Below are 144,179 nucleotides of genomic sequence, written 5' to 3' on the forward strand. Positions count from 1 at the left end.
ATTAAGTATTTATGGATCGAATAATACTTTAATTACAACCTCGGAGTTGTTATTTTACCTTTAAGTATATCAACTTAAGGTTTTAAGGTATACTTGTATATTGAAGATTATAAGGTCATAGTATACTCTTTTAACTTCAAGCACGTTTATAAGATTTATGAGTCTTAGCCAAGATCCAATTAAATAAGCGCAAGTAATTGGCTTAAGATTGTGCTTTCGAAGTTTGGACGAATAATTACGAGTATTTTATAGATATCGTAGTATAACCCCACGGAAAAATGAAAGATGTTGAAGGGGCTTATACGATATGACTCGTAATTGTTTATATACACGATATGTGTTAGCCAAGTTCCAATTAAATAGTGTAAATTAATTGGCTAACTCGTGGATTTGATTCTTCCTTAATTTTAACGGATGATTACAAAGTAGTTTATATGGAACAAGCTATAATCCTCTGGAACACTAAAAATGTTAGAATGGATTACACTTTTACTTCGTAATATTTTATATGTAAGTTATTAGTTAGACAAGATCCAATTAAAGAGCGTTAAGTAATTGTCTAACTCGTATGATACGTTTTAAGATTTGACAAATTACGAAGTGTTTATATGAGACAAGTAATAATCCCCCGGAGAGCACTGAAGATGCTAGAAAGGATTACACTTAAACTTCGTAATTATTTTATGAGCACGAATGAATGTTAGCCAAGATCAAATTAAAGTGCAAGAAATAATTGGCTAACTCGTACTTGTGTCAAATATAATCTCCCCTTGGAGATAAAAGTACTTTTCTTTTTAGATCTTCTTGTTGGAATGATTTATGTGAAGATTAAGTACTTATTCGAATTCCGAGTTCGAATCTAAGTTCTCCCCGAGAACTTCCTTTATAAGAGAGCTTGTATTAGAGCTTAAGATGAAAGTAGAGAAGTTAAGTACAAAGCTTAAATATAAAGAACTCAAATAAGAAGCTAAAACTAACCACTTTTGAAAAACGGTTAGAAAAGTTCACCGGAAAAATTCGCCGGAGGTTCGGCCGGATATTGGCACTTTGGTCGAACTTGGGCAGCCCTTCGGGAGGCCGGGAAGTGGTAGTGGATGAGCTCACTTGGTGGGATAAAGCTTGGTTGGATGAAGCTAAGCTTGGGTTTCAAAAACCTTATATATATGTAAGTATATAGAAGAGAGAGAAGGTTTTTGAAAAGAAGTGTGTGTATAGAATTTGAAAGAGATGAAGAGAAGCACTTTAAAAAAAATTCCAGCAACTTTGTGGCTCTTTAGCTTTAAGAAAATGGGTTGGGGTGGGGGTTTATTTATAGGAGAAGTTGGGTGGATTGAATGGTTGAGATTTGAGAAGGAATGAATGGTGGATGGAGTGTATCACATGGATTGATGACATGGCAAGTAGGTTGTGTTTCTTTGCAAGTGGGAAGGAAGCACAAGCTAGTATTCATTCAAATCTCAGCTGATATATATATATATATATATATTAAATATATATTTTCCTTTTTGTTATTCCCAGTGGACTAACAATGAGATTTACAGAAGGGGGGTTGAATGTAAATCTCAAAACTTTTTCAAGTTTTGAGTAGTTTCTAAGGCTAAGTGTTTTAGTGAGCAAATGTGTGTGAATGGCTTGAAGCTGATACAGAAAGATATATATTCAAACACAAATGTAAAGAACACTAAGAACTTAAAAACTTTTCTGGTGGATTTGTTGTTCCACCAGAGATGTGTTATTTCAGAAAATCTGTGATTCAAAGAATTAAATCACAGCTGCTTCCTAGTACAAACTAGATGATTTTCTCTCTGGATTTTTCTAAACAGCTCTGGAAAATTCACATCTAATTACTAGCTGCTACTTGGTTTATATATCACCAAGTTTACAAGTGAAGACAAAACTGTAAAATACAATTAAAAAGGCTCTTCACATATTTCTTCTTCATTTCTCTATCCAATGTAATTTAGGCTTAGCTGTTAATCTTTGAATACTTCCTTGTTTGCACCAGAATGGAAATGCTGCATTTTCTTGATTCCTCCTAGAGGCTTCCACATTCCAGTTTGTCTCTGTCAACCCATGTGCCTCTGTCAGCTTATGAATTGTCACTATCAACTACTAATGAACTAAGCATCCGTTGAAGCTTTCATCCGTTGATGCCTTATCCGTTGAGGCTTTATCCGTTGAAGCTTTATCCGTTAATGCATTAGAAGTTGAAGTCTTTATCCGTTGAAGCACTTATCCGTTGATGGATATTATCCGTTGAAGCTTTAGAGACATCCGTTGAAGCTTTGTTTCTTATCCGTTGAAGGTCTTCAATATCAGTTGATACTTCTTCACTTATACGAAATTACAAGGCATGAAATATTTACAATTAGCCCTCCTATTTGCATATCCACTAGTAGTCAACATGATTGATAATTTCCTACAACATCTAAGAATTACAACTTGAATCCAGAGAATGAAATGTTCTACAATACTAAACTTATTGCTAAGTAAAGCTACTCCTTCAACGGATAGCCAAGATGGTCTTATCCGTTGAGGCTACAAACACTAGATTTCTACTTAAGTGTTTTGTATAACTTATCATCAAACTAATACACATATTCCTAAAAATCTCCCCCTATTTATGTCTACTAGAACTGTAGGCATAAATTTGGGTTTAGCTTGATGATAACAAAACACTTGACAAATATATTAACTGTAATAAAGCAGAAATTCAAAAGTGCTGCAAAAATGTGTATGCTGAGATGGAATTGAAGAATTACATTGTTTTCAAGGGTGCTCCTTTAGCCTGAGCAGATTAATTTATTTTCCTTTGATCCCTTGTTTTCTTTCCTAGCCTCCTGTCATTCTCCTCTATTTGAAGTTGATGTTGTCTGTAGAACTCAGCTTCATCTTCTTCATTGATGTCCAACTTAGATTGCATATCCTTGAGAGTTTCATTACTGGCAATCTTGAGCTGATCTTCAAGTCTGAAAAATCTTCTGACTCCTTTGTTGTCTCTGAACTCCATCAACCAATGAGGTAATTTGTGAACTGTAATTCCTCTTTCTTGAATGAGTAATATTCTAGGCAAGGCATTGGGCTCCCACCAATTTTTCCTAATGTTGGCAATCTTGTTGAGAATCTCAGTCTTGGCAGTCCTGGTAAAGCCAGAATCCCTTTGTATGGCTGAGTAGACTCTAACCAAGGTAGAGTAGCCTTCATTCAGAATCCTGTAGAGAGGCCAACTTCTTTCCCCACTTCCTTTGTATTTGAACACTAGTCTTTCTGGTAGCTGTCTGTAGGCAGCTATTCCCCTTACTTCCTCCAGCTCATCCAGATAGAGTTCAATGTCTGAAAATTCTTTTATATCACAAATGTGAACATAATCATCCTTAGAGGCTTGTGGCTTAGGCTTAGGCTTCTGAGTGAATTTGATTGAGGTTTTAGAAGGTGTTGATTTGATTCTTCTTTTCTGCTTCTTTGATGGTGGAGAAGAGGTTAAGAAGGTGGGTAATTTGATGGTGTCCCAATCAATTGGTTCCTCCTTAGGAATGATTGTTTCACCATGAATGTTTATGAAGGGGTCAGGCACAATGGGTTCAGGAATAGAAGGTAGTGGTTTGAATTTTGATTGGGTTTCTTCAGTTTCATCTACCATCTTTCTCTTTACATTGGCCTTCTTTCTGTTCCCTTTCTGCCATTCCTCTTTTTCCTTACTTCTTTCTTCCATATCATTATCAACCATGTCCCCCATACCATCATCTTCACTTTTGTCTTCAATTTCTTTCTTTTCTTCAGCTTGACTTGACTTTAGCTATTTTTCAAGCTTTGCTTGTGCTCTTTTGTCAGCCTTTAGCTTTTTGGCTTCTTCCTTCAACCTTCTGGCTTCTTCCCTCTTGGCTATTGGGAATTTGGGATGTCCTTGCATCACACAAATGCTCTTTCCCTCTCTGAAGATAATAGCCATGTTCCTCCTTTCAACCACATCCATGGTCTCTTTGTGCTTTATGATACTTCCATCCAAAACCTTGTCTTCATCAGGCTTTGGAAGAGGAAAATCCACTTCTTTCATCTTAGCAAGGCTTAGAGGATTCTTTGTAGAGTCCTTATTGGATCTGTTGTTGGGCTTAAGAACCATAGGTTTCATATTCTTGGAAGAAGTCTCTCCAACCTTATTCCTCCTTACTGGCTTGAGCTCCATAATAATTAGTTCCACCTTTGTGCTATGCTTCACAGATTGTGATTTAGAAGTTGTAGAACCAAAAATTTGTTGCATCTTTTCATCAATTTTCCTCCTTTGCTCTTTGACTTGCAATTCAGCTGCTGCTATCTGGCTTAAATCAATTCCATCAAGCTTTCCTTTGATTTGAATAGTTGGAGAAGTGGTGATGGCAGGAACTAGCACTTGAGATATTTGAACTGTGGTTGATGGCTCTCCTTCCCCTTCCCCTTTATTCTCCCCCTTTTTGTTATCATCAAGGGTAGGGGTCAAGCCTTGTGCTTTTGCCACCTGCATTAGTAGATTTGTCTGAGTTTGTTGATTCTGAAGAATGGTGACCATAGAGTCTTCAATGATCTGAACTCTGTCTTCCAACCTGGCCAGCCTCTTGTCAGCATCAGATGTTTTCCTCAGTCTCCCCAACAAATCTTGCATAGTACCATAAGGCATGACTAAATCCAACTTCTCAGCATTGTAGGATTTTAGATCAGCAATGTCCTGCTTGAGTTCATCCACACTTAGATTATGTTTGAAATGCTGCAACTGTAAGAGATGCAGAGAGTCCAGATGAGCTTGAAGAATTTCCTTGGTACCAGCATCTGTAGTCTCCTGAAGGGCCTTCTGAATAGTCATTACTTGCCTGACCAAAGTGACACCAAACTCTCCTGGTGTAGATGCCTTTGCCCATGCCCAATCAGGGAGATCTGGAACAGAACTTGGGCCTGCTTCTCCCCCTAAGTTCATGCTCTCATCCAAAGAATCAGAGTCATCATCATTAGAATTTACTCCAAATTCTTCAGATGGCTCACCAGCTTGAGAAGGCAGCCTGTTAACAGCAGCTTTATCTCTGAGAAGAGATTCTGAAGTGTGTACAATGTTTAAAGTCTGTTCTGCCTCCACATTCCCCTGAGCAGCCAATAATTGATAGGCTGGAACAGGGTGAGTAAAAGTGTCAGCATCCAAGGAAATGTTATCAATTACAGCTTTGTAATGTTGCTGAAATTGTCTTTCCTTTTCTGTATCATCCACTATCATTGACTCACTAGCAATGGATGGATCCACCCTTATAACTTCTGTACCTGCCTTTCTCTCATTTTCTCTATTTTCTTGCATCAGGGGCTCCCCCTGGCTCACACACACCCTCACACCCTCACCCTCACCTTCTAAGGTGGCACTCCCCTCACTCACTTTTGCCATGCTGGAAGAAAGCATGCATATGGTGACTCTCAACCTCTCCTTTTTCCTGGGAACAACCCAGCCTCTCACTCAAATTATCACTCCCTTCCCTCAAACCTAAAAGTGATTGTACAGTAACCATGTCCTCTACAGTTGGAATTGTTTCTGTTATATGTGTAGAGACCATCAACGGATAAGGAGTATCCGTTGAAGTGGAAACTGATGGTATCAACGGATAACTGCTGTTAAGCTTATCCGTCGAAGAACAACCACTTGTCAACGGATGAGAGATATCCATTGAAGAAGGAAAAGATGTAGATATAGAAAGTGACATAATAGTTGAATCTGTGCGAATTGATTTTAAGTGAGTTGACATAGATTCTTCAACTATATCTGAAAGAATTGGCTGATGATCCAACAAATCATCTAAAAGATGATGATCATCAGGTTTTGAGTGGGGCTCCTCCCTGAGTTTTAATGAGGGAGAATCAGGAATTGATGTCAATATCATATCCACATCCAGAGAGGGTGATGGAGAGTTTGATGATTGATATGTTTCTATTATGAGAGAATGGGGCTGTGACTCCACATTTGCTGGAGTCACATCAAGCTGAATTTGAGAAGGAAAAGATACAGGTGGATGTATCTGTGCTGTGTGCCCCTTGTGTGGAAACTAGGGTCTTGGCCTTCTTCTTCCTTGAAAAGGCTTCGATTGGTGAATGTGTGGCTTCAGTGTCCCTCCCTCTTTTGTTCTGTGTCCCTGGTTGGGGACTATTTTCAATAGTTGCACCCTTTTGGGAGGATGCAACTAGGGATGTGTTTGACTCCTTTTGAACCACCATAGTCTTTTGAGAGACTGTGGCTTGGCTGGCTGGGGTACCACTCACCTCTCCCACCTTATCCTGGGGGGTTTCTTGATGTTCACCCCTCCCCTCACCACTCACACCCTGTTCACTCCCTTTAGGGTTTATGGTAGTTGTTACAACTGTTGTCTTTTGAGAGACAACAGAGGTGGTTTTCTTTAGCTTGTGTTTTGAAATTTTAGTTTTGGTGGCTTTGGTAGGAACCTGTTTGGACAAAGACACAGATTCCATTGCCACACTGGAAGGCAAAGAAACAATGGGGTTGGAAACAGTAGGAGTTATAGAAGTGTTTACCTCACTTACCTGTGGTGCATTCATGATTGGCAAATATACCAATAGCACCTGGCTGTTGAGGTTCATTCTCAAAAGGTCTGCAAGGACCCTTTTCTCTTGTGCCCAGCATTTGAGTTTATTGTTCTCATTAGATATAACCAATCCTTCAGCAACATGGTTAGCCAATAACATAAATAATCTAGCATAGTAGATGTTATGTGGCCTATTAGCTTTGTTACCTAATCTGGAACCTAATTCTAGCATGACATAGTTGCTAAAATTAAAGTATCTATCAGAAACTAGCATATAGAGCATATTAACAAGAGATGAAGTTATGGCATCAAAATTGCTAATCTTCCCAGAGATAACCTTGATAAAGGGATCTCCAAGAAAACTCCATTCTTTCCTAAGGTCCTTCCTTCTAATACTACCTAAACTAGCAGAATCAAAAGCATAGCATATGGAATCTAACATAGCAGATACATCTTTATCAGTGTGTGGTGTCATGGCATTATTCTCAGGCAACTTAAAGCAAGACTGTATATCATCACAGTTAATGCAATAATCCTTACCTTTGAGAGAGAAGGAAATAGTCATATCTGTGGAGTTAAACTCTGCAGTTGTCCAAATCTCCTCAATCACCTCACAGTAGATGGTTGGGGCTTCCAGCATTGCATAGCTTAGTTTGCAGTTTTTGATGAAGTCCATCATCTTGTGATAATCAGAATGGGCTTCATTCTTTTCAACCAAGGCTACGAAATTATTCTTTTCATAAACAAATCCAGATTGAGACATAATTTTGACTACTGGTCCCATTGTTGTGAGTAGAGGTTGCAGAGAAAAACTTGAGAATTTTGGGAGAGAAGGAGAATAAAAATTGCAAGAAAGCGTAAAGTGAAAATAAGAATTCAATGGGCTTTTATACTTTCTTGAATTAAAACGTAAATAAAATGATTAAATGATACTTTTAAACAAATTACAGCCATTTAAGAATAAAGAAAACTGTAGAAATTTTGAAAACTGCCTTTAATACAAATACATACAACAGTGTATATATGTATCAACGGTTAAGGAAAAGAATCAACGGTTGTGACTCACTTAAGGTAACTGATGTGACACTTCAACGGATAAGGTAAATAGTTATCCGTTGATGATCAACACTATTTTATCTGTTAAGGGATAAAATTACCAGAAATGTATTTGTCTTTCAACGGATAATGAACATTCGTTGATAGAACAATTTTGGCTTTCAACGGATAGGGAATATCCGTTGATAAGATAAGTCTTACTTAAAGCCAACTTTGTTCTTGCAGCAAATTCATTTCAGGCTTCAAGGCAGATTATATAGAGGACATAAATTTATGAATAATTAAGCATACCTAGCTCACTTACTAATCTTGTGAATGTTGATTCATCAAGTGGCTTGGTAAATATGTCTGCAATCTGCTTTTCACTTGGAACAAAATGAAGTTCCACTGTACCTTTCATCACATGTTCCCTAATGAAGTGGTACTTGATGTCAATGTGCTTGGTTCTTGAGTGCTGCACTGGATTTTCAGTAATGGCAATGGCACTTTGTGTTGTCACAGAATATAGGAATTTTGTCAACTGTTAGTCCATAGTCAAAAAGTTGATTCCTCATCCATAGTATCTGTGCACAGCAACTACCAGCAGCAATGTACTCAGCTTCAGCTGTTGATGTAGAAACAGAATTTTGATTCTTGCTGAACCATGACACAAGCTTGTTCCCTAGAAATTGACAGGTGCCAGTTGTGCTTTTCCTGTCTATTTTGCAGCCTGCATAATCTGCATCTGAGTAGCCAATTAGATCAAAACCAGACTCTCTAGGGTACCAAATTCCTAGATTTGGAGTCCCTTTGAGATATCTGAAGATTCTTTTAATAGCCACTAAGTGAGATTCTTTAGGGTCAGCTTGAAATCTAGCACAGAGACATGTAGAAAACATTATATCAGGTCTACTAGCAGTTAAATATAAAAGTGAGCCAACCATGCCTCTATAACTTGAAATGTCCACAGACTTTTCAGCCTTGTTTAATTCAAGCTTGGTGGTAGTGGCCATGGGAGTTTTTGCAGATGAACATTCCATTAAGTCAAACTTCTTTAAAAGATCATAAATATATTTAGTTTGCTAATGAAAATTCCACCACTAACTTGTTTAACTTGTAAACCAAGAAAATAAGTTAGCTCTCCCATCATGCTCATTTCATATTTACTTTGCATTAACTTAGCAAACTTTTTACAAAGTTTATCATCTGTAGATCCAAATATAATATCATCTACATAAATTTGAACAAGTATTGTAGAGCCATTAACATTTCTAAAGAAAAGAGTTTTGTCAACAGTACCTCTTGTGAAGTGATTATCTAGAAGAAATTTTGACAAAGTCTCATACCAGGCTCTAGGTGCTTGCTTTAGTCCATAGAGTGTTTTCAACAGATAATACACATAGTCTGGAAAGTTTGGATCTTCAAATCCTGGAGGTTGGCTTACATAAACTTCTTCCTCCAATTCCCCATTTAGAAATGCACTCTTGACATCCATTTGATAGACTTTGAAATTGGCATGGGCTGCATAGGCTAGAAAGATTCTGATGGCCTCAAGTTTGGCAACTGGAGCAAATGTTTTATCAAAATCTATTCCCTCTTGTTGAGAATAGCCTTTAGCAACCAATCTGGCTTTATTCCTTATGACAATGCCATTTTCATCCATCTTGTTTCTGAATACCCATTTTGTGTCAATAGAACTCTTGTTCTTTGGCTTGGGTACCAGCTTCCATACTTTGTTCCTCTCAAATTGGTTTAGCTCCACTTGCATTGCTAAAATCCAATCTGGATCCAATAGAGCTTCTTCCACTCTCTTAGGTTCCTCCTGTGATAGAAAGCTACTATACAGACATTCATCTTGAGTAGCCCTTCTAGTTTGCACTTTAGATGTAGCATCACCAATGATCAGTTCAAAAGGGTGATTCTTGGTCCATTTCCTTTGAGGTGGTAGATTAGTTCTAGATGAGGTTGCCTCAGTATTGTCATGATGGGAGATAGAATGTTGATTGGTTGAAACTCCCCCTGAGTTACTGATCCTTTGAAAGGAATTGGGAGCTCTATCAACTGATGAAGTGAATTGATTATCCGTTGACAGACTGTGATTAACGGATGCTTCATTATGAACTTTAATGGATGATGCACTTTGTCTTTCAACGGATGTTGCATTGCTTCTTTCAACGGAAGCTGAATTATGACTTCCAACGGATTCAGCATTCTGTGCATTATCCAAAGGCAGATTTTGAATTCTTCTTGAGATGCCTTCTTCATCATTCTCATCTTCACTATCATCACAATATATCTCAATATTATCAAATTTGAGTCCTTCATGATGTCCCTCATCTGTTAGTCCATCAATCTTTTTATCAGCAAACACAACATGCACAGATTCCATGACAATGTTGATTCTTAGATTGTAGACCCTATATGATTTTCCAGCAGAATAACCAACAAATATTCCTTCATCAGCCTTTGCATCAAACTTCCCTTTGTGATCAGATTGATTCCTTAAGATGTAATATTTGCAACCAAAGACATGCAGAAAGTTTAAAGTTGATTTTCTTCTCTTGAATAATCGATAGGGAGTCATGCCTTTTGCCAGATTGATTAGAGAAATATTCTGAGTGTAACATGCACAGTTAACAGCCTCAGCCCAAAAGTAAGTTGGGAGTTTTGACTCTTCAAACATTGTCCTTGCAGCTTCAATTAGTGATCTGTTCTTCCTTTCCACCACACCATTTTGTTGTGGGGTCCTTGGAGCTGAGAACTCATGCATGATCCCATTTTCTTCACAGAACAACTTCATGGTTGAATTCTTGAACTCAGTTCCATTGTCACTCCTAATATTCCTTACTTTGAAATCAGGATGATTGTTGACTTGCTTGATATGATTGATAATGATTTCACTAGCTTCATCCTTTGATCCAAGAAAATAAACCCATGAAAACTTTGAGAAATCATCTACAATCACTAGGCAATATTTTTTCCTTGAAATTGACAATACATTGACTAGTCTAAAAAGATCCATGTGTAGCAGTTGTAATGGTTCATCAATTGCAGATTCAAGCTTCTTACTGAATGATACTTTCTTTTGCTTTCCTTTCTGACAAGCATCACACAGTCCATCCCTTGTGAATTCTACTAGAGGTATTCCTCTAACTAAGTCCTTTTTGACTAGATCATTCATTGTCTTGAAATTCAAATGGGACAGCTTCTTGTGCCATAGCCAACTTTCAACTGAGCTTGCTTTGCTGAGAAGACAAATAATAGATTCTGCATCTGTAGAGTTGAAGTCAGTTAAGTACACATTCCCTTTTCTAACTCCAGTTAGAACCACTTTATTGTCCTTCTTACTTGTGACAATACAGGCTTCACAATTGAAGAAAACAGTATTCCCTCTGTCACATAGTTGACTGATGCTCAATAAGTTGTGTTTGAGACCATCAACCAATGCAACTTCATCAATGATGACATTTTCTTTTGAAATCAAGCCATATCCCATAGTGAATCCTTTGTTGTCATCTCCAAAGGTTATGCTAGGGCCAGCTCTCTCCTTAAACTCTGTGAGCAGGGTGAAATCTCCTGTCATGTGTCTTGAACAGCCACTGTCCAAGTACCATAGATTCCTTCTTTTTCCCTGCACACAACAAAATCTATCAAGTTGATTTTGGTACCCAAGTTTCCTTGGGTCCAGCGTTGTTAGTCTTTTTCCTAGACTTCATTCCTCCTGCATCTTTTGACTTAGGTAACTTTGGGTCAACCTTGATCTCAGATGTGGTTGGTTGATGTGTAGGGTTAGTCACAAAATCATTTAGCACATTTGATTGAATTTGATAAGGCATAGATTGTGCAAATATGTTATTCCACATAGGCATATTGTATGGCATTTGAGGCATACTAAATGCAGTAAAATAAGGATTATTAATATATGGCATGTTTGCAAAATGTGCATGGGGATTCTGATGAGACATAACAGGCATAGCATGCAGAGGTGACATAGACATGTTAGGCATGGAGGGATTTGAAGGCATGGGAGCATTTTTAACAGATTTGCAATTATCAGATAGGTGATTAACACTTTTACAATGCACACAGCTTTTTCTAGGAGCATACCTATCAGGTGTGTAATTGTTATGTTTATTAATCCCTACCTTCCCATTTCTTTTAGATTTTCTTTTAGTTTCCTTCTTATCCTCAACCAACTTAAGCCTATTTTTCAGCTGATCTAAAGTCATGTGTCCTATATTCACCTTACTGGCATCTTTGGATGTGCTAGCTCCTTTTTTGACAAAGTTCTTGAAAGTTAAATCATCCTTCTTATTGAGATTTTTAATTTTAAAATTACTTGCCTGTTTTAATTGATCAGCCTTCAACGGATGCTCTTTTTCTTCCTTCAACGGATAACTTTCATCATCCGTTGATTCCACATCCGTTGACAATCCATCAATTAATTCTAATTCCTTTTTGTTTTTCTTCCAGGCATCCTCACAGAATGATTCAATTCCCTGAACCTTGGCAATCTGAACACTAACATCCCTAGATGTTTTCCAGGCCTTGATTACCTCTTGCTCACTTTCTAACTGTTTAGAAAGAATTTATACTTTCTTAACAGCTTCTTCTAGTTCACTCTCAACAGTCAAGCATTTAAGTTTAATCTTTTCAAGCTCAATTACCTGATCTTCTAACACGGCATTCCTATCACTTAAAAACACATTATTCTCTTTGATCCTAGTGTTTTCTTTAGCTAGTGATTTAAGGGAAACACGCAAATGATATAATTCATTGGACATATCATTTATGGCTTCATTGCATTCATTTTCAGAAAGCTGAGAGAGATCAGTAGTAATTACCTGGTTGCTTGATGAACTAGTTTCATTTTCATCAGAATTAGCCAACAGGGCTAGGTTGACATATTCCATATCATCATCTTCATTGACAACATCTGCTGCCCAATCATCTTGAGTGAGAAAAGCTCTTTCCTTTTGTTTGAGCAAATCAAAATACTTCTTTTTGTAATCAACTTGCTCAAATTTCTTCTTATCAGAGGTTGGCTTCCTACACTCACTTGCAAAGTGTCCACTAATGCCATAGTTATAACATTTGAACTTGGATTTGTCCACCATGTTTTTGTTTGGCTTAGTGAATTTTGTATTTTTCCTGAACTTCATCTTTGCAAACCTCCTGGACAGAAAAGCCAGATGTTCATCAACATCATCAGAGTCATCCAGACTGGAATTGTTTTCATCCTCAGCTACTTGCTCTTTACCCTTGCTTGATTCTGATTTGCTTGTGCCAATTTTGAGACTTGGCATTGTCTTCTCCTCATTCCTGGCTCTAACCTTTGCACTGTCAGCTACAAGTGCAACTGATCCTCCTTTTCTCTTTCCCTTTTCCAACAGCTCATCTTGCTCCATCTCAAGTTCATATGTCTTCAAAATTCCATATAATCTTTCAAGTGTGATGTCCTTATAATCTTGAGAATTTCTTAGAGAAACAGTCATAGGCTTCCATTCCTTTGGTAGAGACCTTAGAAATTTTAAATTGGAGTCCTTGACTTGGTACATTCTGCCATACAGCTTCAATCCATTCAACAGTTTTTGAAATCTGTTGAAGGTATCATTCAATGATTCTCCTTCTTCAAAATGAAAATATTCATATTGTTGAATGAGAAGCTGCATTTTGTTTTCTCTAACTTGCTCAGTGCCTTCACAGATAAGCTGCACAGTATCCCAAATTTCCTTAGCAGTTTGGCTGTTAATGACATTGTCAAACATATCTTGATCTAGGCCATTAAACAGAATGTTCATGGCTTTCTTGTCCTTATGAACCTCTTCAATATCTTCAACAGTCCATTCTGCTTTAGGCTTGGGAATAGACTATCCAACAACAACTGTTGCAGTAGCAGCTGTGGCCACCTTGTGAGGGATGTGAGGACCATTTTCAATGCAGTTGATGTAGCTTTCATCTTGAGAGAGAAGATGTAATTGCATCTTCACTTTCCAGTGATGATAGTTATCTCTTTCCAAGAGTGGAATCTTTACACCAATATCCTTCTTACTCATGATGTTAGCAGAATAGATCTTTAAACTCTTTGTATGTTAAGAGCTTGCTCTGATACCAATTGTTATTTCCAGTGGACTAAAAATGAGATTTACAGAAGGGGGGTTGAATGTAAATCTCAAAACTTTTTCAAGTTTTGAGTAGTTTCTAAGGCTAAGTGTTTTAGTGAGAAAATGTGTGTGAATGGCTTGAAGCTGATACAGACAGATATATATATATATATATATTCAAACACAAATGTAAAGAACACAAAGAACTTAAAAACTTTTCTGGTGGATTTGTTGTTCCACCAGAGATGTGTTATTTAAGAAAATCTGTGATTCAAAGAATTAAATCACAGCTGCTTCCTAGTACAAACTAGATGATTTTCTCTCTGGATTTTTCTAAACAGCTCTGGAAAATTCACATCTAATTACTAGCTGCTACTTGGTTTATATATCACCAAGTTTACAAGTGAAGACAAAACTATAAAATACAATTAAAAAGGCTCTTCACATATTTCTTCTTCATTTCTCTATCCAATGCAATTTAGGCTTAGCTGTTAATCTTTGAATACTTCCTTGTTTGCACCAGAATGGAAATGCTGCATTTTCTTGATTCCTCCTAGAGGCTTCCACATTCCAGTTTGTCTCTGTCAACCCATGTGCCTCTATCAGCTTATGAATTGTCACTATCAACTGCTAATCAACTAAACATCCGTTGAAGCTTTCATCCGTTGATGCCTTATCCGTTGAGGCTTTATCCGTTGAAGCTTTATCCGTTGATGCATTAGCAGTTGAAGTCTTTATCCGTTGAAGCACTTATCCGTTGATGGATATTATCCGTTGAAGCTTTAGAGACATCCGTTGAAGTTTTGTTTCTTATCCGTTGAAGGTCTTCAATATCAGTTGATACTTCTTCACTTATACAAAATTACAAGGCATGAAATATTTACAATTAGCCCTCCTATTTGCATATCCACTAGTAGTCAACATGACTGATAATTTCCTACAACATCTAAGAATTACAACTTGAATCCAGAGAATGAAATGTGCTACAATACTAAACTTATTGCTAAGTAAAGCTACTCCTTCAACGGATAGCCAAGATGGTCTTATCCGTTGAGGCTACAAACACTAGATTTCTACTTAAGTGTTTTATATAACTTATCATCAAACTAATACACATATTCCTAACACTTTTCTTTTAATCATTTTTTAATTACTTTAATTAAGGATTAACCATCATTAATTATGACCACCCCAAAAACTCTTAAATAAATATCATAAAAAATATGATAATTACCTAAATATTATAAAATGATGTCCTGCAAGCTTTGGTCAACTTTAGTCAATGGTAACTAGGTCAACTGTGGGACCAACTGCCTCGATTTTTGTGCCCGAACAAAATTTCTCTGAATGCTACGAAATTTTTACTATACTTATAAAATACCATTTAAATGATCCATACCGAATTTCAAGTATTATAGCATGTGGAAGTATTTTATCTAAAAATGAAATTGTTCTGTCAGCCTTTCTTCCGAATAAAAATATCGTTGGTCTTGAAATAAAGGAGATGGATCTTTTGACCAAAGTTTTGACTTGTATAAATACTTAAAATATATTTCCTAATATATAAAATATATTTGGATGATAGGAAATGTGTTTGAGTATTTTTGAAATGTTTTCTCCAAGAAATGCTGATTTTACGAAACGGGAGAAAATTACTGTAAGTATTCATAAATGAGTTGCAGAACTGGATATTAATATTCCAACCTTGAATATTAATAATCTTTGAATAAAAACTCTTTTAATATATGTAGAGATATATTTTGGAGTGAAGATTTAAATATTTTTGATATAGCACGAGACCTCTAAAGAATATTTCTGCAATATTCCTTATTCGAGCTTGTTGCTATACTCCTGTTGCAACACAGATCTAAGAAATATCATATCTTGATGTTTCTTCTTTGATCATATTGCCTTTAGAGATATATTCCATAAAGATATAGTTTTGATATTTTTCAAAAATGGAATATCTCTTTTATCTGTTTAAAAGACATGATTTTGCTTGTTTGACTTTTTGACTCTGATTTGGATCAATTAAATTCATGTCCTAATGGAGAGGATCTACGTGTTCTTAATTTTATGTTTAATCGTACGAATACCAAAATAAATAATATATCGAAGATATCCTTTCAAAATCGATTACTCAAATCATGGAAATGCTATTGTAATCATCAAAAACATCCAACACAACCCGGAAGTCAAAACCCCAATTTCAGACGAAGATCCCTAAAAAATGAAATTATAAATTACAAATCTTGGACTATTTTTGATGATTAAAATAGGTAGATAATCAAAATCCAATCATTTTTGTTACCCATACTTACAATTTGTAATTCAGAATTACTTCCAAAATTGAGATTTAATTCCTTAGCTCAAGAACACCCCCACCATGTTCTTCAATTATTAGTTTTTCCGAAATTTTATATAAAAAATGAATAAAATAAATAAATCTGCTGGTATTTATATTAACTGAAAAATAAATACCCAAAAATCAAATAAGGGTATTTTTATTCCCATAATTAAAATAATTAAGCCCCAAATTAATAATTAGGGGGAATAATTTTAAAAGTAATAAAATATAAAATTTATATCAAAATTCCCCTAAAAATTGCGAATAATTCAAAAATGCAGAAATACTGGGTATTTGAAATACGATTGATTTTATAAAAATAAAAACACGAATTTTGCGGACTTTGACGCCCCAATGGGGTCCCGATCTATTGATTTTTGAAAAACAGAAACGATTCCTAAATTAACAGAAAATCCCGAAAATACACAAAATACATTCAAATGCTCATAAAACGAGATAAAACGAGTAATTCAATAAAAACGCAAATAAACAAGCGTCCAAATTACAGATCGATTCATATAAATGCATTTTAAACACATAATAATTAATTGAAAATTTTTCTGGTCCTTGCGGGGCCACAGATAACAATTATAACATGTAATATCATGGCAATGAACATTTTAAACTTATTTAAACACTTAATATTTATTTATTTAACATATAATATTCACATAATTTCCCCGATTATTATATCCCTCCCCCCTTAACAGGATTTTGTCCTCAGAATCAGCCTAAGAAAACAAGTGAGGATACTTGGATCGCATTTCGCTTTCCAACTCCCAAGTTGATTCTTCAACCTTGGGATTCCTCCATAGGACTCACACTAAAGACATAGACTTATTCCTAAGCACTCTTTCTTTCTTACCTAAAATTTGCAGTAGTCGCTCTACAAAAGACAAATGTGGCTGGATCTCGATTGGCTCGTATTCTATCACATGATTTGAATCAGACAAATAACACTTTAACATTGACATGTTGAACACGTTATGGATATGCTGCATGTAAGGGGGTAAGGCTAGCTCATAAGTGACCTTTCCCACACGTCTCAAAATCTCAAAAGGGCCAACATAACGCGGACTTAGCTTTCCTTTCTTTCCAAATCTTGATAAACCTTTCCAAGGTGAAACCTTTAATAACACTACTTCACCAACTTCAAATTCCATATCCTTTCTGGTAGGATTAGCATATTTGCGTTGACGATCTTGAGCTGCCACTAATCATTTTCGAATAAGTTCTACTTTCTCCTTTTTCTGCTGGATCAATTCTGGACCCAAAATCTTTCTCTCACCAACTTCTTCCCAACAGATTGGAGATATGCATCTTCTCCCGTATAAAGCTTCATAAGGCGGCATTCCAATACTAGCATGATAACTGTTATTGTGGGAGAATTCAACTAATGGCAAATGTTCATCCCAACTTCCTTCAAAATCTAGCGCATATACCCTTAGCATGTCTTCAACAGTCTGAATTGTCCTTTCACTTTGACCATCTGTCTGCGGATGATACGCGGTACCCATATTCAACTTCGTTCCGAGACAATCTTGAAAACTTCTCCAAAATCTTGAATTTAATCGAGGGACTCTATCTGAAACTATGGATACTGGAACTCCATGTCGTGTCACAATTTCCTTCATATATAACTGAACCAATTAATCCAATGAAAATCTTTCATTGATAGGAAAAAAGAAGCTGACTTCGTCAATCTGTCTATAATAACCCAAGTAGCATCATGATTTGTCTTGGTCCTCGGCAATCCAACTACAAAATCCATCGCAATATATTCCCACTTCCATTATGGGATGTCCAATGGCTGTATCAGTCCACCGGGTCTTTGATGTTCCGCTTTGACTCGCTGGCAAGTGTAATAATTACTTACCCATTCCGCAATTTCTTTCTTCATACTTGGCCACCAAAAGTTTTCTCTTAAGTCTTTGTACATCTTCGTACTCCCGGGATGAATTGAATATTTGCAGTTGTGAGCGTCTCTAAGAATTTCATCTTTCAGCTCGGTTACGTTGGGTATCCATATTCTGGAAGAAAATCTTAATATCCCTTTATCATCCTTTTGACTCCCTATCTCTTCTCCTGTCAAACTGTCTCGTTCATGGCTCATGACTTCTTCCCAACATCTTCTTATTTTCTCCAATAGTTCTGGTTGAAAAGACATTGCACATAATACATCTGTAAACATGCTTGGAATACTAACCTCTATTTCAAGCTTCTCAAATTCCTTGATCAATTCCTCAGATGAAGTGATCATGTTTAACATTTCCTTCCTGCTCAAAGCGTATGCCACCACATTTGCTTTTCGTGGATGATAGTTGATGGTACAGTCGTAGTCCTTGATCAGTTCTATCCATCTTATTTGCTTCATGTTCAATTCCTTCTGGGTGAAAATATACTTCAAACTCTTGTGGTATGTGTAGATCTCACACTTTTCTCCGTAAAGATAGTGCCTCCATATCTTCAATGTGAATACTATAGCTGCCAATTCCAAATCATGAGTTGGATATTTCTCTTCAAGTGGTTTCAGTTGTCTTGAAACGTAGGCTATTACTTTGTCATGTTGTATTAAAACGCATCCTAATCCTTTGTACGCCGCGTCACTGTAAATTAGAAGTTTATTTGATCATCCGGTAAAACCAACACTGGAGAAGATACTAATCTGTTCTTTAATTCTTGAAAACTCTCATCACACTTCTCATCCCATTCAAACTTCTGGTTCTTTATGGTGAGCTTTGTCAACAGCATAGCTATCTTCGCAAAATCTTGCACGAATCTTCTGTAGTAACCTGCCAATCCCATGAAACTTCTTACTTTTGTTGGTGTTTTTTGTCTCTCCCAGTTGATTATGGCTTCAATCTTTGACGGATCCACTTCCACTCCTCTATTGCTAATTACGTGCCCAAGAAATCGTACTTCTTTTAACCAAAATTCACACTTTGAAAACTGTGCGTACAATTTCTCATGTCGCAGTGTCTCTAGTACTATCCTTAAATGCTCTGCATGCTCTTCTTCTGTCTTGGAATATATCAGAATGTTATCTATGAATACGATCATGAATTTATCCAAATACTTCTTGAATACTCGATTCATCAGATCCATGAAAGCTGCTGGTGCATTTGTTAATCCAAATGCCATTACCAAAAACTCAAAATGTCCATATCTGGTTCTGAATGCTGTCGTCGGAATGTATTTTGGCTTGATTTTCAGTTGATGGTATCCTGATCTTAAGCCAATCTTAGAAAACCATACAGTTGGTCAAACAAATAATCAATCATTGCCAATGGATACTTGTTCTTAATGGTCAGCTTATTCAATTGTCGATAATCGATACACAGTCGCATACTTCCATCTTTCTTCTTGACAAACAACACTGGTGCGCCCCACGAAGACACATTAGGTCTTATGTCTCCTTTCTCCAAAAGATCTTGCACTTGAATTGCCAATTCCTTCATCTCTACTGGTGTCATTAGATATGGAGCTTTAGAAACTAGTTCCGTTCTGGGTGCTAAGTCAATCACAAATTCAATTTCTCAGTCGGGAGGTAACCCTGGAAGATCGTCTAGGAAGACATCTAGAAACTCATTGACAACTGGAATTGCTTTTGGTGCTGGAACTTCTTTGTTGGTGTTTATCACATGGGCCAAATACGCCTCACAATTCTGACGCAATAACTTCTTCGCTTGAGTTATCGTTACAAACTTCTTGTAATAACCCCAATTTTTGGGAAATTTTGAAACCCTTATGAATAGTGTTTTTGCTGAATGAGAAAACTTTTCATGCCACACTATGTAGGGGTTCTGATATGGATATTCTGAGATTTTATTAGTTCTTTATATGGGATATAAGTGTATGTAAAGATCGTCAGAATCCAAATCCGAACACTTTGATTTTTCCCGGAAATCCACTAGATACGGAAAGAATTGAGAAAAAGGTAACAGAATAAAAAGGATTTAAATTAAAGGATTATAAGAGAGGATCATAAAAAGGAATATAATGTATTGAGAAAGGTTAAGGGAACCTAAGTAATAAGATCCCGGGTATGATCCCTCAAACGATAAACGAAAACGAAAGTTAAGCGAACCGTATAACAGATCAGCGGTCATTAGGCAAACAATTAGGAAGTTAATCAAAGGGATTAGAGAGGATGATGTCACCCAACCAATGAGAAGAGGACAAGGAGGGGAGGATGACATCATGAGGATGATGCAAGCATGACATAAGAGGGAAGGAAATGTGGTGGAATATTAACCACACAAAGTCAAGGCTACAAAGGGAATTAACCAAAAAAAACAAGACAAAAAGCAACCAACCAAGCAAAACAAATCACAAAACACCAAACCTTCCATTTCTTCATGAAGCTCTCGGCTTCTTTCTTAAGAAATGGGAAGTCCAAGCTCCTCCACTTGCCATTTTACAAGGTAATTATCCTAGCTTCTCCTAGTTAAGTTACATACTTCCTAGAAATCTTAGCTTCAAAATCCTTTCCTAGCATTTCCTATAAATCATTCAAGAAGATGGTGAATAGTACTTTCTTGAAATTAATTTTTGTGTTCTTGATTTCTTTGAAAGAACAAGCTTGTAGGAGGTTAAATTAAGGCTTCCATGGGCATTCCAAGGACCTTTCATGGATTAAAAGCTTCAAGGAAGGTATAACTCTTCATGGTCTTAGTTTTAAGTTTTGTTGTTTAGATTTCCTAATGTTTAGATGATGGGTTAGTGTAATGGGTGTGTAATCATGTTTAGAGCTTGTTATGAGTAGTTTAGTTGGTGAGAGGCATGATTATTGTGTGTTTAGAGATTGGTTGATTTTGAGATATTTTTGGAGTTGGAAATCTTGGTTATTAGTTAATGAACTTAAGTAAACTCTTAGTTCATAATTGAGAAATAAGTATGAATTGGAAATATTGAATTGTTGGGGCTGTTGTAGTATGGTATGGATGGATGTTGGTTGTATGAATGATATGTGGTTGAATTGTGGTTGTTTTGAATTGGTTTAAAATTGGGAAATCGCGTAAACATAGCCGTCGTAATGTCCGATTTACTTTAGACTGCTTTTGTTCATAACATTAGGACCCGAGAACCCCCTGCTAGTTTGTGACCACTGCCATGTTTAGATAGCTCATGTTACGAGCTTCGTTTTGATATGTAGTTCGTTCGATTCCGATGCACGGTTTAGGAGAAACGACCGTTTCAAGTAACGGCGTTTTGCGAACGAAACTTTTCCCCTCGCCTTACTTTGAAACATAGATTAAAGACCAAAAAGGGTTAATTAATGTATGAAACATTTATGGTAAGTGTGTTAGGCAGTTGGTAAGACACTCGCGAAGGAATCGCCTTAAAACTCGTAAAGGTTAAATTATTAAAAATGGTGGAGCCGAGGGTACTCGAGTGACTTAAGAGAATCAGTAAGCGCAAAACGAGCGTTAGAGTCTGAGTTGGTTAGAGTATAGATTTACAAGTGACTTTGGTTTAATTCCAACTTACTTGTTGTTTATAGGTTACCAGACTCGTCCCGAGCCATTCGTAACCCCCAGTCGCTCAGGCAAGTTTTCTACCCGATATACTGTTGTTGTGATGTAAATATATGTATATGCATTATCTTGTGATAGTGCATGATTGTTATTAGCAAATTTTGCGATATATTGGAGCATGCTGATATGGTATATATGCATGTCTGTTTCGTAATCTGGTTATCTATCTGTTGATTTCAATGCTTATAGTTGCATAATACCTATGCTAGAAATAAGCAAGTAGTTGCGTATACCCTTAGTATAGGGGATAAAAGGTGAATATATTTCTAAACCGGGAGTCGATGTTCCCGAGTATATTATATATATATATATATATTTATATATATATGGATATAGTTTTTAAAACTATGGATCGAATAAGGTTTATTCGATACCTTTATTTTACTTAATTGAATATTAATTTGAGTATTCATTCGAGGGCTTATGACTCAGTTTATTTTATTATTTGAATATTATTTGAATATTCATTCGAGGGCTTATGACTCAGTTTATTTTATTATTTGAATATTATTTGAATATTCATTCGAGGGCTTATGACTCAGTTTATATTATTATTGAATATTACTTGGATATTCATTTGAGGATGTATGACTCCTTTATTTTATGAATATTATTTATAGTATTCATTCGAGGTATTATGACTCCGCTTATTACTTAATAATATTCTTTATTGTATTAAAGAATAAGGTGTCGATAATCAAACTTACTTTTGATTATTCAAATAAAGATATTACTTTCGTATAAGTATATCTTTGATTATTTGCTATTCATTTCAAGTATAAGTTTTAATACTTCTACTTCAATTATTTTATAAAGATTATTCTTTATGGGAATATTATTTAAATAATAATATTCAGACATTTTCTAAATATTCCGGGGTCTGATTTACTTCATTAAATCAGCTTCACTCCAAACATTCTTAAAAATGTTTTGCGAGTCTTCAAAATGATTTTTTTAAAAGTTAGAGCGGATCCCAAAACTCATTTTTTTTAAGATCCTCCTTTCGAAGGGGATTTAAATACTCGCTCAAAACCTGAGGGATCCGGCTCTGTGGTGTGTTTTATATTCGCAACAAGGTTGCTGTTTTGATAAATGAATTAATTACTTACCCAACACTCGGGAAGTAAAATTCTTGGAACAAGTTAATCCATTAACAGGCATCGCCTGGGAAATATCGGTGAGTTCTACCTTCCAAATAGATACGACTTCTTGGTGGAGCCGTATCAACAAGTTTCTACTTGGGGAAAGTGGGGACAAGCTTTACGTTTCAGAGTCATGGATTTCATCTGAACTAGGAGTGGCGTAAGTGGCCGAGTAGCGCCGGCCCAGCCTTATTATATTGGCCCAAATGGCCTGGAAGTTCCGCTAAGGCGGTCCATTCCTTAGGAGTTCAGTGTTCGGTTGACAAGTAAATCCGACAGGTTCTCCTCTACATGTAGAAAATGGTGGGGTTGTACTACTACGACTGATCATCGTAAGTGGTCTTCCTGGCGCGGCAAACTCCCGTAATGAGTTCATCATCCAATTGGATAATTTCTGCAACACTACCCAGAGCACTTCGATAGAAAGGCTACGGTTGGGCGATTGTTGAGTGTTGGCAGGGTCAAGTTTTCAAAATGATGTTTACATCAAATGAAGTATCTCGTAACTTCATTTTATTTTGATAATATTTTAAAGATTTAATCTATTCAAATCTTGCCTTATAGTCTCATCTATGTGATGAACTTTTGAAACTGATTGTAACTTGAACGGTGGTAGTTCAAGTAGTATTTGGAAAAGATATAAGTATATTGGAGTATCTTGTAACTTCATCTTTTAAACTTATATCTAGTAAATGATTATCTTATGCATGACAAAGATTTTCAGAAAAATGTTGAGACAAGGTTAGATATATGAGATCACCTTGCAACGATATTTTTATACAGTTATACACTGGGCCTTTGTGTATATTATGCATGGAAGAGGACTTCCAATATTTTGAAAAGTATATATGTATATATACTGAATATTTTGCGACTTCATCGCATTAAAATATCAAACTTGGTTCATTTCTTTTGACCAAGACTTTCATGAGTATTATGAGTAGGCTCATATATTGTTAATCATTATACATATTATTTTGGTGGGCTTGCTGCTCACCCTTGCTTTCTTCTTTCATCACACAACATCAGATAGACAAGATGAACAGGACCAAGCTCCCAATTCGCGAGCGGATAGGAAACATTCCGCAGTTTCCTATAGGCGTTGATGTCGCTGTAGCTGAGGTAGGAGCTACCAATAGGCTAGGCTTTCAACTTTTGATGTACCAGATTTATGTATATTTATGAATTGTAATAATGGCAAAGAAATGTAAATTTATTCAGAAAACCTTTTAAGGTGTATTGTCATATAATTGTGGAATAAAACGACTTGTGATTATTTTTGGATGTTCATCTCTGAGACTATAACGTGTGGTGTGTGTGTTTATTGTGGGGTCACAGTACAGAGTAGTTGAGTAATTATTAAGATTGGGTGTTATTAAGGGAAATGGAACTCGTGACAACCCGAATCCCCGACCCCGGATTTGGGGGTGTTACAGAAGTGGTATCAGAGCTAAGCGTTATAAACCTCAGAGATGATGGGACGTTAAGATAATAAGTTCACAAAGATAATAAGAACTCTTGCCAAGTTCATAGTCGGGCTACCTAACGTAGTACTGACAGTTAAAACCCTTATGGGAACCCTTATAAATATCGTAATAGGAGCGTAGTTCGTTATCGTATATGGTAGCGGGACTCCGAACCCTGAGGTTGAGGAGCAACAGCGCGATGATGTTTTATTACTAATTGGAGATCGGATTGTGGATCCGATAGAGTGTCCTAATACAGGACCGGATGATGTTGATATTGAGGATGTTGCGGTTGAGGATGTTGTCCTAAAAGGGATAGTTGCTGAGGAGGATCCCATGGAGGATCCTGACAAGAATGAATAAAAGGACCACTGATGAATTGATGACCATGGTTAGGTCGACTACCAGAGGTAGGATTGGTCGGTCACTACCGGAGGTTCGTTCAAGTTTGTAAAGATAATAGCCCCTTTAACGCGGCTTACTCGTAAGACTGAGAAGTTCGAATGGACAGAGAAATGCGCGAACAACTTTTAAGAACCGAAGCAAAGGTTGGTGACGTTCCCTATGTTGGCGTTGCCGGATGGAAAATGAGATTTTGTGAAGTGTAGTGACGCTTCGCATAAGGAATTAGGGTGCTTCTCATATAGCACAGCAAGGTAATCGCGTACGCGTCAAGACAATTAAGGTAATATGAAATTTGATATCCCCGCCCTTGAGCTTAGGCTCGTGGCAATAGTTTTACCCTAAAGATTGGAGGCACTACTTGTATGGAGAGAAGTGCGAGAATTACCTAAGCCATAAGTGCTCTAGTACATTTTCACGTAGAAAGAGCTCAACATATGCCAGAGGAGGCAGTTAGAGCTAATCAAGAATAATGATTGGGAGATTCTTTATCATTCGGGGAAAGCCAATGTGGTGGCTGATGCCCTTAGTAAAAAGGAGAGACTCAAGATGATAATGTCTTTTGGAGAGTTTATAAGAGATTTTGAGAAAATGGAAATAGTAGTGAAGGTAACCGGAGCCGGTACCGAAAAGCTGTTTGAGATAGCAATACAGCCCGAAATATTGGAAAAGAACATATTGTGCCAGTAAAAGTGATGAATGAAGGCAGAGAGCCAACAAATAAATATGAGATTAATACCGAGAAAGATGATAAGGGAATAATGAGGTATTCCTATAGAATTTGGGTTCCGAAAGTTCAAGAGCGTAAGGATGAGAACTTAGATGAGAGCCATAGTTTGAGGAATAAGATTTAGAGCAAACCCTGAATGTGATAGTCAGGGAGGTCGCCATCAAGATAGAAGGAACCCATGACATATCGGAGTGGAAAATGAGGATTTTAAATTAAAAGATGACCCCAATTATGGGGAGTAGGAAGAAATATTTAGACTAAGAAAGCAAAAGTCGAGCGAGATAAGGAGACCCGAGACGGTACTCCTATACGGAAATTCATGAACCTGTCTAAACAGAACTTATATTTTATTCCCAACCACCACCTTGAGGAAACAATGTGGTGTGAAATTCTTTCATGACCTTTAAATCGCTAAGCTCTCAGAGTTCCAAGGAACAGGCTGACCCAGCCGAGGCAAGAACCTGGCTAAAGGAAATATAGGAATCATTTGAGATTCAAAATGATTGATGAATCACAAAAGACTATTTTTGTCACTTACCCTCCTAAGAGAGAGGCCACCCGCTGGTGAAAGGCCAAGGAAGGCACGGAGCAAGAGATTATAATAAACTGATTTAAGTTCAGACAATTATTTTCGGGAAAGTACTTCCCAAGGTTATGGAGGTAGTGTAAAAGCTTTGGAGCTAGAACAAAAGCGGATGAGTATGATGAATTATGAATCTAAGTTGTAAAAGTTATCAAGATTCGTTCTGAGGACACGAATCCAGAATGACGGGATGTTTGAAATCAATGCTTATGTGGTGTTGGTTCGTGAAATAATGATAAGAGAAAGGAAAATAAAAAGAAACTGAAGTGGAAATGAATATAAAGGCAATAGAGTTTGAGGTATGATAAGGGAGTTGGGTATGAGGAAACCCTAAAGACTCGTAGCAATAGAAATAGAAAAGTATATGATCGTCAGGATGAGGGTGATTCACCATGAGTTAAAGTTGACGGTTGAAGGCATAAGAGGTGCATATATTTTATCCCCTTTAAGTTGGGAGGATTCGAGGAAACATTGAGATAGTTCGAAGGATAAACAATGAAATGCGGATAGACTGAGGAGACAAGAAAGTAAGAAATTAAGAAAATTGGATGAAGGAAGTGACCTTCAAGAATGTGAAGTATAAGACCGGTGGCTTGATACCCAGGAAGGGAGACGCCAGGTATGAAAGATATCCCAACATTGAGATGACTGTTGAGATAAACAACAAAAGTAAATAAGGAATTATTAAGAAGAAGTTCACGTTGAACATGACCAATATCTTCCAGAACATCCATGTTATCATTACCAAATCAGGAAAGAAAAGCGGATGACCATTGTTATCTTTTGGAGGCCATATGGATTGACCTCAATTTGAATAAGGATGCTATTATGAAGTTAGGTATAGACTATCGAGGTGGGAATGATGAATAAGATAATCTATCAAGGATATATGACTTGATTTATCCATGGAAGGATGCAGGTACCTTTTAAAGGTGGAATTAAGGATAGAACATTGGTAACTTAAAATGAATCCTAGGGGACTGCATAAAGGTTGGCATGTCACCCTTAATAGGGACAGTATGAGTTTTGACAGTATGATTGGGAAAGGGTTAAGGTAACAACAACCTTTAAGAATCAGTGGAGAAATTTTTCAGAAGAATATAGACAATGGTTCTAGTATTAGTAAATGGTATTGTGATATGCCCTGTATCTAGGGAATACAGGAGGAATGATTGAAGGATAACCTTAGAGGTTTTACAAGGAGAAAGGTAATATTCAAAATTCTCAAGAATAGAAATGTTGATAAAGGAAATATGACGTAATTATAATGTTGCCAAGTGAGGCACGTGCTAAACCACGAGAAAGTATGGATCGAACCAGTAATGGTCGAAATTGTTCAGGGCAATTAGGACTTAAGATAAAAGATGTTCTAATTATGATTGAGCGTCAGTCATGACAGTGATTAACCTCTAAAGACTGAGGCAATAACTTATGGAAAAATGGTGATTTTTTTTTACTCATCAGATTTTAAGGAAAACATCTTCACATAAGCTGTGATTGAAATGAGGTAGAAAATTATTTGGAGGTGGTTAAAATGACATTGACTGTAAGGAAATTATACTATCAGGAAAGACCAAAGAGGTGGCCGACACTTTAAAGGTAAGAGGATAATTATAGGCGCTCGTGCGAGAGGAATACAGTGATGATGGTTAAAGCTGTGAAGGTTGTATTATGGTTTGGAAGATTGACATTCCTTCTGATGACTGTGCAATACCCGACCGTAATAGTAGTTGGTAAAGGTTTAATTCGCGTAATCGCCATGAGCGGGCTATCTATCTCAGAAGATCCTATCTTGAGATAAGCCAGGACCATGTTTCAAAAAGGACTAAACAAACCTTTGAGTTAAGTCTTCTATTGAAGGCATATGATTACGAATGGTATTAACCTGCTATCGTTGCTTTGATGGAAACTCTTCTGCAATTTTATTTGCTTCATGTCATGTATGTATGTCAGGATCAGGAGTGTTCTTCATGAATCATGAATGGTGATTATGTTACCTCCTTAGAAGAATTCGATACGATATGTATGGACTCCGTATGGTTAGCTATTAAGACTTCAAGGAAAATGAATGACTACAGTAGGTCAGTGGTGGACCATAGTAAGGCAGCAATGATTCTGCGAGTATTGAGCTGAATACAACCGTGAGAGTTGTATTGGAATGGGTGTTGAGATTGAGTACCACTAATCGGGTCGTGGTAGTGTATAAGTTATCATTGATAGACTAATTAAGTAGAGTATCTACCTAGTGAATAATTATTCTTTCTTATCAATAGAGAGTCGTATTATTATACGAGGAAGGTTGCGGTGCAAGCATAGAATTCTAGTAACGATGATGTATAGAATGAGATCCCAGATTCGATTTTCGATGTCGAGGGAGTTTCAAAGGTGATTGTGTATAAGCTCGAGGAAGAGTGCGGGTCCATAGAATGATGGACGGGATAGCGAAAATATTTAGGCATGGGAAATACGAGGCTATAATGCTTAATGTTGATTTATATACGTATATGATTTGTTCTCCTATGACAAACCTCTATAGTTCAGAGGTAGGTTCCAAGCCAGATATTTTGTGGCAGTATATTTTTTTCATATATACAATTCTCTTCAGTTCGTTCTTTTCTCTTCTTTTCATTTCATGTAAGCTGAGAAGAACAACCCTTCCAGAAGGGGAGGTATTGCCGAATGACTATCTATCTTTGTGATAGAAGCCTAGTAGGATACCACATGTTGTTTAATTGCTTGTCAAGTACTAAAGGCTGGCCACCTTCTGTACTAACTATGCGATATAACAAGTGTTCATGATCATAGTGATCTCTCAACAAATTCCTTTACTTCTATATGATTGATCAAACTTTGGGAAATAGAAACAGCTGAAAAAGGAGTAATAAAGTTGTGGTAGTATTCGGAATGGAAACACATTCGTGATACTAAGGTTGACGTAGTTATTAAAAGGTTATAGAAGCTAACGAGCAAAAGTATAACCAGTATAATATTAGGAACGGAAGGTAGTAGCGATTACGAACTGGAAAAGAATGGGTATTAAGAAGCAAAAGCTATAATGCTAGAAGCTATAATGAGAGTCTGTGCAATAGACTTGAAAGGAATTGGAATGATCACTTAATGCGGATTGAGTTATCTTACGACAATAGATCATATGTCATTATCGAGATGTCGCCTTATGAGATCCTTGAGGGAAGATAATGTCGATCTCCCTTATGTTAGGATGAAGTTGTAGAGCGCAAGATGCTCGGACCCACAGTAGTCCAAAGGACCAAGGATATGATAGATCTAATCAGAGGACGGCTGGTAGTAGCCCAAGATGGACATGATAAGTATGTTGATTTGACACGAAAGGATAAAGAGTATGAAATAGGGGACCTAGTAATGTTATAGGTATCCCTTGGAAAGGGTTGATGAGGTTCGGAAAGAAAGGAAGGCTAAGTCTACAATTTGTTGGACCCTTGGATATATTAAGACGTTTGGGAAGTTAGCATATGAGCTAGCCCTAACCCACAACATGTAGCAGGTCGTAACGTGTTTCACGTATCAATGTTAAGGAAGTGTAATTCAGATGCCAGATAAATAGAGGCATATGAGCGCATAGATATGCAACCCGACATAACCTATATGGAGCAACCAGGGAAGGTTATAGAGTGAAAAGGAACAAGTGCTTAGGAGAAGGATTATCAAACTAGGCAGAGTTTGATGGTAGAACCACAATGTGGAAAATTGACTTGAGAGTTAGAAAGTGCAATATTAAGAAGGTATCCCCATTTGTTTTCTATCTGATTCCGGGACGGAATCCTTTTAAGGAGGGGAGACTGTAATAACCCCAATTTTTGGGAAATTTTGAAACCCTTATGAATAGTGTTTTTGCTGAATGAGAAAACTTTTCATGCCACACTATGTAGGGGTTCTGATATGGATATTCTGAGATTTTATTAGTTCTTTATATGGGATATAAGTGTATGTAAAGATCGTCAGAATCCAAATCCGAACACTTTGATTTTTCCCGGAAATCCACTAGATACGGAAAGAATTGAGAAAAAGGTAACAGAATAAAAAGGATTTAAATTAAAGGATTATAAGAGAGGATCATAAAAAGGAATATAATGTATTGAGAAAGGTTAAGGGAACCTAAGTAATAAGATCCCGGGTATGATCCCTCAAACGATAAACGAAAACGAAAGTTAAGCGAACCGTATAACAGATCAGCGGTCATTAGGCAAACAATTAGGAAGTTAATCAAAGGGATTAGAGAGGATGATGTCACCCAACCAATGAGAAGAGGACAAGGAGGGGAGGATGACATCATGAGGATGATGCAAGCATGACATAAGAGGGAAGGAAATGTGGTGGAATATTAACCACACAAAGTCAAGGCTACAAAGGGAATTAACCAAAAAAAACAAGACAAAAAGCAACCAACCAAGCAAAACAAATCACAAAACACCAAACCTTCCATTTCTTCATGAAGCTCTCGGCTTCTTTCTTAAGAAATGGGAAGTCCAAGCTCCTCCACTTGCCATTTTACAAGGTAATTATCCTAGCTTCTCCTAGTTAAGTTACATACTTCCTAGAAATCTTAGCTTCAAAATCCTTTCCTAGCATTTCCTATAAATCATTCAAGAAGATGGTGAATAGTACTTTCTTGAAATTAATTTTTGTGTTCTTGATTTCTTTGAAAGAACAAGCTTGTAGGAGGTTAAATTAAGGCTTCCATGGGCATTCCAAGGACCTTTCATGGATTAAAAGCTTCAAGGAAGGTATAACTCTTCATGGTCTTAGTTTTAAGTTTTGTTGTTTAGATTTCCTAATGTTTAGATGATGGGTTAGTGTAATGGGTGTGTAATCATGTTTAGAGCTTGTTATGAGTAGTTTAGTTGGTGAGAGGCATGATTATTGTGTGTTTAGAGATTGGTTGATTTTGAGATATTTTTGGAGTTGGAAATCTTGGTTATTAGTTAATGAACTTAAGTAAACTCTTAGTTCATAATTGAGAAATAAGTATGAATTGGAAATATTGAATTGTTGGGGCTGTTGTAGTATGGTATGGATGGATGTTGGTTGTATGAATGATATGTGGTTGAATTGTGGTTGTTTTGAATTGGTTTAAAATTGGGAAATCGCGTAAACATAGCCGTCGTAATGTCCGATTTACTTTAGACTGCTTTTGTTCATAACATTAGGACCCGAGAACCCCCTGCTAGTTTGTGACCACTGCCATGTTTAGATAGCTCATGTTACGAGCTTCGTTTTGATATGTAGTTCGTTTGATTCCGATGCACGGTTTAGGAGAAACGACCGTTTCAAGTAACGGCGTTTTGCGAACGAAACTTTTCCCCTCGCCTTACTTTGAAACATAGATTAAAGACCAAAAAGGGTTAATTAATGTATGAAACATTTATGGTAAGTGTGTTAGGCAGTTGGTAAGACACTCGCGAAGGAATCGCCTTAAAACTCGTAAAGGTTAAATTATTAAAAATGGTGGAGCCGAGGGTACTCGAGTGACTTAAGAGAATCAGTAAGCGCAAAACGAGCGTTAGAGTCTGAGTTGGTTAGAGTATAGATTTACAAGTGACTTTGGTTTAATTCCAACTTACTTGTTGTTTATAGGTTACCAGACTCGTCCCGAGCCATTCGTAACCCCCAGTCGCTCAGGCAAGTTTTCTACCCGATATACTGTTGTTGTGATGTAAATATATGTATATGCATTATCTTGTGATAGTGCATGATTGTTATTAGCAAATTTTGCGATATATTGGAGCATGCTGATATGGTATATATGCATGTCTGTTTCGTAATCTGGTTATCTATCTGTTGATTTCAATGCTTATAGTTGCATAATACCTATGCTAGAAATAAGCAAGTAGTTGCGTATACCCTTAGTATAGGGGATAAAAGGTGAATATATTTCTAAACCGGGAGTCGATGTTCCCGAGTATATTATATATATATATATATTTATATATATATGGATATAGTTTTTAAAACTATGGATCGAATAAGGTTTATTCGATACCTTTATTTTACTTAATTGAATATTAATTTGAGTATTCATTCGAGGGCTTATGACTCAGTTTATTTTATTATTTGAATATTATTTGAATATTCATTCGAGGGCTTATGACTCAGTTTATTTTATTATTTGAATATTATTTGAATATTCATTCGAGGGCTTATGACTCAGTTTATATTATTATTGAATATTACTTGGATATTCATTTGAGGATGTATGACTCCTTTATTTTATGAATATTATTTATAGTATTCATTCGAGGTATTATGACTCCGCTTATTACTTAATAATATTCTTTATTGTATTAAAGAATAAGGTGTCGATAATCAAACTTACTTTTGATTATTCAAATAAAGATATTACTTTCGTATAAGTATATCTTTGATTATTTGCTATTCATTTCAAGTATAAGTTTTAATACTTCTACTTCAATTATTTTATAAAGATTATTCTTTATGGGAATATTATTTAAATAATAATATTCAGACATTTTCTAAATATTCCGGGGTCTGATTTACTTCATTAAATCAGCTTCACTCCAAACATTCTTAAAAATGTTTTGCGAGTCTTCAAAATGATTTTTTTAAAAGTTAGAGCGGATCCCAAAACTCATTTTTTTTAAGATCCTCCTTTCGAAGGGGATTTAAATACTCGCTCAAAACCTGAGGGATCCGGCTCTGTGGTGTGTTTTATATTCGCAACAAGGTTGCTGTTTTGATAAATGAATTAATTACTTACCCAACACTCGGGAAGTAAAATTCTTGGAACAAGTTAATCCATTAACAGGCATCGCCTGGGAAATATCGGTGAGTTCTACCTTCCAAATAGATACGACTTCTTGGTGGAGCCGTATCAACAAGTTTCTACTTGGGGAAAGTGGGGACAAGCTTTACGTTTCAGAGTCATGGATTTCATCTGAACTAGGAGTGGCGTAAGTGGCCGAGTAGCGCCGGCCCAGCCTTATTATATTGGCCCAAATGGCCTGGAAGTTCCGCTAAGGCGGTCCATTCCTTAGGAGTTCAGTGTTCGGTTGACAAGTAAATCCGACAGGTTCTCCTCTACATGTAGAAAATGGTGGGGTTGTACTACTACGACTGATCATCGTAAGTGGTCTTCCTGGCGCGGCAAACTCCCGTAATGAGTTCATCATCCAATTGGATAATTTCTGCAACACTACCCAGAGCACTTCGATAGAAAGGCTACGGTTGGGCGATTGTTGAGTGTTGGCAGGGTCAAGTTTTCAAAATGATGTTTACATCAAATGAAGTATCTCGTAACTTCATTTTATTTTGATAATATTTTAAAGATTTAATCTATTCAAATCTTGCCTTATAGTCTCATCTATGTGATGAACTTTTGAAACTGATTGTAACTTGAACGGTGGTAGTTCAAGTAGTATTTGGAAAAGATATAAGTATATTGGAGTATCTTGTAACTTCATCTTTTAAACTTATATCTAGTAAATGATTATCTTATGCATGACAAAGATTTTCAGAAAAATGTTGAGACAAGGTTAGATATATGAGATCACCTTGCAACGATATTTTTATACAGTTATACACTGGGCCTTTGTGTATATTATGCATGGAAGAGGACTTCCAATATTTTGAAAAGTATATATGTATATATACTGAATATTTTGCGACTTCATCGCATTAAAATATCAAACTTGGTTCATTTCTTTTGACCAAGACTTTCATGAGTATTATGAGTAGGCTCATATATTGTTAATCATTATACATATTATTTTGGTGGGCTTGCTGCTCACCCTTGCTTTCTTCTTTCATCACACAACATCAGATAGACAAGATGAACAGGACCAAGCTCCCAATTCGCGAGCGGATAGGAAACATTCCGCAGTTTCCTATAGGCGTTGATGTCGCTGTAGCTGAGGTAGGAGCTACCAATAGGCTAGGCTTTCAACTTTTGATGTACCAGATTTATGTATATTTATGAATTGTAATAATGGCAAAGAAATGTAAATTTATTCAGAAAACCTTTTAAGGTGTATTGTCATATAATTGTGGAATAAAACGACTTGTGATTATTTTTGGATGTTCATCTCTGAGACTATAACGTGTGGTGTGTGTGTTTATTGTGGGGTCACAGTACAGAGTAGTTGAGTAATTATTAAGATTGGGTGTTATTAAGGGAAATGGAACTCGTGACAACCCGAATCCCCGACCCCGGATTTGGGGGTGTTACACTTCTTTTCCTGCTTACTCCCTCGAAATATCACCTTCTTCTTACTATCCAAGGTCTGAAGTCTCACTTTCCTATTCTTACGATCAATCTGAGCGTTATTATCTAACAACCAATCCATTCCTAAGATAACATCAAATTCGCCCAACTTAAAAGGTATCAATTTGGCATAAAAATAATGTCCCGTTATCTCAATGTCGCATCTCGGACACACTCGGTCGATGGGAACTTGGTTCTTATTAGCTAGCTCTATCATTAACATTTGGTCTAGCAGTTCAACTTCACAATGCAGTTTATCGACAAAATCTTGAGAAATAAATGACCTTGTAGCTCCAGAATCAAATAAAACTTTAGCATTTACGGAGTTGACTGGAAGCGTACCTGCAACCACGTCAGAACTCTGAACAGCATCTTGCATAGTCATATTGAATGTTCTGGATTTTTGCTAGTTCTTTGCTGGTGGTCCTTCTATCCTTGCCACGCCCTGAGATGATGGTCCTGCAATCCTTGGAACATTTACACCTTGTGCTTGCTCTTTGCAGTTGTTAGCATAATGCCCTGTCTTCCCGCATCGAAAACATGTAACTTCTGACATCTGATTACGACACTCATATACATGATGTCCCTTCATATTACACTTGTAGCACACAGAATTAGCTTTGCAAACCCCAAAGTGTTTCCTGCCATAAAACTTGCAATCTCGAATTGGTGGACGATTGGACCTCTGCTGATTTGAATTCTGAAAATGGTTGCCTTATCCTCCATTTCCTGTTTGGGGTCTCCTGGATCCCACATTCCTATTACCTTGAAACTCTGTCCTTTTATTGAAACGGCCCTGGAAATTACCATGTTGTTGACCTCCTCTCGAGGTTTCTATTTTCCTTTTCTTCCCATCCTTTCCATTCTGAGACATGTCGCTTCTACTCTCAATCACCATTGCTTTCTGAACCACTGCCACATATGAAGTCAACTCAATCATGGCCACTATATTCTGAATCCAAAATTTCAATCCATGTTCAAATCTTTTTGCTTTCTTTTCATCGATATCAACCTGATCTGGTACAAACCTTGCCAATTCAGTAAACTTGGCCTCATACTCAGCGACAGTAAGATCACCATGTGTCAGGTTCAAGAACTTGATCTCCATTTGATTCTTCATATACCTTGGGAAATACTTCCCCAGGAACAGCTCGGTAAACCTTTCCTAAGTCACAAACTCATCTCCTTCCAATGCTCGTGTGGATTCCCACCAATAATTTGCCTCACCCTTCAGAATGTAGCTGGCAAATTTGGTCTTCTGTTCAGCTCTTGCTCCAACTAAGTCAAAAGCCTTCTCAATCTATTTAAGCCATGCATTGGCTTTCACGGGATCATCACTTCTCTTGAACTCAGGTGGTTTCATAGCTTGAAACAGCTTAAAAGTCACTGCAGGTGGTGCTACTGCTTGTTGCTGTTGCTGCTACTGCTATTGTTGCTGTGTAAGATGCAACACATGTTACTGTATCAGCCCCAACATCTAGACAATCATTGGATCTGTACAACTCTCGGTACGATCCTCTCTTGAATTACTCCTTCTCTTTGGTGCCATTATTCTGGTAAGAAACAAGCAACATATATAATAATTTGTCAAACATTATGTCAAATATGTAGTAATTATTTAACATATCAAAATTCTCAAGCATTATCTCTTTTAAAAATATCATAAACTTGCTACCATAATAACACATGTGACATGATTATCACATAATCCTTCTTATTATCTCAAGAATAATGACACAAAGAAAAGTTATCGAAAATTATCCAAACTTTCCGATTTTTATTCAAAATCTCATATAAACCAGCAAATGGTGGATAGGGTTACAACACAATCTTCCAACCTCTTTCATTACTTCTTACTATCCTCAAAAACCAACAAAATAGCAAAGAAATAACATAAAAGCCAAGAGCTATACAAAACAGGGAACCTGAACAACTTAATTATAACCCAGCCCAATAACCTAAATTTAACCCTATAAGAGCTAAACTACACGCGCCTATCTTATGTGATCTCCCTATGACTCACTTATGACAATCCTAAGCATGTTTCAGTGACCATAACATGTAGCTCTGATACCAACCTGTTACGCCCTCCAAACCCGGTGTATAGATTTGGGGGTCACTGTCTAATAAAATAAACACAGTGGAATAATATAATAGATATGACCCCTTGCATGTAACTGGATCGATCACAGGTTATAGTATGAAACAGGCACTAAAACAAACCAAGTGTTATTACAAACCATAAGTCTAATTAGTTTTACAACTTATTCAAATTTTATTACAAACTTTTAGACTATTCAAGCGTCCTAAACTATCTACCTGGAAAACACACCAAACTATTTACAAGCACTTAACTTCTGATCAAACCTAGAACTCAAGCCTACTCTGGCTTATCTGAAAGATTAGAATAATAAACAAGTATGAGTGAAGAGATGCCCATCAAGTGGTATGAAGTTTATAAGTGAACAACAATAACAATATCTGAGTAAAATCAGAAGCTGATATAAACTTTAAAGTTTAAGAGACATTTAAAAAAACACAATTATGCACTATGCTCTACCTGATGATCAGTCATGAAACAGCACTGGTATCCCGTAGCCATACCGTAAATATAGGTATCGATATCCCGCAACCATACCGTACCTATTGGATATCCATAAAAAGGCATATACTCGCCTACCAAGATATTTCACTTTTGTATAATAGCTCACGCTGGACCGGTGCCTCGGCCTCTTACGCTAACCAATAACCAATTCACAAAATAATTTTGATTAAAGGAGTCGTATCAATGACATCCTTATCCATTCAACTCCCCATTTCACATGGTTCGGAGTTATCTCAACAACTGATGGCGAAATAACTAGAACAATTAGTTATTCACTAATCTCAACTCAAAGTTTCACTATATAGAGTATATCTGGATAGTATAGGTATTCACTATCTATCGAATCAAAAGATTGCTTCTAGCAGAATGATTGCTAGAATAAAAGAATTTCAATAAATATAGGAGTATTGGTATTCGATGCGCTATCAGAGTATTTATAAATAATTCTCATATTTTGAATATGTAAACAATAAGCTATTCTGAATTTAGAATAGGGGAGAAAACTTGCCTGGTATGTTCGATGACTCCTTACTATAACTCTGGCTTACTACTGCTGGCTACTGACTCCGTCTAACACTTGACTGCACTCCTTGCTATTCGATTTTATAAACAAAAGGACTATCTTAATTGACAGAACCAAACTCAATCGACATAAATATACGTCTTGACATCTACCCGATCGTTTATAACTAATCATGGCATTTTAAAACTATAAACAGTTAGCATGCATATCACGTAACACGTAATCATGTTATTCATGTATCACGTAATCACATATTTCATGTAACACATAAGTCAAATCGTCATAAGATATGTCTCAGTACATTCAGAATTGAAATCAGGTCAATAATAGTGTTTACCGATCAAATACCGACTCAGAAAGACTAACAAATTAAATGACATTTCAATACAAAATAAATTAGGTCTCAAAATTATTTTTATTCAAAGCGTAATGTTTTTCTGAGTCTATACGTGTTCGTTTCGTATTAAACGGACGAACGGTTTATTTATTACGAATAAAATAAGAAATAAATTGAATTAAATCAATTAATAATAATATTAATTTATTTTTAAATATCAAAATATAATTTTTAAAAGCTTAAAAATAATTTTTTAGGAATTATTTAGATTAATTATAAATAATTTACATTTATTTAACTATTTATAAATAAAATTAATTAATTAAATTAATTTATCAATTAATTAAATCCATAAATAATTAACTAAAAATTTTTAAATAATTATATCAAATTGAATTTTTGAAAATAATAAAAGAAAATAATTTTAGGAATTTAAAATAATTGAGTAAATAATTTTTTTAGAATTTTTAAAAAAATTAATAAGCAAATGATTTTTAAAACTAAAATAAATGATTTTTTAGAAAAACAAAATGGATTTTGAATTAGATATAAAAAGGAAATACTGAAACAGTTTTTAGAAAATTTTTAGGATTAAAACCGGGTCGGGTAAAAACTTAAACGGGTCAAATAAGAACAAATCGGGTCGGATAAGAACCCTACAGGAAACTGGGGAAGGAACCCAGAATCCGGCAGCCCTTCCCGGCGCCGGCGAGTTCTCCCGTCAACCTCGAAACGGCTTCGTTGGGGATCAAAATCATAGCCAATTATTCCTAAAGTAACATAGCAGTCCAATTATACCATAAAATCTAAGGAATCAATTCTGGTTTGACTTCTCCGGCCAACAGTAGCCAAAAATCGGCGAACTTGTCGGTTTTCCGACGAGCTACCCAATAACAGCCAAATTCGACAAGTGTGCTATGGAATCGAAGCTTAGAACACAGGGAATCTGCTTGTAACATCCTAAACAACAAACGATCAATATATAATCCAGAAATCGAACATAAAACTATTCAACAACCAAGAACTGGGTTCGAACATTCCAGCAATAAAACGAGTATAATTTTTACATAAATCGATTACTCTAATCATGAAAATGCTACTGTAACCATCAAAAACATCCAACACAACCCAGAAATCAAAACCCCAATTTCAGACGAAGAACCCTTAAAAAATGAAATTAAAAATTACGAATCTTGGACTGTTTTTGATTATTAAAACAGGTACATAATCAAAATCCAATCGTTTTGGTTACCCATACTTACAATTTGGAGTTCAGAATCACTTCCAAAATTGAGATTTAATTTCTTAGCTCAAGAAAACCCCCACCTTGTTCTTCAATTATTAGTTTTTCTCAAATTTTATATAAATAATGAATAAAATAAATAAATCTGCTGGTATTTATATTAACTGAAAAATAATACCCAAAAATCAAATAAGGGTGCTTTTATTCCCATAATTAAAATAATTAGGCCCCAAATTAATAATTACGGGGAATAATTTTAAAAGTAATAAAATATAAAATTTTATCAAAATTCCCCAAAAATTGTGAATAATTCAAAAATGTAGAAATGCGGGGTATTTGAAATACGATTAATTTTATAAAAATAAAAACACGAATTTTGTGGACTTTGACGCCCCAGTGAAGTCCCAGTCTGTTGATTTTTGAAAAATAGAAACAATTCCTAAATTAACAGAAAATCATGAAAACACATAAAATACATTCAAACGCGCATAAAATGAAATAAAACGAATATCTCGATAGAGACGCAAATAAATACGCGTCCCGATGGCAGATCGATTCATAGAAATGAAGCTTTAACACATAACAATTACTCGAAAAAAATTTTGGTCCACACGGGAACATAAAAACATTTATAACACGTAATATCATGGCAATGAACATTTTAAACTTATCTAAACACTTAATATTTATTTATTTAACATATAATATTCACATAATTTCCCCGAATATTACAATCTCTATATTAAACTCAAGTACTGAATGCAGACAAGTTAAATATCCAATATTATCAATCAACAAATGATCTAATCAGTTAGATTGAAAAGTCTACAAAAGCAGCTTGAAGTGTACAAGATCAAAGGCCAAGATTAACTGACAAAGGAAAGTCATAGATTTACAGGATTTGCGAAGATACACTAAGATAAAAATGGAAAGCTTTACAGATAACTTAAAGTAGAGTTTAGTACATTCTATTGCATGTTGTGTAAACTTGTGTTTACTAATCTTTAAAGTAAATACTGGTCCTTTATTTTAATTGTATCAAACTGATCTAGAATTTTTTGTAACTCTCTCAAGAAAGAAGCTGAGTTCTTTACTTACAAAGAACCCATAATTTGTAGCAAAACACTAGCTTAATTTTAATACAAAATTAAGTGAGTTTTGAAATATTGTGTACACTATTTTAATATCAGTTAACATAATATTACTACATTTTAATCTTCTTTGTTCACCAAGCAATAAACATTCAAAAGCCTTAAAAATAACCAAAACACATTTACCACCCTGTGTTGTATTCATTACCTAACATAAATTGACCAATTAAATAATTAATTATTAATTAAAATTAATTAATTAAATAATTCAAATTTATTTTTGAATCAAAAATAATTTTTTGAAATTAAAATATTTATTTTTCGAATTTTTAAATATTAAAAACCATTTTTTGAAAAGAAAATAAAAAGGATATACAGTTTTTGAAAGTTTTTTAAAACAGAAATCCAATAGTTGCAAAATCTGGAAACTATAGGGTCTGTTTAGCAAGGTTTGTACACCTATGGGGGCAAAGTGGTAATTTACCACCTTCTCCGTCCTTCTCGCCGGCGGTCGCCATTAACGGAGACCCCAAACTTTCCGGCCACCTGAAAATCAACCCAGAACAACACCAAAATAACAGGGAATGATCTTCTTGCTTCCAGAAATACACCCATGCAATCAGTTTTATTAAACTCAGAATTTGGCCGAAAAATCTTGTCAAACTTTCTACCGCCGTCAAGTTCAAAACTCCGGCGAGCACGAACCCGTAATCCTCTGTTCATGAAACTTATACCAATCGATTCCTTATTTCACGATCCATACACTGGTAACCTTTAGTTCAACTAATAACCCTCGAATCAAAAATGCCCAATTTCAGTTAAGAACATTTATACTAATTATAAACCCTAATATCAATTTTTAATAATCAAACCCAAATTTGAACATGTTATTGAACTCCAAATTCAACACATGATATACCAAAATGATCAGAATCAAATTCTTTACAAATGCAAGCATCAAATCACACAAACAACATCAAAATCAAATATTCATAATTAAATCCATATTAATTCGAAATTTAATAAAAATATAGAAAAATACTTATTGATTCGGCAGTGAAACAAGTTGTGAAATCCAATAGTACTCTTCACAAGCTTTGATTCGGTTACTCACACGTTCGATTTCGAGTTCGCTAACGCCTTCGTTTTTAGGTTTGATTCTGAAGAACACTACGAATTCTAGGGCTTCTCTCTGAAAATTATATAATTTTACTGTTTATTTATGGTTATCTATACAAAATAAAATATGGTAAGGTTTATTTATATTTACGGAATATTGGTACCCCGTTGTATCATATCGGATATAAAAATAGAATACTAAATCGTTGAGTATTAATAAAACTAATCCAATTCGGTACCGGTTTTTAGGATAATTATCAAAACAGGTCTTTTTATAAATACATTCTTGGTCTCAGCACTTTGGTTACACAAACTATGAAAAGATAATATAATAGCTTAATCAAAATATCCCGTTTCTCGAAAATACGGGTTTTATTGATTAACCGAAACAAAATTTGTATTGTAAAATTTGCGCCGGGAACCGCACAGGTAAAATCGTACTCCGGATCGAAAAAGTAAAATTATGGAAAATGCTCGGAATATTCAAATTAGGTTGGAAATGAGTTTTCCCGAGACTTTCGGATTGTAAAAACAGAAAAACAGTTGAAGTTGGACGATTCCAGATTATACAAAATAATTTATAATTACTCGGAAAAATAATTTATTAAATCCATAAATTATTTATAAAATCATGTAACAACACATAAATTAATATAAAAATATCAAAATTATCTATACTTTATTTTGGACATATAAAAATTAAAATTCTCAAATATTACCACATATAAACATCCAAACACATACACCAATTACCAGATAATTCACCAAAATTCACATAATAATTATTTATTGATAAAAATAATTGCACGAAATATCCCGGATATTACAAATTGAGTAAAAGGTAACATAATTAAAAGAAACTAAATTCAAGGATTATAACAGAGGATCATATCCCGGATATGATCCCTCAAACAAACAACCAGAATGAGAGTTAAGCGAACCGTAAAATAAATAATCGACCAAGAATCAAGCTTGTACAAGAAGCAAGAGAATTAAACAAGTGGATAAGAATAAGTGATATCATCAAACCACAAGGAATTGACACATGGCAAGAAAGTGATGTAGGATGGATGATGTCATCAAGGTAGTAGATATTTATGCAATGATCATTTGTAGCCAAGTGTTTTAACCTTGGTTAAACCTATGTTAAGGTTAACCAAGGCCAAAAACACCACGCAAAGATCAAAGAAACTGAGGAAGCTCTTCTCCCTCATTTTCTTCAATCAAGCTTCAGCCTTTTTTCTTAAAAAATCATAGTCCAAGCTCCACCACTTTTTACTTTACAAGGTAATCATCCAAGCTTCTTCATGTCAAGTTACATACTCCCTAGAAATCCTAGCTTCAAAATCCTTTCCTAGAGTTTTCTGTAATTCATCAAAGGAGATGATGAATAGTGTTTCTTTGAAAAATAACTTTGATTTCATGGTTTAATGGTTAGATCAAGGTTACTTAGGAGTGGATCTAAGCTTCCCTAGAACTTTCAAGGCTTTCGCATTGTTTCAAGGCACCAAGGAAGGTAAAAAAATCTCCAACCCCTTATTGTTAAATGGATTAGTTTGAGTTTTTATGATAATTATAATATGGATCTAGTATAGTAGTGGTATAAGCATATTTAGATCTTGGATTGTTTAGTGATTTGTTGATTTTTGGAGTTAAGAGCAATACTAGTTGTTCTTGATGATTCTTGGTTTGATTTGGGCTTAGCTTAATGGTTCAATGTTGGTTGATGAGTGAATTGTAATATGGTTGTATTGGTATTGATTGGTGGTGGTTTGGTGTTGAATTGATTTGGTAAAATTTGGGAATCGCGAAGTTATAGCAGTCGTAATACCCAATTTTCATTAGACTGTCTTTGTACATAAAATTTGCACCCGAAAACTCTGTTCCATGAATTGACTATTGCAAAACCTAGATAGTTTATGATTCAAGCTTCGAATTGATATGTGGATCGCTTAGATCCAATTTACGGTTTAGGAGAAACGACTATTTTAAGTAACGGCATTTCATGAACAAACCCTTACCCCTCACATAACTTTGAGGTCTTGTTTAAGGCCCTTAAAAGACTAATTGGAATACAAAACATTTATATAAGGTTTATTAGGCAGTTGGTAAAGTACTCGCGAAAGGGTCACCTTAAAACTTTTAACGGTTAATTTAACAAAAATGGTGGAGTCGAGGGTACGCGAGCGACTGATATAAATCGTTAGGCGTAAAAGCGAACGTCGTGGTCTAAATGGATAAATTATAGTTTCCTAAGCGATCGTGGATTAATTCCGTCTTATATGTGGTTTATAGGTTACCGTACTCACACCAGACCTATTTCCACCCCAGACCACTCAGGCAAGTTTTCTACCTGTATAACTGTTGTTGTGATGTTATATCTATATGCATTATCTTGAGATAAGTGCACGATTATTATTAGCAAATTTTGTGATATATTGAAATAAGTAGATATGATATATATGCATGCCAGTTTTAAGATCTTGATATTTTATTGTCAATTCAATTGCTTATAAAGTGCATAATACCTATGTTAGAGATAAGCAGTAGTAGTTGTGTATACCCTATAGGGGAGCCAAAGATGAACATTTTCCTATAAACCGTGGGGCGAGGTTCCCGAGTATATTTTATATATTTTTCTATAACTATTAACCGAATAAGGTATATACGATAGTTTTGAATAATTATTAAATTTTATTTTCGATTATTCAGAAATAGATCTTACTTTCGTATAGTTATATCTTTTGTTATTTATTATTCGTTTCAAGTATTAGTTTCAAAACTTCTACTTCTTTTATTCTTATAAAAAATATTTTTTTATGGGAATATTATTTAAATAATAATATTCATATATTTTTCTAATATATCGGAACTGATTTATTTTATTAAATCATTCTTACTCCAAACATTTTCAAAAATAATTTCAAACCTTCAAAATGATTTTAAAAGTTAGAGCGGATCTCAAAACTCATTTTTAATTCAAATCTTTCCTTTCATGGAGAGATTTAAATACTCGCTCAAAACCTATGGGATCTGGCTCTGTGGTGTATTTTTGTTGCAACGATGTTGCTGATTGATAATAGAGTCTTTGATTACTTGCCCAACGTTCGGGAAGTAAGCTCAATCAAAATGCATTGGCATAGGCGACATGGGCTCAGTGGGAGTACATCAAAGTGTAAGTGGCTGAGTGGCAGTCCATCAATACGTAAGAGGCCGGAAGAAAGTCCAGCATAAGGTCCTAATGCGACTAGGGTGATGACCAGTGGGGAATTCATCCATCTATTAGTAGAAAAGGTGACTTGATTGATATCTTTGCCTGGTCAACAAGGTATCGGGTTTATGCCAAAATTTTCCTCCTTCCAAAATCATTGGGTATTACAACTCTGTTTATAGTTTTCATAACATAGGTTTTCAAGGAGTGTATGAGATATATATATATATATATGTATGTATGTGTATATATATATATATCGGGACTAATTAATTTTCTCATAACTTCATTTCTTTTAAATGATATTTCAAAGATTGATTCCATACAAGTTTTATCTTATAGCTTCATCTATGTGATGAACCCTTGAAACTAAGTATACTTTGAACAGTGGTAGTTCAAGTAGTTTTTCTAAAAAGATATAAGTATATTGGAGTATTTTGTAACTTCATCTTTCTAAACTTATATCTAGTAAATGATTATCTTATGCATAAAATATTTTCAGAAAGATATCAATAAAGATACTTTGCATTATTGAACAAACTATATATATATTGAGGGTATATATATTATGTATTTTACGACTTCATCGCATTAAAGATATCAAATTAGTTCATCTTTACTTGACCAAGGCTTTCATAAATACTATGAGGATGCTCATATATTGTCAAAACCTAAGGGATATGGCTCTGTGGTGTATTTTTGTCGCAACGAAGTTGCTGATTGATAATAGAGTCTTTGATTACTTGCCCAACATTTGGGAAGTAAGCTCAATCAAAATGCATTGGCATAGGCGACATGGGCTCAGTGGGAGTCCGTCAAAGTGTAAGTGGCTGAGTGGCAGTCCATCAATGTGTAAGAGGCCGGAAGAAAGTCCAGCATAAGGTCCTAATGCAGCCAAGGTGATGACCAGTGGGGAATTCATCCATCTATTAGTAGAAAAGGTGATTGATTGATATCTTTTCCTGGTCAGCAAGGTATCGGGTTATGCCAAAGTTTTCCTCCTTCCAAAATCATTGGGTATTACAACTTTGTTTATAGTTTTCATAACATAGGTTTTCAAGGAGTGTATGAGATATATATATATATGTGTGTGTGTGTGTGTGTATATCGGGACTAATTAATTTTCTCGTAACTTCATTTCTTTTAAATGATATTTCAAGGATTTATTCCATACAAGTTTTATCTTATAGCTTCATCTATGTGATGAACCCTTGAAACTAAGTATACTTTGAACAGTGGTAGTTCAAGTAGTTTTTCTAAAAAGATATAAGTATATTGGAGTATTTTGTAACTTCATCTTTCTAAACTTATATCTAGTAAATGATTATCTTATGCATAAAAGATTTTCAGAAAGTTGTCAATAAAGATACTTTACATTATTGAACAAACTATATATATATTGAGGGTATATATATTGAGTATTTTATGACTTCGTCGCATTAAAGATATCAAATTGGTTCATCTTTGCTTGACCAAGGCTTTCATAAATACTATGAGGATGCTCATATATTGTTAATTAATATACATGTTATTTCAGTGAGCTGTTTTGCTCACCCTTGTTTCATTTCTTCATCACACAACAACAGCTAGGCAAGATTAACAGGACCAAACTCCCAATTCACGAACAGATTGGAAATGTTCCGCAGCTTTCTGTAGGCGTTGATGCCGCTATGACTGAGGTAGGAGCTATCAATAAGCTAGGCTTTCAAATTTGATGTATCAGACTTATGTATATTTATGAATTGTTATAATGGCAAAAAATATATAAATTTATTCGGAAACCCTTTTGAGGTGTAATGACTTATAATTATGGATAAAATGACTTGTATTATTTTTGGTATTTATCTCTGAGACTATAACTTGTGGTGTGTGTTTATGTGTGTGTGTCTATTGTGGGATCATAATACACGGTAGTTGGTTGTTTATTAAGATTAAGTGTTATTAATGGAAGTTAATCTCGTGACAATCCGGATCCCCGACCCCGGATTTGGGGGTGTTACAGATGTGGTTCTTGGATGTATTAACTTAGAATTAGTGGATTAGGATGTTGTTTTTATTGTGGTTGATGTTTGGGTTGTTGTTGGTTGATTTGATGATGTTTCGTAAATTTGGAAATCGTTAGTTTATAGTCGTCGTAATGCCCGATTTTACAATATCTCTATTTTTGTGTAATGTTGGAGTCCAAAACCCCCCCCTTTTGAGCATCACCACTTCCATGATTAGTTAGTTCATGTTTTAAGCTTCATTTTGGTATATAGATTGCGTTAAAAGGATTTACAGTTTAGGAGAAATGATTATTTTAAGTAACGGCATTTCGCGAAACCACCCTGACCTAGCATGAAACTTTGTAACTATTTCTGAGACCCCTAAATGACTTTTTGGATCATGAAAATATTATGTAAAGTGTTAGAGGCAGTTAGTAAGGTGCTCGTGAAGGTTTTGCATTAGAAATATTATTTTTCAAATTTATAAAAATGGTGGAGCCGAGGGTGTGCAAATGAGAAATGTTAATCAATGACTTGAAAATGAGCGTTAATGTTATGAGAGTAAGGCTTAATTTTATTAGCGACCGATGACTAATCCCGAGTTATGTTATTTTTTATAGATTATCGGACCAACTTGAGACCCACTACCACCCCCGGACAATCAGGAAAGTTTTTGAACCCTAATTACTGTTGTTGTGATGATTACAAGTATTTGCAATTTAAAGCGATATAAATGCATGTATATTTTGAAAACATGATCTTACGATTTAGATACATGCATGTTTTGAAATCATGAAATTTCGATAATGAAATACTATTTTTTAAAGTTGAGCTTACGAGCTGTATAATACCTATGCTAGTGATAAGCTATGTTTTACGAATACCCTGAGTATAGGGCATACGATTTGAACATTTGACTTTGAACAAGGAAACTGTGGTACCCTCCAAACCCGGGTCAGAAGTTTGGGGTCCATAATACATACACAATATATAAACCTGTATATGAAATATTATTTACAATTACCCTGCTTTACATAACCACAGATCGCAACAGGTTAAAGTATGAAAACAAGCCACAACCTTAACTTTTATTATAACGTACCAAATCCCAACTAACTTAACTTACAACTGATAATGAAATTATTCTTACAATCTTACTATCTCACTACTGCAATAAGCTCCTGCTAGCTCGATCCAACATAATCTGGAATCATAGCTCGTACATTGAACTGGGAAAAACCTCGCTATCAACCGTATCCTTCTTAACTGTAGAATACATAAAAAGATTCGCAAGAGTGAGCTAACTAGCTCAGTAAGTCATAATGACAATAATTGAGGTTAATCAATGATCAAACGAAATGGTTCAGAGGAATCAAATTTATTGCAAAACAATCATTAGAATTGGATATTCATTTTAAGTTTTAAAACCAAGGTTAAGCTGTTGATCAGTCACGCACTAACCCCGAGCAAAGCACACAGCACCGCTCTAATTACTGGATCCAAGGCACACATTGGCCTAACTTGACCATTGATATGGTCTGACCATGAATCTGGTCCTTATATAAAAAAACTATCCAATTCTAAAGCATTTCAATATGATAAATAATATAATTCAATAAAACAAGATCGTAATCAACAGTGATAAAACATTTGTATAAAGGCATGATGCATTTCATGAGTATCACAAGGGGTACCGAAGTATGTATAAGAAATGGCCTTCAGCCTGTAGTAGAATCGGGTATTAGATGAACAATGGTTTAAAAGGTTTAGTTCTTTGATGTCACAAGGTATGGTTGAGTATAAAAGTGTCTGGATGTTCAAACAATTCTATTCCAGTGTTTGGTGCTTGGTGGCTGTATATTTGGAGAGTAGTCTCATATTTGCGTGGTTTAGTATCTGGAAATCAACAAGAAATGGTTCACAAAGAATAAGGCTTACGGCTCAAAGATCAAATGATGTGGCTCAGGTTCAAGGCTGAAGGATTCAATGTGTTTACAATATAAAACAGAGCTATTTTGAACACTTAACAATAGGTTACGAAAAAGTTTAGAAATATCTGCATTATATCTCGAAAAAAGTTTAGAAGTATTTGCATTATCACAATCGATTCCAATTTCACCTGTACTCGTCAAATGACTCTCTTCAACAACCACTCGTCTACTTTTCCTATGCCTCGATTCTATTTTTTGATCACTTGCTGTATTTTCTACATGTCGATTCCATTTTCTGATCACATGCTTCCCTTTCCTACGCCTTGCTTACTCTGCTAGGCATCATAAGTATCTATCAATATTCATCTCACATTATTCTAATCATCACATGGACGTCATAAGGTTTTATCTACCCTTCATTTTACCCAAATCTGATTTACGGATTAAAGTTATATTAAAACAAGTAAGCACTGATCACATACCCCGACAGTCAAACAAATAAGTCACATATAGCACAAAGCACGTCAAACAATCAATGAAATTCCATTTATAAGGAAGTCACGGGCCATAAACAGGCTTTTGGGTATTTAAAATAATTTTTCGGAATTAAAACGGGTCGTTGGATCAAATTTACAGTAATAAACAGGGTTCGGTAGGCCAAATCAGGCTTCAAAACAATTTTATAATAATTATCGAGTCTTGAAAACAATTTAAAATAATATTTTAAAGCTCAAAACTATTTTTCGGAATTTTTAAATCAATTTAAAATAATTAAATCCAATTAAATAATCAATTAAAATTAATTAATAACTAATTAAATTAATTAATCAATTAATATTTAAATTAATTGACTAATTAAATAATTTATTATTAACTAAAATCAATTAATTAAATAATTTAGATTTATTTTATAATTAAAAATAATTTTCAGAAAAGGAATAATAAATTTTTGAAGTTTTAAAAATAATAAAATTAATTTCTGAAAATTTAATAAAAAGGATAATATAATTTTTGCAAATAACCAAAACAGAAATATGATTTTTGAGTATTTTTAAAACTGAAATTCGATTTTTGAAAGTTTTTAAAACAGAAGTATGAATAATGCAAAGTTTGCAAAACTTGGGAGATTAAACTGTAAATTTTACAGTCATCTCCCCCAAGCTAGCCGGAAGCCATGGACGCCGTCCATAAGCTTTTCTGGCGACTGCAAAACCACCCAGAAACACGAGAGATTAACAGGGGATAAAGTATAAGCTTCCAGGAGCGCGAAAATGCGAATTAAATCACCAGAACATCCGTAACTTAGCCAAAAAACTCGACGGAAATTTCCGCCGCCGCCGAGCTTCATTTTCCGATCTGCTAAACTATGATTCCTAAAATCAACTAAAAATCATGAATCGATCCCTCTCAACAAGATAACATGCTGATAACCTTCAAATCTTTCCAGAATCAATAGAATAGAAATCCCCAAAATTGATTAAGAACATTCAAAATAATTAAAAACCCTAATTTATATAATCTCAAGATCAAACTCAAATTTAACCATGTTATTGAACTCCAAATTTGAAGTATAATATACCAAAATGATCAGCATCAAAAAGTCTACAACATGCAAGTATCAAATCATACAAACAATCTCTCGAACAAAAATTCATAATTTAAATCAAATTAATTCAAAAATAAATAAAAATACAGAAAATAAACCTTTGATTCTGCAGTTTTGAAACTTGTTGATTCTGATAGAACACGTCAAGACATTCGTTTTGGTTATTCAAGCTTTCCAAACTGAATCCGATAACACCTCCAAAAGCTTGTTTGATTATTGAAAGTTTATATGAATATATAGATTTTCTCTGTAAAATTATATAACTGCTGACTGCAAATGATTTTCTGTATGAAATAAAATATGGTAAGGGCTATTTATATTTACGGAAAATTAGTATCCCGTTGGATCATTCCAGATACAAAATGGTACGTTTATTTATAAAAACTGATCCAAACGGTACCGGTTTTTGGGATAATTATCCAAATCAGTACAATTTGTACTGCGGTCTTGGTCTCGGCGCCTGGTTACACGTATTATGAGGTGATAATTGTAATAGTTTAATAAAAAGATCCCGTTTATCGAAAATACGAGTTTTATTGATTTACCGAAACGAATAATGTATCGAAAATATTGCGCCGGGACCCGTACAAGACAAACCGTACGCCGGATCGAAAAAGTCGAAACATGGAAAATGCTCGGAATATTGCAATTAGGTTAGGAAGGAGTTTTCGGAAGAGTTTCGGGTTATAAAAACGTAAAAATGGATGACGTCGGTTGGTTCTCGATTGTACAAAATAGTTTTTAAATACTCGAAAAAAGATTTTATAAAATCCATATATTTCCTATAAAATCATAAATCAGCATAAAAATAAATAGGAAGATATGACAATTATCTATATTTTATTTTGGACAAATAAAAATTAAAATACTCAATTAATATTATTTTTAAACATCCCAACACATATAACACTTAACAAATAATTCACAGAATATATACTGAACATATGGTTAAGTGTTACAGAAACGATGTTCCCGAGTATGTACATATGGTTTTCAATAACTAATAATCGAATAAATTTTATTCGATAGTTTTAAATTATAAGTGAATATTATTTCGAATATTCATTTAATTTTATTTATGATCAATTATTATTAAGTAAATATTATTTGGATTATTTAATTAAAGTTTTGACTTATAAATATTTATATTATTCATTAAATGGATATTACTTTCGAATATTCATTTAAGGATTTAATTTCATTTATTTTATTTAAATACATTCTTTAATCAATGACTACTTAGGGAACGATATTTATTTCTTGAATCTTTTTAAACGAGTTTATATTAGTTACAAATTATCTTTACCTTAAATGTTTTCTAAAAATATTTTCGAACTTTATCAGATGGTTTTAAAAGTAAAGAAAGGATCCCAAACCTTGTTTTCAAATTTAAATCCTTCTTTACGAATGGGATTTAAATACTCACTCAAAATATAGGGGATCCTGCTCAACGGCGTATTTTATATTCGCAACGAAGTTGCTGAATAGAAAAAGAAAGAGAGTTTTTGATTACTTACCCAACATTCGGGAAGTAAGTCATGGAACAAGTTTAATCCATTAACAAGCATCGCTTGGGAAATATTGGTGACTTTCCCCTTTCCAACTAGATACGACATCTTGGTAGAGTCCTATTAGAGCATCTCCAATAAGGGGTTGTCAAGCTAGTTGCCAACTTTGTCAAATCATCATATATATTAATATTTTATTTTCACTCAATTTTATATCAACTTGGCAACATTCTACTCCAATAGTTAGCAACCTTTAATTGTTTCCTATGTGGTCCCTTAAAATTAAATTGTAAATGACTCATAAACTAAAAAAGGCATTATTGATATAAACTTTTTGCATTTGTATATCTATTTTAACCATTTTAGGAAGTTGCCAAGTTTTGGAAACCTTGGTAGGCAACCTTTTGGCAACCATGCAACTCCAATAGGTTGGCAACCAAGGGTGCCATGCCACATAAGATTTGGCAACCCCTTGGAAACCTCTATTAGAGATGCTCTTAACAAGTTTCTACTTGGGAAAAAGGGAGACTAACTTTACGCTTCAGGGTCATGGATTTTATTCGAACTAGGAGGGCGTAAGTGGTCGTGTGGTTCCGGTCCAGCATTATTTATGAGGCCCAAATGTCTAGGAAGTTCCAGAAAGACGGTTCATTTCTTAGGAGGCCAGCGTTAGGTCGACAAGTAAATATGACTGTTCTCCCCTACATTTAGGTATAAAGTGGGGTTGTACAACTGCGACTGATCATCGTAAGTTGCACATCCTGGTGCGACACTACTCTAGAATTAGTTCACCATCCATGTTGGATATTTTCTGTAACATTATCGAGAGCACTCTGATAGAAAAGTTACGGTTGGGTGATCGATGAGTGTTGGCAGGGTCAAGTGTTCAAAATGATGTTTTGAAAATAAAGTATTCTGTAACTTCATATTTTAAATAATATCTCGAGAATTGATTTTACTTAAGGGGACAAAGCCCTCAAGTTTTTTTACGAAAATGATTTATACAAGTATCACCTTGTAACTTCATCTATATGATGCACCTTTGAATACTTGTTATACTTTGAACAATAGTAGTTTTCAAGAAGTTTTACGAAAAAGATATATAAATATATTAAAGTATCTCGTAACATCATTTTTTAAACATATATCAAGAAAATATTACATTATGCATGGCAAAGATTTTCAGAAACTATATGAGATAGATATTCGACTATATTACACAACAATAGCTAGGCAAGATGGCCAGACTCAGGTGCACCCCACGCAAGATCGTGGGAAACGCCATGCGACTACCCGCCGAGATCATAGTCGATCTCGCTACAGCGGTAGGTCTACCTGTAGTCTAGGCTTTTAGCTTTTAAAAATCAAAGTTATTAATTACTATGACTTGTGTAAGATACCGGAAAGGAACTTGTAAACTTATTGACTAATCATTTTGGGTTTATAATAACTTATAACTTGTGGATATTATGACTGATATTTATCCCAATTTCATCTCTGGGACTATAATGTGTTGTGGATTGTATATTATTATGGGGTCACAATATGCAGTTGTTTATTTTGATTAAGTTAAGTGTTATTAATGGAAAGGAAGATCTTGACAACCCGGAATCCTGACCCCGAATTTGGGGGTGTTAAAGAATTGGTATCAAAGTTAAACGTTATAAACCTCAGAGATGATGCGACGTTATAATTATAAATTTACTAAGATAATAATAAAAACTATTTCCATGTTCTTAGTCGGGCTACTTAATGTGTTTTGACAATTAAAACTCTTACAGGAATCCTTTTAAATATCATGATAGTAACATAGTTCATTTAATGTGTAGGAGCGAGAGGACGTGGATCTTGAGATATATGAGAAGGAGCACGATGATGCGTTGCTACGTGCTATAAATCGGGTTGATCCTATTGAGGACCCAGCTGAGGATGTTGATGATGAGAAGGACCCCTCGGAGGATACCGAGCCACTTGTTTATGAGGAGTCTGGTGAGGGAGATCCCATGAAGGATACTGATCCACTTGCTGATGTGGATTTTGAGAAGGAGGACCCGGAGGATGTTCTGGCTGAGGAGGATACTGAGCAGCTCTAGGATGCGGATGATGAGGCCCATGCTGAGGAGCATGTTGATGCTGCTATTGGGTACACTGTACTCACCTACCTCCATTCCCTACTGTTAGAGCCTCTACCTCTCCACCACTACCACAGAGCCCTTCTGATGATGGCTTTGAGGATCTTACTCCTGAGACATAGGAGATTGAAAATACCCCACCAACTGAGCCAGACACCCCATGTAACACCCCCAGATCCGGGGTCGGGGATCCGGGTCGTCACGAGTTCCATTTCCCTTAATAACACCCAATCTTAATAATTACTCAACTACTCTGTACTGTGACCCCACAATAAACACACACACCACACGTTATAGTCTCAGAGATGAACATCGAAAAATAACCACAAGTCATTTTATTCCACAATTATCTGCCAATACACCTTAAAAGGTTTTCTGAATAAATTTACATTTCTTTGCCATTATTACAATTCATAAATGTAAATAAATCTGGTCCATCAAAAGTTGAAAGCCTAGCCTATTGGTAGTTCCTACCTCAGCTACGGCGGCATCAATGCTTCTAGAAAACTGCGGAACGTCTCCTAATCGCTTGTGAATCGGGAGCTTGGTTATGTTCATCTTTTCTATCTGTTGTTGTGTGATGAAAGAAGAAAGCAAGGGTGAGCAGCAAGCCCACCAAAATAATATGTATAATGATTAATAGTATATGAGCCTACTCATAATACTCATGAAAGTCTTGGTCAAAAGAAATGAACCAAGTTTGATATCTTAATGCGATGAAGTCGCAAAATATTCAGTATATATACATATATACTTTTCAAAATATTGGAAGTCCTCTTCCATGCATAATATACACAAAGTCCCAGTGTATAACTGTATAAAAAAATATCGTTGCAAGGTGATCTCATATATCTAACCTTGTCTCAACGTTTTTCTGAAAATCTTTGTCATTCATAAGACAATTATTAATTAGATATAAGTTTAAAAGATGAAGTTACAAGATACCCCAAAATACTTATATCTTTCCCAAATACTACTTGAACTACCCCCGTTCAAGTTATAATCAGTTTCAAAGGTTCATCACATAGATGAGACTACAAGACAAGATTTGAATAGATTCAATCTTTGAATATCATTATAAATAATGAAGTTACGAGATACTTCATTAAGACCTGATATATAAATATATTCATATATATCTCCCATACATTTCCTGAAAACCTCTGTCATGTAAAGTATGAACAGAGTTGCAATATCCAATGAATTTGGAAGGAAAAGAATTTTGGCATAAACCAGATATCTTGCTGATCAGGCAAAGATACCAATAAGTAACCTTTTCTACTAGTAGATGGATGAATCCCCCACCGGTCATCACCCTGGCCACATAAGGACCTTGTGCTGGACCGCCACCCGGCCTCTTACGCGTTGATGGACTGCCACCCAGCCACTTACACTTTGATAGACCGTACCCCGGCCTGTCGCTTATGCCAACTCAATTAGATGGGCTTACTTCCCGAACATTGGGCAAGTAATCAATTCATTTATCAAAACAGCAACCTTGTTGCGAATATAAAATACACCATAGAGCCGGATCCCTCAGATTTTGAGCGAGTATTTAAATCCCCTTAAAAGGAAGATCTTAAATATAAAAATGAGTTTTGGGATCCGCTCTAACTTTTAAAAATCATTTTGAAGACTCGAAAACACTTTAAAGAGTGTTTGGAGTAAAACTGATTTAATGAAATAAATCAGTCCCGATATATTAGAAAATATATGAATATTATTATTTAAATAATATTCTCATAAATAATTATCTTTATAAAAATAATTAAAGTAGAAGTATTAAAACTTATACTTGAAATAAACATTAAATAACCAAAGATATACTTATATGAAAGTATTATCTTTATTTGAATAATCGAAAATAAGTTTGATTATTAACACTTTATTCTCTAATGAAATAAAGAATATATTTCAGTAATAAGCGGAGTCATAATACCTCGAATGAATATTATAAATAATATTCATTAAATAAAATAAAGGAGTCATACATCCTCAAATGAATATCCAAGTAATATTCAATAATAATATAAACTGAGTCATAAGCCCTCGAATGAATATCAAAATAATGTTCAAATAATAAAATAAACTGAGTCATAAGCCCTCGAATGAATATTCAAATATTATCAAATAATAAAATAAACTGAGTCATAAGCCCTCGAATGAATATTCAAATAATATTCAAATAATAAAATAAAGGTATCGAATAAACCTTATTCGATCCATAGTTTTAAAAACTATATCCATATATATATATATATAAATAAATATATATAATATACTCGGGAACATCGACTCCCGGTTTAGAAATATGTTCACCTTTTATCCCCTATACTAAGGGTATACGCAACTACTTGCTTATTTCTAGCATAGGTATTATGCAACTATAAGCATTGAAATCAACAGATAGATAACCAGATTACGAAACAGACATGCATATATACCATATTAGCATGCTCCAATATATCACAAAATTTGCTAATAACAATCATGCAATATCACAAGATAATGCATATACATATATTTACATCACAACAACAGTATAACGGGTAGAAAACTTGCCTGAGCGACTTGGGGTGATAAAAGGCTCGGAACGATTCTGGTAACCTATAAACAACAAGTAAGTTGGAATTAAACCAAAATCACTTGTAAATCTATACTTTAACTAACTTAGATTCTAACGCTTGTTTTGCGCTCACTGATTCGCTTAAGTCACTCGGGTACCCTCGGCTCCACCATTTTTAATAATTTAACCTTTACGAGTTTTAAGGCGATTCCTTCGCGAGTGTCTTACTAACTGCCTAACACACTTACCATAAATGTTTCATACATTAATTAACCCTTTTTGGTCTTTAACCTATGTTTCAAAGTAAGGCGAGGGGAAAAGTTTCGTTCGCGAAACGCCGTTACTTGAAACGGCCTTTTCTCCTAAACCGTGCATCGGAATCGAACGAACTACATATCAAAACGAAGCTCATAACATGAGCTATCTAAACATGGCAGTGGTTATAATCTAGCAGGGGGTTCTCGGGTCCTAATGTTATGCACAAAAATAGTCCAAAGAAAATCGGACGTTACGACGGCTATGTTTACGCGATTACCAATGTTTAAACTACTCCAATTAATCACCAACCAACTCATAACCATCAATACAACAAAACTTCACCTAAACCATACCACATCAGTCCATAATCTCCAAGGTTTTCAACTCAAACAACCACAATCAAGACCTATGAACTATAATCAAGCTTCAATTACCAAAACACTTCCAAATCAAACCAAACTACTAATAATCACAATCCATGCTTCTCATTTCACAACACCAACCATTAAACTTACTAACAAATAAAGTAAAGGCTAGGGTTTGAAGTTTATACCTTCCTTGGGAGGTGTTAAGTTGCTAGGAAGCCTTAGGGAGCCTCCTACAAGCTTGATCTTTCCAAAGAAATCAAGAACACAAAGTTAGGCTTTGAAGTTTCTAAAAGTCCGATTTAAAGAACTGTAAAAATGAGGGTCTTACCATGATTATTTGGACGAGACTTGTGAACAAGAGTTGTAGGTCATCTCAATACCTTTCCAATGAGCTATAGAACACAATATTTGAGTGAGAAATGAAGGAGATACAACAGTTTTAGTGTTCTGGTTCTGTTTTGGCCGAGAGCATGAAGAACAATGCCTTGGTTTCTTTTTGATTTTGATGAAAAATGATTTGCTTGGCTTGGTTGGTTTGATTTTTGTGTTTGTTTTAGTAAATTACCTAGTTGCCCTTGATTTTGTGTGGTTAAAAAGCCACCACATCTCCTTCCTTCCCATGTCATGCTTGTGTCATCCTCATGATGTCATCCTCCCCTCCTTGTCCTCTTTCTATTGGTTGGATGACATCATCCCCACTAATCCCCTTGATTAACTTCCTAATCGTTTGCCTAATGACCGCTGATCTGTTATACGGTTCGCTTAACTTTCGTTTTCGTTTATCATTTGAGGGATCATACCCGGGATCTTATTACTTAGGTTCCCTTAACCTTTCTCAATATATTATATTCCTTTTATGATCCTCTCCTATAATCCTTTAATTTAAATCCTTTTTATCCTGTTACCTTTTTCTCAAATCTTTCCGTATCTAGTGTATTTTCGGGAAAAATCAAAGTGTTCGGATTTGGATTCTGACGATCTTTACATACACTTATATCCCATATAAAGTACTAATAAAATCTCAGAATATCCATATCAGAACCCCTACATAGTGTGGCATGAAAAGTTTTCTCATTCAGCAAAAACACTATTCATAAGGGTTTCAAAAATTTCCCAAAAATTGGGGTTATTACAGTCTCCCCTCCTTAAAAGGATTCCGTCCCGGAATCAGATAGAAAGTGAATAGGGATACTCTCTTAGTATTGCACTTTCTAACTCTCGAGTAAATTTTCCCATATTGTGGTTCTACCATCAAACTCTTACTAGTTTGATAACCCTTCTCCTAAGCACTCGTTCCTTTTTACTCTATACCCTTCCTGGTTGCTCCATATAGGTTACGTCTTGTTGCATGTCTATGCGCTCATATGCCCCTATTTGTCTGGCATCCGAATTACACTTCCTTAACATTGATACGTGGAACATGTTATGAACTTGCTACAGGTTCGGGGGTAGGGCTAGCTCCTATGCTAACTTCCCAAACGTCTTAATATATCCAAGGGTCCAACAAATTGTAGACTTACCTTTCCTTTCTTTCCGAACCTCATCAATCCTTTTCAAGGGTTTCCAAGGGGATACCTATAACATTACTAGGCCCCCTATTTCATACTCTTTGTCCTTTTTTGAGTCAAATCAGCATACCTCTTATGTCCATCTTGGGTTACTACCAGCCGTCCTCTGATTAGATCTATTATATCCTTGGTCCTTTGGACTACTGCGGGTCCGAGCATCTTGCGCTCTACAACTTCATCCTAACGTAAGGGAGATCGACATTATCTTCCCTCAAGGATCTCATAAGGCGATACCTCAATACTGACATATGATCTATTATCGTAAGATAACTTAATCCGCGTTAAGTGATCATTCCAATTTCTTTCAAGTCTATTGCACAGACTCTCATTATAGCTTTTAGCATTAGAGCTTTTGCTTCTCAATACCCATTCTTTTCCAGTTCGTAATCGCTACTACCTTCCGTTCCTAATATTATACTGGTTATACTTTTGCTCGTTAGCGTTCTATAACCTTTTAATAACCACGTCAACCTTAGTATTACGAATGTGTTCCCATTCTGAATACCACCATAACTTTACTACTCCTTTTTCAGCTGTTTCTATTTTCGAAAGCTTAATCCTTCATATAGAAGTAAAAGAATTTATTGAGAGATCACTATGATCATGAACACTTGTTATCTCGCATAGTTAGTACAGAAGGTGGCCAGCCTTTAGTACTTGACAAGCAATTAAACAATAGTTGGTATCCTACTAGGCTTCTATCACACAGATAGACAGTCATTCGGCAATACCTCCCCTTCTGGAAGGGTTGTTCTTCTCAACTTACATGAAATGAAAAGAAGAGAAAAGAACGAACTGAAGAGAATTGTATATATTAAAAAAAATATACTGCCACAAAATATCTGGCTTGGAACCTACCTCTGAACTATAGAGGTTTGTCATAGGAGAACAAAACATATACGTATTTATATCAGCATCAAGTATTATAGCATCGTATTTCCCATGCCTAAATATTTCTATTCCGTCCATCATTCTATGGACCCATGCTCTTCCTCGAGCTTATACACAATCACCTTTGAAACTCCCTCGATATCGAAAATCGAATCTGGGATCTCATTCTAGACCTCATCGTTACTAGAATCCATTTATATACTGCAACCTTCTTCGTATGGGTAATACTACTCTTTATCGATAAGAAGGAATAAATATATCATAGGTAGATAATTGACTTAATTAGTCTATCAATGATAACTTATACACCACCACGACCCGATTAGTGGTACTTACTCTCAACATCCATTCCAATACAACTCTCACGGTTGTAAGTAATCAGCTCATTACTCTCAGAATCATTCCTACATTACTATGGCCCACCGTTGACCTACTGTAGTCATTCGTTTTCCATGAAGTTTTAATAGCTAACCATACAGAGTCCATTCATCTCATATCGAATTCTTCTAAGGAGGTAACATGATCACCGTTCTTGATTCATGAAGAACACTCCTGATCCTGACGTACATTCATGACGTGAAGCAGATAAAATTGCAGAAGAGTTTCAATCAAAGCAACGATAGCAGGTTAATACCATTCTTAATCATATGCCTTAAATAGAAGACTTAACTCAAAGGTTCGTCTAGTCCTTTTGGAAACATGGTCCTGGCTTATCCCAAGATAGGACCTTCTAAGATAGATAGCCCGTTCATGGCGATTACACGAATTAAACCTTTACCAACTACTATTACGGTTGGGTATTGCACAGTCATCAGAAGGAATGTCAATCTTCCAAACCATAATACAACCTTCACAGTTTTAACCATCATCACTGTATTCCTCTGGCACAAGCGCCTATAATTATCCTCTTACCTTTAAAGTGTCGGCCACCTCTTTGGCCTTTCCTGATAGTACAATTTCCTTATAGTCAATGTCATTTTAACCACCTCTAAATAATTTTCTACCTCATTTCAATCACAGCTTATGTGAAGATGTTTTCCTTAAAATCTGATGAGTAAAAAAAAATCACCATTTTTCCATAAGTTATTGCCTCAGTCTTTAGAGGTTAATCACTGTCATGACTGACTCTCAATTATACTTAGAGCATCTTCTATCTTAAGTCCTAATTGCCCTGAACAATTTCGACCATTACTGGTTCGATCCATACCTTCTCGTGGTTTAACACGTGCCTCACTTGGCATCAATATAATTACGTCATATTTCCTTTATCAACATTTCTATTCTTGAAAATTTTGAATATTACCTTTCTCCTTGTAAAACCTCTAGGGTTATCCTTGAATCGTTCCTCCTGTATTCCTTAGATACAGGGCATATCAAAATACCATTTACTACTACTAGAACCATTGTCTATATACTTCTGGAAAAAATTCTCCACTGATTCTTAAAGGTTGTTATTACCTTAATCCTTTCCAATTCACCCTGTCAAAACTCATAATGTCCCTATTAAGGATGAAATGCCAACCTTTATGCATTCCCCTAGGATTCATTTTAAGTTACCGATGTTCTATTCTTAATTCCACCTTTAAAAGGTACATGCATCCTTCCATGGATAAATCAAGTCATATATCCTTGATAGATTATCTTATTCATCATTCCCACCTCGATAGTCTATACCTAACTTCATAATAGCATCCTTATTCAAATTGAGGTCAATCCATATGGCCTCCAAAAGATAACAATGGTCATCCGCTTTTCTTTCCTGATTTGGTAATGATCACATGGATGATCTGGAAGATATTGGTCATGTTCAACGTGAACTTCTTCTTAATAAATCCTTATTTACTTTTGTTGTTTATCTCAACAGTCATCTCAATGTTGGGATATCTTTCATACCTGGCGTCTCCCTTCCTGGGTATCAAGCCACCGGTCTTACACTTCACATTCTTGAAGGTCACTTCCTTCATCCAATTTTCTTAATTTCTTACTTTCTTGTCTCCTCAGTCTATCCGCGTCTCATTATTTATCCTTCGAACTATCTCAAGGTTTCTTCGAATCCTCCCAACTTACAGGGGATAATATATATGTATCTCTTATGCCCTCAACCATCAATTTTAACTCATGGTGAATCACCCTCATCCTGACGATTACTTACTTTTCTATTTCTATTACTACGAGTCTTTAGGGTTTCCTCATACCCAACTTCCTTATCATTATTTCATGAACTAACACAACATAAGCATTGATTTCAAACATCCCGTCATTCTGGATTCGTGTCCTCAGAACGAATCTTGACAACTTTTACAACTTAGATTCATAATTTATCATACTCGTCTGCCTTTGTTCTGACTCTAAAGCTTTTACACTATCTCCTTATCTTTGGGAATTACTTTCCCGAAAACAATTGACTGGACTTAAATCAGTTTATTATAATCTCTTGCTCCGTGCCTTCCTTGGCCTTTCACCAGCAGGTGGTCTCTCTCTTAGGAGGGTGAGTGATAAAAACAGTCTTTTGTGATTCGTCAATCATTTAGAATCTCAAATGATTCCTATATTTCCTTTAGCCAGGCTCTTGCCTCGACTAGGTCAACCTGTTCCTTGGAACTCTGAGAGCTTAACGATTTAAAGGTCATGAAAGAATTTCCTGCCGCATTGTCCCCTCAGGGTGGTGGTTGGGGATAATAGTCTAAGTTCTGTCTAGACAGGTCCATAAATTGCCATATAGGAGTACCGTCTCGGGTCTCCTTTCCTTACTCGACTTTCTGTTTCCTTAGTATGAAATGTTTCAACCTTCTCCCATAATCGGGGTTATCTTATACATTAAAAACCTTATTTTCCACTCTATTATGTTATGGGTTCTTTCTTTCTTGATGGCAACCTCCCTGACTATCACACTCTGGGTTTGCCCTAAATCCTATTCCTCAAACTATGGCTCTCATCTAAGTTCTCATCCTTAAGCTCTTGAACTTTCGGAACCCAAATTCTATAGGAATACCTCATTATTCCCTTATCATCTTTCTCAGTATTAATCTCATATTTATTTGTTGGCTCTCTGCCTTCATTCATCACCTTTTTCTGGCACAATATGCTCTTTTCCAATAATTCGGTCTCTATTGCAATCTCAAACAGCTTTTCGGTACCGGCTCCGGTTACCTTCACTACTATTTCCATTTTCTCAAAATCTCTTATCAACTCTCCCAAAGACATTATCATCTTGAGTCTCTCCTTTTTACTAATGGCATCAGCCACCACATTGGCTTTCCCCGAATGATAAAGAATCTCCCAATCATAATTCTTGATTAGCTCTAACCGCCTCCTCTGGCGTATGTTGAGCTCTTTCTACGTAAGAATGTACTAGAGCACTTATGGCTTAGGTAATTCTCGCGCTTCTCTCCATACAAGTAGTGCCTCCAATCTTTAGGGTAAAACTATTGCCACGAGCCTAAGCTCATGGGCGGGGATATCGAATTTCATATTACCTTAATTGTCTTGACGCAGACGCGATTATCTTGCTGTGCTAAGAAGCACCCTAATTCCTTATGCGAAGCGTCACTTACAAATCACAAAATCTCCTTTTTCCATCCGGCAACGCCAATATAGGGGCCGTCACCAACCTTTGCTTCAGTTCTTAAAAGTTGTTCTCGCATTTCTCTGTCTATTCGAACTTCTCAGTCTTATGAGTAAGCCACGTTAAAGGGGCTACTATCTTTACAAACTTGAACGAACCTCTGGTAGTGACCGGCCAATCCTACCTCTGGTAGTCGACCCAACCAGGGTCATCAATTCATCAGTGGTCCTTTATCCAATCTCGTCAGGATCCTCCATGGGATCCTCCTCAGCAACTATCCCTTCTAGGACAACATCCTCAACCGCTACATCCTCAATATCAACATCATTCGGTCCTGCGTTAGGACGCTCTATTGGATCCACAATCTGATCTCCAATTAGTAATAAAACATCATCACGTTGATGTTCCTCAACTTCAGGGTTCGGAGTCCCGCTACCATATACGATAACGAACTACGCTTCTATCGCTACATTTATAAGGGTTCCCATAAGGGTTTTAACTGTCAGTACTACGTTAGGTAGTCCGACTATGAACTTGGCAAGAGTTCTTATTATCTTAGTGAACTTATTATCTTAACGTCCCATCATCTCTGAGGTTTATAACGCTTAGCTCTGATACCATTTCTGTAACACCCCCAGATCCGGGGTCGGGGATCCGGGTCGTCACGAGTTCCATTTCCCTTAATAACACCCAATCTTAATAATTACTCAACTACTCTGTACTGTGACCCCAAAATAAACACACACACCACACGTTATAGTCTCAGAGATGAACATCGAAAAATAACCACAAGTCATTTTATTCCACAATTATCTGCCAATACACCTTAAAAGGTTTTCTGAATAAATTTACATTTCTTTGCCATTATTACAATTCATAAATATAAATAAATCTGGTCCATCAAAAGTTGAAAGCCTAGCCTATTGGTAGTTCCTACCTCAGCTACGGCGGCATCAATGCTTCTAGAAAACTGCGGAACGTCTCCTAATCGCTTGTGAATCGGGAGCTTGGTTCTGTTCATCTTTTCTATCTGTTGTTGTGTGATGAAAGAAGAAAGCAAGGGTGAGCAGCAAGCCCACCAAAATAATATGTATAATGATTAATAGTATATGAGCCTACTCATAATACTCATGAAAGTCTTGGTCAAAAGAAATGAACCAAGTTTGATATCTTAATGCGATGAAGTCGCAAAATATTCAGTATATATACATATATACTTTTCAAAATATTGGAAGTCCTCTTCCATGCATAATATACACAAAGTCCCAGTGTATAACTGTATAAAAAAAATATCGTTGCAAGGTGATCTCATATATCTAACCTTGTCTCAACGTTTTTCTGAAAATCTTTGTCATTCATAAGACAATTATTAATTAGATATAAGTTTAAAAGATGAAGTTACAAGATACCCTAAAATACTTATATCTTTCCCAAATACTACTTGAACTACCCCCGTTCAAGTTATAATCAGTTTCAAAGGTTCATCACATAGATGAGACTACAAGACAAGATTTGAATAGATTCAATCTTTGAATATCATTATAAATAATGAAGTTACGAGATACTTCATTAAGACCTGATATATAAATATATTCATATATATCTCCCATACATTTCCTGAAAACCTCTGTCATGTAAAGTATGAACAGAGTTGCAATATCCAATGAATTTGGAAGGAAAAGAATTTTGGCATAAACCAGATATCTTGCTGATCAGGCAAAGATACCAATAAGTAACCTTTTCTACTAGTAGATGGATGAATCCCCCACCGGTCATCACCCTGGCCACATAAGGACCTTGTGCTGGACCGCCACCCGGCCTCTTACGCGTTGATGGACTGCCACCCAGCCACTTACACTTTGATAGACCGTACCCCGGCCTGTCGCTTATGCCAACTCAATTAGATGGGCTTACTTCCCGAACATTGGGCAAGTAATCAATTCATTTATCAAAACAGCAACCTTGTTGCGAATATAAAATACACCATAGAGCCGGATCCCTCAGGTTTTGAGCGAGTATTTAAATCCCCTTAAAAAGAAGATCTTAAATATAAAAATGAGTTTTGGGATCCGCTCTAACTTTTAAAAATCATTTTGAAGACTCGAAAACACTTTAAAGAGTGTTTGGAGTAAAACTGATTTAATGAAATAAATCAGTCCCGATATATTAGAAAATATCTGAATATTATTATTTAAATAATATTCTCATAAAGAATTATCTTTATAAAAATAATTAAAGTAGAAGTATTAAAACTTATACTTGAAATAAACATTAAATAACCAAAGATATACTTATATGAAAGTATTATCTTTATTTGAATAATCGAAAATAAGTTTGATTATTAACACTTTATTCTCTAATGAAATAAAGAATATATTTCAGTAATAAGCGGAGTCATAATACCTCGAATGAATATTATAAATAATATTCATTAAATAAAATAAAGGAGTCATACATCCTCAAATGAATATCCAAGTAATATTCAATAATAATATAAACTGAGTCATAAGCCCTCGAATGAATATTCAAATAATATTCAAATAATAAAATAAAATGAGTCATAAGCCCTCGAATGAATATTCAAATAATATTCAAATAATAAAATAAACTGAGTCATAAGCCCTCGAATGAATATTCAAATAATATTCAAATAATAAAATAAAGGTATCGAATAAACCTTATTCGATCCATAGTTTTAAAAACTATATCCATATATATATATATATAAATAAATATATATATAATATACTCGGGAACATCGACTCCCGGTTTAGAAATATGTTCACCTTTTATCCCCTATACTAAGGGTATACGCAACTACTTGCTTATTTCTAGCATAGGTATTATGCAACTATAAGCATTGAAATCAACAGATAGATAACCAGATTACGAAACAGACATGCATATATACCATATTAGCATGCTCCAATATATCACAAAATTTGCTAATAACAATCATGCAATATCACAAGATAATGCATATACATATATTTACATCACAACAACAGTATAACGGGTAGAAAACTTGCCTGAGCGACTTGGGGTGATAAAAGGCTCGGAACGATTCTGGTAACCTATAAACAACAAGTAAGTTGGAATTAAACCAAAATCACTTGTAAATCTATACTTTAACTAACTTAGATTCTAACGCTTGTTTTGCGCTCACTGATTCGCTTAAGTCACTCGGGTACCCTCGGCTCCACCATTTTTAATAATTTAACCTTTACGAGTTTTAAGGCGATTCCTTCGCGAGTGTCTTACTAACTGCCTAACACACTTACCATAAATGTTTCATACATTAATTAACCCTTTTTGGTCTTTAACCTATGTTTCAAAGTAAGGCGAAGGGAAAAGTTTCGTTCGCGAAACGCCGTTACTTGAAACGGCCGTTTCTCCTAAACCGTGCATCGGAATCGAACGAACTACATATCAAAACGAAGCTCGTAACATGAGCTATCTAAACATGGCAGTGGTTATAATCTAGCAGGGGGTTCTCGGGTCCTAATGTTATGCACAAAAACAGTCCAAAGAAAATCGGACGTTACGACGGCTATGTTTACGCGATTACCAATGTTTAAACTACTCCAATTAACCACCAACCAACTCATAACCATCAATACAACAAAACTTCACCTAAACCATACCACATCAGTCCATAATCTCCAAGGTTTTCAACTCAAACAACCACAATCAAGACCTATGAACTATAATCAAGCTTCAATTACCAAAACACTTCCAAATCAAACCAAACTACTAATAATCACAATCCATGCTTCTCATTTCACAACACCAACCATTAAACTTACTAACAAATAAAGTAAAGGCTAGGGTTTGAAGTTTATACCTTCCTTGGGAGGTGTTAAGTTGCTAGGAAGCCTTAGGGAGCCTCCTACAAGCTTGATCTTTCCAAAGAAATCAAGAACACAAAGTTAGGCTTTGAAGTTTCTAAAAGTCCGATTTAAAGAACTGTAAAAATGAGGGTCTTACCATGATTATTTGGACGAGACTTGTGAACAAGAGTTGTAGGTCATCTCAATACCTTTCCAATGAGCTATAGAACACAATATTTGAGTGAGAAATTAAGGAGATGCAACAGTTTTAGTGTTCTGGTTCTGTTTTGGCCGAGAGCATGAAGAACAATGCCTTGGTTTCTTTTTGATTTTGATGAAAAATGATTTGCTTGGCTTGGTTGGTTTGATTTTTGTGTTTGTTTTAGTAAATTACCTAGTTGCCCTTGATTTTGTGTGGTTAAAAAGCCACCACATCTCCTTCCTTCCCATGTCATGCTTGTGTCATCCTCATGATGTCATCCTCCCCTCCTTGTCCTCTTTCTATTGGTTGGATGACATCATCCCCACTAATCCCCTTGATTAACTTCCTAATCGTGTGCCTAATGACCGCTGATCTGTTATACGGTTCGCTTAACTTTCGTTTTCGTTTATCATTTGAGGGATCATACCCGGGATCTTATTACTTAGGTTCCCTTAACCTTTCTCAATATATTATATTCCTTTTATGATCCTCTCCTATAATCCTTTAATTTAAATCCTTTTTATCCTGTTACCTTTTTCTCAAATCTTTCCGTATCTAGTGTATTTTCAGGAAAAATCAAAGTGTTCGGATTTGGATTCTGACGATCTTTACATACACTTATATCTCATATAAAGTACTAATAAAATCTCAGAATATCCATATCAGAACCCCTACATAGTGTGGCATGAAAAGTTTTCTCATTCAGCAAAAACACTATTCATAAGGGTTTCAAAAATTTCCCAAAAATTGGGGTTATTACACCCCACCCCATGCCCCCGTTGAGGGATTGTTTTTGTTCTTACATAGCTGGATAGTGGACAGGATCAATTCACAGTTGGGCATTACTAAGGCCGGATTGGATGAGGCGAGGAGAGAGTTGGATGCTGAGAGAGCTATCAGAATTGCACTCCTTGGTGAGACGAGGGCCGCCATTCTTTGAGCTTCTAGGAGGGAGCTGACTAGGATTGAGGTTAGGATTTTCTTGAGGATCCGAGCTCTTCGTGGAGATGGGGATGGCAGGGTGTCCATGACACATGCGGAGGATATCGTCAGGCGTACGATGGCTAGGGCAAGGGACTTCACTTGTACTGATGGCTGATTCAGAGATGGTGATGTAGTAGTCTATTTATCTAGTTACAGATGGCCATAGTAGAGTGCCGATTTTCTGGGATAGTTTCACTTATTTATTGTTATCCCCTTTCTGACTAGATGGATAGACTGATGTATTTCACTTTTGACCAGATGTTGGTATGACTGATGTACTTTTGACTGGATCGGATTATGCATTTCTAGAACCATGTATATATTTGTTTTCTTTCAGTTCAGTTTAGTTCTTTTGTGGCGTAATTATCAAATTATCCTAAATATTTATCTACACTATTTGCGATTAAAACTTTCATATCTATATAGAACTGTGGGATTCATTTTCCAATTATGTAATGATTGTACAGTATAAAACTTTATACCAATGATTAAAACTTAACATTGAATTTTTCAAAACTTATCAGCAATATGCCGCCAAGGAGACTTTGAACTAAGGCAAACCATGGGTTTAAGGACCAGGGAAGCCATAACCAAGAAGGAAGGAACCAAGAACACGGTGAAGAAGAAAATGAGGATTATAATGAACATGATGAATCCTATTACGGAGAAGAAGAAGAGACTTTTAATGTTGGAGAATTTGAAGTACTGATTGAAGTAAAGGAAACTGAAGTTGAGCAGCAGGGAGAGAACTCATGCATGGATCCCATGGGGAAGTTTATGCACGGACTCAGGAAGAACTTGGAGCGTCACCCAAATCCAATACCCCAGGGGAACAATAATACTGTGGAAAATTCTTTCAGGGCCTTTAAGTCACTTAAGCCCCCTGAGTTCCACGGATCAGCTGACCCAGTTAAGGCAAGAGCATAGATGAAGGAGACGGAGAAATCCTTCGCGATTCTTAGTATTGATGAGGCACAAAAGACTGTATTTGCCACTTACCTTTTGAAGGGAGAGGCCAACTATTAGTGGGAGGCCAAGAAAAACATGGAGAGAGATGTTATCAAACCTAGTAGAGGTTCAATCAATTGTTTCTGGAAAAGTACTTCCCGAGGTTTATGGAAAATCAGATGAAGCTCAAGTTTTTGAAGCTAAAGAAGAATAACTTATCAGTAGCGTAATATGAGGCTAAGTTTATAGAGTTATCAAGGTTTGTTCCAGAGTTTGCGAATACCGAGGAAAAGAAAGCGAGAAGGTTTCACAAGGATTGAAGTAGTGGATTCAAAATAGGGTGGCAATCTTTGACCTTACGGACTATGCCACTCTAGTGCAAAAGGAAACAATTGGAGAAGCCGGAAGCAAATAGATGCACAAGAAAAGAGAGAAGGGAGGGATGAAAAGAAAGAGCATGAGTATGGGAGGAGGTTCTATAGGAGGAAAATTCATAAGCAAGTTTAAATGAAGAGCAGTGTCCCTACCAGGAAGGAGTGCTAGATTTGGATGACCTATGGGTGTAAATGTGAGCCAAAGCGTCCAGAAATCAGGAATGTCCTATTCCAACCAACCTCAACCCCCATTACCAGCATGTAATACTTGTGGAAGGATGCATTCTGGGGTGTTTGGAGTGAAAGAAATAACTGGTTTTAAGTATGGTCGAGTGGGGCACTATTCTACCCGTTGTACTTCGCCAACCCCTGTTGTCAGCAAGACCATCACTTGTTTTTAGTGTGGATGCCAGGGTCACATGAGGAAGGATTTCCCAATGAATAAACCATCGGCTTCAGGGGCGAGCAGGGTTGTCTCCAACAAGCCACCAACTGCTAGGACTTTTAACATGACAGTTCAGGATGCTATGAAAGATTCAGATGTGATAGCATGTACCCTTTCTCTCAATTCATTCAGTGTAAAAATTTTATTTAATTATGGAGCGGCTAAATCTTTTATATCGAGGGACTTCATGTAAATTGAAACTTAAAGCTAAACCCTTGAAGGAATCCTTACAAGTAAAAATAGCCAACCATGAGGTCATCCATGTTAACCAGATTCACCCCGCTTAAAAATTAGGCATAGAGGAACAATATTTTAGTGTTGATATGATTCCCTTTAAACTAGGGGAATTTGATGTAATTTTAGAAATGGACTGGCTATCTAGCAATGATGCTCAGATAGACTGTAGAGGGAAAAAGGTTAATTTAAATACCCTAGGAAAGAAGGAAGTCATATTTAGAGGAAAGAGACAGACACAGAAGTTTTTGACCATGGTCAAGACCAAAAAGGATATTACAAAGAAGAAGTGAGGCTTACTTAGCCTATGTCATGGACACCTAAAGAGAGGTGCCTAACTTGCGGGACATCTCGATATTCAACGAGTTTGAAGATGTATTTGCACAAGATCATTCAAGGTTACCACCTGATAGAGATTGAGTTTGCTATTGAGTTAGCCCCAGGGATCGTGCCAGTTTCGAAGGCACCGTACCGTTTAGCCACTTTAGAAATGAAGGAATTAGATACCAATAGCAAGTAATTCAAAGATAGGCCTCGATATTTTCAAAATCGAAATCGGGTCAAAATACGACATTTCGATAAATACGTGACTCGAAAATATTTACAAAATAAGTGACCTTTCGATACAAAAGAATTTATGTCTCGAAAGTATTTTAAATATAAGAGGAATATATTTCTTAGTCTAGACACGTTCGTTTCATATTAAACGGAAAATGGTCTATTTATTATTAATAAAATAAAAATAATCCATATAATAATAATTAAATACCTCTCTATATTTTTAAAAACTCAAAATAATCTTTAAAACATTATTTGGCTTAATTATAAATAATTACATTTCACATCACTAGTGTGTTGTGCATTACAGAAGGGCTAATCGCCTTCACTTGTAATTGTCTTAACTAAGGCGCGCAATATAAGTTCTCTTGATCACATTGATCTCTCGGTTATTTTTATAGTTAAAATAAGGTTACTTTAATACTTATAATCCTATGTTCTCAAATTATGTGATACTTGTTATGATATGCAATTCCCTTCTTTCTAGAGTTCCATGATTTTATTATCTTAAATATTTGAAGGTATGCCAACCAAGGATTGTCCTGGTCAAGTTAAAGTAAAACTTTATATCAGATCACCACGAGAGATGGTTGTTCGAGCGAAAACACGCGTTAATAACACACGCAAGTATACGCGTTCGCAAGTAATATAGAATACTTTCTAGTTCGTTCCCACAGAGATTTGGACTAATTATGTTCAATTACACTCACTCACCAATGTATGATTACTTCTCAATGTTAAGACAATAACACTTAGAATTGATTAACTAATTATTAACTACAATTAACTATGAGAATTAAGCATTTATTAACACTTGAATTAACAATATTAAAACACTCATGAGATCACAACTTCATTACTACTCCTTTCAATAGTCATTGTTATTACCCTTAGCATGCAACAGTGATGATATTAATCGAATAACACGAAACTGATAAAAGCCAACTTTCATTGTACTAATACCATTCTACCAAGCATCCACAATTAAGATAGAAGTTGAATAGGCATCAATTATGTTGAGTCCATATATGTCTACAGAAATTGACAACATAACGATTTAAGCACAAGTTATTCCTTTTGATTACACAGGGCAAATAAAATGGTTAGAGTTACCCACTAATCATGCATACTCTTACATGAACCTATGCTAGCATGGCAAGTTCTAAATCTCAAGATCCATCGTCGCTTCACAAGAGATTAACACCCTATCTTATATGTTCGCGACGCACATAAGACGAATAAGCACAACCAATACTAGATATCATACAATCATCACACACTAAGGTATTAAACAACAAACTAAAGAATTCCATAGTAAATCTGTTACGACCCCATGATCACGATTAGCCCATGATAGCACTCATCGTCATCATGGGTTCATATGAAAACATGATAATAACACACAAGAATAATAACTAAAACTACTTATATTAAACCAGAGTACGTCAAAAGAGTAAATAGGTTCAAAGTAAAGAAAACTAGCATCCAACGTTACAACAAAATAAAGAATCACAAGAAAATATGCTTCCTCTTCGTTGCGATGTGCTAAAATGGTCTTCTTCCTTATCTCCTCGCTCTTCGATTAATACTACGATCCAACCTTTTTGAAACGTCTCTGAAATCTACTTATATAGGAGTCCCATAATACCCATCTAACTCAGAAGTTGGAAGTTAAACAGAACCAGGAGTCTGAAATATTAATTATGATTCCCGTCCCCGAGCGGCCGCTCAGCATTCCTGAGCGGGCGCTCAGCTTCCTGAGCGGTCGCTCGGCAAAGCTGAGCGGGCGCTCAGCTCCCTACTGGAAACTGCTCTGTTTTTCTCCCGTTTCTTCGCTGCAGTCTGCTCCTATCTTCCCTCTTAACAATGCTAAACACATGCCAAGGCTTATTATTGATGAAATCTCTCCAGAAATGCAATTAATACCCTGAAATGCACAAATACTATAAAAACGCATCAAATACATAAAATACTTGATTTCAAGACATCAATTCTAGCCATTATAAGACGTTCTAAGTGGTATAAAATTCCATTTATCACACCCCCAAACTTAAATCGATGCTTGTCCTCAAGCGTCACAGACTCAAAAACAAAACAAAAATATGCATGGATGCAATCTATATGAAATGCAGTGATCCCTCTTACTACGACCAAACCAACCAACTTACGATATCTCAACAAATGCAATTAGGCGAATAAAGATCAATCAAATCATGCAAACTAACATACAGCCAGAAACGTGGTGTGTGCAGATGCTTAACAGATATGCTTCGAAACTAGATCAATTATCATAACTCAACTATCCTCAAGGTAATCACATGATTATACGAAGAATAAAATTCTAGGCACAAAATGTCTTATAACACTTCAAGATTTCTGGAGTTCATTACGGAATCATGCTTTTTATTTATCGCAACAAACAAATGCTTATTTGATCGTGCAATGAGTGAGGTCCACAAAAGACTTATGCAATGGTATCCATATAGCGAGTGTTAGGTTAGCGGATCCCAGACTATAAAAGCCTTAGGTCACTTGGCACCAAGTCCCCTAAGAACTTAATAACTCGAATACCAAAGAGCCCACTCGTGATCAATTATGCATTAGCTCTTTATTTTTTTTTCTTTTCTTTTCTTCTTTTTTATTTTTTTTCTTTCTTTTTTTTTTCAAAATTTCTGAGCAAGTGCGTTTCGCTCCATCTTGCTCAACCCTAGACTACTCGCATAAAAATACGAGCCGGCTACTAGCCATTTGACGCCTAGCCACAATTAGCAATGAATTCCACTTTTTTCTCCATTTTTTCTTTTCATGCCTTTTATCACTAAGAACCTATTATAAAATTCTAAGCATAATCAATAGATTACCCTTGAAAACCATCAAACCATAACAACAATCTAGTCCTTAAGCATTCTCTAAGACTTGGTGAAATTACAAGTGTTTCTAGCATGCATATCAACCTACAAGACTCAACATCACTTTAACGCTATCACTACACTCGCATCAACATCACAAATTAATTGGTAAATCAGCGCAAAAGGGATCATGGTATATGCATGAGCTACATGACATGATAAATAAATCTATAAAATCATAATAAAAAAAACTATATGGCAAAAATATGCAATTATATGAACTAAACTATCATGAATATGCAATTATATGACACACACAAAATATTCCTTAACTACCACCCCCAAACTTAAAATCTTCACTGTCCCCAGTGAAGGTAGTAGAAAGGAACACAGGGTATACCTACTCGGAGAGATCATCATCATTATCACCCTCAGAAGGTGGTGTATCAGGAGGCAGATATGCAGAGTCCTCACCAAAAACTGGCCACTGGATGTCATCTCCAAGGCCTCGAAAAGCAGTCCCAAGCACAAGGGTGAGCTCCTGAGCAAACCTGCTCTGTGTCTCATACATAGCATTCATCCTCCTCGAAAGCCTCCTATACTGGGCATCAGCCATCCCAGCACCCTCCTGAGCTCTAGAAGAACCAGCCTCATCTCTCCTTGGCCTCGCCATGGTAGCACCTCATGTTGGACACCCTCCTGGAAGACGATAACCCAGCCCATGCTCCTCGGGCTCTCCACCAATCCACTCCCGCATCGCATACAGAGTCCCGGAGTTAATAGGAGCGGCCGGCAACTGCAACTGCTCGTGAGACGGCCACTGAACCCCCACTGCTCGGCAAAGCTTTGTAACCGTGGATGCATAAGGGATGTTCATGTGCTTAGCTCCCCTCAAAAACTTCAAAATTCCTTGGTAGATGAACTCACCAAGGTCCACATAGTACTCCTCATTCAAAATTCCCCATAACAACTATGTTCTCTCAACTGTGACCTCATGTACATGTGAAGTAGGCAGAATATTAGCGCAAATAAAAGCATTCCATGCACGGGCATACCTATTCATCGCATTCGCCGGAAAATGGCGATACTCGTTAGTCCCAGTCTTGAAAGTCCAAACTGTGCCCGGCTTACAGAGAGTAGCACAAATCAAATCCAAGTCAAAATCCTCAGCAGTCTTCTCGTTCCAATTCTCCTCTGTGGGCTTCCTCTGTCGCTGCCCAATCACACGGCGAATCGCCGTAGGGTGATAATCCACCGTCATCCCCCAAACAACAGAATACCCATTCTTTTCAGCCTTCGCGTTCGCATAGAACTCGTGAACAACACTCATCGGAACTACTTCAGGAGACTCACAAAAAGCAATCCAACCCTTCTCAGCAATCATAGGCAACAACTCACCATCCCTCCCCGATGGTAAGAACCCCCTCTCCTTCAAAATCGGCTTACCTAGAAGCCTAGTATACTCCTCCTCAGCAGCCCTATCAAACAACCTAGGCCTCGCAGCAGTAGCCCTTGAAAAATCAGCAGTAGGGACAGTGTTGCTGCTATCAATAGTCCTGGATCTCTTGGGTGTCATCGAAACTGAGAAAAAGTGTTTAAGATTTGTGTTTTTGGATATGGGAGAGAGTTTAAGGTTTGAAAGTGTATGGGGAGTATATGGAATAGGTGTATATATATATATAAGGTATAGATTAGGGTAAAATTTGATTAGGAGTGGGTTTTGAGGGTTAAAAATGTGGGTAATGGGAAAATAAATCGTGGGTAATGGGGCTGTGTTTTGTTTTTTTATTTTTCAGATTTTTTTTGGATTTTTATAGGACTTAAAAAAATTTCTGCCATTCGGCCCCTGAACGGTCGCTCAGCAGAGCTGAGCGGGCGCTCAGGGGTCTTCTGGAAAAAAAATTTCCTTGCCCTGTTTTTCTGATTTTTTTTCTGGTTTTGGATAGGTTACTAACTTATAAGGGTTCCTGTAACAACAAATCATGGGTTGCCTCCCAAGAAGCGCTTCTTTTTCGTCATTAGCTTGATGTAGCGTACCTTAATCAAGTTGACAACAAAACGGCACTCACCAATTCCCGATTTGCCGTGTCCCCATAGTAATGCTTCAAATGCTGACCATTAACCTTGAATGCTTGGTCCGGATCATTCTCAAAAATCTCCACCGCTCCATGTGGAAACACAGTTTTGACAATAAAAGGTCCAGACCACCTTGATTTCAACTTCCCAGGAAAAAGTCGGAGATGAGAGTTGAATAAAAGAACTTGCTGCCCCGGCACAAATGACTTAGGATATAACTTCCTGTCGTGCCATATTTTCACTTTTTCCATATAAATTTTGTTATTCTCGTACGCTTAGAGTCGAAATTCATCAAGTTCATTTAGCTGAAGCATTCGCTTCTTTCCAGCTGCATCTAGATCCAGGTTCAACTTCTTCAATGCCCAATAGGTCTTATGCTCAAGCTCCGCAGGTAAATAACATCCCTTACCATACACAAGTTGAAACGGGGACATCCCAAGTGGAGTCTTGTATGCTGTTCTGTAAGCCCAAACAGCTTCATCGAACTTTAAAGACCAATCCTTCCTTGACGGACAAAAAACCTTCTCTACATTGCGCTTGATCTCTCTATTAGACACTTCCGCATGACCATTCATTTGCGGATGATAGGAAGTAGCGACACGATGATTCACAATGTAGCGCTGCATCATAGAAGTGAACTTACGGTTGCAGAAATGCGACCCTTCATCACTTATGATTACTCATGGCGTTCCATACCTTGTGAAAATCTGTTTATGAAAAAAATTCACCACTACCTTTGCATCATTCGTTGGCAGAGCTTTGACTTCTACCCATTTTGAGATATAATCGACTGCCAGCAAGATGTACAGTTTATTGCAGGATGAGACAAATGGCCCCATGAAATCGATTCCCCAAACATCAAAGACCTCGACTTCAAGCATCACATTTAAAGACATCTCATCCTTTCTCGTAAGATTCCCCACTCTTTGGCAACGATCATACCTTAAAACGAACTGATGAGCATCCTTAAACAAAGTAGGCCAAAAAAAACCTGCTTGCAGAATACGAGCTGCCGTCTTCTCACCACCATAGTGTCCACCATAAACTGTGGAGTGGCAGTCTCATAATATCCCCTCTGTCTCACAGAATGGGATATATCTCCTGATGATCTGGTCAGCTCCCTGTCTAAATAAATACGGTTCATCCCACATATACCACTTCACCTCATGCAGAAACTTCTTCTTTTGAGTTGTATTCAAATTAGGAGGCATTATATTGCTGACAAGATAATTCACAATATCTGTGAACCATGGATCTTCCTCCTGAACTGCAAACAACTGCTCATCCGGAAAAGATTCGTTGATCAATATATGATCATGTGAAGTAGACTCGGGATTCTCTAATCGAGAGAGATGGTCAGCTACTTGATTCTCAGTACCTTTTTGATCCTTGATCTCTAACTCAAATTCCTATAGCAAGATCACCCAACGAATGAGTCTGGGTTTCGAACCCTTCTTGGACACCAAATAGCGAATGGTCGCATGATCAGTGAACACTGTCACCTTTGTCCCAAGCAAATAAGGTCGAAATTTTTCAAAACCAAAGACTATAGCCAAGAGCTCCTTCTCAGTAGTGGTGTAGTTCATTTGAGCTCCATTTAAGGTCTTGCTAACATAGTAGACCACATGAAAGAGATTATTCTTGCGTTGCCTAAGAACTGCGCCCACTGCATAATCACTCACATCACACATCATCTCAAAAGGCTCTGTCCAGTCAGGTGCTGTAATAACTGGTGCAGATATCAAACTCTTCTTGAGAGTCTCGAATGTCGTCAAACATTCATCATCAAATTTGAAAGGCACATCCTTCTCAAGCAAATTGCACAACGGCTTAGATATTTTTGAAAAGTCTTTGATGAAACGCCGATAAAAACCGGCATGACCAAGAAAACTACGGATTCCTTTCACAGAAATAGGTGGTGGAAAATTTTCAATGACTCCCACCTTGGCTTTGTCCACCTCAAGACCCTTGCTAGAGACCTTATGCCCAAGAATAATGCCTTCACGCACCATAAAGTGACATTTTTCCCAATTGAGCACCAAATTAGTTTCCACATACCTTTTGACTATTGCACGAAGATTATTCAAACATTCATCATACGAATGTCCAAAGACGGAGAAGTCGTCCATGAACACCTCAACATTATTTCCAATCATGTCAGAGAATATAGCCATCATACATCTCTAAAAAGTGGTCGGTGCGCCACATAAGACAAATGAAACTCTGCGAAAAACAAACGTGCCAAATGGACAAGTGAAGGTAGTTTTTTCTTGGTCCTCTGGTGTAATACAAATCTGATTATACCCCGAATAACCATCCAGAAGACAATAATACTAATGATCGGCTAACCTGTCAAGCATCTGATCAATAAATGGAAGAGGGAAGTGATCCTTCCTCGTGGCCTTATTCAACTTTCTGTAATCCATGCATACCCTCCATCCTGTGACTGTTCGAGTGGGGATGAGCTCGTTCTTCTCATTTGCTACAACAGTAATACCTCATTTCTTAGGTACACATTGCACGGGGCTCACCCAAGAACTGTCAGATATAGGATAAATGATTCCTGCATCCAGCCACTTCAGAATTTCTTTCTTCACCACTTATTTCATGATAGGATTAAGTCTACGCTATTGCTCAACAGTCGGCTTACTACCCTCCTCTAGCAGAATCTTATGCATGCAGTATGAAGGGCTGATCCCTTTGATGTCTGCTATAGTCCATCCGATAGCTGATTTGAATTCTCTCAAGATCCTTAAGAGCTTGTCCTCCTCACTACCTGAGAGGTCAGATGCAATAATAACAGGTAAAGTAGATGCATCACCTAAAAAGCATACCTCAAGTGTTCAGGCAATGGTTTAAGCTCCAAGGTAGGTGCTTCCTCAATAGATGGTTTGAGCTTTCCTTCAGTATTTTTGAGGTCAGAAGTACCAAGAGATTCAAATGGCATGTCTAGCTTTCGCCTCCAGGGAGAAGCATTTAGATATTGTAGTTGCTCATTGCCATCCTCATGATCACTGTCAAAATCCCCCACTAAGGCTTTCTTTAATGCATCGGTCATTAGCATATGATCAAGTTCTGAAGTAACCGCATAATCAATCAAATCCACTTTTAAGCACTCCTCATCTTCTGTAGGGAATTTCATTGCTTTGAATACATTGAATATCACATCCTGATCCTGCACCCTCATAGTAAGTTCACCTTTCTGCACATCTATCAAGGTACGTCCTGTAGCCAAGAAGGGTCTCCCCAAGATTATGGGAATCTTCTTATCTTCCTCAAAATCTAGAATAACAAAGTCCGCAGGAAAGAAGAGCTTATCCACCTTTACTAGCACATCCTCCACTATGCTTTGTGGGTATATAATAGAACGATCAGCCAATTATAGAGACATGTAGGTGGGCTTTGGATAAGGTAAATTCAACTTTTTGAAGATCGACAACGGCATCAGATTGATACTTGCTCCCAAATCACAGAGGCACTTGTCAAAAGACAACTTGCCAATGGTGCAAGGAATGGTAAAGCTACCTGGATCTTTAAGCTTTGGAGGTAACTTTTGTTACAGCACAGCACTGCATTCTTCTGTTAGAGCAACGGTCTCTAGATCATCCAGTTTCACCTTCCTTGAAAGAATACTCTTCATAAACTTTGCATAACTAGGCATTTGCTCCAGAGCCTCAGCGAAAGATATGTTGATGTGAAGTTTCTTGAACACCTCCAGAAACTTACCAAACTGCTTATCCAGCTTTTGTTGCTACAATCTCTTAGGGAAAGGTGGTGGAGGATAGAGCTATTTCTCCCCTGTATTACCCTCAGACAGAGTGTGTTCAACAGTAGTCTTCCTTAGTTCCGCCGCTTTCTCCTTTTGCTTAGCTTCTTCGTCACCAACTTCAGCTTCTCCTTCTTTTGCTTTTTCAACATCAGCAACTTTTCCAGACCTTAAGGTAATAGCCTTAACTTGCTCTTTAGCTTCCTTCCTGCCTGGAACTTCAGTATCACTGGGAAGTGTGCCAGGTTGATGATTAAGCACTGCATTGGCTATTTGACCGATTTGATTTTCCAAGGTCTTGATAGAGACCGCCTGACTTTTGCACAACAGCTTAAGTTCCTCAAAATCAGCACTAGAGGGTGGAGTTGCACCTCCTTGTTGAGGATATGATTGCCTTTGAGCATAATGCTGTGTTTGCTGGAATCCAGGTGGATTGAACTGTTTACTTACGCCTTGCTGATATGGTTGCTGAATAGCATTCTGACTATTACTCAAGCTGAAGTTTGGATGATTTCTGTTGTTAGGATGATAAGTAGCTGGCACAGGCTGCTGCGATTGCTGATAATTGTTCACATACTGAACAGATTCTTTAACAAGAGAACACTGATCCCTAGCATGAGAACCTGCACAAAGCTCACAGACCATAGCTATCTGATTGACTCCATAGGTGGCTAGAGAATCGACCTTCATAGACAGCGCTTGGAGCTGCGCTGTAATAGTTGTAGCTGCATCAACTTCCAAAATACCTGCTACCTTCCCATCGATCATCCTTTGAGTTGGGTTTTGATGCTCATTTACAGCCATAGTCTCAATAAGATTATAAGCCTCCGTATAGCTTTTGGCCCACAAGGCGCCTCTAGCTGCTGCATCGAGCATGGGCCGAGATTGGGCCCCCAAACCATTATAGAAACCAGTGATCACCATCCAATCAGGCATTCCATGATGTGGACACTTTCTCAAAATCACCTTGTAGCGCTCCCAAGCCTCGCACATAGATTCTGTCGGTTGCTGCGCAAACTGAGTAAGAGCACTCCTCATAGCCGCAGTCTTCGCCATTGGATAAAACTTCACCAGAAACTTTTGCGCAAGATCTTGCCAAGTAGTGATAGACCCAGCTGGTTCAGAATGTAACCAGTCCTTAGCTTTATCCCTCAGTGAGAATGGGAAAAGCCTCAGCTTGATAGCCTCATCAGTCACACCATTATATTTGAAAGTACTACAGATCTCGACAAAATTCCTTATGTGCATGTTGGGGTCTCCAGTCGCAGCACCTCCAAAAGAAACAGAATTTTGCACCATCTGAATAATGCCCGGCTTGATTTCAAAGTTATTGGCCTCAATAGCCGGGTGCATGATGCTAGACTGAATGTCATCAATTTTAGGCCGAGAAAAGTCCATAAGAGCTGGATATGCCGGAACAATACGATCACCCATGATTACTGGCTCTTTCTGCTCACTTCCTGAATCCGAATCTTCAAAATCTATCTTCTCCGGAATATCAAGAACTTTGTCTGTCTCCTCAGCCGTATCTAAAGTCCTCTTGCGAGTACGAGAACGTGTTTGCATAAATACTCGCTAAAGTACCTGAAATACAATCGGAAACAATAAGTAACACGTCTTAATCACTGAGTCCTAATGACCAATGATGGTAAGTACATAATTAAACAAAAACGCCGAGTCCCCGGCAGCGGCGCTAAAAACTTGTTAGGGCGAAAACACGCGCTAATAACACACGCAAGTATACGCATTCGCAAGTAATATAGAATACTTTCTAGTTCGTTCGACTGAGACTCAGACTAATTATGTTCAATTACACTCACTCACCAATGTATGATTACTTCTCAATGTTAAGACAATAACACTTAGAATTGATTAACTAATTATTAACTACAATTAACTACGAGAATTAAGCACTTAATTAACACTTAAATTAACAATATTAAAACACTCATGAGATCACAACTTCATTACTACTTCTTTCAATAGTCATTGTTATTACCCTTAGCATGCAACAGTGATGATATTAATCGAATAACACGAAACTGATAAAAGCCAACTTTCATTGTACTAATACCATTATACCAAGCATCCACAATTAAGATAGAAGTTGAATAGGCATCAATTATGTTGAGTCCCTATATGTCTATAGAAATTGACAACATAACGATTTAAGCACAAGTTATTCCTTTTGATTACACAGGGCAAATAAAACGGTTAGAGTTACCCACTAATCATGCATACTCTTACATGAACCTATGCTAGCATGGCAAGTTCTAAATCTCAAGATCCATCGTCGCTTCACAAGAGATTAACACCCTATCTTATATGTTCGCGACGCACATAAAACGAATAAGCACAACTAATACTAGATATCATACAATCATCACACACTAAGGTATTAAACAACTAACTAAAGAATTCTATAGTAATCCGTTACGACCCCATGATCACGATTAGCCCATGATAGCACTCATTGTCATCATGGGTTCATATGAAAACATGATAATAACACACAAGACTAAAACTACTTATATTAAACCAGAGTACATCACAAGAGTAAATAGGTTCAAAGTAAAGAAAACTAGCATCCAACGTTACAATAAAATAAAGAATCACAAGAAAATATGCTTCCTCTTCGTTGCGGTGTGCTAAAACGGTCTTCTTCCTTATCTCCTCGCTCTTCGATTAATACTACGATCCAACCTTTTTGAAACGTCTTTGAAATCTACTTATATAGGAGTCCCATAATACCCAGCTAACTCAGAAGTTGGAAGTTGTAATAACCCCAAAAATTTTGGACTTTTTGTAACCCTTATGAATAGTGATTTTGCTGATTATGCCGAATAAGAAAACTTTTCATGCCACACTTTGTAGAGGTTCTTTTATTGTTATTCTGAGATCTTATTAGTACTCTATATGGTATATAAGTGTATGTAAAGATCGTCAGAATTCAAATTCGAAACACTTTGATTTTTCCCAAAAATCCACCAGATACCGAAAGAATTGAGTATAAGGTAACAGGATAAAAAGGATTTAAATTCAAGGAGTATAAGAGAGGATCATAAAAGGAATATAATGTATTGAGAAAGGTTAAGGAAACCCAAGTAATAAGATCTCGGGTATGATCCCTCAAACGATAAACGAGAACGAAAGTTAAGCGAACCGTATAACAGATCAGCGGTCATTAGCCAAGTAATTAGGAGTTAATCAAAGAGGTTAGTGATGATGATGTCATCACACCAACAAGAAGAGGACAAGTGTGGGAAGATGACATAGGAGGATGACATAAGCATGACCAAAAGGGAAGGAAGTGTTGGTTGATTATAAACCACACAAAATTTACTATGGTAACAATTCAATTAATCACAAAAAATCAAAAGCAACCAAAACAAACACATTTTCTTCTTCCCCCATCTTCTTGCCTCGGCTTTTTGAAGAAAAGCAAGGAAGAAAATTCCAAAACCCAAGCTCCACTGAATCATAATTCTTAGCTTCTATAATTCATAACTTAGATGAGCCATAAGTTTAAGCTCAAGATTCCATGTTTAACATAGCTAATCAATTCATCAAAGTTCTTGGTGAATAGTGTTTTCAAGAAACTAACTTTGTGTTTTCTTATGTTTTCTTCAATATCCAAGCTTAGTAGAGATAGTTAGTGGTTATTTAAGGCTTCCTAAGTGATTCTCCACTCTCCAAGGAAGGTATAACTTCTCAAACCCTTAGTATTAAGTTTTGTTGGTTTGGATTTCATAATGTTTAGATGATGGGTTAGTGTAATGGGTGTGTACTCATGTTTAGAGCTTTGTTTAGTAAGTGGTTTTGTTGATTTTGGAGTTAGGAGTGATACTTGTTGGATTTGATGTTCTTGGTCACATTTTGACTTGGTTTAGATGAATAAGTTGAGATCTTGAGTTATAGTTAAATGATATTGTATTATGGTTGAATTATGGTGGAATGGTGTTGATTGGTGGTGGTTTGATGTTGAATTGATTTGGTAAAAATTTGGGAATTTCTAAGTTATAGTCGTCGTAATGCCCAATTTTCCTTAAACTGTTTTGTGCTTAACTTTTGCACCTGAATACTCATTTCCATGAACTGACCATTACCATGTTTAGATAGTTCATGTTACGAGCTTCGTTTTGATATGTAGTTCGCTTGAATCCGATGTACGGTTTAGGAGAAACGACCGTTTTAAGTAACGGCGTTTCGCGAACGAACCATTACCCCTCGCCTTACTTTGAAACCTTGGTTAAGGCCCTTAAATGACTATTTGGAGTATGAAACAATTATGTAAAGTGGACTAGGCATTTGGTAGGGTATTCGTGAAAACGTTGCCTTAAAATTCATAACGGTTAATTTATTAAAAATGATGGAGCCGAGGGTACTCGAACGACTTATGTGATTCGTTAAGTGTAGAAGTGACCATAAGCGAATGTTAGGGTTCAATCGGTTAAAGTCTAGTTTCTTAAGCGACCGTGGTTTAATTCCGGCTTATGTTGTTGTTCATAGGTTACCGGACCCACTCTAAGCTTAAGTCTACCCCGGAGCACTCAGGCAAGTTTTCTACCCGTTATACTGTTGTTGTGATGTAAATATATGTATATGCATTATCTTGTGATAAGTGCATGATGGTTAATTAGCAAATTTTGCGATATATTGGAGCATGCTGATATGGTATATATGCATGTCTGTTTCGTAATCTTGATATCTAATTGTTGATTCAATTGCTTATAAGTTGTATAATACCTATGCTAGAGATAAGTAGTAGTTGCGTATAGCCTTAGTATAGGGGACCCAAAGGTGAACATTTTCTAAAACCGGGAGTCGATGTTCCCGAGTATATTATATATATTTATATATATATAGATATAGTTTTCAAAACTATTAATCGAATAAGGTTTATTCGATAACTTTATTTTTATTAATGAATATTATTTTGAATATTTGTTTGAGGGCTTATGACTCCGTTTATTCATATTAATGAATATTATTTTGAATATTCATTCGAGGACATATGACTCCGTTTATTTTATTTAATGAATATTATTTTTGAATATTCATTCGAAGACTCATGACTCCGCTTATTTACTAAATAATATTCTTTATTTTATTAAAGAATAATGTTTCGATAATCAAACTTATTTTCGATTATTCAAATAAAGATCATACTTTCGTATAAGTATATCTTTGGTTATTTATTATTCATTTCAAGTATGAGTTTTAAAACTCCTACCTCGATTATTTTTATAAGGATCACCCTTATGGGAATATTATTTAAATAATAATATTCAGATACTTTCTAACATATCGGGACTGATTTATTTTATTAAATCAGCGTTACTCTAAACATTCTTTAAAATGTTTTCGAGTCTTCAAAATGATTTTAAAAGTTAGGGCGGATCCCAAAACTCACTTTTATATTTAAGATCCTCCTTTCGAAGGGGATTTAAATACTCGCTCAAAACCTGAGGGATCCGGCTCTGTGGTGTGTTTTATATTCGCAACAAGTTTGCTATTTTGATAAAAGAGTTTTTGATTACTTACCCAACACTCGGGAAGTAAAATTCTTGCAACAAGTTAATCCATTAACAGGCATCGCCTGGGAAATATCGGTGAGTTTTCCTTTCCAACTAGATACGACTTCTTGGTGGAGCCGTATCAACAAGTTTCTACTTGGGGAAAGGGGGACGAGCTTTACGTTTCAGAGTCATGGATTTTATCTGAACTAGGAGTGGCGTAAGTGGTCGAGTGGCGCCGGCCCAGCCTTATTATATTGGCCCAAATGGCCTGGAAATTCCCCTAAGACGGTCCATTCCTTAGGAGTCCAGTGTTCGGTTGACAAGTAAATCCGACAGGTTCTCCTCTACATGTAGAAAATGGTGGGGTTGCACTACTACGACTGATCATCGTGAGTGGTCTTCCTGGCGCGGCAAACTCCCGTAATGAGTTCATCATCCAATTGGATATTTCTGCAACACTACCCAGAGCACTTCAATAGAAAGGCTACGGCTGGGCGATTATTAAGTGTTGGCAGGGTTGAGTTTTCAAAATAATGTTTTCATCAAATGAAGTATCTCGTAACTTCATTTCATTTTGATGATATTTCAAAGATAGATTCTATACAAGTTTTGTCGTGTAGCTTCATCTATGGGATGAGCTAATTATAACTTGAATGGTGGTAGTTCAAGTAGTATTCGGAAAAGATATAAGTATATTGGAGTATCTTGTAACTTCATCTTTTCAACTTATATCTAGTTAATGATTATCTTATGCATGACAAAGATTTTCAGAAAAACGTTGAGACAAGGTTAGATATATGAGATCACCTTACAACGATATTTTTATATAGTTATAAACTGGAACTCTGTGTATATTATACATGTCAGAGGATTTCAAAGATTGTGAAAAGTATATATGTATATACATACTAAATATTTTGCTACTTGGTCATGTTAAGATATCAACTTGGTTCATTTCTTTTTGACCAAGACTTTCATGAGTTCTATGAGAATGCTCATATATTGTTAATTATTATACATATTATTTCGGTGGGCTTGTTGCTCACCCTTACTTTCTTCTTTCATCACACAACATCAGATAGACAAGATGAACAGGACCAAGCTCCCAATTCGCGAGCGGATAGGAAACGTTCCGCAGTTTCCTATAGGCGTTGATGTCACTGTAGCTGAGGTAGGAACTAACAATAGGCTAGGCTTTCAACTTTTGATGTACCAGACTTATGTATATTTATGAATTGTAATAATGGCAAAGAAATGTAAATTTATTCAGAAACTCTTTTGAGGTGAAATGGTTTATAATTGTGGAGTAAAATGACTTGTGTTATTTTTGGTATTCATCTCTGAGACTATAACTTGTGGTGTGTGTGTGTGTATTGTGGGGTCACAGTACGCAGCAGTTGGTTGATTGTTAAGGTTAAGTATTATTAAGGGAAATGGAACTCGTGACAACCCAAATCCCCGATCCCGGATTTGGGGGTGTTACAGAAATGGTATCAGAGCTAAGCGTTATAAACCTCAGAGATGATATGACGTTAAAATAATAAGTTCACTAAGATAATAAGAACTCTTGCCAAGTTCATAGTCGGACTACCTAACGTAGTACTGACAGTTAAAACCCTTATGGGAACCCTTATAAATATCGTGATAGAAGCGTAGTTCGTTATCGTATATGGTAGCGGGACTCCGAACCCTGAGGTTGTGGAGCAACAACGCGATCATGTTTTATTACTTATTGAAGATCAGATTATGGATCTGATAGAGCATCCTAACGCGGGACCGGATGATGTTCATATTGAGGATGTAGCGGTTGAGGATGTTGTCCTAGAAGGGATTGTTGCTGCGAAGAATCCCGTGGAGGATCCTGACAAGAATGAATAAAGGACCACTGAGGAATTGATGATTATGGTTAGGGCGACTACCAGAGGTAGGATTGGCCGGTTACTACCGGAGGTTCATTCAAGTTCGTAAAGATAGTAGCCCCTTTAACGCGCTTACTCATAAGACTGAGAAGTTCGAATGGACAGAGAAATACGAGAACAACTTTCAAGAACTGAAGTAAAGATTGGTGACGGCCCCTATGATGGTGTTGCCCGATGGAAAAGGAGATTTTGTGATGTGTAGTGAGGCTTCGGATAAGGAATTAGGGTGCTTCTTATACAGCACAACAAGGTAATCGCGTACGCGTCAAGACAATTAAGGGAATAGAAAATTTGATATCCCCACCCATGAGCTTGAGCTCGTGGCAATAGTTTTTCCCTAAAGATTGGAGGCACTACTTGTATGGAGAGAAGTGCAAGATTTACACAAACCATAGGAGCTCTAGTATATTTTTACGTAGAAAGAGCTCAACATACGCCAGAGGAGGCGGTTAGAGCTAATCAAGAATTATGATTGGGAGATTCTTTATCATTCAGGGAAGGCCAATACGGTGGCTGATGCCCTTAGTAAAAAGGAGAGACTCAAGATGATAATGTCTTTGGGAGAGTTTATAAGAGATTTTGAGAAAATGGAAATAGAAGTGAAGGTAACCGGAGCCGGTACCGAAAAGCTGTTTGAGATTGCAATACAGCCCGAATTATTGGAAAAGAACATATTGTGCCAGAAAAAGTGATGAATGAAGGCAGAGAGCCAACAAATAGATAAGAGATTAATACCGAGAAAGATGATAAGGCAATAATGAGGTATTCCTACAGAATTTTGGGTTCCAAATGTTCAAGAGCTTAAAGATGAGATCTTAGATGAAAGCTAGTTTGAGGAATAAGATTTAGAGCAAACCCTGAACGTGATAGTCAGGGAGGTCGCCATCAAGATAGAAGGAACCCATAACATAATAAAGTGGAAAATAAGGATTTAAAATGTATAAGATAACCCCAATTATGGGAGAAGGATGAAACATTTCATACTGAGAAAACAGAAGTCGAGTAAGGAAAGGAGACCCGAGATGGTACTCTTATACGGCAATTCATGGACATGTCTAAACAGAACTTAGACTATTATCCCCAACCACCACCCTGAGGAAACAATGCGGTGAGAAATTCTTTCAGGACCTTTAAGTCGATAAGCTCTCAGAGTTCTAAGGAACAAGCTGACCTAGTCGAGGCAAGAGCCTGGCTAAAGGAAATACAAGAATCATTTGAGATTCTAAATGATTGACGAGTCACAAAAGACTGCTTTGTCACTTACCCTCCTAAGAGAGAGGTCACCCACTGGTGAAAAGCCAATAAAGGTACGGAGCCAGAGGTTATAATAAACTGATTAAAGTTCAGTCAATTGTTTTCAAAAAAGTACTTCCCAAGGTTATGGAGATAATGTAAAAGCTTTAGAGCCAGAACAAAGGCAGACGAGTATGATGAATTATGAATCTGAGTTGTAAAAGTTGTCAAGATTCGCTCTGAGGACACGAATGCAGAATGATGGGATGTTTGAAATCAATGCTTATGTTGTGTTGGTTCATGTAATGGTTGTAATAGAAATGAAAAGAAAAGACTAAAAAGGGAAGGAATATAAAGGAACTAGAGTTGAGAAGTGATAAGGGAGTTAAGTATGGGAAACCCTAAGAAACCCTTGCAATAAATATAGAGAAGTGTGTCATCATCAGTGCGATGGTGACTGATCATGAGATAAATTCAAGGTTTGAAGGCGTAAGCAATACTTATAATTAATTCCCTTGAAGTTGAAAGTATTCGATGAAACTTTGAGATAGATCGATGGATTAATAAGGAAACACGAATGGACTGAGGAGACAGGATAAAAAGAATGTAGGAAAATGGGATGAAGGAAGTGACCTTCAAGGATGTGAAGTGTAAGATCGGTGGCTTGATACCCAGAAAGGGAGACGCCAGGTATGAAAGATATCCCAACATTGAGATGACTGTTGAGATAACAACAAAAGTAAATGAGGAATTAAAAAGAAGAAGTTCACGTTGAACACGACCAATATCTTCCAGAATGTGGCGCCCTCCAAACCCGGGTCAGAAGTTTGGGGTCCACACACACACCTTAATTATAACCTGCTTATAACAATAATAAAGATAATAATAATATATGCAATGACCCTACTTACCAATCACCATGGACCGCAACAGGTTAAAGTATGCACACAAGCCAAACACACTAATATATTACAAACCGTTCAAATCCCAACTATTTCAAATTCAAACTGAGTATTAAACATTATTACAAACTTTTAGAAACTTAAATTATTCCAAAAGAAGCCTACTAGCTCAGCTTTCTCAACCTGAACCCCTAGCTCTCGCGCTGGACTGGGGATCCTCTTTACCAACTGGTTCCTTTTTAACTGGAAAGAATATAAACACATCGCACGAATGAGCTAACTAGCTCAGCAAGTCACAATGACAAAACTGAGAATAATGATCACCAGGTGAATATGTTTATGATATCAAGTGAACAATGGATTATGATTTAGAATTGGATATTATACTTTTAATTTAAAAACCAAGGTTATACTGCTGATCAGTCACGCACTAACCCCGAGCAAGGCACGCAGCATTGCTCTAACTACTGGATCCAAGGCACACATTGGCCTAACTTGACCATTATATGGTCTGACCATGAATCTGGTCCACAATTTTATAAAAACAATCCAATTCTAACATAATAACAGAATATGCAATAGTAAACAATAACCGAAATTATTAACAATAATAAATGTTTAACAATGAAAGGGTTTCAATCCTTGTAAGAATCAATAAGACAATTTAAAAGCTTGGATGCTGGGTAATGAAAGAATTGGATAACAAAGGAATCAACGTTTCAAGGTTTCAAGGATTCGATCTTTCAAAGTATAAGATACCATGTGTTGAGTATATAATAGTTCATTTCACTGTTTGGTATTTAGTTTGTATGTATTTGTAGAGTAGTATCGTAGATTTGTGGTTCTTGTTTGGGTATACAATAATCAATGGATTAGAAAGAATATGATCCATGGCTCAAGGACAATAACTGAAATCAGGATTTAGGTTTCTGTGCTTCAAAGCACTTGCAATATCACAGGATTATCAAGTACTACAATATCTCGAGAAAGTTCAGAACACTTTCCTGGTATTAGCTTACTACACTGCACTCGCTTCCAATCACAACCGTTTTACTCCTCAACTACCTGTTTCCCTTTCCTACGTCTTGTCTCTTCTTCTCACATATCATAAGCATCTATCAATAATTTACTCATGGAATTCTATTCAACACATACTTCTATCTACCCTTCGTTTTACCCAAATCCGATTAACGGATTGAAAGTTATGCAATAATCAATTAAACACCGAATATATAGACCGATAGTCAATTAACAATTCACATGTAGCACATAATACATCACGTAATCAATGATATATTATTTATAAAGAAGTCTCGGGTCATAAATAGGCTTTCTGGTATTTAAAATGATTTTTAAAACATTTTTCGGAATTAAAACGGGTCGTTGGATCAATTTCGGGTTAATAAACATGGTTCGGTTGGCCCATTCTGGCTCCGAAATAATTTTAGAATAATTATCGAGCCTTGGAAATAATTTAGAATAATATTTTAAAGCTCGAAACTATTTTTCAGAATTTTTAAATCATTTTTAAATAATTCAATCTAATTAAATAACTAATTAAAATCAATTAATAATTAATTAAATCAATTAATCAATTAATTTTCGAATTAATTGACCAATTAATCAATTATAAATTAACTGAAATTAATTAACTAATTAATTTAGATTTATTTGTGAATTAAAAATAATTTTCAGAATTAAAATAATAATTTTTAGAATTTTCAAAAATTAAAAATGAATTTTTATAATAAAAATAAATAGGAAATATGATTTTTAAACATTTTATAAACAGGAATCCTAAATTTGCAAAGTCTGGAAACTTCAGGGACCTAACTGTATCGTCCCCAAAAGTCCAGGGACCAAACTGCAATTTTACACCCCGTCGCCGGAAAACAGTCGGGTTCGCCGGAGAACACGATTCCGACCTCCTCACCTTACCACAAGCTCCAGATCACCTCTACAAATTACCAGGAATACAATCATGCAATCAAAACAACCTAACAATCCCTGAGTTGGCCGGAATTTGGCCGTGAAGTTTTCTAGTTTCCGGCGAACATCGAAAAACTTCAAAACACAACTCCCTTCTCTACAGACCTCGTTGGTTCATGAAACTTATACGACTAGATTGCAAATTTCACAGAGAACACAACCCACTATAACAAAACATCAATCTATCACAGAATAAGAAACCCCCAAATTTCAATTAAGAACATTCATACGGGTTATAAACCCTAATTTTGAAATTCGAGAATTAAACCCACTTTTGAGCATGTTATTGAACTCCAAATCAGACGTATGACATATCAAAATCATCAGGAAAACAAGCTCTACAACATGCAATCATCAAATCATACAAACAATCATCCGAACAAAAATTTCATATTTTTAATAAAATAAATCCGAAAATAAATAAATTTTTAGAAAAATAACCTTGATTTCTGCAGTGAAACAAAGCTCAGAATCTGATAGAACACCTCAAATCCTTCATTTTGGTTACTCAAGCTTTGAAAACAGAGATCGGTAACGCCTTCGTTTTGTTGTTTGATTCTTAGAACAGTTTATGTAATTAGGGCTTTTCTCTGAAAATTATATAATTATCTGTCTGCAAATGATTTTGATACGAAATAAAATACGGTAAAAGGCTATTTATAATTACGGAAAATTAGTATCCCGTTGGATCATTCCCGATATAAAACGGTACGTTTATTTGTAAAAACTGATCCAAACGGTATCGGTTTTCGGGATAATTATCCAAATCAGTACAATTTATACTGCGGTCTTGGTCTCAGCCTCTGGTTACACGTATTACGAAGTGATAGTTGGGATAGTTTAATAAAAAGCTCCCGTTTATCGAAAATACGGGTTTTATTGATTTACCGAAACGAATATTGTATCGAAAATGTTGCGCCGGGACCCGCGCAGGACAAACCGTAAGCCGGATCGAAAAAGTCGAAACATGGAATATGCTCGGAATATTACAATTGGGTTAGGAAGGAGTTCTCGAAAGAGTTTCGGGTTCCAAAAATGTAACAACGGTTGACGTCGGTTGGTTCCCGTATTTTATAAAATAGATTTTAATTACCCGGAAAAAGATTTTAGAAATTTCATATGATTCTTATAAATCCATAAACCAACATAAAAATAATTAGGAAGATATGACAATTATCTATATTTTATTTTGGACATATAAAAATTAAAATACTCAATTAATATTATTTTTGAATATTCAAGTACAGATAACACTTAACAATTAGCTCACAGAATAGATACTGAACACACATAATAATTATATAATAGCAAAAATAATTACACGATATATCCCGGATATTACATCCTTCCCCCCTTAAAAGGATTCTGTCCTCAGAATCTCTAAGAAAACAAATGAGGGTATTTTTCTCTCATATCACTTTCTAACTCCCAGGTTGACTCTTCAACCTTTGGGTTTCTCCACAATACTCTTACTAACTTTATCACTTTATTTCTTAATACTTTCTCCCTTTCCTCTAGAATCTCTATTGGACTCTCTATATATGATAAATCTGTTTGAAGTTCTATTGGCTCATATTCTATTATATGCCTGGAGTCTGGATTATATTTCTTAAGCATTGATATGTGAAAAACATTGTGAATGTGCTCCATGTGCGGAGGTAACGCCAACTCGTAAGCTACTTTGCCAATACGCTTTAGGATTTCAAAAGGTCCGACATATCTTGGGTTTAGCTTCCCTTTCTTTCCAAACCTCGTTAGTCCTTTCCACGGTGATACTTTCAATAATACCAAGCTTCCTTCTTCAAATTCCATGTCTTTTCTTGACTGGTCCGCATATTTCCTTTGACGATCTTGTGCAGCTATTAATCTTTTCTGGATAATTTCAACAACTTCCTTTGTCTGTTGCACCAATTCAGGTCCGAGTATTTTGCGTTCTCCTACTTCGTCCCAATATACTGGAGATCTACATTTGCGTCCATAAAGGGCTTCATAAGGTGGCATCCCAATACTGGTGTGATAACTGTTGTTATAAGCAAACTCTACTAGGGGTAAATGCTCGTCCCAACTTCCTTTGAAATCAATAGCACAAACACGTAGCATGTCCTCGATTGTCTGGATCGTTCTTTCACTTTGACCATCCGTTTGGGGGTGATAGGCCGTACTCATATTCAATCTTGTTCCCAAGCATTCTTGAAAACTCTTCCAAAATCTTGAATTAAATCTTGGATCTCGATCAGATACAATAGATACTAGAACTCCATGACAAACTACGATCTCTTTCAAGTACATATGAACTAACTTATCGAGCGAAAATCTTTCATTTATAGGCAGAAAATGAGCTGACTTGGTAAGTCTATCTACTATAACCCAAATGGCATCATGATTATCCCTTGTCCTTGGTAATCCAACTATGAAATCCATGGCAATATGTTCCCACTTCCACTCTGGAATCTCCAATGGCTGTAGCAACCCGCTTGGTCTCTGATGCTCCACTTTAACTTTCTGACAGGTATAGCATTTGCTAACCTATTTCGCAATTTCCCTCTTCATATTTGGCCACCAATAATTCTTCTTTAAATCTCTGTACATTTTGGTACTCCCTGGATGGATGGAATATCTTGAACTATGTGCTTCTTGTAAAATTTCATTTTTCAGCTCCATTACTGGTGGAATCCAAATTCTTGAAGAAAACCTAAGAATACCTTGATCAACTTGTTGCGTGCATAATTTCTCACCTACCAAACTATTTATATCTTGATCCATTACCTCTTTCTGGCATTTCTTTATTTTCTCCAATAACTCCGGTTGGAAAATCATACTGTACACTTTTGCTTCCTCAGGCTTGCAAATTCTAATCTCCAATTCCAATTTTTGAAATTCTTTATATATCTCTTCAGGTACGGATAATACATTTAACTTTTCCTTCCGACTTAACGCATTTGCTACAACGTTCGCCTTACCGGGATGATAATTAATCGAGCAATCATAATCTTTGATCAATTCTAACCATCTCCTTTGTCTCATATTAAGTTCCTTCTGGGTAAATATATATTTCAAACTTTTGTGATCCGTGAAAATTTCACACTTTTCTCCATACAAATAATTTCTCCAAATCTTCAAAGCGAAAACTATAGCTGCTAACTCCAAATCATGAGTAGGGTACTTCTGTTCGTGTGGTTTCAATTGCCTTGACGCATACACAATCACCTTGTCGTGCTGCATAAGAACACATCATAATCCTTTGTAGGAAGCATCGCTATAAATTACGAAATTCCCTTAATCATCTGGAAGTGACAAAACAGGTGTTGTGATTAATCTCCGCTTCAATTCCTGAAAACTTTCTTCGCACTTGTCATTCCATATAAACTTTTCATTCTTTCGTGTAAGCTTTGTCAATGGTGTTGCAATTCTTGAGAAATTCTGAACGAATCATCGATAATATCCTGCCAATCCCAAGAAACTTCTTACCTCAGTGGGTGTTCTCGGTCTTTCCCAATTCGTAATTGCCTCGATCTTTTCCGGGTCCACTTTGATCCCTTCGTTACTGACTATGTGTCCTAAGAACTGAACTTCCTGTAGCCAAAACTCACACTTCGACAATTTAGCATATAACTTCTTTTTCCTTAAAATCTCCAAAGCTGTCCTTAAATGTTCCGCATGATCCTCCTCCGTCTTTGAATAGATCAAAATATCGTCTATAAATACTATAACGAACTTGTCCAAATATTCTTTGAAAATTCTGTTCATCAGGTCCATAAACGCTGCTGGGGCGTTGGTCAATCCAAAAGACATCACTAAAAACTCGTAATGCCCATACCTTGTTTTGAAAGCTGTCTTTGGTATATCTTCTGGTTTGATCTTTAGTTGATGATATCCCGATCTTAAATCGATTTTCGAGAAATACTTGGCTCCCTTCAATTGGTCAAACAAATCATCAATTCTGGGTAACGGATACTTATTCTTGATAGTCAACTTATTGAGCTCCCTATAGTCGATGCACAGTCTCATGCTTCCATCTTTCTTCTTAACAAATAATACCGGTGCACCCCACGGGGATACGCTAGGTCTAATTACTCCTTTCTCTAACAGCTCTTGCAATTGCTTTGCTAACTCTTTCATCTCAACGGGCGCCATTCTATACAGGGCCTTGGATACTGGTTCGGTTCCAGGTGCTAAATCAATTGAAAATTCAATTTCTCTATCTGGAGGAAGTCCTGGTAACTCGTCAGGAAATATGTCTGGAAATTCATTTACAACTGGAATATCTTCAAGTTTTGCTGGCTTCTGACTTCTGTTGATCACATATGCTATGAAATGCTCACATCCTTGTCTTAGTAACTTCTTGGCTTGAATCATCGTTAAGAACTTCTTTACCTGCTTCTGTCCCTTGAACGTTACTATTTTTTCATCTGGCATTTTCACCATTACTTTCTTATTTCGACAATCTATCTGAGCATCATGCTTAGATAACCAATCCATTCCTAATATAACGTCAAATTCTCCTAACTTAAACGGTATCAAATCCACACAAAACTTACTACCAGAAATCTCAATCTCACAATTCCCATAAACTTGATTAACAGTTACACGTTCTTGATTTGCTAATTTCACAGTCATTATTTCATTTAAATACCCAACTGGACAATTTAACTTACTAACAAAATCTTGTGAAATAAACGATCGAGTTGCTCCCGAATCTATTAACACTTTGGCACATAAAGAGTTCACATTAAGCGTACCTGCCACGACATCCGTATCCTGGATCGCATCCTTCACCGACATGTCAAAAACTCTAGCCCTCGGAGTCTCATTCACTGTTGGGGTAGATCCCATAATCCTTAATGCATTACTGACTGGGGCTGGTGTCTTGCAATCCCTGGCTATATGTCCTGGCTTCCCACATTTAAAGCATGTAAATCCAATGGCTGGAACCTTCACTGCTGGATTCCGGATAGGCTGATCCTTATTTGCTGGCTCTCTTGCTGGATGATTTCGGCACTCCCTCGAGTAGTGCCCTTTCTGGTTGCATTTAAAACATACCACATTCAACTTGTTACAAACTCCTCCATGCTTCTTTCCACATACTTGACAATCTGGAAAAGTTAATCTCAACTGATTCGGCTGATTCACATTAGCTGAACGATTGCCCTGGCCTCCGTCTCCTACATTTTGTCTCCTGAAATTAAAATTTCTCCCTGGCTGAAACTTGCCCTTCTTAAAATTTGGAAACTTCCCTGTTTGTGACTGACCCTCACTTCCCTCAACTTTCCTTTTCTTGCTTTCCTTTTCTTTCTGGAACATCTCACTATCTGTCTCTGCGATCATAGCTTTCTGTACAACCCCGGCATAGGTATCCAATTCAAAAATAGCTACCTTCCCTCTGATCCATGGCTTCAAGCCTTGCTGGAATCTCTTAGCTTTCTTTCTATCAGTATCAACATACGACGGCACATACCTTGACAATTCCTCAAACTTCCCCTCATAATCTGTTACCGACATGTTCCCTTGCTTTAATTCTAAAAACTTCAGCTCCATTTGATCCTGAACAAACTGAGGAAAATACTTTTCTAAAAACAACTCCTTAAACCTTTCCCAAGTAATAACATCTGTACTTTCCAATGTTTTCACCATTTCCCACCAATAAGTGGCCTCATTCTTCAGATAGTAACTTGCAAATTCAACCTTCTGCTCCTCTTTCACCTTTACCAAGGCAAAAGCCTTCTCTATTTCCTTTAACCACACATTTCCTTCAATTGGCTCTAAGGAACCCTTGAATTCTGGTGGGTTTACTGCCTGAAAAGTTTTGAAAGTTACCTGGGGATTGGTCTGTCTCTGCTGTTATTGTGCCAGGTGAACTATTTGTTGGGCCAAGATTTGAAGAATCTGGGCTATTGCTGGGTCCATGGGTCCTGGGTTCACATTCTGGTTTATATCATTTTGGTTGTTATTGTTGTTGTTGTTGGTTTCTTAATTCTGGGTGTTGGTGCGGGTATTTCTTCTGGGAGGCATTTTCTGTAAAGAATCAATCAATTTATTTAGCTTTTGAATCAAATCTTTGTATAAAAGAAAAGTTTTATGAAATAGAAATATCTCTTCTTTTTTTTAAAACAGTTGTAACTAAGTAAATTGCATGCTTCTTTACAGAATATAAACAGTTATGGAAAACAGGGTACATGGTATCACAGGATATACTAGTGCAATAAATAAGGTAAAGTAAAACAGGTGCAATAAAATAAATGACAGTGTTGGAAAGGAAAAGGTACTGATATATAGATCAAAAGTTTTAGGTAGTACAAGCGTAAAGACGCTTCGAAAGTAAAAGCAAAAAGGGTACAACAACCTACTCACTAGTCAGCATCGTTAGTCTATAAATACAACTCAAAAGTCTACTGATACACACTACACACTACTGTCCATACTACATAACCATAACAACACTGCTCAGCATCTCCATCTCAAAATCTCTAACTCAGCTCCAAGGAAACTCTGGTCCTGCCAGCCTCTCAAAGTCCTCCATTACCTCAGTAGCCCAGCCCAGCAGTGCATCAGGGCCTCTGCCAGGTAGTGTAGCTCCATGTAGCCTAGCCTCAAGAACCCTCCGTGTCACATGAATCTCCTCTCAAAGCTCCCTCACACCACGATCAACATTTGTAGTCCTAATGATATGCTGTAACTCTCTAATCTGAGCCAACAAGGAATCACGCTCCAATAGAAGAGCCTCATACCGGTAATAAGGAACTGGGGGCAATGTAGACTGGAATGGGGCACTCGCTACTGAATGCCCAGTGGAATCTGACTCAGCTGGTGGGGGTCCTCTGATAGGTGGCCTCATGCCTGGAGGTGGAATAGCCTGCAATGGTACGGGCTGCAACACCGGTGGAGGTAGAATAGCCAATGCTGGTGGAATAACAGGACGTGGATCCGATGCTGGTGCTCCAACTGAAGGCTCTGAGTGATCAGCTGATACGGGAATAAAAGAGTCGGCCATCTCTGCTATCTGAAATCGTATCGTAATATAAGAATCTCGTACCACGATGCAAACTATACTAATACCGGTTATACCATAACACTCAACCTCTCGACGTTCTATCATCCTATACCTTACTTCTAATCCTATCCCTCTACCCATTCCCGTCAACCTAGGCTTGTGTCAGTGACTTATAACCTGTGGCACTGATACCAAACCTGTGGCGCCCTCCAAACCCGGGTCAGAAGTTTGGGGTCCACACACACACCTTAATTATAACCTGCTTATAACAATAATAAAGATAATAATAATATATGCAATGACCCTACTTACCAATCACCACGGACCGCAACAGGTTAAAGTATGCACACAAGCCAAACACGCTAATATATTACAAACCGTTCAAATCCCAACTATTTCAAATTCAAACTGAGTATTAAACATTATTACAAACTTTTACAAACTTAAATTATTCCAAAAGAAGCCTACTAGCTCAGCTTTCTCAACCTGAACCCCTAGCTCTCGCGCTGGACTGGGGATCCTCTTTACCAACTGGTTTCTTTTTAACTGGAAAGAATATAAACACATCGCACGAATGAGCTAACTAGTTCAGCAAGTCACAATGACAAAACTGAGAATAATGATCATCAGGTGAATATGTTTATGATATCAAGTGAACAATGGATTATGATTTAGAATTGGATATTATACTTTTAATTTAAAAACCAAGGTTAGGCTGCTGATCAGTCACGCACTAACCCCGAGCAAGGCACACAGCATTGCTCTAACTACTGGATCCAAGGCACACATTGGCCTAACTTGACCATTATATGGTCTGACCATGAATCTGGTCCACAATTTTATAAAAACAATCCAATTCTAACATAATAACAGAATATGCAATAGTAAACAATAACCGAAATCATTAACAACAATAAATATTTAACAATGAAAGGGTTTCAATCCTTGTAAGGATCAATAAGGCAATTTAAAAGCTTGGATGTTGGGTAATGAAAGAATTGGATAACAAAGGAATCAACATTTCAAGGTTTCAAGGATTCGATCTTTCAAAATATAAGATACCATGGGTTGAGTATATAATAGTTCATTTCAGTGTTTGGTATTTAGTTTGTATGTATTTGTAGAGTAGTATCGTAGATTTGTGGTTCTTGTTTGGGTATACAATAATCAATGGATTAGAAAGAATATGATTCATGGCTCAAGGACAATAACTGAAATCAGGATTTAGGTTTCTGTGCTTCAAAGCACTTGCAATATCACAGGATTATCAAGTACTACAATATCTCGAGAAAGTTCAGAACACTTGCCTGGTATTAGCTTACTACACTGCACTCGCTTCCAATCACAACCGTTTTACTCCTCAACTACCTGTTTCCCTTTCCTACGTCTTGCCTCTTCTGCTCACATATCATAAGCATCTATCAATAATTTACTCATGGAATTCTATTCAACACATACTTCTATCTACCCTTCGTTTTACCCAAATCCGATTAACGGATTGAAAGTTATGCAATAATCAATTAAACACCGAATATATAGACCGATAGTCAATTAACAAGTCACATGTAGCACATAATACATCACGTAATCAATGATATATTATTTATAAAGAAGTCTCGGGTCATAAATAGGCTTTCTGGTATTTAAAATGATTTTTAAAACATTTTTCGGAATTAAAACGGGTCGTTGGATCAATTTCGGGGTAATAAACAGGGTTCGGTTGGCCCATTCTGGCTCCGAAATAATTTTAGAATAATTATCGAGCCTTGGAAATAATTTAGAATAATATTTTAAAGCTCGAAACTATTTTTCAGAATTTTTAAATCATTTTTAAATAATTAAATCTAATTAAATAACTAATTAAAATCAATTAATAATTAATTAAATCAATTAATAAATTAATTTTCGAATTAATTGACCAATTAATCAATTATAAATTAACTGAAATTAATTAACTAATTAATTTAGATTTATTTATGAATTAAAAATAATTTTCAGAATTAAAATAATAATTTTTAGAATTTTCAAAAATTAAAAACGAATTTTTATAATAAAAATAAATAGGAAATAAGATTTTTAAACATTTTATAAACAGGAATCCTAAATTTGCAAAGTCTGGAAACTTCAGGGACCTAACTGTATCGTCCCCAAAAGTCCAGGGACCAAACTGCAATTTTACACCCCGTCGCCGGAAAACAGTCGGGTTCGCCGGAGAACACGATTCCGACCTCCTCACCTTACCACAAGCTCCAGATCACCTCTACAAATTACCAGGAATACAATCATGCAATCAAAACAACCTAACAATCCCTGAGTTGGCCGGAATTTGGCCGTGAAGTTTTCCAGTTTCCGGCGAACCGAAAAACTTCAAAACACAACTCCCTTCTCTACAGACCTCGTTGGTTCATGAAACTTATACGACTAGATTGCAAATTTCACAGAGAACACAACCCACTATAACACAACATCAATCTATCACAGAATAAGAAACCCCCAAATTTCAATTAAGAACATTCATACGGGTTATAAACCCTAATTTTGAAATTCGAGAATTAAACCCACTTTTGAGCATGTTATTGAACTCCAAATCAGACGTATGACATATGAAAATCATCAAGAAAACAAGCTCTACAACATGCAATCATCAAATCATACAAACAATCATCCGAACAAAAATTTCATATTTTTAATAAAATAAATTCGAAAATAAATACATTTTTTAGAAAAATAACCTTGATTTCTGCAGTGAAACAAAGCTCAGAATCTGATAGAACACCTCAAATCCTTCGTTTTGGTTACTCAAGCTTTGAAAACAAAGATCGGTAACGCCTTCGTTTTGTTGTTTGATTCTTAGAACAGTTTATGTAATTAGGGCTTTTCTCTGAAAATTATATAATTATCTGTCTGCAAATGATTTTGATACGAAATAAAATACGGTAAAAGGCTATTTATAATTACGGAAAATTAGTATCCCGTTGGATCATTCCCGATATAAAACGGTACGTTTATTTGTAAAAACTGATCCAAACGGTATCGGTTTTCGGGATAATTATCCAAATCAGTACAATTTATACTGCGGTCTTGGTCTCAGCGCCTGGTTACACGTATTACGAAGTGATAATTGGGATAGTTTAATAAAAAGCTCCCGTTTATCGAAAATACGGGTTTTATTGATTTACCGAAACGAATATTGTATCAAAAATGTTGCGCCGGGACCCGCGCAGGATAAACCGTAAGCCGGATCGAAAAAGTCGAAACATGGAATATGCTCGAAATATTACAATTAGCTTAGGAAGGAGTTCTCGAAAGAGTTTTGGGTTCCAAAAACGTAACAACGGTTGACGTCGGTTGGTTCCCGTTTTTTATAAAATAGATTTTAATTACTCGGAAAAAGATTTTAGAAATTTCATATGATTCTTATAAATCCATAAACCAACATAAAAATAATTAGGAAGATATGACAATTATCTATATTTTATTTTGGACATATAAAAATTAAAATACTCAATTAATATTATTTTTGAATATTCAAGTACAGATAACACTTAACAATTAGCTCATAGAATAGATACTGAACACACATAATAATTATAAAATAGCAAAAATAATTACACGATATATCCCGGATATTACACAGAACATCCCTATTGTCATTACCAAATTAGGAAAGAAAAGCGGGTAACCATTGTTATCTTTTGAAGGCCATATGGGTTGACCTCAGTTTGAATAAGGATGCTATCATGAAATTGGTATAGACTATCGAGGTGGGAATGATTGAATAAGATAATCTATCAAGGATATATGACTTGATTTATCCATGAAAGGATGCAAGTACCTTTTTAAAGGTGGAATTAAGGATAGAACATTGATAACTTAAAATAAATCCTAGGGGAATGCATAGAGGTTGGCATTTCACCCTTAATAGGGATAGTATGAGTTTTGACAGTATGAATTGGAAAGGATTAAGGTAACAAAAACCTTTAAGGATCAGTGGAGAAATTTTTCAGAAGTATATAAACAATGATTCTGGTATTAGTAAATGGTATCTTGATATGCCCTGTGCCTAGGATGTACCTGATGAAGGATTTAAGGATAACCTTAGAGGTTTTACAAGGAGAAAGGTAATATTCAAAGTTCTCAAGAATAGAAATTTTGAAGAAGGAAATATGACGTAATTATAATAATGTCAGGTGGGGCACGTGTTGAACCATAAGAAAGTATAGATCGACCCAATGAGGGTCGGGATTGGTGAAAGCAAGAAGGACCCAAGATAAAAGATGTCCTAAGTATGATCGAGAGTCAGCCGTGATAATGTTCACATTTAAATACTAAGGCGATGACTTATGGAAAAATGGTGATTTTTTTCTAACAAGAACTCAAGAAGAGCATTTTCACATAAGTAGTGATTGGAAATGAGGTAGAAAATTTAGTAGGCAGTGGTTCAAAATGACATTGATTGTAAGGAAATTTTACTATCAGGAAAGGCCAAAGAGGTGGCCGACACTTTAAGTGTAATAGGAAAATTATAGGCGCTCGTGCCAGAGGAATAGAGTGATGATGGTTAAATGCGTGAAGGTTGTATTATGGTGTGAAAGACTGACATTCCTTCTGATGACTATGCGGTACTCAACCGTAATAGTAGTTTGGTAAAGATTTAATTCATGTAATCGCCGTGAGCGGGCTTTCTATCTTAGAAGGTCCTATCTTGAGATTAGCCAGGAGCATGTTACGAAAGGACTAAATGAACCTTTGAGCTTCATGTCTCCCAGTAAAGAAATATGGTTAATAATGGTATTAGCCTGCTATCGTTGCTTTGATTGAAACTCTTCTGCAATTTTATCTGCTTCATGTCATGTATGTACGTCAGGATCAAGAATGTTCTTCACGAATCATGAATGGTGATTATGTTACCTCCTTAGAAGGATTCGATATGATATGAATGGACTTCATATGGTTAGCTATTAAAACTTCATGGGAAACGAATGACTACAGTAGGTCAACGGTGGGCCATAGTAATGCAGGAATGATTCTGCGAGTAATGAGCCGATTACTTACAACCTTGAGAGTTGTATTGGAATGGATGTTGAGAGTGAGTACCACTAATCGGGTCCTGGTGGTTTATAAGTTATCATTGATAGGCTAATTAAGTCGATTATTTACCTATGATATATTTATTCCTTCTTATCGATAAAGAGTAGTATTACTATACGAAAAAGGTTACGAAATAGCAATGGATTCTAGTAACGATGATGTCTAGAATGAGATCCCAGATTCGATTTTCGATGTCGAGGGAGTTTCAAAGGTGATTGTGTATAAGCTCGAGCGAGAGCATGGGTCCATAGGACGATGGACGGAATAGTAAATATTCAGGCACATGAATTGTGATGTTATAATACTTGATGTTGATATATATACACATATGTTGTGTTCTCCTATGACAAACCTCTACAGTTCAGAGGTAGATTCCAAGCCAGATATTTTGTGGCAGTATTTTTTTACATATATACCATTCTCTTCAATTCGTTCTTTTTCTCTTCTTTTCATTGCATGTAATCTGAGAAGAACAACCCTTCCAGAAGGGGAGGTATTGCCAAATGACTATCTATCTGTGTGATAGAAGCCTAGTAGGATACCACATGTTGTTTAATTGCTTGTCAAGTACTAAAGGTTGGCTACCTTCTGTACTAACTATGTGATATAACAAGTGTTCATGATCATAGTGATCTCTCAATAAATTCTTTTACTTCTATATGAAGGACCAAGCTTTCGAAGATGGAGGCAGCTAGAGATGAAGTGGTACCAAGTATGGTGGTATTCTGATTCTAACGCATTCGTGATACTAAGGTTGACGCGATTATTAAAAGGTTATAGAACGCTAACGAGCAAAAGTGTAATCAGTATAAAATTTGCTATGGAAGATAGTAACGATTACGAACTGGAAATGAGTGGGTATTGAAAAGCAAAAGTTGTAGATCTAGATGAGATAATGAGAGTCTGTACAATAGACTTGAAAGAAATTTGGAATGATCACTTAACGCGGATTGAGTTTTCTTACGATAATTGATCGTATGTCAGTATCGAGGTATCGCCTTATGAGATCCTTGAGGGAAGACAATGTCGATCTCCCTTATGTTAGGATGAAGTTGTAGAGTGCAAGATGCTCGGACCCGCAGTAGTCCAAAGGACCAAGGATATAATAGATCTAATCAGAGGACGGCTAGTAGTAGCCCAAGATGGACATAAGAAGTATGTTGATTTTACATGAAAGGAAAAAGAATAGGAAGTAGGGGACCTAGTGCTGTTATAGGTATTCCCTTGGAAATGATGGATGTGGTTCGGAAAGAAAGGAAAGCTAAGCCCATGAATTGTTGGACCCTTGGATATATTAAGTCGTATTGGGAAGTTAACATATGAGCTAGCCTTACCCCGAACCTTAGCAAGTTCATAACGTGTTCCATGCATCAATGTTAAGAAAGTGTAATCTGGATGCCAGATAAATAGGGGCATATAAGCGCATAGACATGCAACCAAACGTAACCTATATGGAGCAACCAGGAAGGGTTATAGATCAAAAAGGAACAAGTGCTTAGGAGAAGGGTTATCAAACTAGTCAGAGTTTGGTGGTAGAGCCACAAGATGGAAAATTGACTTGAGAGTTAGAAAGTGCACCGCTAAGAAAGTATCCCTATTCATTTTCTATCTGATTCCGGGACGAAATCCTTTTAAGGAGGGGAGACTGTAATAACCCCAAAAATTTTGGACTTTTTGTAACCCTTATGAATAGTGATTTTGCTGATTATGCTGAATAAGAAAACTTTTCATGCCACACTTTGTACAGGTTCTTTTATTGTTATTATGAGATCTTATTAGTACTCTATATGGTATATAAGTGTATGTAAAGATCGTTAGAATCCAAATTCGAAACACTTTGATTTTTCCCGAAAATCCACCAGATACAGAAAGAATTGAGTATAAGGTAACAGGATAAAAAGGATTTAAATTCAAGGAGTATAAGAGAGGATCATAAAAGGAATATAATGTATTGAGAAAGGTTAAGGAAACCCAAGTAATAAGATCTCGGGTATGATCCCTCAAACGATAAACGAGAACGAAAGTTAAGCAAACCGTATAACAGATCAGCGGTCATTAGCCAAGTAATTAGGAGTTAATCAAAGAGGTTAGTGATGATGATGTCATCACACCAACAAGAAGAGGACAAGTGTGGGAAGATGACATAGGAGGATGACATAAGCATGACCAAAAGGGAAGGAAGTGTTGGTTGATTATAAACCACACAAAATTTACCATGGTAACAATTCAATTAATCACAAAAAATTAAAGGCAACCAAAACAAACACATTTTCTTCTTCCCCCATCTTCTTGCCTCGGCTTTTTGAAGAAAATCAAGGAAGAAAATTCCAAAACCCAAGCTCCACTTAATCATAATTCAAGAGATTTGTTTCTTTAGCTTCCATAATTCATAACTTAGATGAGCCATAAGTTTAAGCTCAAGATTCCATGTTTAACATAGCTAATCAATTCATCAAAGTTCTTGGTGAATAGTATTTTCAAGAAACTAACTTTGTGTTTTCTTATGTTTTCTTCAAGATCCAAGCTTAGTAGAGATAGTTAGTGGTTATTTAAGGCTTCCTAAGTGATTCTCCACTCTCCAAGGAAGGTATAACTTCTCAAACCCTTAGTATTAAGTTTTGTTGGTTTGGATTTCATAATGTTTAGATGATGGGTTAGTGTAATGGGTGTGTACTCATGTTTAGAGCTTTGTTTAGTAAGTGGTTTTGTTGATTTTGGAGTTAGGAGTGATACTTGTTGGATTTAATGTTCTTGGTCACATTTTGACTTGGTTTAGATGAATAAGTTGAGATCTTAAGTTATAGTTAAATGATATTGTATTGTGGTTGAATTATGGTGAAATGGTGTTGATTGGTGGTGGTTTGATGTTGAATTGATTTGGTAAAAATTTGGGAATTTCTAAGTTATAGCCGTCGTAATGCCCAATTTTCCTTAAACTGTTTTGTGTTTAACTTTTGCACCCGAATACTCACTTCCATGAACTTACCATTACCATGTTTAGATATTTCATGTTACGAGCTTCGTTTTGATATGTAGTTCGCATGAATCCGATGTACGGTTTAGGAGAAACAACCGTTTTAAGTAACGGCATTTCGCGAATGAACCATTACCCCTCGCCTTACTTTGAAACCTGTGTTAAGGCCCTTAAATGACTATTTGGAGTATGAAACAATTATGTAAAGTGGACTAGGCAGTTGGTAGGGTATTCGCGAAAGCGTCGCCTTAAAATTCGTAACAGTTAATTTATTAAAAATGGTGGAGCCGAGGGTACTCGAATGACTTATGTGATTCGTTAAGCGTAGAAGTGACCATAAGCGAACGTTAGGGTTTAATCGGTTAAAGACTAGTTTCTTAAGCGACCGTGGTTTAATTTCGGCTTATGTTGTTGTTCATAGGTTACCGGACCCACTCTAAGCTTAAGTCTACCCCGGAGCACTCAGGCAAGTTTTCTACCCGTTATATTGTTGTTGTGATGTAAATATATGTATATGCATTATCTTGTGATAAGTGCATGATGGTTAATTAGCAAATTTTGTGATATATTGGAGCATGCTGATATGGTATATATGCATGTCTGTTTCGTAATCTTGATATCTAACTATTGATTCAATTGCTTATAAGTTGCATAATACCTATGCTAGAGATAAGCAGTAGTTGCGTATACCCTTAGTACAGGGGACCCAAAGGTGAACATTTTCTAAAACCGGGAGTCGATGTTCCCGAGTATATTATATATATTTATATATAGATATAGATATAATTTTCAAAACTATAAATCGAATAAGGTTTATTCGATAACTTTATTTTTTATTAATGAATATTATTTTGAATATTTGTTCGAGGGCTTATGACTCCGTTTATTCATATTAATGAATATTATTTTGAATATTCATTCGAGGACATATGACTCCGTTTATTTTATTTAATGAATATTATTTTTGAATATTCATTTGAGGACTCATGACTCCGCTTATTTACTAAATAATATTCTTTATTTTATTAAAGAATAATGTTTCGATAATCAAACTTATTTTCGATTATTCACATAAAGATCATACTTTCGTATAAGTATATCTTTGGTTATTTATTATTCATTTCAAGTTAAAACTCCTACCTCGATTATTTTTATAAGGATCACCCTTATGGGAATATTATTTAAATAATAATATTCAGATACTTTCTAACATATCGGGACTAATTTATTTTACTAAATCAGCGTTACTCTAAACATTCTTTAAAATGTTTTCGAGTCTTTAAAATGATTTTAAAAGTTAGGGCGGATCCCAAAACTCACTTTTATATTTAAGATCCTCCTTTCGAAGGGGATTTAAATACTCGCTCAAAACCTGAGGGATCCGGCTCTGTGGTGTATTTTATATTCGCAACAAGGTTGCTATTTTGATAAAAGAGTTTTTGATTACTTACCCAACACTCGGGAAGTAAAATTCTTGGAACAAGTTAATCCATTAACAGGCATCACCTGGGAAATATCGGTGAGTTTTCCTTTCCAACTAGATACGACTTCTTGGTGGAGCCGTATCAACAAGTTTCTACTTGGGGAAAGGGGGACGAGCTTTACGTTTCAGAGTCATGGATTTCATCTGAACTAGGAGTGGCGTAAGTGGTCGAGTGGCGCCGGCCCAGCCTTATTATATTGGCCCAAATGGCCTGGAAGTTCCGCTAAGATGGTCAATTCCTTAAGAGTCCAGTGTTCGGTTGATAAGTAAATCCGACAGGTTCTCCTCTACATGTAGAAAATGGTGGGGTTGCACTACTACGACTGATCATCGTGAGTGGTCTTCCTGGCGCGGCAAACTCCCGTAATGAGTTCATCATCCAATTGGATATTTCTGTAACACTACCCAGAGCACTTCGATAGAAAGGCTGCGGCTGGGCGATTATTAAGTGTTGGCAGGGTTGAGTTTTCAAAATGATATTTTCATCAAATGAAGTATCTCGTAACTTCATTTCATTTTGATGATATTTCAAAGATAGATTTTATACAAGTTTTGTCGTGTAGCTTCATCTATGGGATGAGCTAATTATAACTTGAATGGTGGTAGTTCAAGTAGTATTCGGAAAAGATATAAGTATATTGGAGTATCTTGTAACTTCATCTTTTCAACTTATATCTATTTAATGATTATCTTATGCATGACAAAGATTTTCAGAAAAACGTTGAGACAAGGTTAGATATATGAGATCACCTTGCAAAGATATTTTTATACAGTTATAAACTGGAACTCTGTGTATATTATACATGTCAGAGGATTTCAAAGATTGGGAAAAGTATATATGTATATATATACTGAATATTTTACGACTTGGTCGTGTTAAGATATCAACTTGGTTCATTTCTTTTTGACCAAGACTTTCATGAGTACTATGAGAATGTTCATATATTGTTAATTATTATACATATTATTTCAGTGGGCTTGTTGCTCACCCTTACTTTCTTCTTTCATCACACAACATCATATAGACAAGATGAACAGGACCAAGCTCCCAATTCGCGAGCGGATAGGAAACGTTCCGCAGTTTCCTATAGGCGTTGATGTCGCTGTAACTAAGGTAGGAACTACCAATAGGCTAGGCTTTCAACTTTTGATGTACCAGACTTATGTATATTTATGAATTGTAATAATGGCAAAGAAATGTAAATTTATTCAGAAACTCTTTTGAGGTGAAATGGTTTATAATTGTCGAGTAAAATGACTTGTGTTATTTTTGGTATTCATCTCTGAGACTATAACTTGTGGTGTGTGTGTGTATATTGTGGGGTCACAGTACGCAGCAGTTGGTTGATTGTTAAGGTTAAGTATTATCAAGGGAAATGGAACTCGTGACAACCCGAATCCCCGACCCCGAATTTGGGGGTGTGACAGAAGTTAAACAGAACCAGGAGTCTAAAATATTAATTCTGATTTTCCGTCCCTGAGCGGCCGCTCAGCATTCCTGAGCGGGCGCTCAGCTTCCTGAGCGGTCGCTCAGTAGAGCTTAGCGGGCGCTCAGCTCCCTACTGGAAACTGCTCTGTTTTTCTCCCGTTTCTTCGCTGCAGTCTGCTCCTATCTTCCCGCTTACAATGCTAAACACATGCCAAGGCTTATTATTGATGAAATCTCTCCAGAAATACAATTAATACCTTGAGATGCACAAATACTAGAAAAACGCATCAAATACACAAAATACTTAATTTCAAGACATCAATTCAAGTCATTATAAGACGTTCTAAGTGGTATAAAATACCACTTATCAATGGTGAACTGCGATGCAATTAAAATATTAGTGGCGTGAAATGAAGTCAGTTTATTCTTCCGTGTTTTCTATCCTTATATATCTCCCTCTTTATATATTTCTCCTTCACTCTCTAGTAATGAAGATTATACTCTTGGGGAGGCTATCAAATTTCATGAGAAATAAACAATGGTGCAGAGTGAAGCTTCCGTGATAATTGTGTGATACAAGAAATCTAAGACTTTATTTGATATTTCGGAAAAGTGATGTTGTTAGGAAATGGAAAGTTGGCAAAAGATCCCTAGTGTTCTCTTCTGCTGATTCCGATGACAGAATCCTTATAAGGGGTAGATTGTAATATCCCTGATTTTCAGAATTTATTTATTATTATTATTTGAGTATTCTTTTATGATTTCCTAAGGTGGGAGGAATAAAATTATGGATATTTTATTCTCGTGTGATGAGTTTTTGTCTTTAACTGAACTAATGTTCTAATAGATATTTTATATTGATCAATGTCAAAATCAGAAAAATTCTCTGGTTTGGGTTCTTGAGTTGCTGGGAAATGAAACTTAACTTTGGAAATGATTCTTTGGTCCAAATCAAAAGTTTGAGTAATCAGTTTGAAGCTTATAATCTACACAATCTGTTTCTGTCTTCAAATCATCCAAAATTTGGGTAAAAATTTTAATTCATTTTTTTAGGATTTATGTCGAGATTTGGGGGTTTTTGATTAATCAATATTTAGTTGATGGTTATGTTATAGACATCGTTTACGTGTTATGTACAATTGTTTTATGTATATAATTAATAGTTGTTATTGCTGAATGTTGCAAGTCAAAGTTTGGGTTTTTGGTTGGTTTTTTATTTAATTTCCGAGCTTATCCTTGATTGTTTATTTAATATTATTGTTGGGTTTGGTTGTATGACTCACAAGCTTGATTTTGACATTTGAATCGGGAATTTCGGTTAAGATTTCGTAAAGTTATGTTTTAGGCCGTAGTTGGGCTCGAAGCTCGCCGGTTTTAATGGTTATTTTTGTCGGAATCCGAGTATAACAGCTCGTTTGTCGTTGTTGTTACTTGGAACGAATTTCTGGGAAGTTGGGGAATAAATTGTGCTCTGTAACCAGGACAAAATGAGCCATTTCAGCTCTGCTCAAAGCCTCGCTGGAACAGCGACCAGTACCGGATTCTGTAGAAGGTTTCCGACGGTTTTCTTGGCGAACCGGCTCCTGTTCTTGGTGACCCGCGTGGCTGACCCGACTTTGATCTCCTAAACTCTAACCCCAAATTCAAAAATCTGTTTATCATATTATTATTTTAAAAGTAATTCAAAATTCAATTTTTATTCCAAAATTGATTTATAATTCCAAAATAATTTAGTTAATTATTTTTAAATAATTAAATGAATTCATTAAAATCCAGAAATTTATATTGTTTATTATTTCCAAAAAAATATAAATTTAATTTAATTACTTATAATTTATTTTAGTTAATTAATTATTCATAGAATTGATTGATTAATTCATTTAATCGATTAATTTTATTTATATATAGTTAAATAAAATGTAATTATTTATAATTAAGCCAAATAAAATTCTAAATTTTTTGTAAGTTTTAAAAAAATTCTAAACCATCGGCGGCAACACACCGCATTTCGAGGATTCCAATCTAAATTGCTATATTGTTTTTGATAATCATAAAAAAATGATTTATCAAGTATTTCTGTGTTGGATAGAAGGTGAGATACATTTTATGATTAATTTTGATATTTAATTTACTGTTAATATTGAATACAATTGAGGAAACAATTATTGGATATCTAACTAAATTTTCTAGTTCAGCAATTATGATTATAAATGTTCTGCTACACTGCAGATGTCGTGTAATATACATGAATTTTAGATAATAATAATAATTATTATTATTATTATAACAATAATAATAATAATAAAATTGGATTTACAAGATAATTTGATATAAGTATAGATTACTAATTAGAAAAGAAGTAGGTAACTTGTACCTATATATATAAAGTTAACCTTAATATTAAGTCAAGAAAATTAAGCTTAACGACGGAGAAGAGAGTGCGCGAAGCTAAGAGAAACTAATCAGGGAGAGAGGGGGGCGAGAGAGAGAGAGAGAGAGAGAGATTGTGTCATTATCATTCATCCACTGAAATTTAAGGTATACACATATGATTCCATGGGTCTATAATTTAGGATGATGGTTAAAAATATCCATTTTGGGGTGAAATTGCTCAAAATACCCATTTTCAAAATGCATGGCTAAAAATACCATTTTGATTACGCATTTCTTAATTGTGCTAAGTGTAATACGCATTTTAGAATTGGGTAAGTAAGTAAATCACTAAAGATGCGCATTTCTAGTTTGGGTATTACCATTGAGATACATATTTGCCACATGTGTATCTTAAAAAAAGTTTGGATACCCATTTGACAAATGTGTATCTAGTACCAAACAGGATACCCAAATGGTAAATGCGTATCAGAAATGATATTTTCAGCCATCCACTTCCAGAATGGGTATTTTCAGCTATTTGCACTAAAAATTTGATATTTTTAACATTCTCTATAATTTACTTTATTATTAACATGTTTTTGTAGATAATTCAAGTTTTAGTCTTTAGTATCATTATGATTCATATGCATCTTTATGTTAGTTGAGTTATATTAATATTTTTGTTTTTTTGTTAAGCTCGGTTATACATATGTGCTATCACGGAGTCCGGGAGTGATTATTTTAATTAATAGTTATTGTTTTATAATAACTCTTATTACAATATATATATATATATATATATATATATGTTTGTAATTGTTATATTTACTTAACAAAATATATGGTCCAAAGATCTAACAGGGATGCTCTATTTTATATGGTCTCGTGTGCGCATGATATACAAATTCAGGACATGTAGAGTTTTAAAAATACAACTATATTGTGTTGTGTAATTGCATAGCCGTAATATATTATTTCTAGTCAGCTTATGCATGTTTTGTTTTTATGAATCAAGATTACATGTTACGATCTAACATTGATAATATTTGTTAGATAATAATATTTATATATTACTTTAGTTATTCTCCTCTATCCTAAACATAAATCACTTCATACTTTTAATTAGACACATGCTGATTTAGAATATCTCATCAAGTGCTACTAATTTGATATTTAATTTTGCCAATGATATTTAATATAAATATTATTAATATTAGAGTGTGTAAATCAGTTGTCATTGTCTTTTGATGTCTCTGAAAGTTGGCACCTAATTTTGCATATAATAGGTGCATGTCTTGATTTCTAAGTGTCTGACCACCATTAAACTTACTCAAGGTATTAATAAGGTTATACTAAACTGTGAAATCATAAATTGAGATCATAGTATTATCATAATAAAATCAATAAATAAAATTAAATCAGTGTATATTATTACTAAATTTTATTTTTAGTTTAGATCAGGGCCAAAAAATTTAGCGGATCGTGCGGATTTCGATAATATTAGAGTTTATGATATTCGAAGTACGAATTATGTCACCTTTTTGTTCAGTGTTACTTCTCTTAGAATTAAATATCTTTGATTCATGCAATTCCATATTCTGTTTGTTCAGTTAAAATTGTTTGATCATTTTGACGTGCGAAAGTTATTTAAAAATGATTTGGAAAATTTTAAATATCCATTTATGCGGTTTTCAAAAATTAATTTAGGTGATTTTTATATTTTGTGAGAAATATTATTTTTTATTTGAACCCTTAGTAATTTAGGGTATACCGAGTTAACCAGCTGTAGGGGTACTACAGCAATGTCATTGCGGCACCGTGACAGTGTGACTGGTCATGGTGTATCCTTATGTTAGTTCTTGAGAGGAGCTTTTGGCCATTTGATATTTGTTCAGGATACATGGGTGCACCCAGAGTTTGATTTGTAATTTGAATTAGGTGATTTTGTATATTCCGTACACGTTATCCATTCATTTGCAGACATTAGGTACCCTACGACGTATGTATGTGTATCTGTTTTGATCTCGGTATGATATATCCTAACCCCTCATTGCTTCAGCCTTACTTTTTTTTAAATTATTATTTTAATATAAACTAGAAATTATTTAATTCTGATCTTCTATTTTATAAACTATATTCCAAATACGTACTAGGCATTTGGCTCATGCCGTATTCTTTTCTGGAAGGTGCTTAAGGGGATCTGGGACTGTGTGATGGATTGCTACCCCCATTTCGTTGATTAGGATTCAGAATTTATCATTATCTAGACTTAATTATTTAGAGATTTCGGTATTTATATTATTGGTTTAGACAGTTTGGAGATTTAATATTATTTTTGGATATTTTTAGACTGTTTAATTATTGTTTAGAAATATATCAGTACTCTGTTTGTAGGTTTATGGATTTTAAGTAATATCTCATTATCTTATTAAAAAGGGGGTGTTACAGAGATGGCATCAGAGCTTAGGTTATTTCTTGTAGAAATCCTATTTAGGTTGACCTGTGAGTTTGGGTAGACGTCAGGATGGGTGTTCAATTTAATTTCATTTCATTTTGCTTTTTATCAATTGATTCTGCTTCATCATTTTAAAATCTATTTGTAACTGCTTTATTTATTCTCGTGATCTTCATTCGTTCGCTATCTTATACTGTAGATGCCTCCTAGACGTGATCATCATAACATTGAACCCGCTGAGCTTACTGTGATGATAGGGTAAACAGTGGTTCAGGCTGTACAACAAGCTTCGGCAAACTAAGGGAATCAAAATGGCGAGGAGAATCGAAATGGACAGGGAAATCAGAATGGAAATGGGAATCATAATCAGGACGATCATGGGAATCAGTTGGAGCCATTTGTATGGTTGGAGAGGTTTGTGAAGCATAAACCAGACTCTTTTAGTTCAGCACTGAATCCTATTGATGCTAAAAATTGGATTGTTCATCTTGATAAGATTTTGATGCACTGGGTTGTGATAAGATATATAAGGTCAGGTTAGCTGTGTATAATTAGGGGGGATGCTCAGAGGTGGTGGAGAGGAGTGAAAGCTACAAGAGGGGAGGAGTAAGTAGAGGCTTTGGAATGAAAGGATTTAATGAGGTGTTCTATGAGCAGTACTTTTCTAATGCTGATAGTGAATCTTATTTGAGGGAGTTTTATTCTATTACGTAGCACCATGACGAGAGCATTACTGATTATATGGCGAGGTTTATAAGGTTGGCCGTATTTGGTGGGGTAGTTGCAGGGACTGCTACACAGCAGGCTAATAAATTTAAATGAGGGTTGAAGTCTTATATGAGTGGTACCATATTTCTTTTACATTTAATAATATGGCAGAGGTGGCTGATGCAGCAAAGGATATTGAGAAGGAGCGCATAAATTTCAGTACTTTCAGGTCTAACAATGGTAGTAAGATGACTAGGGATGATCAGGGTTTTGTACAGGATAGACATTGGTATGGAGGTCAGAGTGGTCAGTAGGGACAGTGGCACGGACAGAATCATAATAGGGATGGTCAGTCATTCAATGGTTGAAATCAGTATGATGGTCGGAAACAGAATCAAAATCAACAGTTTTAACGACATCAGAAGCAGCCTAGACCGTGGCAGAATCTTCAAAGGGGCAGAGCCATTACTCAGTATATGAGGGAAATGCCAATATGATTCCAGTGGATCCTTGTACGACATGTGGTGGACATCATCCAGGTAGAGCTTATTATAGACAGGCTGAGCCTTGTTTCTTGTGTGGTAACATGTCCCATAGGGCAAAGGATTGTATAGTGTCACGCAACACTTGTGGTGGAGGAGCTGGCGGTGGTACTGGAAGTCAGCAGAATTTTATAGCTAGAGTGTTTGCATTGACTTCAAATCTGGCAGTAGCTAATTCAGGTACCGTTTCAGGAACACTTCTTGTTGGTAGACGTGATGCTTATGTATTATTTGATACTGGTTTGACCCATTATGTTGTGTCTTTATCATTTGTTTGTTATCTTGGCATTGCATCTTCATTATTATTATCCTCATATGTCTATTACTACCCCGATGGGGAACTCTGTTATTATATCTGATTTATATTGAGAGTGTCTGATAGCTGTTGGAGATAGAAATTATAGTATTAATAAGGATATACTAAACTGTGAAATCATAATTTGAGATTGTTGTATTATCATAATAAAACCTATAAATAAAATTAAATTAGTGTATATTAATAATAAATTTTACTTTTAATTTAGATCGGGGCCTGAAAATTTAGCGGATCGTGGGGATTTTGATAGTAATAGAGTTTGCGATATTCGAGGTACGGATTTTGTCCCCTTTTTATTCAGTTCTACTCCTCTTATAATTAAATATCTCTCATTCATGCAATTCCATGTTTGGTTCATTCAGTTAAAATTGTTTAATCATTTTGACATGCGAAAGTTATTTTAAAAAGGATTTGGAAAATTTTAAATATCTGTTTATGTGGTTTTCAAAAATTATTCATGACACCTTCTGCTTTGTAAATCTGAATTATATGTCTCAGGTGATTTTTGTATTTTTCGAGAAATATTATTTTTTATTTGGACCCTTAGTGATTTAGGGTATACCGAGCTAACCAGTTGTGTGGGTACTACAGCCATGTCATTGCGGCACCAGTGACATGACACTTTTGTGACAGTGTGACGGTCACGGCGTATCCTTCTGTTAGCTCTTGGGAGGAGCTTTTGGCCATTTGATATTTTTTCAGGATATGTGGGTGCATCAAGAGTTTGAAATGTGATATTATTTACGGTGACGTTGTATATGACATACACGTTATTCATTCTTTTGCACACATTAGGTACCATATGACATGTGTATTTGTATCTCTTCTAATCTTGGTATGAAATATTCTAGCCCCTCATTGCTTCAGCCTTACTTGTTTTAAAATTATTATTTTATTATAAACTGGAAATTATTTATTTATGATCTCCTATTGTATAAACTGTATTATAAATTGGTACTGGGCATTTGGCTCATTCCGTATTCTTTTTCTAGAAGGTGCTTAGGGTGATCTGGGACTGTTTGATGGAGAGCTACCCCATTTCGTTGATTAGTATTTCAGACTTTATCATAATCTAGACCTAATTATTTAGAGATTTTGGCATTTATATTATTGGTTTAGACAATTTGGAGATTTATTATTATTTTTGGAGATTTTTAGACTGTTTAATTATTGTTTAGAAATATATTAGTGCTTTGTTTGTAGGTTTATGAATTTTAAGTAATATCTCATTTTCTTATTAAAAAGGGGGTGTTACATGTCGATTTTTAATCAAAATACCATATATATATGTCATACTGAACTTGCTGAGCATTTCTTTCGCTCATACTTGCTTGTTTAAATCTTACCTTTCAGCGAGAGGTAGACTTGCATTGTTTAGCCGCGTAATTCGAAAAAAGCAAAGGAAGAAGCTTTTGGAAGATGGTTGGTATAGGGTTGCGGAACTAATGTAAGTTCTATTATGTAAAGTTGTTTGTATATATATTTATTAGTTGTGTTATTGTATTATTGGATTTAGCATGCTTCTTTTCTAAGTTATACTAGCGGGTTAAGTTTTGAGTTTTAGAGATTGTTGAAAAGAGTTTTAAAGAAAGTAAAAAATTTATTTATGGAAATCTGGAATTCTTATTTCTTGAACTATAACCTAAAAAGATCTTGATTTAGTTTAGGGTCGTAGATACTATATTTCGACTGTTGGTCATTGTTTATTATTAAACAAGTTATTTGATATTGAGGTTTCGAAGTGAAGACCAAATCCTATGACCCCGAATTTGGGGCCTTACATTTTATCTATTATATTGATTTATTAGGACACCTATTATCTTATATATATTTCAATAATAAAATTAAAACATAAACTCAAATAATGTATCATTCAAAATACCTATAATTTACATTTACATTTAAGAAACGAGCTATGAACTTTAAATATTATTATTAGATATTTTTTCAATATCACATGGATACGTTTGAAATTCTAATCTCAATTGTTCCTACTAAGAGTGAATAGTGAGATAGAATTCGAATTACTAGATCATGCCTTTCAGTTTCTATAATGGAATTTTTCTTGGTTTATTAATTTCGTGTTTAAAGACAATATCAATTAACTATCATAATCACTATAAAATATCAAATCAGTCGCCACATGATATATTTCATTAATACAAATCTTCTTTTAGTTTATCCATTCTAACAAATTAATCAATTATCATGATTATTTTTTTTGTTTACTTCATAAAAATTGTCCAATTTATGCTTACATTTCTGAAGTGATATGTCTTACATGAGCTATAAAACAACTAACGAACATGAAACAAATCTAAATTCTACATCACTTGCAATTACCTTTAGTCTGGTATTTCATAAAATTATTCTTTTCTTCATTCAATTGTTGTTAACTTATAGAGTATTTATTTTTTTTTAATTTTTTGCCACTCTTTTGCACAAACACTCTTTCTGAAAGGCAAAAATAAGAACTTGGCCATCAATCACACGTAATGGCAATCTCATGCATTAAAATTTCTTATCGATTTAACGCCTTTCATTCTTTACACCACTTTGCAGATATGAACGTGCATAGTCATCATTCCACTTTGAATGAGAATAGAAATGACTGGTGTCTGAGAGTTCATGTCACCGGAATTTGGCATAATACTACTAGCTCTGGCCTGGTAGTTTAATATGATGTAATTTTATTGGACTACGAGGTAAAGTTAATTTATTATTATGTCATAAACTTTCAGTATCTTCACCTGAGAGGCGGTGGTTTACCCTGCGGTGGATGTCAGCGGTCGTTATATGTATTTTTCATAAAAAAAAAGTCTTACACGTTTAAACTATCTTATCTTTAAAATAACCATATGCACGCAATTATTGCTCATGAAATTTGGAATCCAGGTAGTATGTATATCATCACAAACATGAATGTTTCTGAAGCAACTGATTTGTTTAGGCCTGCATTCAAGAGATTGCATCCATTTTAATGCATCTATAAATGTTTTCTTGGATCAGAACAACGATCTCTTAATCCCCATGCATAAATTTGATATTAAGCCACTAAATAAGGTTTGTGATACATACTATTTTTACGGTTTCGATCACCAACCTGTTTACTCAACAGGCAATCTTAAAGGAATTTTACTACAAACTAGATGTGCCTTTTGTATTAAAGTTATACCTCTTAACATATGTTAATGGAGTTTCTGAGAATCTGGAAAATATGAGGATGGTGCAGACTAGATATGGTCCGAAGGAAGTTGTACACTTCCTTACTTTTGATAGCATATACGTGTAATTTCTTTAAAGTTCATTAATTGTTGATTCTTCAGGTTACAAATATACATGTTGGTATATGCAAGCTTAGATTCCGCGTGTCCTTTTACTCTCCAATGCGTAATAATGTCGAAGCACTATATGAAGCACAGATGGCTATTGTTATCTTGGCATCAACCAAAGTATCTGCATTCAGAAGTAATAATAATTGCATAAAATTCTTGAACACACCTATACTCTGTTATCCAATTAATGATATGCATTTTGTATGAAAAATAACTTACAAAATTTTGTTAGATATATTTGTGATGTCATGTTTAATAATAATTTGTGTTTAGTTTTCAGATCTTAACTAACAGGACAAATCAGGACTTAACTGGAAATCAGTACTTATACTGAAGTCAGAACTTAAGATATCAGAACTTAAGTTATCAGAACTTAAGATATCAGAAGATATTTATCAGGAGATAATATCAGGACTTAAGAAGACATTCAGATGAGGAAGATGACTGATTGAAGGAAAGAAGATTAAGACAAACACAAGAAGAGATATGCATGGAGAAGAATTTTATGAAGAATAGAATACTTAAAAGAAAAGATAACTAGTTGATATATTTTAGGATACAGACTTATGTTCGATATCAATTAGAAGTTTATCTTGTAATTGTGTGTCTATATAAACACAGCATAGGGTTTACACTATAAATGTTATCATAATTGAGAATATTATTCATTGTAACCCTAGCAGCTCTCGTGATATTTGTTCATCACTGAGAGAGAATGGTTTCATTGTAATACTGTTTCATTAATAATATTATTATGTGTTCCATACTTATGTTCTTAATTCGATTTGATTGTACTAGACACTGTATTCAACCCCCTTCTATAGTGTGTGTGACCTAACAAATGGTATCAGAGCAGTCTGTTAACACATATATAGTAAAGATCTAAAACAATCATGTCTGAAGAAGAGAAGACTCCAACCAAGCCCACCAAAACTAAAGAAACTCCAAAGACTCAAATCCATAATCGATATGAGACTATTAGGGTTTCCATACTGAAACCTTCTGAGTATCCCATATCGAAAGTGAGGATGACTATGTTTCTGGAAGCTACAGATCCAGAATACCTTGATAGAATTAATGAAGGTCCACATAAGCCAACCAAGCTCTCTTTTGTAGTTGCAGATCAGCCAGCACAGACTGTACCAAAGGAGAAAAGTGAATATACAGCTGAAGATATATCATCTATTTCCAAGGATGCAAAGGTAAGGCATTTGCTGCATAGTGCCATTGATAATGTCATGTCAAACAGGGTAATTAACTGCAAGACTGCAAAGGAGATATGGGATGCCTTGGAGACAAGATGTCAGGGAACTGATTCAATTAAGAAGAACAGGAGGACTATACTTACTCAAGAGTATGAGCACTTTGACTCAAAACCTGATGAGTCATTAATTGGTTTATATGACAGATTTGTCAAACTCTTGAATGATCTGTCACTGGTGGATAAGGAATATGATCTTGAAGATACTAATCTTAGATTCCTTTTAGCTCTTCCTGAAAGTTGGGATTTAAAGGCAACTACTATAAGAGACAACTATGCTCTTGATGAAACTACTCTTGATGAAATTTATGGTATGCTCAAAACTCATGAACTTGAGATGGATCAAAGAAACAAGAGGCATGGGAGAAAGTCAAGAATAGTTGCTCTTAAGGCTGAGGAGGAATCCCCCAAAGTGGTTGTCTCAAAGAAAGGCAAAGGAAAGGCTCTCATCACAAAGTCTGATACTGAGTCATCAAGTTCTAATAGTGATGAGGATTCAGAAACTGAAAGTTTATCTGAGATGGATGATGATGAAGAGATGATGAAATTGTGTGCTCTTATGGTGAAGGGTATCACAAAGATAGCCTACAGGAAATTCAGAAGGGAAAAGAAGTTTTCCAGGAAAAGTGGAAGTTCTGATAAGAAGGGATTCAGAAAATTTGAAGGCAAAACTGGAAAGTCTGACAGAGGAGATTACTTAAATGTTAAATGCTACAATTGTGGTGAGAAAGGCCACATATCTCCTGATTGCAAGAAAGGAAAAGGTGACAAAGGCAAGGCACTTGTCACAAAGAAGAAAAGCTGGACAGACACTTCAGATTCTGAGAATGAGGTGAACTATGCCCTGATGGCAAATGCTGATAGCAGTTCTGAAGCTGTTGAGTTAAAGGGCAACAGGAAAAATATCCTAGTTTTGGACAGTGGATGTTCAGGACATATGACTGGAAATAAAGCCCTGCTATCAGACTTTGTGGAGAAAGCTGGCCCAGGTGTTTCTTATGGAGATGGCAACATGGGAAAAACTCTGGGATATGGTAATATCAATCTTGGGAATGTCATCATTGAAAAAGTAGCTCTAGTCTCAAGACTTAAACACAATCTGTTGAGTGTTAGTCAAATCTGTGACAGAGGTTATCATGTGGATTTCTTTGAAGAACACTGTGAAGTTGTAAGCAAATCTACAGGCAAAGTTGTTCTAAAGGGATACAGGCATGGTAACATTTATGAAGCCATGCTTTCAACAAGTTCTGATGGTTCTGCAATCTGTCTGTTAAGTAGAGCATCAATTGAAGAAAGCTGGGATTGGCACAAGAAACTCTCTCATTTAAATTTCAACAATATAAATGTACTAGTCAAGAAAGATCTTGTGAGAGCACTGCCAAAATCAGTATTTGCTCCTGATGGCCTTTGTGATTCATGTCAAAAGGCCAAACAAAGAAAATCTTTATTCAAGAGCAAGACTGAATCTTAAATTCTTGAGCCTTATCACCTACTACATGTTGATCTATTTGGTCCAGTGAATGTCATGTCTATTGCAAAGAAGAAATATACTATGGTCATAGTAGATGAGTTTACCATATACACATGGGTGTATTTCTTGCACACAAAAAGTGAAACTGCATCTAACTTGATTGATCATGTCAAACAACTGGATAAGTTGGTCAAAGACTGTAACGACTGGGAAATTTACGTTTATATTATATCAGAATCATAATAAATAAGGTGTGTTAATGTGTCATTTATGTGTGATTATCTGTTAAACCCTCTTTGTTATGTGTTACATGCATTTCGTGTCATTTCTGTATTTTTAAAGTATTTTTCAGATATTTTATTATGCATTCATCGTTTTCATTTCAAACGATTTACGACCCAAACAATGATTTTAAAGCCAGTATTTCAAATAAAATAATGGGCCTTATTTTTCATCAAATGGCTTTTACAATCGCATTATTCTGAACATCTAGATATTTCATAAATTTTCTCGTTTTACGAAAAATGACTTTTCCGGGCCCCATTGGGTGTCAAAAACCCCACCAAAATCACAGTTTTATTTTTATAAAATTATAGGACTTTCATTTATATTATTTCATTGCATTTTTTGCATTATTCACAATTTTTGGGAAATTTTGGCATATATATTGTATATATAAAATATTTATAAATTAAATTTTAATACTCAAAAATTATAAAATTAGGGACCTATTAATTTTAAAAAGTGTAGAATTAGGGCCTTAATTTTAATTAGGAGTATTATTTTTACTACTATAAATAGCCTAATTTTTATTTAATTAATTATAATTAATCATTAAAATCTGCAAAATTAACAAAATTCTCTGAAATCGGGTCGGGAAGAACCAAGTCGAGTCGAAGAATCAAACCGTGATTTCCAGCTGATTTCTGCATCAAATCGTTTGATTCGAGTATCCAAATTGAAGGTTTTGATATGTACTTTCTGTTTTTAGCATCAATTTCATATTTTAATGCATCATTTTTTATTTTCGATTTCTAAGGTTTATGCTCGAATTAGGACTTTTTGATTCTGGGGTTATTATGATGTTTTGATGATTGATATAGCTTTGTTAGATGATTTACAGTCGATACATGGTATTTAATTGAGCAGACGATACTCAGATAGCAAAGTACGATTTCTAGGGTTTATACCGAATTTTCAAAACACAACTCGATGATTTCTGTGAATCTTTGGTTCCTGAAAGTTTAGGGCCTTGATTGTATGTATTCATAGCTTTAATTTGCACTATTAAACGTTAAGTTTCATGTACAAATGAATGATTTCATATTTTAGCCGGAGTTGAAGTCGTTTTTGACCGAAGATGGTGATTTCGTGATGTTTGTGGTTTGTTTTGGCCTGAGTCAGATTGGGGAAGTTGTTTTGAGTTGAAACCCTGTAAAAATCAGTACAAACGGTACTGATTTTGGCATGAATCGTGGTTGCCGGAGTCCGGGGAACCCATCGGAATCTGGAAAATTTTCGGTGTGTTCATCCCGACCCGGATTGTTCTTGGCAACCCGGTTTCTGACCCAATTTCAACCCGCCTTTGATCCGTTTCTGACAGATTCTGGTTTCTGACAAATGTTTCTGTAATTTATTTTATTTTTATTTTTATTTTAATTATATAATCAGTTTTATTTATTTTAGAAATTAATTAATTAATTGTTTAATTAATTGATTTATATTATAAATAATTCTAAAGTATTTTCTAAAAATTAGATTACATTATTTTCTTAATTATTTATTATTTATTAATTATTTAAAAATGATTAATTATTTTGATAATTAATCAAATAATTTTCAATAAATCATAATAAATTCATTTTAATTCAAAAAATTATGGAAAAATCATTTTAAATTCTGATTTTCTTAAATAATTATTTAAAAATTATTTTTGAGTTTTAAAAATTAGTAATAATTATTTATAGTGAATAATAATCGGAATTATCAGTGTTTAATTGATAATAATTCAACCGTTAGTCCGATTCGAGTGAAACGAAAGCCTGTTAACTCAGAAAAATGAATTCTCTTCTTTAAAAATAATATCAAAGCTTAATTTCTTCTAAAAAATTAGTTGATTTTGTTACTTGTTTGATTATAAGTCGTAAAGCGTGCCGAGACGAGTCCGAAAAATTCCGGAAAAATGGGAAATGAGTTAGATAACGATCAGTTGAGCGATCAGCGAGTCGATTTTGGTTCCAAAAATTATTTTAACTATAAAAATGATTATGTGCCTATGTGCTTATGTGTATTACGTGGTTAATCGAGTCTTAATTGCTAGTAAGTAATATATGAGTCAGTCATAAGCGCATGGGTAGATGTTAGGAACGGTGTGAAGTCGATTCAAGATACAAATGAAGTACGACGCGACTTAACCAGTCTGTTTTGCCAACAGAAGCTAAGCCAACCAGGCAAGTTGAGTCGGTATTAGTCCAAGGTGATAGACGAAAGTGATCTAATTGCAGTGAGTCGCGCAGAAGGCAAGTTTTTCCCCTATTCTACTTTCAGAATAGTGATATTGATTCCAATGCTTATCATATTTGCACTCTTTTGATTATTGTTCTTAATCACTGATACACACTTGCTATTCCTTTGTTCATATTTCATTTCGATTCTTGATTTCTCCATTTCTTTGGATACTTGGTTCATATTCCTTAGATGATACATTGAGATTGATATATTCTGGTGATTAGAATATGTCAAAGCATACCGATTGTTCCGGTTGCTAAGCGATGGACTGGATAATGATATTTTGGGATTGAGTGTGTCTTAATCCTGAGGACCGGGATGACTGGTGCCTCGACGTGGGCCGTAGTGCCTGGGTACCCGACTGGATCTATATATTGAGATATGGATCTGCATTATATTCTGACTGATCAGCAGAATATAGATGCGAACTTGTGTCCGGTTTAGCTCATTTGTACTCGCCAGTAATGTCCTTCTTTCTATTCTCGTGGGGTTATATCTTTGCAGATATACCTGGGATGACGGATTCATTTAAAATGCTTTAACACTATTTATATTTTGTGGACTTGCTGAGCAATTTTTGGCTCACCCCTTTTGTTGTTATTCACCTTATTGTTTTCAGTTAAGAAGGAATATGAAACCCATCAGGACTCGAGTGGTAAAGAAGCGGGTCAAGCCTCGGGATCCTCTCATACCCAAGGTGTTGATCCCAATCCAGGAAGAAAGCTTTGAGTTGCCCGAGTAGGTGGAGTGTTGATAGATAATGTGTGTGTCTGAATAAAAGTTGAACTTAGTTTAAAATGAATTAGACAATGGTTTGTAATAAACAGAGTTTGTGAGATTTTGAATGTTGGTTTGTAATAAAAGTAGTTAGTGGTTTTTGTTTTCATACTTCAACCTAAAAAGATCCTGGTTAGTGTTAAAGGGGTTTAATTTTATTTCTTTATTAATTATTAATCAGATTGTACAGGTTTGGTGATTAGCTAGTAACCCCCAGACTTATACCCCGGGTCTGGAGGGTGTTACAGGTTTGGCATCAGAGCTGTAGGTTTGGTCCCTGAAAACAAGAATATTAGGATTAAGATAGGATAGGGAGATCATATAAGATAGGGATGGTCAAATTAGGAAGAATAGTGTTAGGATTTAGGTCAGATTAGAAAAGGGAAGTATAAAATCTTAGGATTGTTAGTGACCTTTTCTTTTCTTTGGTACATTATCAGATGGCATCTTCTGGTTATTCTGCGTCTTCCGAGAGGACAGTCACTGGGCCAGCAGCACCAGTTATACCTCCAGTATCTGAGTATATGTTTCCTCCTCTACCACCTCCACCACCATTGCCACAGGAGCCGGTACCACCAGTACAGGGGATAGTTCATGACCCCATAGAGATGTTTGATCCATTTGAGTTCCTTGAGCCCATGGTTCCTTTACCAGTTGAGCATCAGTTTATACCGGGTATTGAGCAGGAGTTACCACCACCACCATTGTTACCTCCTATACCAGTACATGCCCCAGAGCTGGACATAGTTCAGATGATTCCAGTCGAGGGGATGGGAGAGCATAATGTGGATCTACAGTTAGGTTTACCACAGCAGGGTGCAGGTATACCGAGGGTTCCTTCACAGGAGTCAGTAGGTCAGGTTGCTCAGCCGTATATGGTACCATACCATGAGTATAGAGTTATAAGGGATGATGTGGAGTATTGGCAGGCACAGTGTCGAGAGATCATGCATCTGTTTGATCAGAGGGACAGAGGACCGTTAGTGGCCCTACAGCCGGATTACTATATGAGACAGCGATTACAGTCAGTGTTGATGAGCGCTACTTGGGAGCTTGATGATTTGACCCATGATGGACCACCTTCTTTCGCAGAGTTTTACAGGATATTCCGATTGGCACAGACTTTGGTCCAGGCACTTAGAGAGGAGCTTAGGCTTATTCCGCCTGGGTTTTGAGGCAGTGATAGTTTGAGACAGTGACTCCAGAGTACATGTGTATATAGAGGCAGCATAGTATAACCTAGTGAGTAGTGTGTATGCATTTATCAGTAGTTTAACTTGTAGTAGTAGTTTAACTTGTAGCGATAGTGTGACGTGTAGTGATTACCAGTAGCCTGAGACTTTTTGTATCAAGCATTTACACCTGAAGTTGGTGTCACAAATATAAGATGAACTTTTTCAATTCCTTTTATTTAAATTTCAGTCTTTACAGTTTTACAGCATTTATTTTCATTTTATTATTTTATAGCTTTTCATATTATAATTCCTGTTTAAAAAAAATGAAAAAAAAAAAGAAGAACAATCATTTTATTTAACTGTTTACATTTCTAGTTTTACATTCAGTAACTGTTTTCTTTATATAAATCATGTTATTAATACAGGATAAATCGTTTTCCTTACATATTGTCAATTGTTCATTAAACTGTTAAAGAAATATCACCTGTTTTATTATCAGAAGAAGATGGCACCAAAGAGAAAGACTAGGGCAGAGACCTCTAACAGCAATTCCGAAGACCAGACTAATGAGACCATGAACCAAATGTTCCATCTGATGCAACAACAGATGGTAATGATGCAGCAGCAGATGCAGCATCAACAACAGCAGATACAACAACAAATGTTACAACAGCCACCTCGTCCTGAGTCTCAATTACCACAAGTATTACCTGTTGTTACTTTTAAGCAGTTTCAGTCAGTTAAACCTCCGGAATTTGAAGGGTTTACTGATCCTATTAAAGCTACCACCTGGTTAAAAGAGATAGAGAAAGTGTTTGCACTAGTGAAGATAGGTGAGGACCAGAAGACTGATTTTGCTAGTTACCTGTTGAAAGGAGAGGCGAATTATTGGTGGGAATCTAAAAAGGCTTTAGAGGGTGAAGATGTTATTGCGTGGGATAGGTTTAAAAAGTTGTTTTTAGAAAAGCATTTTCCTCGCTATGTGAAGAACCAAATGCAGATTAAGTTTCTAGAACTGAAGCAAGGAAATATGTCTGTGGCAGAATATGAAGCCAAATTTACTGAGTTGGCTAGGTTTGTTCCAGAACAGGTTGACACTGAAGAGAAGCTAGTTCAAAGGTTTCAAGAAGGGTTACGACCATGGATTCGTGGCCAAGTTGCAGTTTTTGAATTGACAATGTATACCACCGTAGTTCAGAAAGCTCTGATTATAGAAGGGGAAAGTAAAAGATCTCAGCAAGACAAAGGACAGGGAAGTTTCCAAGATCGCTCCAGCAGAAAGCCGGGATTCCAAGCCCGGGAAAATTTGAATTTTAAAAGGATAGGACAAGGTCTACAGAAAGCAGGTAATCGTTTCCAAACCTCCAGTCAGCAGGGAATGGTCAGAATTCCAGTACCGTACTGCAAGACATGTAATCGAAAGCATACTGGTGTATGTACAAAAAGGGATGTAATGTGTTATCGGTGTAAACAGAAAGGGAATTATTCTAACGAATGTCCAACTGGTAGAACAGCGGAAATAACTTGTTTCCAGTGTGGAAAGAAAGGACACATCGCCAGAAATTGCAAGGGACCAGCTATGGTAGCCAGTATTCCAAGAGTGTTGGCATTACCTCCGCCGCCGCCTAATCAACCCAAAGCAAGGACTTTTAATATGACAATGAAAGAAGCAGTGCAGAGTCCAAATGTGATTGCAGGTACGCTTTTGGTGAATTTCGTAAGTTCAAAAGTATTAATTGATTCTGGAGCTACTCGTTCATTTATTTCTGAAGAATTTCTTGATAAGTTACATTATGGAATCGAATGGTTGGGCGAGACGTTAATTATAAAATTAGCGAATGACGACCAAGTTCTAGTGGATCGTGTATGTCCTGCGTGTGATATAGAAATAGTCGGACACCATTTTTCGGTAAATTTAATTCCTTTTAAGTTAGGAGAATTTGATGTCATTTTGGGAATGGATTGGTTAGCTTGTCATAATGCTCAGAAAGATTGCGTGAATAAGATAGTCAAATTGCGAACTGCGGAAAATGCAACGGTAATATTTAAAGGCGAAAAACAGCGGAAGAAATTTCTCACTGTGATGCAGACTGAACGATTGCTTCAACAAGGATGTGAGGCGTACATAACTTGCGTGTTAGATACTGAAAAAGGAAGTCCTAGAAAAGAAGACATTCCAGTGGTATGCGAGTTTCCAGACGTCTTTCCAGACGAGCTTCCAGGGTTACCGCCAGATCGAGAAATCGAGTTCACGATTGATCTAGCACCAGGCACAGAACCAGTTTCGAAAGCTCCATATCAAATGGCTTCAGTCGAAATGAAGGAATTGTCAACACAACTGCATGATCTTCTAGAACGAGGCATCATACGACCTAATGTATCCCCATGGGGTGCACCAGTGTTATTCGTAAAAAAGAAGGATGGCAGCATGCGATTATGCATCGACTATCGGGAATTGAATAAACTCACTATTAAGAACAAGTATCCTTTACCGAGAATCGACGATTTGTTCGATCATCTAAAGGGAGCAGCATGGTTTTCTAAGATAGATTTGCGATCAGGCTATCATCAATTGAAGATTAAAGTTGAAGATATTCCCAAGACTGCGTTTCGCACGCGATATGGACATTACGAGTTTTTGGTAATGGCATTCGGTTTGACAAATACGCCAGCAGCATTCATGGATCTAATGAACAAAGTATTCAAGAGATACTTGGACAAATTCGTAATTGTATTCATTGATGACATCTTGATTTATTCCAAGATGGAAGAAGAGCATGAGGAACACTTGAGGATAGCTTTGGAAATTCTTAGGAAAGAGCAACTATACGCAAAATTTTCGAAATGTGAATTCTGGTTAAGGGAAGTACAATTTCTAGGGCATATCATCAGTAGAGAAGGCATCCAAGTTGATCCAGCAAAGATTGAGGCTGTGTTAAATTGGGAAAGACCAAGGACGCCGACAGAAGTTTGAAGTTTCTTGGGATTGGCAGGATACTATCGAAGGTTTGTCTAAGATTTTGCAAAAATAGCAACGCCGCTGACCAAGTTAACTCGAAAAAGTGAAAAGTTTGAATGGAATGATAAATGTGAGGAAAGTTTTCAAGAGCTGAAGAATCGGTTAGTAACCGCACTGGTACTTGTATTACCAGACGAATATAGAAATTTCATCATTTACAGCGACGCTTCGTATCGCGGGCTAGGATGTGTATTGATGCAACACGGTAACGTCATCGCATATGCTTCGAGACAACTTAAACCTCATGAACAGAAATATCCTACTCATGACCTGGAATTAGCAGCGGTCGTATTTGCGTTGAAGCTTTGGAGACATTATCTCTATGGTGAAAAATATGAAATCTACACAGATCATAAAAGTCTGAAGTATATCTTTACGCAAAAGGAGTTGAACATGAGTACCGCTTATCATCCGCAAACCGATGGGCAAAGTGAAAGAACTATCCAAATGATTGAAGACATGCTACGAGTTTGTGCGATCGATTTTGAAGGCAGTTGGGATGAACATCTACCTCTGGTGGAATTTTCTTATAATAACAGCTATCACGCCAACATTGGAATGCCACCGTATGAAGCACTATATGGGAGAAAATGCAGATCACCAATACATTGGGATGAAGTTGGAGAACGCAAAATTTTGGGTCCAGAATTAATTCAACAGAAGAAAGAAAAGATTGAACTCATTCGGAAATGACTCAATGCAGCACAAGACAGGCAGCGCAAATATGCAGATCAAGCCAGAAAAGATATGGACTATCAGGAAGGAGAAAATGTACTACTTAAAATATCGCCATGGAAAGGATTGACCAGATTTGGCAATAAGGGTAAATTGAAACCACGATACGTCGGACCATTTGAAATTTTGAAGAAAGTGGGAAAAGTTGTGTACGAATTAGCTTTACCGCCTCATATGCAACATATTCATAAGGTGTTTCACATGTCAATGCTTAAGCGATATAATCCTGATTCTAGGCATGTAATAGAGTATGAGCCGATAGAAATCCAACCTGATTTGTCTTTTGTAGTGCAGCCGGTAAGAATTTTAGATCGGCGAGAAAAAGTGTTGAGAAATAAGTCTGTATATTTAGTGCGAGTGTTGTGGAGAAATCCTTTGGTTGAAGAATCAACCTGGGAACTTGAGAGCGAGATCTTAGAAAAATACCCTCATTTGTTTTCATAGAAGATTCTGAGGACAGAATCCTATTAAGGGGGGAAGGATGTAACGACTGGGAAATTTACGTTTATATTATATCAGAATCATAATAAATAAGGTGCGTTAATGTGTCATTTATGTGTGATTATCTGTTAAACCCTGTTTGTTATGTATTACGTGCATTTCGTGTCATTTCTGTATTTTTAAGGTATTTTTCAGATATTTTATTATGCATTCATCGTTTTCATTTCAAACGATTTACGACCCAAACAATAATTTTAAAGCCAGTATTTTAAATAAAATAATGAGCCTTATTTTTCATGAAATGGCTTTTACAATCGCATTATTCTGAACATCTAGATATTTTATAAATTTTCTCGTTTTACGAAAAATGACTTTTCCGGGCCCCATTGCATGTCAAAAACCCCACAAAAATCACATTTTTATTTTTATAAAATTATAGGACTTTCATTTATATTATTTCTTTGCATTTTTTGCATTATTCACAATTTTTGGGAAATTTTGGCATATATATTGTATATATAAAATATTTATTAATTAAATTTTAATACTCAAAAATTATAAAATTAGGGGCCTATTAATTTTAAAAAGTATAGAATTAGGGCCTTAATTTTAATTAGGAGTATTATTTTTACTACTATAAATAGCCTAATTTTTATTTAATTAATTATAATTAATCATTAAAATCTGCAAAATTAACAAAATTCTCTGAAATCGGGTCGGGAAGAACCAAGTCGGGTCGAAGAATCAAACCGTGATTTCCAGCTGATTTCTGCATCAAATCGTGTGATTCGAGTATCCAAATTGAAGGTTTTGATTTGTTCTTTCTGTTTTTAGCATCAATTTCATATTTTAATGCATCGTTTTTTATTTTCGATTTCTAGGGTTTATGCTCGAATTAGGACTTTTTGATTCTGGGGTTATTACGATGTTTTGATGATTGATATAGCTTTGTTAGATGATTTACAGTCGATTCATGGTATTTAATTGAGCAGACAATACTCAGATAGCAAAGTACGATTTCTAGGGTTTATACCGAATTTTCAAAACACAACTCGATGATTTCTGTGAATCTTTGGTTCCTGAAAGTTTAGGGCTTTGATTGTATATATTCATAGCTTTAATTTGCACTATTAAACGTTAAGTTTCATGTACAAATGAATGATTTCATATTTTGGCCGGAGTTGAAGTCGGTTTTGACCGGAGATGGTGATTCCGTGATGTTTGTGGTTTGTTTTGGCCTGAGTCAGATTGGGGAAGTTGTTTTGAGTTGAAACCCTGTAAAAATTAGTACAAACGGTACTGATTTTGGCCTGAATCGTGGTTGCCGGAGTCCGGGGAACCCATCGGAATCTGGAAAATTTCCGGTGTGTTCATCACGACCCGGATTGTTCTTGGCAACCCGGTTTCTGACCTAATTTCAACCCGCCTTTGATCCGTTTCTGACAGATTCTGGTTTCTGACAAATGTTTCTGTAATTTATTTTATTTTTATTTTTATTTTAATTATAAAATTAGTTTTATTTATTTTAGAAATTAATTAATTAATTGTTTAATTAATTGATTTATATTATAAATAATTCTAAAGTATTTTCTAAAAATCAGATTACGTTATTTTCTTAATTATTTATTATTTATTTATTATTTAAAAATGATTAATTATTTTGATAATTAATCAAATAATTTTCAATAAATCATAATAAATTCATTTTAATTCCAAAAATTATGGAAAAATCATTTTAAATTCTGATTTTCTTAAATAATTATTTAAAAATTATTTTTGAGTTTTAAAAATTAGTAATAATTATTTATAGTGAATAATAATTGGAATTATCAGTGTTTAATTGATAATAATTCAACCGTTAGTCCGATTCGAGTGAAACGAAAGCCTGTTGACTTAGAAAAATGAATTCTCTTCATTAAAAATAATATCAAAGTTTAATTTCTTCTAAAAAAATTAGTTGATTTTGTTACTTGTTTGATTATCAGTCGTAATGCGTGCCGAGACGAGTCCGAAAAATTCCGAAAAAATGGGAAATGAGTCAGATAACGATCAGTTGAGCGATCAGCGAGTCGATTTTGGTTCCAAACATTATTTTAACTATAAAAATGATTATGTACTTATGTGTATTACGTGGTTAATTGAGTCTTAATTGCTAGTAAGTAATATATGAGTGAGTCATAAGCGCATGGGTAGATGTTAGGAACGGTGTGAAGTCGATTCAAGATACAAATGAAGTACGACATGACTTAACCAGTCTGTTTTTCCAACAGAAGCCAAGCCAGCCAGGCAAGTTGAGTCGGTATTAGTCCAAGGTGATAGACGAAAGTGATCTAATTGCAGTGAGTCGCGTAGAAGGCAAGTTTTTCCCCTATTCTACTTTCAGAATAGTGATATTCCTTTGTTCATATTTCATTTCGATTCTTGATTTCTCCATTTCTTTGGATACTTGGTTCATATTCCCTTGATGATACATTGAGATTGATATATTCTGGTGATTAGAATATGTCAAAGCATACTGATTGTTCCGGTTGTTAAGCGATGGACTAGATAATGATATTTTGGGATTGAGTGTGTCTTAATCCTGAGGACCGGGATGACTGGTGCCTCGATGTGGGCCGTAGTGCCTGGGTACCCGACTGGATCTATATATTGAGATATGGATCTGCATTATATTCTTTCTGATCAGCAGAATATAGATGCGAACTTGTGTCCAGTTTAGCTCATTTGTACTCGCCAGTAATGGCCTTCTTTCTATTCTCGTGGGGTTATATCTTTGCAGATATACCTGGGATGACGGATTCATTTAAAATGCTTTAACACTACTTATATTTTGTGGACTTGTTGAGCAATTTTTGGCTCACCCCTTTTGTTGTTATTCACCTTATTGTTTTCAGTTAAAAAGGAATATGAAACCCATCAGGACTCGAGTGGTAAAGAAGCGGGTCAAGCCTCGGGATCCTCTCATACCCAAGGTGTTGATCCCAATCCAGGAAGAAAGCTTTGAGTTGCCCGAGCAGGTGGAGTGTTGATAGATAGTGTGTGTGTTTGAATAAAAGTTGAACTTAGTTTAAAATGAATTAGACAATGGTTTGTAATAAACAGAGTGTGAGATTTTGAATGTCGGTTTGTAATAAAAGTAGTTAGTGGTTCTTATTTTCATACTTCAATCTAAAAAGATCATGGTTAGTGTTAAAGGGGTTTAATTTCATTTCTTTATTAATTATTAATCAGATTGTATAGGTTTGGTGATTAGCTAGTAACCCTCAGACTTATACCCCGGGTCTGGAGGGCGTTACAAAGACTCTGTGAAAATTATAAGAAGTGATAATGGCACTGAGTTCAAGAATATGATTATGGAAGAGTTCTGCAAAGACCATGGAATAAAGCGGGAATTTTCTGCTCCTAGAACTCCACAGCAAAATAGAGTTGTTGAAAGAAAGAATAGAACTCTTATTGAAGCTGCACGAACTATGCTTGATGAAGCAAAGTTACCAACCTACTTTGGGGCTGAAGTTGTGCAGACTGCTTGTTTTACTCAGAATGCAACACTTATCAATAAGCATGGAAAGATACCATATGAGATGGTGAAGAAAAAGAAGCCAAATCTGAAGTACTTTCATGTATTTGGATGCAAATGTTTTGTTCTTAAGACTCATCCTGAATAGCTATCTAAATTTGATCTAAAAGCTGATGAAGGAATTTTTGTTGGATATCCACTTTCCACAAAAGCCTTCAGAGTCTACAATTTAAGAACAAGGGTTGTCATGGAATCTATCAATGTCTCTTTTGATGATAAGAAGATTACTGGACTTGAAGATTTCAATGATCATGATCAGCTGAGATTTGAGAATGAAGCTTTAAATTCTAATTCTATAAATTCTGATAGTCTAAATCCTGATACTGCAAACTCTGATGGGTTAAACTCTGATGTTATTGAAACTGTGGTGACTACGCCAAAGGAAAATGCACATGTGCATGGGGAGTATATTGAAGATCCAGCCACATCTCAAAAAGCATCAGAACCTAGAACAGGCTCTTCAAGTTCTGATTCATCAAGTTCTGATGGGCCAAGTTCTGATAATTCTGGAAACTCAAATTCTGATTCATCCAGTTCTGATGGGCCAAGTTCTGATAATTCTGGAAACCCAAATTCTGAAGAATCCAACTCAAAGAGCATGATTTCATGGGGAGCGTCAAATAATGTTGATGGAGACAGCATGGATCATGGGGGAGCATCCAGTTCTAGAGATAATCTTCCATCTGCAAGGAAGTGGACTAAAGCACATACACCTGACTTGATTATTGGAGATCCTAAAGCAGGTATTAGAACTAGAACAGCAACATCAAATGAATGTCTCTATCATTCTTTTCTTTCTCAGGATGAACCAAAGAAAGTGGAAGAAGCTCTTCAAGATGCTGATTGGGTGCAAGCAATACAAGAAGAGTTGAATGAATTTGAAAGAAATAAAGTCTGGACCCTAGTGCCAAGACTAAAGAACAGATCTATTGTTGGTACAAAATGGGTGTTCAGAAACAAAACTGATAGTGATGGCATAATTACAAGGAATAAAGCAAGGCTGGTTGCAAAAGATATTCTCAACCGGAGGGAATTGATTATGATAAAATATTTGCACTAGTTGCTAGACTGGAAGCCATAAGGATATTTTTGGCTTATGCTGCTCACAAAAAGTTTGCAGTCATTCAAATGGATGTAAAAATTGCTTTTCTTATTGGAGAATTGGAAGAAGAAGTATATGTTGAACAACCTTCAGGTTTTGTAGTTTTGTAGATTCAAAATTTCCTCATCATGTCTACAGACTTGATAAAGCACTTTATGGCCTTAAGCAAGCTCCAAGAGCATGGTATGAGACATTAGCTCAGTTTCTTCTGGAAAGTGGATTTAACAGAGGGACTATTGACAAACCTTTATTCTATCTCAACCATGGAAAGGACTTACTTTTGGTGCAGATATATATTGATGATATCATTTTTGGTTCTACAAATGACAGACTTTGTAAAAGGTTTGCCAAGCTAATGCAGTCAAGATATCAAATGAGTATGATGGGAGAACTTAGCTATTTTCTGGGCCTTCAAGTAAAGCAGAATGAAGAAGGAACTTTTATTTGTCAATCTAAGTACACCAGAAATTTGTTGAAGAAATTTGGAATGCAAGACTGTTCAAGTGCATCCACTCCTATGTCCACTGCAATAAAATTGGATAAGGATACTGGTACATCAGTAGATATTACTGATTACAGAGGTATGATTGGCTTACTACTGTATCTAACTGCAAGTAGACCTGATATCATGTATGCTACCTATTTTTGTGCAAGATTTTAAGCAGATCCAAGAGAACCTCACTTAACATCTGTGAAAAGAATTTTCAAGTACCTTAAGGGTACAGCTGATCTGGGATTGTGGTATCCTAGGGAATCAGACTTTAAGCTAATAGGTTACTCAGATGCAGATTTTGCAGGGTGCAAAATTGACAGGAAAAGCACAAGTGGAAGCTGCCAATTTCTTGGAGGCAGATCGGTTTCTTGGTTTAGCAAAAAACAAAAGTCAATTTCCATATCAACTGCAGAAGCAGAGTACATTACTGCAGGAAGCTGTTGTGCACAGATTCTTTGGATGAAGAAACAGTTACTGGATTATGGGTTAGAATTTTCTAAAATTCATATTTACTGTGATAATCAAAGTGCTATTGCTATGACAGGTAATCCAGTTCAACACTTAATGACAAAGCACATCAGCATAAGGTACCATTTCATAAGGGAACATGTGATGGAAGGTACAGTGGAATTGCATTTTGTTCCAACAGATCAATAACTAGCAGATATCTTCACAAAACCACTATGTGAAGCTACTTTTACAAGATTGGTAAATGAACTTGGAATGGTTTCAGGTTCTTTCTCTAAATCTGTTTAGTTTATGATCTGATACATTAGACTTTATGATCAGTATTTACAGATATTACTCTCTTTATGTAATATGTGCTTAAATTGAAATTTACCTAAGTGATGATTGTTGTTTGATGTGAATTTCTAAACTCTAATAGTGATATGAATGTTTCTGTGACTATTCAATCCAATGAGGATAAATGTGCTAGATACTGACCTAGTAATTTCTAATATACTAAATATCCCATATTTGAAGTAATTGTTTATGTGGAAATCTTTTGACACAAGCAAATTCTGATGTTGAGCTTAGTTAGGTTTACTTTGTGTATCTTATTACTAAGTCAAAAACTAGAATGGTGCTTCTTATCTGTTAAGTTCTGATGTTTGTAAATCTTATGGATGTACTAAGTGCTGATAAGCCTCACTTATCAAAAGAAAAAGAAAAGAAAAAGAAATAAAAATCAGGTACTCCTTTGAGATCTAGAGAAAAATATATGTGAAAGGGAAGACCTAAGTGCATTGCTGGTATTAAGTAATATGCATTAGAAAAGCAAAATAAAATTTTCTTGGTGACTTTTCACATTCTCTGATTACTGGAGAAATACTCTGATAACAGCATAAATTCTGGTAAGCATTCGTGACTCACTTACACTGAGAAGCCACTGTAAAAAAGGAATTTCAAAATATGCATAAAATGAGCACAAAAAAGTTGAGGTGGACTCATGCATGAACTCATTCTATAGTAGACTTCAGACTAATGATAGATATTGAGCAAAGTTCTTAGTTATGCCTTATTTCTAAGATGTACTGAAGTGAATCAGACTTTACTCTTTGTCTGATATTTAGCTTAAAGCACACACTTATACTCCATATGAATGATGAAAATTACTGTGGTGATCAATGTTGTTTTAGATGAACAGTTTAAGTGTCAGTTGCATAAATTCAGAGGACAAGTTTTGATGGAAGTTCTGATGATTAAGTTCTGTTGAAACCATATCAGTATTTGTGTGAAGAATTAAAGAAATAAACATTCACTTTTTGAGTAAAGAAGCCATATTCTGATGACTTTTAAATTCTGATAATAATCAAGTTCTGATGCTTACATGGCAGTATCTATTTACTTGATTTATTTTTAAGTCAATACTTGAATGGTTATATTTTATCAGAATATTGGATTACGTGAGATAAAGAAGTCATAATCATTTGTTTCGTGGGAACAGTTTTTTTTGGAAAAACTGAATGTGCATAGTAATCATTACTTATTTCTCGTGCCCATTAACTTTTGTTTTAACTGTTGCATGCCTGACAGGTGTAACGTCTGTTCCACTTCTTCATAACTGTTGTCACGTAGGGTGTCTAAGTAAAAGAGATAAAAGATTTTCAAATCTTTTATTTACATTTCTATTCTATTCACTATCTCTCTTTTTCTTATTCTCTCATATTTTCTGACGGTTTACTATACAGACATTTTATCAAACACTTTTCAGGCATTCTAAATTCTCACTCGTTTTCAATGGCACCCAAGGATATAATCTTTGATGGAGCAAAGTTCGTCCCCAACAACTATGCAGCCATTTTAACTAAGAGTGAAGCTCCTTCGGAATTTCATTTTATTCAGGATTTCTTATCTCATAGTGAAATTGGGTTCGCATTGACACAGCCATCCAGTATATCTAGAACTCAAGTTTGGGTCAACTCAAACGCCCATATATTCGAAAGGAATGGAGCTTCTTCTTCGATTGCATCACGAAGACGTTTGCCAACAAATGCTCAAATTTTGATGCCATTCATTTTCTGACACAACAAATTGGGTATGCACTCCTAAACCAGTCTCATTTTGATTATGCAAAGACTGTTTTATGTTTTATAGGAGATAGAATGAAAGAGGACAGGAATGTAGTTAACTTTGTTAGGTTTTGTCAGTTAATTTACAATTATTGTACAGAAGATCAACCAAAACTAGCAGGTGAACTCATAGAACCTTTTAGATTAGCAAAGAGAGCTTTTACTGATCTTTTCACTGCTGACAACAAGAAGGGAGTTTTGAGACCTTTACAAATCCCTTTATCAGTAAAGCAAGCTCTGGTAAATGTTGATGCTGCTACCTATTCATTACTATATCCTGATGTCCAACCCACCAACACACAACAGCCACCAGAACCAACCATCACTCAACCACAGCAACCACAAACATCATCACATACCACTCAACCATCAGCACCTACAGTGAAGCCTTCTTCTTCTAGAGCAAAGAGGACAAAGACTGTACCTCAGACACAACAGAAAAGAAGGAAGATAATTTTAAGAGATGAGTCTGATGATGAGGAGGTACAAGTTCAACCATCAAAACCTGTTGCAAAAGTAGTTGAGAAGGTCTCTTCTCAGAAAGTTCAGGAAACTGGGAGTTCTAGGCCACTCAAAAGGCTTAGAAGGATAAATTATGATGACAAAGCTCCCAAAATCTCTCCACCCTTGAAGAGATGGAAGAAACAAAGAGCTAACAGGGACACAGTTGAGTCAGATTCAGAGGATGTGGAAGCAGCAGCTAAGGAAGGGGGTCAGGAATCTCTGATCTTAAAGGAGCCAATTGTGATTGAATCCCTTCCATCTACACAACCAAAATTTGCTGAAGCCACTGAATCTACACCACCACTGTCACCAATTCAAGCTGAAGACACTGCTCAAGACAGAGTGCCTACACCTCTTATGTCTCTTATTATTGAATAAGTACATGCTGAAGACCCAGGTACAAGTGTTGAAATAGATATTCACAACTTGGTTGTGCTTGAGGTTCTGTACTTAGAAGCTCCAACCATTCCTCAACATACTCCACCAACAACACCAATTTTAGATGTTAATCTCAATGTAGATATTCCAAAAACACCTCTTTTGAATCTAGATGATGAAGTTCAGATATTAGGTGAGCATCAGAATTTGGATGTTGATCAGAACTTAGAGGATGATTTTGAAACCTCTATAGCCTCACACACTATCATTTTATCAGAGGAAGCTAATTCTGCAGGCTCTGTAAGTTCTGATGCTGCAAATGTTGACACTACTGGTGAAACTGCTATAAATGAAAATGCTGATGCAGCTGGTCCTTCAGGAAATGCACCTCTACCAGCAGTTAATAAAGCTGATTTGATTAAAAAGTTTGTGAGAGGGGATGCACCAGTACCTTGGAGCAAAACTCCAAGAGGACAAGAATGGATCAAGGAGTGGAACAAAGTTGATTTTGTTCCTACTGAAAAAATTCTTGCTGAGCACCTGGCTAAAGCTGATGAGATGCTACTGAATGATGATTTCAAAGCACAGCTTAGAGTTATTGCATTGAGTACAAGGCACCTTCAAGGTCAACACTCAATAACTCAAGCCAAGGTGAACAAAATTCAAGAAACTCTAATTCAGCAAGACATGAATGTTAAATTGGAAAAGAACAGGTTTTTTAAACCAGCCTTTGACCGCATTGGGTATATTGAGAAAGCTCAGGAGAAATAGCAAGCTTAGATTGCTAAAGTACTGAAGAATCAAGCTTCCCAACAAGTTCAACTAAATGAAATCCAATCTTCAGTGGAATTACTTCTCTCTCTCCTATTACCTGATGATGCCAAAAAGGGGGAGAAAGTGATTAAGTCCAAATGCAAATCTGATTTAGCACTGAAGAAAAAGGATGATGGAAATGATGATCAGGGAAACTCTGAAAGGGGTAGAGGTCATGGTCAAGGCAAAAGGCTCTTCATTCAGGAAAGCAGGAACTTCTACACAGAAATCAAGTTCTGATGCTGATAGAAGAATAAGTTCTGATAAGAAAGTTCTGACTAAGCCTGATGTTCTGATACGGGGTGAAAGTCAAGAATCACAGAAGTTTATGCAGACACTAAAGCTTAAGGGGAAGGAAACATCAATCTACTATCAAGATCCCAAGTTACAGAAGTTGGATGAAGAAATTTCAAAAAGACTATTTCTCAAAGACAATCCAGGAATGGACTTTGAAAGTCTGAATAAAGAAGAAGCCAGACTTAAAGCGGAAAATGTCAAGTCAAAGTTTAAAGCTCAAGTTATTGCAAAGAAACCACCTAAGCCTAAGAGCATTGTGATTAAAGAGAAGACACACTCTGAGGCAATCAAATCTGAATCCAAAGTCAAATCACAGGTGGAAGTTGATCCTAGATCCAAGGGCAAAGCTAAAGTTGATGAACTTGTAAAGGTATATATGCCAATCATGGATCTGGAAGCAAAATCTGATGAAGATACTAGTCTAATTTTGAAGAAAAAGAATATTCAAACAACCTCTGACAGAGCTCATGTTGTTCAAGATCAGGACTTAGTAAATTCTGATATTACAATGAAGCAAGCAACCTCTGACAGAGCTCAAGTTGGCTTGATATCAGAAGATAAAGGAAAGGAAACCTCTGACATTGCTCATGTTAAACCTTCAAAAATTCTACTACCTGGGTTTACTAAAGCTCTACAATCTACTCAACTTTTGAAGACTACATCAAGTGGTTTTGAAGCAAGAGTTATTCGAGGAAAGGAAGCTAGACACAAATTAGGATTGGGTAGTTCTAAAGAAAAGAGAGTAAATAATACTACCTCTAATCCAACTTTTTTGAGTGAACCAGGAGTAGAAACAACTCCTGAAAGATTGAATCAACTGGAGTCTGTACAAATGGTTTACCACTCTGTACTGAAAGAAGATATCATGTTGTATTTCATGACAGATGGTGTAATATCCGGGATATATCGTGTAATTATTCTGTTAATAAATAACTGTTATATATGTGTTCAGTATCTTTTCTGTGAATTATTTGTTAAGTGTCGAATGTGTTTGGATGTTTCAAAATAATATTAAATGAGTATTTTAATTTTTATATGTCCAAAATAAAATATAGATAATTGTCATATCTTCCTAATTAATTTTATGTTGAATTATGATTTTATAAGAAATATATGGATTTTATAAAATCTTTTTTTTGAGTATTTAAAAACTATTTTATACAATCAGGAACCAACTGACGTCGTCGGTTTTTACGTTTTTATAACCCGAAACTCTTCCGAGAACTCCTTCCTAATCTAACTGCAATATTCTGAGCATTTTCCATGTTTCGACTTTTTCGATCCGGCGTACGGTTTGTCCTGAGCGGGTTCCGGCGCAACATTTTTGATACATTATTCATTTCGGTAAATCAATAAAACTCGTATTTTCGATAAACGGGATCTTTTTATTAAACTATCACAATTATCACCTCGTAATACATGTAATCAGGCGCTGAGACCAAGACCGCAGTACAAATTGTACTGATTTGGATATTTATCCCGAAAACCGGTACCGTTTGGATCAGTTTTTACAAATAAACGTACCATTTTATATATGGAATGATCCAACGGGATACTAATTTTCCGTAATTATAAATAGCCCTTACCGTATTTTATTTCGTACCAGAAATCATCTGCAAACAGTATTTACAGAGTTTTTACAGAGAAAATACTATAATTATAAACTGTTCTTCGTAATCAAACACAAATTCGGAGGCGTTACCGATATCGGATTAAGGCGTGCATATACTCGAATCGAAGCTTGAAAATTTCCCTATCTGATTCAGCCATCAATCTCAACCCAGAATCAAAGGTTATTTTCCTATAAACTATTTTATATTCGAATTATTAAGAATTAAAAGTGTGAATTTTTGTCCGAGTTATTGTTTGGATGATTTGATGCTTGCATGTTGTAGATCTTTTCTTCCTAATCATTTTGGTATGTCATACGATCGATTTGGAGTTTAATAACATGTTCAAATTAGGTTTTGATTCTCGAATTGTATAATTAGGGTTTATATTTGTTTGAATGTTCTTTATTAAAATTGGGGGTTTCTTATTTAAGGATTATCAGATGTTCTAAAGGAGTGGGTTTTGTTCCCCTTGAAATTTGCAATCTATTCATATATAGAACGTTATCAGACGATTCTTGGATCGAACGGAGTTGTCGTTTGAAGTTTCGACGGTTTTATATAAACTCGTCGGCGGGGAGTTTTTGTTTCGATCGTTTCGATCGATTTCGGATGTGTTTGCAGATTATGTTTACATAATTGAATTGCATATGGTTTATTCTTGAATTCTGGAGTGTTTCACGGCCACTCGAGGCCTCTGTCACGTTTCCGGCGAGCTCGGTGTCGCCGGCAATGGCGACGCCGGCGACATGGTGAAGAAGGTGGTCAAACTACGGTTTGACCCCTGTAATTTGATCAACCTTACAGTTTAGTCCCTGTATTTTTATAAGTTTTAAAAATAAGATTTATGTTTACAAAACTTGTAAAAATAGTATTTCTGTTTGATTAATTTTCAAAAATAGGATTTCTTTTATAAAAATCATTTTAAAAATTGTTTTTAATTTCCAAAAATTCCAATAATTATTATTTTAATTCCAAAAATTGTTTTTAATTCAAAAATAAATCTGAATTAATTAGTTAATTAATTTCAGTTAATATTTAATTGATTAATTGGTCAATTAATTCGAATATTAATTGATTAATTGATTTAATTATTAATTGATTTTAATTAACTATTTAATTAGATTTAATTATTTAAAAAATGATTTACAAATTCTGAAAAATAGTTTCGAGCTTTAAAATATTATTTTAAATTGTTTTCAAGGCTCGATAATTATTATAAAATTGTTTTGAAGCCAGATTTGGCCAACCGAACCCTGTGTATTACTCTGAAATTGATCCAACGACCCGTTTTAATTTCCAAAAATATTTCAAAAATTATTTTAAATACTCGTAAGCCTGTTTATGACCCGAGACTCCTTTATAAATGATATATCATTGATTGTTTGGCATGTTATATGCTATATGTGTGACTTGTTGATTAACTATCGGTCTATATGTTCGGTGTTTACTTTTTTATAGCGTAACTTTCAATCCATTAATCGGATTTGGGTGAAACGAAGGGTAGATAGAAGTGTATGTCGAATAGAATCGTATAAGCAGAGTATTGATAGATGCTTATGATATGTGAGCAGAAGAGGCAAGGCGTAGGTAAGGGAAACAGATAGTCGAGGAGTAGACGGTTGTGATTGGAAGTTAGTGCAGTATAGCAAGCTAGTACCTGGCAAGTGTTCTGAACTTTCTCGAAATATACTGTAGTTGATTGATAATTATGTTTTATATTGCAAGTGCTCTGAAGCACTGAGCCCCAAACCCTGATTTCAGATATTGATCTTGAGCCATAAACCTAATTCTTTCTAAACCATTGATTGTTGTATACCCAAATACGAACCTCAAAAATATGATACTAATCCATAAATACATACAAACTAAATACCAAACACTGAACCAGATTACTTACATATTCAAACCATTGTATCTTATGCTTTGAAAGACCAAATCCTTGAAACCTTGAAATGTTGATTCCTTTGTTATCTAATTCTTTTATTACCTAACAGCCAAGCTTTTAAAATGCCATATTGATCCTTATGAAGATTGAAACCATTTCATTATTGAACATCCAGTGTTGTTTATGATTCTGTTTATTGCTTTACATTGTTTATTCTGTTATTATGTTGGAATTCGATTGTTTTTATAAAATTGTGGACCAAATTCGTGGTCAGGCCATATAAATGGTCAAGTTAGGCCAATGTGTGCCTTGGATCCGGTAGTTAGAGCAGTGTTGCGTGCTTTGCTCGGGGTTAGTGCGTGACTGATCAGCAGCCTAACCTTGGTTTTTAAAATGAAAATATAATATCCAATTCTAAATCATAATTCATTGTTCACTTGATATCATAACCCTTTCACTTGATGATCATTATTCTCAGTTTTGTCATTGTGACTTGCTGAGCTAGTTAGCTCATTTGTGCGATGTTGTTTATGTTCCTTTCCAGTTAAGAAGGAACCTGTTGGTAACGCGGATCCCCAGTCCAGCGCGAGAGCTAGGGGTTCAGGTTGATCGAGTTAAGCTAGTAGGCACCTTTTGGAGTAATTTAAGTTTGTAAAAGTTTGTAATAATGTTTAATACTTAGTTCTGAGTTTGGACAGTTGGGATTTGAACGGTTTGTAATATAAGTGTGTGTTTGGCTTGTGTGCATACTTTAACCTGTTGCGGTCTGTGGTAGTTGTTAGTAGGGTCACTGCATATTATTATTATCTTTATTATTGTTATAAGCAGGTTATAAATAAGATTTGTGTGTGTGGACCCCAAACTTCTTACCCGGGTTTGGAGGGGGCCACAGATGGGAGGGTATTCCAGATTAGAAAGAATGCTACTCATTTGAAGTACTTCGAAGAATTACAACATGTGATATTTCTACTTCAAGTGAAAAACAGGTAAACAGATGGTGTTGCCAGTTACTTAAAATCTGATATTTAAAGGCAGAAGAAACTTTACTCTGTAAAGTCTGACAGGCCATACTATCCTAAGTACAGAGTGTTGGATTTTTAATCACAGCGGGGCGTGGAAAAACACTTTTACACATACAAAATCCAAATAAAAGCATATAAATCGTGAATAAAAATTCGAGGGATCGAACCTAACCTTTAAAAATAATTCGGAAACAACGATCAGAGATCCTTAGCAGTTGCTCCTCAAGTGTGAAGCACTCCACCGGTATCCACCAAGAAAACGATGTTAAGGAGGAGGAAGAAGGTGGAGAAAATTGGGTTTTCCAAACTTTTTGGGTTTTCGGGTTCGATGTTGGTTAGAATAAAATTAGGGTCTATA

General features: G+C 35.7%; 1 non-coding gene across 1 annotated transcript; it reads left to right on the forward strand.

Moving 5' to 3' along the window:
* The first annotated feature begins 79,855 nt into the window (after positions 1-79,855).
* On the forward strand, positions 79,856-79,962 carry LOC141715992 (small nucleolar RNA R71). The gene has a single exon (XR_012572728.1). It is a non-coding gene; the product is annotated as a small nucleolar RNA R71 (small nucleolar RNA).
* Positions 79,963-144,179: the final 64,217 nt, after the last annotated feature.

This window comes from Apium graveolens, chromosome 3 (genome assembly GCF_009905375.1).
Source record: "Apium graveolens cultivar Ventura chromosome 3, ASM990537v1, whole genome shotgun sequence".
Taxonomy (NCBI): domain Eukaryota; kingdom Viridiplantae; phylum Streptophyta; class Magnoliopsida; order Apiales; family Apiaceae; genus Apium; species Apium graveolens.